At 49.4% G+C, this 133,643-nt stretch overlaps 9 protein-coding genes and 2 long non-coding RNA genes across 11 annotated transcripts; 6 read left to right on the top strand and 5 right to left on the bottom strand.

The window, feature by feature from the left end:
• Positions 1 to 15,172: 15,172 nt before the first annotated feature.
• On the top strand, positions 15,173 to 17,203 carry LOC131216408 (uncharacterized). Its single transcript, XM_058210892.1, has 5 exons — positions 15,173 to 15,249; positions 15,313 to 16,165; positions 16,231 to 16,497; positions 16,580 to 16,708; positions 16,803 to 17,203. Exons 1-2 carry the CDS (start codon positions 15,223 to 15,225, stop codon positions 16,033 to 16,035), a joined length of 750 nt encoding a protein of 249 aa, XP_058066875.1. The 5' UTR covers positions 15,173 to 15,222; the 3' UTR covers positions 16,036 to 16,165; positions 16,231 to 16,497; positions 16,580 to 16,708; positions 16,803 to 17,203.
• Positions 17,204 to 45,982: 28,779 nt separating this feature from the next.
• Positions 45,983 to 46,758, top strand: LOC131205466 (uncharacterized). Its single transcript, XR_009156747.1, has 3 exons — positions 45,983 to 46,069; positions 46,135 to 46,344; positions 46,447 to 46,758. It is a non-coding gene; the product is annotated as an uncharacterized LOC131205466 (long non-coding RNA).
• A 185-nt stretch (positions 46,759 to 46,943) lies between these two features.
• Positions 46,944 to 48,160, bottom strand: LOC131216823 (uncharacterized). The gene is made up of 4 exons (XR_009157066.1): positions 47,965 to 48,160; positions 47,645 to 47,899; positions 47,429 to 47,569; positions 46,944 to 47,328 (listed from the first exon to the last, which is right to left on the bottom strand). It is a non-coding gene; the product is annotated as an uncharacterized LOC131216823 (long non-coding RNA).
• Positions 48,161 to 58,908: 10,748 nt separating this feature from the next.
• LOC131214184 (IWS1-like protein) lies at positions 58,909 to 59,664 on the top strand. Its single transcript, XM_058208599.1, has one exon. It carries the CDS (start codon positions 58,909 to 58,911, stop codon positions 59,662 to 59,664), a length of 756 nt encoding a protein of 251 aa, XP_058064582.1.
• A 9,315-nt stretch (positions 59,665 to 68,979) lies between these two features.
• On the bottom strand, positions 68,980 to 71,638 carry LOC131205606 (uncharacterized). The gene is made up of 2 exons (XM_058197774.1): positions 71,382 to 71,638; positions 68,980 to 71,294 (listed from the first exon to the last, which is right to left on the bottom strand). Exons 1-2 carry the CDS (start codon positions 71,465 to 71,467, stop codon positions 69,104 to 69,106), a joined length of 2,277 nt encoding a protein of 758 aa, XP_058053757.1. The 5' UTR covers positions 71,468 to 71,638; the 3' UTR covers positions 68,980 to 69,103.
• A 329-nt stretch (positions 71,639 to 71,967) lies between these two features.
• On the top strand, positions 71,968 to 72,856 carry LOC131216429 (eukaryotic translation initiation factor 3 subunit K). The gene is made up of 2 exons (XM_058210920.1): positions 71,968 to 72,107; positions 72,221 to 72,856. The coding sequence occupies exons 1-2, from the start codon at positions 72,037 to 72,039 to the stop codon at positions 72,813 to 72,815; spliced, it is 666 nt and encodes a 221-aa protein (XP_058066903.1). The 5' UTR covers positions 71,968 to 72,036; the 3' UTR covers positions 72,816 to 72,856.
• An 18-nt stretch (positions 72,857 to 72,874) lies between these two features.
• Positions 72,875 to 73,615, bottom strand: LOC131216418 (uncharacterized). The gene has a single exon (XM_058210908.1). It carries the CDS (start codon positions 73,532 to 73,534, stop codon positions 72,965 to 72,967), a length of 570 nt encoding a protein of 189 aa, XP_058066891.1. The 5' UTR covers positions 73,535 to 73,615; the 3' UTR covers positions 72,875 to 72,964.
• Positions 73,616 to 74,089: 474 nt separating this feature from the next.
• On the top strand, positions 74,090 to 80,796 carry LOC131213797 (uncharacterized). The gene is made up of 6 exons (XM_058207967.1): positions 74,090 to 74,116; positions 74,184 to 74,308; positions 74,381 to 76,494; positions 77,662 to 79,837; positions 79,911 to 80,426; positions 80,523 to 80,796. Exons 1-6 carry the CDS (start codon positions 74,090 to 74,092, stop codon positions 80,794 to 80,796), a joined length of 5,232 nt encoding a protein of 1,743 aa, XP_058063950.1.
• A 1,626-nt stretch (positions 80,797 to 82,422) lies between these two features.
• Positions 82,423 to 92,103, top strand: LOC131213235 (uncharacterized). The gene is made up of 5 exons (XM_058207274.1): positions 82,423 to 82,480; positions 82,743 to 84,377; positions 84,469 to 86,333; positions 86,410 to 89,231; positions 89,289 to 92,103. The coding sequence occupies exons 1-5, from the start codon at positions 82,423 to 82,425 to the stop codon at positions 90,787 to 90,789; spliced, it is 7,881 nt and encodes a 2,626-aa protein (XP_058063257.1). The 3' UTR covers positions 90,790 to 92,103.
• Positions 92,104 to 95,372: 3,269 nt separating this feature from the next.
• On the bottom strand, positions 95,373 to 96,301 carry LOC131205478 (uncharacterized). Its single transcript, XM_058197588.1, has 4 exons — positions 96,249 to 96,301; positions 95,957 to 96,193; positions 95,754 to 95,882; positions 95,373 to 95,638 (listed from the first exon to the last, which is right to left on the bottom strand). Exons 1-4 carry the CDS (start codon positions 96,270 to 96,272, stop codon positions 95,459 to 95,461), a joined length of 570 nt encoding a protein of 189 aa, XP_058053571.1. The 5' UTR covers positions 96,273 to 96,301; the 3' UTR covers positions 95,373 to 95,458.
• An 11,492-nt stretch (positions 96,302 to 107,793) lies between these two features.
• Positions 107,794 to 111,632, bottom strand: LOC131214992 (zinc finger protein 467). Its single transcript, XM_058209353.1, has 5 exons — positions 111,150 to 111,632; positions 110,109 to 111,069; positions 108,882 to 109,429; positions 108,693 to 108,797; positions 107,794 to 108,546 (listed from the first exon to the last, which is right to left on the bottom strand). Exons 1-5 carry the CDS (start codon positions 111,630 to 111,632, stop codon positions 107,794 to 107,796), a joined length of 2,850 nt encoding a protein of 949 aa, XP_058065336.1.
• Between the last annotated feature and the right edge of the window lie 22,011 nt (positions 111,633 to 133,643).

Genomic DNA, 133,643 nt, shown 5'->3' with positions numbered 1-133,643 from the left:
ACTACGGACTCGTTTGTTAATCCGAAAAAGGACCAGTCCAGCAAAAGCGAGGACCAGTAAAGAGGATTTTTTACAATTTGCATATTCATATGTAGGATCATAAACATAAGCAGCGCACTTCAAATTTATTCGAGCGTTTCGCGCAGCCTGTGGCAATCGATCAGATTCGCGTCTCACTTCTCGCTGGGAGACAGTCTCGGTGGAGCTTCCAATCGTATGCCGTTCTCGGTCTGTACGCAATCCTGCTTCCCTTTGCTCACGTGTTTGCAACGAACGCGTTATAGCCATGCACTCTCGATTAGACAGTAGCCTAGCATTTCTTTGCTCTTCGGTTTCACTTGAACGTGCTATTTTTTCCTTGTTTGATCTCGAACGTGATCTATTAAGCGCTCGTTTTTTAGGTGGCATTCTTTTTTCGAAACGATAGGGAATTTTTCTACGCACTGGTTTGATATAACAAAATTTCGCAAGTGAATCTACTCCCCCTATGTTTGTGTGACATTTGACAGAAAAGTATGGCGATGCAAAATGGAAGCATTTGTAACAAAAACTAAACAAATAAAAAAATGTGATTGCCACGCATGTGTATTTTAGAGGTTTGGAAAATATTTAACCATGACGTTGCTCATCCTTGGCCCCTAAAACCCCTGTGTAGCAAGTTTCGAGACAATCGGTCCTGTAGTTTTGGAGTCTATAAACCGCTTCATTTTTATAATATAGATAGATTAAACGAGGGTCTGACCAGCCGAGTGACCCTTCTGCATGTAGCGCACCCGAGCGTGACACGCGTCAATCAAAGCCGATGCATTTTGCATCCAGTGGTCCGCTTTCGTGTTACACGGGAACAACCATAATATACATGGGCCCGCGGGGTGGCCAGAAAAAAGCGGAAGTCCTGTGTGCGATTGCGCACACGCCAACGCTCCGCTCCTCGGGACGCACGTGGGGCCGAAGGATACGCGTGTCCTCCACTTGATAGTGATTGATTAATTACATCTTGTGTACATTGCAGGACTAGCAGGGCCAGCCATCGGCTGACCGGGACCTGCGATCATCCTACGGGTCGTCCAGTGTGTTGAGCCTAACGCCCAAATGAGGACCAGAAACCCGAACCAGCTTTATGCACCGGTGACACCGGGACGGAACCACTAACAACACCGGACACCGGACCGGACCGGACCGGACCGGACAGGCAACATGCATCCCGATGAGGTTGATTAAAAAGACAAATGAAATGTCCGGCCGACACGGTGTCAACCGGCGAGGATGCGGAAATGTGCAACATTTGATCACGGCGCACCACGGATCGTCCTTCGCGGAGCAGGTGGCCCAATACAAAATTTAAATTGTGCGCCGCACTTCAAATTGGTACCGGCCTGTGCCTGCGCCTGTGGAATTGAGTTGTCAAATGCATCCTTTGAAACGTACCGTGCCGAGTGCCATCACTGCAATCATTTCATATCCGGTACTTTGGGCACACCACAACCATCGCGCTTTAACCGTGTAACGCCGTGACTCGAATACGGAGTGCTCATTACGAGCCAGCCAGCCAGGCCACTTGTGCCATCGGGAGTAATGCATAATTTTATTTCCATCATTTTGTCAGAATGTGAGTGGCATTTCGTTCCAACGGGGGGTCCATCGCGACTGATTAGAGCGGGAAAAGTGGATGGCATTGATGAGGGGTTTACGGTGGAGATTGGTTCAATTAGCGGTGCAGAAACAGGACTGATTAGTTCCCGTCAGTTCGCCAGTAATCTAGGAAGGAAACGGCAAATGGCATCGTTTCCAAACAGCGAAATGGTTCGCAAAAATCACTTCCAATTATCATCAGGAGAGCATCACTCGCATTCGGATGGCAGTAAAATGTTGTGAGGGACCTCTTTTTTGAAAAGGATAATAATATAACACTTATGCAGGTAACTGTTTGCTCCCTGAATGTTTCACGCGCCCTTTAAGAGCGCCTAATTTAGACCCTCTATGCTCTTTTAAGACTGGGTTGTAACGTGTCACTGTATTGAAGACAAGGACGACCAAAAACAGTAGCAACTCCTTAAATCGTAGGAAAAATATAGAATTTCGTATTGGGAAATCGTCGAGTGACCGCAAGAGATTTAGATGAAGCCCTAGGCATCTCAATGGACAGGGTAAGCTATATTTTGATTGGATATTTAGAGCTTTTTCGAAAAGATAAAGTGGAAAGTGGTGCGAACCTGGTTCTTCGACTCCGAAACGAGTTCGTGTCGAGAAATGGGACCAAATGGTAGTTTTTTTTTGTTTAGAATCAGGTTTTTAGAATTGAAAGGAATTTTGTTTGTGGATTATTTGCAAACTGCTAAAACAATAAATTCCTATTATTATTGTATCTTGGAAAAAGACCCGGTTTACCAAAGTAAAAAATCTTTTTTTAGGACCCTGTCACAAGAGCATTTTGATAAAGGCAAAAATCCAATTTAAGTTCATATTGTTGAAGCATCCACCGCATTCATCACATTTGGGTCCTAGCGACTTCCATCTGTGTTCCACAAGTGTATTGATGTTCAGAGAGACAGGTGAATGTTTTTCACATTCTGCAACTGATCAGCCTGATTAGGGAATTTCCCGTCTCGCAGGCCAGACCCAGGATTCTAGAGAAAAACGATATCAACACGACAGCTGCTCAAGTTCCTTGCACCTTCGTTTGTTTTACGATAAATTCCAAACCCATACTGTTCCAACCTGTTTTAGGTCTACATTAATCGTGCCGTGTTCAGCATAGATGGGAGATTATCTAATAAAAAATGGAACCCTGCTTAAGTTCCTCACAAACACTAGACTTAAACTGCACTACAAAACTATTACCAAGCCCCGATTTCACCAACCGACCCGAGAAAAGGGCAAGATAATCCAAACCACACCGTAGAATCCTTCATCCTGATTAGGGCGAGCAACTTCCCGGCTCACTGGGCCACCCATTTATGTCCATGTCTTCGGCACGTCGCTCGATAGCAAAATAGGGAAAATATACTGCTTTTCGGTCATCGTTTTTCTTTCTTCCACCAGCAGCAAGGCCGGCTGTTCCGGGTGGTTTATTTCTAGTTCTAGCACCGAGGAAAACGAATGGCTGTGAAAATTCGGAAAAAGCGAGCATAAATTTTCTCTTCTTCACGGCACCAAGAGCGGTCGATCGCTACGGTCCATTTGGGGTATTGGCCGTCGACAAGCACGGCGGGTTGCCGGGGCTGGCCCGAAATTGAGAATCACCCAAGAAGACGGGCCCGACATTACCGGGGCGAGTGCACTTTCTCGATTGCAATCTTGCAAAGTCCGCCGAAGAACCCCCGGTAGCGTGGGATCTGTTTTCTCGGTTTTCGGCTGCTCGCTCGGCCATCAGCCAGCTAACTGACCATGTCGAAAACGATTTTATCTGCCACCGGCACAGGCGTCCAAAGTTACTGACCACGGGGAGCCACCCGGAAGCACGAGGAGAACCTTCGGCGTTCTCCCGGGAGCCCAGCCAACGATTAGGTAATAGGAAAATAAATTTGATTGTCGTGATTTTATTGCACGCGCGAAAAGTTGGTTGGTTGGTTTCGAGGAAGGGGAACACATTTATATGTTTACGATCTGTGAAGTGGCCTCTGCGGGTCTGCGAGCAAAATTAGTTTCATTTTTGGCACGTTTCGGGTCCAGCCAGCGTGGCAAAAGTTTTCACGTGGCCCAGAAAAAGGATGCCCTAATCAGCATTCCGCGCAACGCAACGAGAATGCTGAATCGGTCCCCCGTTTGAGGTTGTTGCGCAAAAGTTGCATTATGACCCGTCATGCTCGGTGGCCCTTTCGCAATTCGTGGCCAGTAAATCGAACGGCAGCCAAATTGTTTTGAGGGAGGGGGGGAGGTCTTTTTTATGGATAAACAAAAATACTTAGCATCGTGATCACGGAAATGCCGGGATTTAATGTTGCGGTCTCGGTCCGGGGTCGATTCAGCAAATACGAAACCGTGCCGAATACCAAACTAGCGCATGGAACCACATTTTAATTATCACCTGAAACCACGGCCGAATGGTCACGCTGAGGCCTAAACGAGGAATTATAGGGCTGGACCGGGGTTACGTTACTATTTGCGGCCCGGAGCCTTCCGGAGTCGGAGTTTCGAAAGCTAATTGGATTTTCGGTCTTTTTTTAGCAATTAACGATTGTTAATTGCTTTATTAATATGGCGTTAGCAGTTCGCTACTGTTATCAATAAACCAGACCCTGTGGTGGGCCTCTCTGCTCAGCCAACAAATAATAACGACGAGCAGATAATGGCGGTATGGTTGTTTTTGAATTAAATTGCATTTGATGTGTTGGCCGTACCGAAAACCCCAAACAGATGAACATTTGCCTTGCCTTCTTAGCGCATCAGGTGGAAAGGCAATCCAAACAGACACATGCCATCTCTGAAAGTATTCTGAAATTCGACTGAACAAATAATGGCTTAAAAATACGCTCCGATCGGTCTGAACGTTGTTCAGATTCTGGCTAAAAATCAACAAAACCACCCCGCTTTCGGTAGCTTTCCCTTTGCAGTGGCACCCGGCAAGGCCAGCAGACCGATCCGATCCGATGTACCGATTCAAAAACATCCCTGTCGAACACATGTCAGTACCGCTCCACTGTCTAGACGGCATCCAGTGCATCCAGTCCTGACCAAAACGGACTACAGGCGCTTCCCAAATGTTCATTGTGGCGTTTTATTGCAAATCGAAACAAGAAAGGAACGGTCGCTTTTCCCAAGAAGCGAATCACGGACGAAGGTCTGCAAATTGTTGCTCATTGAACCTCGAGTCCCGACAGTGACCTCCTCGGCCCCTTGGCGGGGTGTGATTGAGGACTTTTTGATTGGTTACCGGGTAGAATGGAAACAACCTGCAGCTGCAGCCGATTTTCCACTCATTTACATCTCCATTTGTCGTCGGCACTTGCGGGAAAGCTGCCCGACGACTGCAACAAGGTTGATTCTTTAAGCACCCGGCTGGACGGACGGCAGGTCTGCCCGACGGCCCGGTCGATAAAATATTCCGATCTGCTCGACCACAGACCACACATTGGGCAAACATTGGGAGGCTTTCGGAGTCAGGACGTTTTTGTTGGAGAAGTTTCTTTTCGAAGGCTACCCACAAGCGGCATTGTTTGAGTCCGCCTCGTTCGGACATGTAGACATCAAGGACTGACCGTCTATCGCATTCGAAGGCTCACTCTTATCTTACTCCTGCGCTTCTTTCTTCCGACCAAACTCCGGGCACACCGACACGGGTCCGCACAGAAGCCAGACCAGGTGGATGATGATGAATTTGCATAAGAAATCTCGGCTGCCGCCCATCTGCAAAATAATACCCCGAATTAAATCCACCGGCACTCCACCGGCCAGGGTTCCGATCCGTTTAAAACGCCCGACTCCGACTCCGACTGGTAAATGGGAAGAATTTTTAATAGGATTGACAGGACGACGAGGGACGTTTGTCAGGCTGCCAATTAGTAGCCCCGCAAGGGACCGCTTTTTTGATCTCCACAAGCGGTCCCACTCTCGATCTTGTCCGGAGGCCCGGACCAGTCAAGTCCGGAAACGGAGATTTTAATTTCATTTTTTGATCACATCCACGCCGGGACGTGTCACGAATTGGCAACCATCTATTGGCCGGGCCGGGCCCGACCGAGGGGCGATGATAAGCTGGGCAACGGGCTGGGGGCTGCTGCTAAACGTTCAGCATCTTCATCAACGTGTCAGGCGCCGTGTCGAGCCTCTGGCAAATCCCAGCCGGTGAGGTAGCCATCTTCGGTCGGTGCGGCAACGAACGGTAGCGAATTAATTGTGCAGTGACGGAGGTCCAAGTGAGTGAGTGCCAAAAAGGCGAGAATTAGATTACGTCGAGACGCCACGCTGATGTGTGTGACTCGACGGAACCCTAGAGCCGTGGCACGGATCCGCGAAACGGGATTTCCAATTTTCGAACAGCTAACGAAACGACCTGGAAGCGTTTTCCCGGCGAGAGGCCGTCTCGCGCCGATCCGATCGTCGCGTCGTATCCGTGACGGTATTTCGAGTGTAATTACGTTGATCCGATGTGTAAGCCGTGCTAATTGACGTCACTTTTTGAACGGTGCTGCGTGGAGGGTACGTGTCACAAACGATCAGGTCCGGTTGTGTCTGTTCAATAAAATTCCATCACCCAAAAGCCCACGGTTCGGGACCCGGTTCTTGAGCGAGACTTTAAGCAGTTTATTGGGCGAACAATAATTGACATTAAATACTCGGCCCGACTCTTACCAACCTAACGGCTCTATCTTTTATTAATGTTGACGGCCTCTACCACCCCGGGGTTTGTTGGGGCTTTCGCGAGGAGTTCCGGGTTTGAGAGGCCGTATCAAGAGTGGCGAACGGAAAAGTTTTGCTATTTCCGCCAGCGGTTTCTAGGTCAGTGCGTGCCCTATACGGCCACGGCCCGTTGTTTATAGGACCCTTGAATGTCGGGAACGGAAATGGAGTTACGAGGTTTTGAAAACTTGTCACTACTCGCTGAGATGGAGAGCGCTCCCGTGGGAAAGTTTCGCATTATTTTTATGTCGCATTGGTCCCACTCTTGATGGTTGGCACTTTATTGCGTACTTTTAATGATCGACATCGTAGAAACAGAAAGTTTGTTCTCCTGCAGCTCGAAATAAGATAAGCTAGAAATTAAAATCCGCACTCCTTACAAGTTCGCGCTCCCGGTCATCGTCACTGTGGCTGTTCTTGACGTAACTGTCATCATTATCCTGCCGTTCTTTATCGCCTATGGAAAGTGATTCATTATTAATGCTCATTAACCGAGCGCTGGGGTCGCTATCGATTACGGTAGACTGTTGTCCCGTGGCTGCAATCCAATACCTCGTGTCTTAAAAGACATAATCGAGTCGCTATCGCCAACGGGGAGCCTTTCATTTTGCCGTCAATCCGGTGCAGAACTCACGCTGCTTTCCGCGCTCATTATCTGCATCCTAATTAGAATTTGTTCACATTTTAAGATGAGTTGGCTCCTCAAGAACTACGCCACCAGCCAGAAGCTGCTGGTACAAGTTTTACAGCACGAGAGTTACGAGAGTAATTTGAAAACGGTCGAGCGGCTTCTGCACACGGAGGAGTCCCCTTCCGGCTAAGCTAAAGAGGGCCCCGGTCGCTGAATAAAAATGTTTACTCTCACCACATTGTTGGTATCGTTTGAAAATAACCGTACCGTAATGGGGCCATCGCTGCCCCGATATAAATCGTAGACCGAGACGCCACAAGGATCTCGCTATGGCCGGGGCTCACATAATAAACAATAATTACGAAGATACAGTGTGGCTTTAATTGGATTTTAGTTTTACTCTTGGCACCCTGGCTCTTCTCTATGGCTGCTCGAAGTTGCTCCGATCAACAGGCAAGGTCTCCTAACCTGAGCAGAACCATACGACGGCAACGGCAACATTAGTCTTCCCAAGTCCGAGCGCGGTCGTTTGACTTAATATCCTCACCACGAAGCCGGTATCCTTGCTCTCAGTGTCAGTCGTGCCGGGGTGTCCTTCGGGCATTCGGCCCCAGTGCAGCCACCGCAACAACGCGATGCGCCAGCGATGCGTGTGATTTTATTTTACTCCATATGCCGCAACGATGCACACGTAAAGGTTCTTTCAACTTTTGAGGTTGAGCTTTTCCCGAAGGTCAACAAAATGGTTGTCTTGGCAACCCGTCGATTGCTGCGTGGTTTTGATTTTGAGCAAATTTTGAGCAAATTTTGAGCAACTTCCAAAAAGGGTGTTGTTTATGTTCCAGCCGTTAAGTGGAACGTAATGAAAGATCGCCCCTCGGGAATGAATAAACCGAGCGGGATAAATTAAATTATTCGCACAAATACCCCGGAACCCGATAGCCGGGCCTGTTTCGTAATTATTTATTCTCCCGTTGGCGAGTGAATTGAATGAAGAGTCGACAAATACGCCGATGCCCGATAATCATCATCGGGTTGATTATTAATCGCTTCACAATCAGCCGACAAATTGTTAATGATACCACCCCATCGTAGGCATCGCACATGGTACGCGGACTATGTACATAAATCCTAGAGAGATTGAAAATAAAATCACTTTTCCACCATAAACCGGGTCGGCCGGGGATCGGGTTGCTGATCCGGAGATTGTGCGTACGCGCTTTGCCTTAATTATCGCGGCACAGCGATCGCTGGCAATCCGGGGGCTCGGCTCGATGCACACAATTCGGCTGCAATCAAGCACCGGGCCGGGCACGTGCATTACGATTGCATTTCGAGCGCACCGCGACGTGTTCCGTAGACAAACTTCAATTCATCATTCGCCATTCGCCCCCGGGCGGTGCATCATTAATGCGGTAATGCAATTTCGTTTTCCCACCATTCCACGGACCCCACCACAGTGGGGGCTTTCCAGCCGAGAGTTCCAGTCCCTCGCCGATGGTTGGCAGCTAACACTTGCAAGGTGGCAAAACCCCTGTCAAGCTACAAGCTTTACGATCTTATTATCGTGTTAATGAGTGACAAAGTGCTACAAAAACATTACCTGTATGCATCGCCTGCATTACAATGGGGGGGGCCTCCCTTGCCGACCGACACCGCGAAATGATTTATGCAGGGCCCGAACAAAGAAAGTGCCTCCACGCTGGGTGAGAAAATTAATTTTCCATTTTCTACCCCATTACGGTGGTGGTGTCCATTAGGAAGTGCCCCCCACATTGGCTGATTGGCTGAATATCGAGCCTGGTACGGGTTTTTTTTTGCGGGCGAACAGGACCCGCTGGGAGGCTAATTATCCGTATGCGTACGTAGCACTGCCCTTCGGGACCACCTTCGGGCTACTTGTGCGACAAATTAATTTATTTATGCTTCCGATTGATGGACGCCCCAGCGAGATCGATCCCGGAGCTGCGAGTAAAATTGGATTCCAGTTCCGATAACCGTGGTGCATCGTGGAGACTTACTACCCCATCAGCAGTGGCAGCACATTAATTTAATGGAACATAAGCTCAATTCGAAACGCGAAATAAATCGCCAACCTTTCCGAGGTGTCGCGGTACTTTAAAATTTTTTTCAATGGGTTCACAATTACGTTTGAAAAAGTTTAAATTATACTAAATAATCATACTTGTATAAACTTCAATTCGCCGTTCGATAACAGCCAATTCTTGTATTCTGAGCATCGAATCCTGTTGACGCTTTTCGGTGAAGTTTGGGACCGTTTGTAGCAATTCAGCTCGCCCGTGCCCGTGTCTCTTGCCCCGGGTGTTTCCCGGCCAAACGAAGTTCTACGTTACACTTTCACTCGGGGGAAAACATGTCCTGACTGCCTAAGCTCAGTCTAGTTTATACTCTCAAGTGCGCTGCACTTGAGAGGTGTGTTCTGCATCGGCCACATGTGGCCTTGCGACTTGCCGACCGGGCTTAATACATTTTTGATTGCCATTATTGTTATCGTTATTACCGTAAGGACCGCCCCGCACGCGTTTGCATGCAAATTTCGACGGTCATAAAATAATCATCAAATTATCATATTTATTATTAAAGTGCACTACACTCTACTGTGCCACTGTGGCAAGTGAAAGGGCTATGCGTTGCGTTGGATGTTGCTGGAACCTAGTTTGTGTACCGTCTTGTACTTTTGAACCATTTAGAGGCCATCCGGAAAATAAGCCCGACCGATTTCTAGACGATCTGCTAAACGCTGGACCGATCCTTCCCGCCCCCGTCGGTGAGAGGCGTGTATAAAATTTAATTTTAAGCATCACTCAAGCTCACGCGCGCCAAACAATGGCCACCATCGCTCCCACCCCCACCCCCACCGCCAGTACCATTTACGGAACAATAGGAGGCATTAGACGCGCCCTGGTGGAAACCCCCGGGGTGGAAAAAGCGGCCCAACTAATGGGCTCGCTTTCGTAAAGCTCTTCCGGTGGCTGCTCCTGTCGGTCCCGGTCGAAAGTCCCGGTGGGTGATGAAAATACGGGCTTCCTGGCGGCCATTTTGTTGACGGTCGTTCACCACCGTGGCCTTGCCCAACCGCACGCAATTATGCCATAATTTACGGTCGGTGTTCTCGGTGATAAATATTTATTTTTATTACCATTCACAATACGTCGACGACGACGACGACGGCGAGCCTTTGTGCGAGAAAGGATGAAGCTGACGGATGATTAGCCCGCTAGACGGGATACGGTTCCGGCGGTCGAAGTCAAGTCGAGAAGGTGTGCTTAATTTAAATACCACTGCCAAATGTCATCCCCATCTTTTCACGTAAACTTTGGGTCCATCAAGCTGATAAAACAATGCATTGCGTAACGTTGAGTGTCAACTGTTGACAACATGGCTATGGAAAAGGGCTATGTTCCCCTGTTTCATATTAAGCCTCTCATGTGGCCCACTGTTTTTTGGTGAAGGTGTGAGCTGAAATTTCAATATCCGTCCACCTTGTCCGCCTTCACACTGCCATATTTTACACCGTCGCATCGTTACCCTTCGCTTGGCTTTGGTGGCGGCGGCGGCATCGAATTACAAACTTCGTTAAGGGCGCGCGCTCCATTTCCATTACTCGGCCACGCAGTAAAAACAACATTTTTCCATTTACGCCAGCCGTCCACGTTCGATTTCCAATTTTTCATGCGTAGCGCGCGCGCCCACGCGCCGACACACGCAAGGACAACATAACAAGTGCTCCTACCGAAAGCAGGGGTCCCGGGGCTTTGTGGAAAGAATAACAAATCCATCTGCAGCCGTAGTGGAGTTTGAACCATCCTTTCCGCCCCGAACCGAGCCGTGCCGTGTATGTGGGAAAACATCTGGGAACCGCATGAAGCCAAGGCACCCTCCTTTTCCGTTACAATTTATAGCAGCTTACGCCAGTGATCACGTCTCGCGGCGATCCGTTGTTTACAGTCGAAAGCTTTCGCCACCCGACAAGAGCGGATTAGGGTTGCTCGCTGTCGCACTCTGTTATCACTACCCGGCTTCTCTTCCTTGGCCGGATGCTTTTCTTGCCTTGGCTTCCGCTGGTCCAATAATTCTAATCCTTTATCCCCGTACGGGGAAGCCGGCAGGTTGTTATTCCGCCCGACCATACGGCCTGAGTCATGGTGCCCATCTCGACACCCCTTTTGGGAAGCTTTCAGCATTACGATTCGATTTCCATTTCTCGGATTGATTTTCATCTTCGGCCTTATCCTGGCATCCCGGCACCGACCCCGGCCAGTGTGTGCAGCCCAAGGAGGCAAGGAGGGATAAAAAAGCAACCCTTCGATATCCTTCGTCAATACCGGGACGGCGGACATGGTTCTCCTTTTAATCATCTTCTCTTCTCACGCTCCATCGGACGCGGCCCGTATCATGGACCGGATGACAATGGACAGCAAAGTACAATATGGTCTCCACGGCCACGGTAATAATGCTTCCCAGACGCCCATGCTTCCTTCTATCTATCCGTGTATGTGTCTGCTTTGCTGGCATTCACGGTGTCCACGCACCAAGCCAACCAGCACCGGCACCCAGGATGGTTCAATCAAAAAGTTGCTGCGTGCAAACTCGCAAGGCCCTCGGTGACCTCGGCCGACGGACGGACAATGGCGGCCAAAGCCGCCGCCGCCCGGAAAATGGGTTTGGGAAATGATTGACATTTTATTAACGAAGAATAATGTGACGGTAAACATGGCGCGCCACCGGTGAATCTCGTTCTCGGCCACACCCCATCATGATGGCGGCGGTGGGGTATAAAAAAGGCGATAAGAAAGTGAGGCCCCATCGGCAAACGTATCTTCGCTGATCTCCGGCTCCGGGCGGGGGGCATGTTTTCTTCGTGGTCAAGGTTCAAGGTATGGACCGAGTGGTAAAAGGAATTTCTGGTAACAGAATCCGACCGAATACGGTAACGGCTGTAAGGGCGGAAGTGGGATCCGATTCCCGACCACCTGGCCCATGCACAATGTTCCGGGTGGGCAGAACCGACGACTTGAAGGTGCACACAAAACTGTCGATAGGCCAACGGAAGTATTTGGAGTCTCGTCTATTTTTGTGGGGGTTCGATAAGAGATGTAGTTAAATTATCATTTTCAATTAAAAGTTTACGTTAAATTTATGCAAAATGCCGTTGCCCGCTCTCTTTTAAAAACTATTGCGCCTAAATGCAGACACAACTTTATACTCGTTCGGTGTCGAAGTGCAAAACGCCCAAAAGTATGCAATTTGATGAGCATCCTTTCTGGGCTTCGCTTTAATGCCAACATTGGAGCCCTAAAGAAAATCCTGAACGGCAGGGTGGTGAAAGCTGCGTAATAGTAAGAAATTTAATAGCTAAATAATGCAATCTATATTCCACGGCACCACAACGCAGCACTCGGCGCTTAGCCCCCACCGAGCCGCGTGACCGTGCTAGGCTTCCACTGTGTGCGGTGCTTAACTATCTGGTCCGCCGTACGCTGCGGACGCTTTATCTGCATAAAATGAGCCCCGAAAACCGTCAGCATTCCTCGGCCTCGGCTTTGCGCAACATTATGGTAACAACAATAAACTAAACCGGTAGCCAGTGGAGTAACAACAGAAACTTACCTCCACCAGAAATGGAAAATAATGCAAATTTCGCCCTTCCGATTCCCACGGACAACCGGAAACGGAAGGCCTGCGGGGAGGTAGACGGTTTTGGGCAAACTTTTTGGACCAATACCTTACCTCTTCGAGGAGGTGGTTCGCGGGTAAAATGTTCACCTCGGCCTCCCCCAAAAAACGCCTGGGTCCAGGGAGGCCACCCGAAGCATCTGCGTTTCTGCGGCATTGGCGGCTGCGGTGGTCAGCATTTTCCCTGGCCAGTGGGAAGTCGCAGTAAATTGAATTTGAAACTAGTTTCGGTCCCACACCCCGCGCACTTGTCAGTAGCTCGGTCCGATCCGACCGCACGGATGGAATGGTAATCCGTCTCGGAAATGTTGGAATCTCAATTTCGATCGCTTCAGAAGCGACAGTGGTGATCACCGTACGGAGCGTTGAAACTTCTGCGTCCGGCTCCGGGGCCGCGCAGAATGCGCAGGACAGAGCAACAGGACAGCACAGGGAGGCAACATTCCTCCCACTGGGTGCTCGTCCACAGACAGGGCCAATTTATTTCACACTCGACACTGGCCGGGTACCCAAGGGTCCCGGGACCCGTTTATCCACTGCTCGTTGGGCCAATAAACTGCAGGAAGCGTTTGAGAGTTTCACAAAAATGATCAAGCTTGATGCATTTTCACCCAGTGTATTTGTAGTCCAACGGAGGGCGACGATCGGAGGTCAGCCGTCGGAAGCCCCGCACGGGCGCCTCCGTCGCTCATAAATACAAATTGGCTCATTTAACATTTGAAATTCTTAGATTTCCATAATCCCTGGATATAAAATATAAATTAAATAAAACTAACCTCTCCGGACCGGACCGGACCGCGTGTCCGGCTGCGGCGCAACAGCCGGGAAAGTGGTGCGATTTTCCCACCGGTTCCGCGACGGTGGAACACCATTTACTGTGTGCGGGCAACTTTTCATCGTTTTTCTCCCCAATTTGTGCCCGGCCCGGGCCCACCGCAACAACAGTTTGTTTCGCAAAGCACCAATTGCACCGCACCAATTGGCCGTTAGGGGGGGCTTAGGTTTGGGTAACTGCTGCTCCTGCTCACCGGGAACGGACAACTTTTGCCCCCACCGGGACGGGGCTGGTCCGGCCAAACCTGGCGGTACAACGCGCTCAGCCATCGACACGTTACCACGTCTGTCTGTCTCTCTCTCTCTCTCTCTCGGGGAGTCGGATTGCCGACAAAGATCGTCACAGGGTTCAAAAGGTGAAGGGGAAATAATGATTTTCCGCGAAAAGTTCGACCGTCTGCCGGGCCGGGGGGATTGTGCATTTGGTTGGCTACAAACTGACTGCGATCGGGTCTACGGTCACGTAACAAAAAAAGTGGGCGAAACAAAAAGCATAATAATGTGCCACGAACCGTTTGCAACGGGCGGAACTGCTTGTGCCGACTTCCGAACGGCGGTCCGTGATCGTGAAAGGTGAAAGTTTTCCCGCCATCGCCGGTTGCCGCATCATCATTATGCGCGGCCGGTACAGTGGCCGGATGTGCAACGTGTGCAACAGACCACCCCATTACGCACCAGGGCACGTTAGGAAAAAGGATCGGGCCAGCGAGGATCGCGATGCCGGAGGCTGACCAAATTGAAATATCCACAGCCTCGGCTAATTGGACTTGGCTTGGTGGCTCAATCGAAGAAACTTTGACCATCGACAGCAACACTCGGGAACCCACGTCTATTGTTCCGATTCCGATACAATTGATTTGTAAGAGATTAACGAATGTAAGAGAATAATTAAAATAGTAACCATGCCATGTCTATGCATTTGAAACCGGATGGTTAAAAAGATGGCTCTACCTGCGGATTTGGACTTCCTAGATTTGTTGTTCATTCTTCATTACCTTGTTTTGGCAACAGGTAAATGAGTACAGGTGGAATAAAAATTAAATCAGTTATCAATCAATTGCTTGATAAGAGCATTCGTAAATGCAGATGCAGATTACTGAATTACTGATTAGCGTTATCTTCTCGTATTGGCGTAAATCTATAAAAAAAATAATTTATTTCAATGCAGACATTCTATTCGAAACTAAACAGTTGAAGATAACGGAAACTTGACTCGATTCACGCTCCGTTCAAATAGTCTGAGTTATTCATTGTTGACAATACTTAAGCTAGCTTATTCCGCCACAATGTTTAAGAAAACAAAATTATCTTTCAAGTAGGCATAAGAGATGGCAGACAAAGATAGAATATTGTTCAATGTTCATTAAATACTTACACTATCGCTAACGTGTTATTGTACTTACGATAAAGGAAATATTGCACCGAATTCTTCGAATATCGTTCTATGTGTTTGGAAAGCAATCAAAACCAGAAAGAGAAACGCGATCAATGTTGTGCCGGAAACGGCATAATTTCATCCAGTGGCCCACTGCTAGAGTTGGCCATAAGTTATGCTATAGCTACAGCTAAACAAGATAATCTGTTCGCGCATCTCTCACTTATAGGGTCGCTACATTTGACATGTGTCAATCGATTGTCAGTGGTTCTTCTGCCTTTCAAGAATTTCATTTCAATTGTGTGGTGCGAACTGGTGTTTTCTAGTTCATTTACGAGGAATCACCATGATGCTTTCGGATTTACCGGATGAAGTAAGCAATAGTTAAAAGTAACTGGAGTTTAGCAGTGCCACTAGCGTTTGTATTTCATTTAAGGTTTTATGCTGCTTATTCGACTGTCTCGATGTGGCCGACATGAGAAGAGCTGCTCTTGTCTGTCGACGGTGGTCTGAGCTGGTGTTTTCCGGTCGCCGCATGGATCGAGTGTTGCTGCGACCCAAGCCTGATGAATGCTCTGTTTTAATGAGAAGTGAACGAAACTATCGCCACATTTACTTAAAATTTATCGACTGCACTGCACCGGTTTTTGCCGAAGGAATGCCAGAAAAGATATTGCAAAAGTTCGGCTTATCGATTACTAGTTTGCGAATCGAGTCAGGTAGGAGAGCAACCAGAGCCATGCTTCGAAAATTACTGTTAGAAGTTCCGAATCTGCAAGAATTGAGCATCGACATGGACTTGCCGTATAGCGACACCGAAACAACTGAATCGTTTCCAGTTCTATCGAAATTGAAATATCTAAATCTACACCCTGTAGAAAATATGCCACTGTTCAGAGATACCCTTAATTTGCCTACCAACTCCCCACGCTTAGAACATCTGAACTTGAATAACGAAGGCGCAGCGTTTTCTAACGTTTTAGAGTATTTCAGCCCTCAGCTGAAAGTGGTAACAGTGTACAATGCAACCGAACAGTTGTTTCTACTGAACTTCCCTCAGCTCAGGGAGTTGAATTTGGCCGTCAATATAAGGACGACTCCTCTGTTAAGTTTAGATTTTTTTTCGAAGGCACTCCTCCATTCAAAAGCTCGCGATTAACGGCGAGATCCCGAGAGACTTGGTCCAAATCATCACGAACCATTGTCGCAATATTACGTATTTGGGGCTTCATACATCACACCTTCAACAAGGAGATTTCCAGTGCTTGCAACAGCTAACCAAGCTCAGCGTAAGTACATATTTTACACTGCAATGTTCCGACCCTGACTCATTCGATACGACTCGTTCTTGCAGCATCTTGAAATCTTCGGCAAAACGGGATATTCGGGCGGCGATTTTTTTTACGGATGTGGAGCGATTTCTTCACTCGAAAAGATCTCGATCGAGTACCTCCAAAACTTCGATCATTTGAATTTATTGACCCTCAAACAGGTTGCGCCACAACTGAAATGTTTGCGACTCTGCTCATCATCTCTCGACGACTATAAGGCGGTTAAGGCCTTCGATGTGATCTGCGAATGTTGTTCACACATCGATTCAATTATACTAGAAAATTGTAGTGTAAGGTTAAGCGAGAGCTGTATTACTGCATTTGCCGGCAAAAAGGTGGCCAATACAATTACTTTGAACTTACATTTTTCAGTTGAATCATGAATTGAAGTTGTTGGAAAAGCTTCCACTCCTACGGGACCTGCAATTATACGACACGTTTATTGGTCATCAAGTACACCTACCCAACGTTCGATTCTTGAAATTAGCATGCCGTAACGAGGTGAGTTGATCGGATACACGAATTGATGGCAGTAAGCTAACATTTTTTCTTATTTTCCGAATACCTGCATGACGGCAAACCATAACATCTTCAGCGAATGAATCTAACGATGCAATGCTGGAGTGTTTATCGTAGGCTTTTAGATGTACCGAAAGAGTTCCCTATGCTGGAAAGGCTAATCATCAAATGCTGTCCGACAAATGTGGAAATGGTTGCATCGCTCCAGGCCATGAATCCATCATGTAAAATCGACCTATATGAAACACCATGGCATGTGGAAAATTTTAAATTTTAAATTTCAATACTGATTCGTGTGCTAAATTTGAAAACAGGCTTTCCAGAAACCAAAAAAAAAATGTTTCGCTGTACTCTTTGGACAAAACACGAGTATCGTTCCTCAGCCTGTCGTCGGGCCTCGGTTTGTTCCAAGCCTGTATTCTGCTATTGTCCATCATTTATGTCTTTACAATCAGAACTAGTTTTTAGGAATCAAAAGCGCGGTTATTTGATAAAAAAGTATTTTTTATATGAAAAGAAACCTATTTTGTATACGTTCTTGTGTCGTACAATTCAACTATGTAACAAATTTGAAAATCCGCTGAAATAATCCGCTTGAAATTTTGCACAGCGTAGTGTTGTGACACCGGATTGTGAGTAGGAAAGTTTGCAAAGGAAAGTGGAAAGTTTGTAGGAAAGAAAAGTAGGAAAGTTTGAAAACCCGGTCAAAATCCGGACATAAAATTCAGCATAATTCGGGTTGTTTCCGAGCAAATCGAACCAAATTTTGCACGCGGAAGTTTTGACGAAAAGGAAATGTTCTGCAAACAGCAAAATGTGGGTAAATTTGAGCAAAACTCGGACTGTTTTCAAACTATTTAAGCCTAATTCAGCTGTTGCGAGTTTCGACATGTATACAACGGGAAGCGGGAAAGGAAGTCGATCGGATAAGTTACCGGGAAGCCCGATCGTCCGAAAGGGAGGAGCAACGGGAAGCCGATCGGATACGTCACCGGGAAACGGAGGAGTAACGGAAGGTGGGAAAGGGAATTGAACGAATACGTCACCGGGAAGTCCGATCGTCTGAAAAGTAGGAGTAACGGGAAATGAGAAGGGAAGCTGATCGGATACATCACCAGGATGGACGGAGAAAATGCCTGACCGCTCACCGTATAGGCAAAGATACAAGCATTCCTCGAACACTGAACAACTTCATGCTCCAGACAGCCAACCTGTGTCTGACAGGACATTCAAACTGTCTCCCAAGAACTTCATAAAAAACCCCTCGAACCGGTTGTAAGGTTCAATTTTCCAAATATCCGGCCGAGAAATAATTTCTTCCCGAAACACGACACACGTTGTTTTGGGGACTGTATTCGCGTCCCTTTTTGCCGGAACCCGCGTTTGCCTCGTCTGTTTGGAGCATAATTTGATTAGTTTCAAATTTTGGAACACAATTCGTACGGCAAATTGCACGATAACACCCACCCCCATCAAACCGGATGCAAATCATTCGCGTACACCGCGGAACGACAAACTTTAGAATTTCCTCCAGCTGCTCACAGGGCCGGGCGTAGACACCCCAGTGGCCACTGGTGAAACAAACGGCGTCACCAGCACGCGCGGATGAGAATTGGACGGAGAAAAACATCCGTCGACCGGCAATGTGTTTATCGATAAGATTATCGACTGACTGAAGAAGCCGACTGCTCGACTCCTTCGAAGCAATCTTCCGGCAAAGGGTTCCGTTTCGTTTCGGTGGCTGGAAGGAACTTTCAAACGCAATCATTCCCTATCAAGCGATGCCCAAAATGCTGTGCCCGATGCTTTTGGATTTTTCTTTCTTTCGCTTGACTTTTTATATTCCCTCGATTGATCCCTACCCCGGAGGTCCGTGGTTCGGGAGGAGTGGTGTGGGAAAACAAATTGGAAATCAATTTGGCTGCTGCGAGGGGCAGAATTGCAGCCGGAGTTGAGGGTTGATTGAAAATATTGTCAGCAAGTGACTCCGAGGGATGGGAAAATCAAGGGGTGTAATTTTCCTTTTCAACGCTCGTTTCGGCAAAAAAAAACCCGCCCGAGGGTTAGCGGGTTGTTGCTTCAATTGATGTGAAGGTGTTCCGCGCGTCGGTTCCCCCCTGCGGGGAGGCAAGGATTCGGCTGCAGTTAATAACCGCATTTTTTACCACTTTCCTTGCGGGCTAACTTCAAGCGGAGCGGAACATCGGTTGTGATTTATGAGAGTAGCCCACGGGGGTTGGAGATGGAACTGGGGCCAATAACAGAATTCAATAAGATTGTAAAACTGGCAGAACTTCAAATTTAAAAAGCGCAAAAACGCCCGATACCCGCCAAGAACCAAGATGTTTAACAGCGCGCGAGCGGATCCGGATGATCGATGACGGGTAATACGTTTTGTCGATAAATGTTCGCCCAATCATTGCAGGATTAATGATCGTTCGCGTGCCTCGGGCGGATAATGAAGTCAGGGTGAAGAACAGAAAGAATATAAACTTCCACGAAAGACAGGACATCCATCATCGGGTGTAATGAGTGTTAGGAAGCGTCACAGGACTTGCGTACGGCCACTGGCCACTTGGCGGTTGTGGGTTTCGCGCCTAATTAACCAACAATCTGTAGCCATTTTGCTGCGGCCCAGGCTCCACTTCAACCTGTTTTATTAATATGTTTTGATTTGTGTTGTGATTAAAACCCTCAACAAATTATTATGAACCAAAAACGGAGCTTCGTAATTTATCGCATTCCTTCCGCGGTTCGTTTATCGAACCGATCGGCGTTCGATAGAGCCGCCGAACACAACCAGTACCGAACTGCATCCTTTGCAGCCAGGCACGCAGATGTCGTAAATCTTCGACCCCAGGCAAAAATTGCAATCGCTTCGCTCGCGGAGCGGCGGAGCGAGTTTTGCATACCAATCTTGTGCTCAGCTTTTCCGGGCCAAGACTTCCCTCAATTACGACCGGCCTCGGCCGGGCCGGCCAGCAGCACCGTTGGAGGCGCACATAAATTTGCGTGTTTTGTAATTAAAACTTACCGCAGTCACGTGGAGGCGTGCGCGCGCGGACGAAAGACGAAAGTCCCTGCCAGGGTCGCAAGGGAACGCCAAACCCATTAACGCGCAACGCACAACGCCGCTGGTTATTAATTCCGTTAACGTACTGCGGCTACGCCTCCGGCGGCGGAGGGGGGCGCCAACTTTATCGATGGCAAGGTCCACCGAGGATGCCATTTTGCGATGCGAGATTGCAATTGGAGTGCGCGGTACCTTCAGCGGAAACTGCAACTGCAAGTGCCAAACGCTACGGCAATAATAAACACTCCGGCAACATTCCATTTCCCGATTCGACGAGTGGAGTGGAATCGAGCGCCTTTTACGATTATTTCCCGCCGGGCACGAAATGGTTCCATTTTCGCGCGACGCAGACGCCGACCGAGCGGATGGTACTAAACGGCGAAGGCGAGGTCTTACGGTTTTTTTTTCCCCTTAAACACCATATTCTGATTCAAACCCTTGAGAAGCTGAGGAATGATACGAGGCCGTTTAGCAAGCGATCAGATATGTTGGCACGTACAAGAACCTACCCTGTTGAAGAAACTGAAATAGAATTTGAAAATATTACTTTCAAAACGTCTACCGACGTTTGCTGTAAAGCCTTAATATGGCGTTCCGTGTGTCCCTGTTTCGGTTCACCGTCGTAGGGAAGCTCCCTGGCTATCATCACGCCGCAATCTGAATGCTCGGCATGCACTCCTAAAAGCGGAAGTGTTTGTCACCCAGCCACGCGAATGCAACCCGCGGACAGAATTTATATGTGGCGTGCCGTGGCGTTCGGTGCCAGATAAATTTTCTAATAAATAGAAGTGGCCGGGCTACGACCAAGGAACCGAAGTCGAAGTGTGTCGTCGCGGTCGTGCTATTACACTGGCACGAGCGCCCGGCCACGGAGCGTAAACATGTGAAAATTATGTGCTTTCGAGAAGAATTTCCCGGGACCGGAATGGCGGAACGTGCCCTGCCCGCGTTGGACCCATTACCCATTAGGTGCGCTTGAACCACCCGCCGCAGTGGCAGGGTCGGTTTCAAATTGTCTTCTCCGTGAACCCGCCGACGCCGATTCTACCGAAGTTTAAATTGTTTCCGTCGAACACCGGAACGCTTGGAACCGATTAGGGTCCAAGTAGTACAATTTGAGCAGAAAACTGTACCAACTTGAACCGTCCATTACACTGTCCCCAGCGCGATAATAATTCGTCTCCGCATGACCTAGACAGGGAACCAACCTCAACCTGACGCCGGCGTTTGGTCCTTTTTTGGCGGTATTTCGTGAGGTGCCTTCGGCCGGGGGCCGGTAATTTGTTTACCGGATGATCGGACCCACCAGGAATGGCCGGGACCACCCAACCGACGCCACATGATTAACTGCTACCGCAATGACTTACGAAATCGAAGCCAGCCGACCGACTACACACAGAGGCCAGGCTCGTCTACCGAACGGTGCCCACGTGCGAACCGTGTTGGAAGTGTTGCGCAAACCATTTTTCAAACTCGTCCCTTGGCGTGAGACCGACCCTTTACGCGGTGAAGCGTTTGGGATTCCACTACGGAATTGTGCCAATAAAGGGTGAGAAGTTGGAACTTATTGTACTCCTAGGACGAAATAGAATTCTCACGATGGGCAAGGCAACTAATTTAACCCGAAAGCGTGACCTCAATAATTAGCTCTCTGTCTCGTGTGTTACGACAACATGCAACATGGTTCCGCAACAATCAGCTGTAACTTGTCAAGCCACAAAAAAATGGGATGCCCCCCCCCCCCCACGGGCGGAAAAGGCATTAAACGTTCTGTAGCAGCGCACTCTGTATGACCTCCGGCGATGGTTCCGGCAAACCGAAGCGAACCGGACCATAAACTGTTCCAGGCTGGTGCGCTCGGTTTCGGGCGCACCAGTTTGGGTTTGGGAAAACAAAACTGTACTGGGTTGTTCAATAAGTTTAGCGGTTCGATAAGAAAAATACCATTTTTTTAGTCAGTATAGTCTACTTGAACACCGATAAACTTTCGGGTCTGGAAACAGATGGAAGTCTCTAGGGGCCATGATGTGCACCAACATAAAAAAGGCTCGTAGCAGCTCCCTCTGTTATTGAACCGCAAGACTTATGGAACAGCCTGGTAGATGTGCCCGGCACTGGCCCGAATTTGCGTGTGGGCTGCGAAAAGTCGTAAAGCTGCCACGTCGATGCACTTAGGGCCCGCCTAGTGGCGCTGCACAATCTTCACGGCACACGGCGCTTGGGAAGTGAGATGTTGCCGAACAGATGTTCTAAACTCAGGTCCCGGCCCCGCCGAAATGAGGCTTAGAAGGGGAACCAATAAAAAGTTGCTCCTGTGCGCTTTCGCCGGAACCGTGATCTGATCGGTGGTACCGGTTTTTATCCGTTTTGCAATAAAAAAAAAAAACGCCACAAGCCTGTAAAGTTCCCCATTCTCGGTGGTTCACGCTCCAAATTGGCGCTGGCGCGTCCTAATTTAACTACACCGGAACCGGACTGTTATTTTATTTACCAAACAAAAAAACGGACGGCATCCCCAGGACCCGCTGTGCTCTGGTGACCGGACCATAACATCTTCCGGTTCGGTTTTTTGCTATGCTGCCGCCTAAACAAAGACACGACGACCTCGGTCTGGTGAATAATGTAGCACGAAGCAACAGCATTAAATATTCATATACAAATTGAATGCTCAACACCAGCGACCGGCGAAGGACATCGTCACCACGGTGTGGCCAGATGGCCATCGGCAGAGCCAGAGAGGATGCGCCGGATAATGCACATGCACTTACACGGTGCACATCCACTTAGCACTTCAATCAACCGTGGGACAGGCCACCAGCAACACAGCACAGCACGGTTCATCCATCCAATCAGTGCGGGGAAGTGGAAGCCAAGTGAAGTACCGGGCGCCATGCATTTTCGGGACTTGAGGCTGCTGCCGATGAGGCCAATGACGGCCATCATCCGGTAATGGAGTTGCACGTAAGGCGAAGGGCCACTCCTCGGGACGGGCGAGCGGCTTTCTTGACTACGTCCGGTTCTGTTGCTTCTTTCAATTACCGGGGGCAAACTCCCTGGTTCGGGCGCTGGCGTTGATGAATGCGCTACTTATCATAACATTTTTCACGGACCACCCTGCCTTCCGTTGAAGCAGTTTCGGAATGGTTAATGGTGGCCATCGATTATGCTTAAAGCGTGGCAAGAGGCGCAGCAACGGCGAGCAGACACGGTTTTAATCAATTTCAAATAACTAAAATCAAGCCAGCCCGGAACCGCATTCGGAATCAGCGCAATATTCATGAGCGCCGGTAGGAATGTAATGCCCTGCCCAACGTCTTGACTTGCTCTGCATTCGCTTGACGCATCTGACCATCGCTTGCCGGACGTGGGCGGATCGACAAACAAGGCTTATAATTACTATTCTACTTCCCGTCCCCGGAACCGGAACGGAACGGCCCATCCTGGTAACGGAGGCAAACGCGGAGGCTGCACTCCACCTCGATTAGTGCGGAAAATCGTACGCATTTCACGTGGACTCATCATCCCCAGGCCAACGCTAGTGCGGCCGTCAACATCGAGCACCTTAATGGGTTCGAAGAAGATGCCAAGGTACGCATCCGACTCACTCGCCCCGGGAACGTCGGTTGCCGGAAGTGCTCCTAGGGCCGGATGATGGAACCGTGACGATGGTGAAACAAACACTCCGGTTTGTGGTTGAAACACGAGATGCAAATTGGCCGCTGGCCCCATTTTCGGTACATTCGAAGCCTTCCGACAACCGACTTTTGCGATACATTACAACGAAGGCGAAGAGAGGTGAAGAAAGTTAACGACAGAACGTCGGAAGAATTGACACGTGCGAGTGTTAACATACTTTTGGATGATAAAATATTTAACGAATCGAACCACTATATTCTAAATCGGGCCCTTAGATTGCGACCGTGACAGAGTTGCGCAAGGAACCGTTACCCCGGCAGCTAATCAACCTCGCTCGAAACCCAGTTCCCGGTTCGGGAACTTAGACATGAAAACAAATAAACAATTTAACGATAGGAGCCGGTGCCATCACGGGCCACCCAAAAGGGCGCGGGCCGTGTCCAAAACTTTGCTGATAAAGGTCCCTACCTATATCTGATGGTTCAATTAATAGCGCCTGCGTCTGGCCGGTGAAACTTCCGGATCCGGTCATTGGGCCGCTCTCGCTTCCGGTTCGCACAAAACCGACGACCGGCAGCCGACACTTAAGATTCCACGTTTGCTGTCGGCACCAAGCACCAAACTTTCTACACGCCCGGTGAGCTGGGAGGCGAGAGCTTTAAGGATTCAACCTGCGCGTCCTGGGGCGCACCCTAGCCACTTCCGTACCGAGTAGCAACTCGCCCGGGCACGGAGACTGGGCCCGGGAAGAAAAACAAACACATTAAACTTTCGTCCGCCCGAACCGGAAATCCCATATCCAAACTTTGGACTTTCGGACGGAACTAGCGTCACGCGCATTGCCCCATGCTGCCGGGCAGGGCCGGACTGCCACCAGTATCGACCACGTCGTCGTCGTCGTCGTCGTCGTCGTCTTCGTTGGCATTTGGACAGCCCAGCATCAATTACATATTTATGAAGCAGCCGATAATCTTTTAATTAAATTCCATTAAGGCACCCTTCATCCGTCGTCCGCCGGAGGGCTGGGGTTCCTGGCGTAGAAGGGCAGCATGATAAATGATTATGCTACCGTTAAGTGGTGGTGGTGCTGGCTTCCGATTCCGTCCGTTGGGTCGGGCGTAGAGAAAAAAAGAAAAGCAATGCCCCGTAACTATGAGAATAACTTGATACATTGCCATCGAATGGAGCAGAGATCGTTTGGCGCTTGTTTGCCAATAGTCCATCCCAATGCCTCTGTATCACGTGGGTCAATAAGTGGTGAGCCAACGGCAGTATACGATTTCATCAAGTATTTGGATTCTGAAGGTGGGGCGCAAAATATCGATTGATGAATCCAAGTGTCGACCAAGTTTTCAGCTTCAATTTCGCCGAAGAACCAATCAGGCAACATTTCTCGGTAGCGTACGCCATCGACGGTTCCGGCGGCTCCTTGTTAATTTTCGAATGGTCGTCGAATGGTTGAAAAATGGTCGTCAGACCAAAATCCTACCCAAACTAAAGTAACTAGTTTTGGATGCATTGACTTCTCTGGCATGTTTAAGTTGCAGACGCACCACCTTGGAAATAAATTTTAAATATTTCTAAATTTTCTGCAAGCATCAGTTTGTCAAATTGTGCCAAAAATCATGCGAAAATAAATAAAGCTCCATGCATTTGTCCCGTAAAACGAGCCAACCGATCGAAAGTCTAGTAAGTGAATGGGGCTCATAATCATGAATCAGACCCTTTGAAAAGCGAATGGATTACGTCTGAACCTCCGAACAGACAGCAGGCTAATGGTCGAGCTTCAGCAAAAGGCCTATCAACGCTAAGATCGCTTAGATTCCCAAATCGATTAACGTCCCTCGGAAAGGTAACGAAAGCGCTCCTGTTCCACGTAACCGGCTCGTGAAATATCGCTCCGCGGCATGCGATTACATGGAACCGTGGCCCTTCGGTGGTCCGATTTCGTACTCCGCATTGAAACCAATTAGCGAGCCCAACCCGAGTGACACATTGCCCGATGCTTATCGCTCACCGGCCCATCAATAGTCCCGGACCCGGGACCCGGATTCTTCGTCCAGCTGTTTCGCAACTACGTGATACCTTTCCGGCGAGGAAACCCTCGAATACATCGTTGAAGCAGAAGATCAATCGTAAATTAGTCGCACTTTTCGGGACGACCCGCGAGACTCCGGGGTTTTTCCGCGGCACGTCGTCGGAAGGATTAAAACAACATGCAGCAATCGTTTGCTATCATCTTCATCGTGGCACACAGGCGACCGGCGCGGACCCCGCGCTAGGATAATTTATCGACACGGACACGGAGCTTTTGGGGGTTTCCGGTGCTAATTTTTCAACCTGAAGCCGGAGCCGGGTACAAGGAAAGTCACTCTTTCTTAACCCATCGTCCTTGGGACCGAGACGAAAAAGCGTCCACCGTTCGATGGTTGGATTAAGCTAAATTCGATGGGACCCTCGGCATGTGTCGCCGCTTCGTGACTGTTCGGCCGGTAGACGGTCCTGAAGAGCATTGTAATGTTACCGAAATTAATGGACCCATAAATCGACCGATTTATCTAATCATCCTCCGAGCATTCGTAATTTACCAGGCTCATTCGCGGTAGTAATACTAAAATATTGTAAGAACACTCAGCTGGGCTGTTTGAAAATGAAGCTTATTTTTATGTTTGCCCAACATTCCCGTAACTTAATTTGATTTCAAAAGAATAATAATTAAACACTTTTGCTGTGTAATGGTGAAATGTGTGACCGATAACATTAATCAGCTCCCTGCCAGAGCATCCGAATCCGAGGGTGGCACTCGGTACACGTGGTAATCGCGACAGTGTCATTTTTCATTACAATGTTCCGCATTTTTCATTCTCCATTAAAACGATGGCATCCCTGAATGGCATCGCAGAGCAGAAAAAGTACACTACGCAGCGCTACACAAATTCAAGCAAATCATATCGGGAGCCCACTTAATGGGTGGCCACTCTTGCGCGTGCGGCAAATGGCGTTGGTCGTCCCAAAAACCCACAGCGCCAGCGGAAATGATGTTTCCTTTTTTCTCTGGTCTCATAACACGGAACGCTGGCCGGACGACTGGCCGATGCTCGAGCAAAACGGTGTCCATTAGTGTAAAACGCAACCATTGCAGTTCTTCGCAACCGCCTCAGCGTTGGTACGCAAATGGTCGGCAGGGTGGGCACGGAAAAAACGACCGAGAACGTAATAAAATGGTGTATTGCGAGCGAAATAGTTGTTAGTAATTAGAACACCGGCCCTCGTCAGTGTAGTCTTCGGCCAGTGTGGGTTTTAGCATATCGTGTCGACGCCGACGCAGAAGGATAATAAATTATTCCGTTCGGCCCACCAGGCGCCTCCATTCGTGGGGCCATTATTGGGGGGACACCGTAAAGTGTGCGATTAGATAGCAAAAGTTTAACTTTGTACCTGGTTTCGGTGGTTTTTTTGCCATGAGGTCATTATAAAGAAGACAGCCAAATGAAACTCTCGATTTTAGGCATATAAAAATATGTTTGAATAACGAAAGAGACTCTCAGGTTCATTGCCAATAGTTCAGATGGTCGTGATCGAAACTCTTTAAAGCAATGCCAATGATTCCAAGAAGAACCCCCAACGGCCCCAACAACGTTTGGTTGGGTTCTAAATGGCTGTGGCTCGAACACGCTCCCATCACGCGCTCATTTCCCGTGCCAGGTCCCCGGCTTTTCTCGTTAGTGAAAATGAGAAATTACTCCCGCACGGCCCCCAAGCGACAGCAGCGGCCATTGAGTAGCGCTCGTCCGTGAGTGAAAAAAAACAGGACCTCTTCAGGTGTCGCGTCGCGCGTCGGAAGCATTTAAGGTGTGCAAGGCACGGTGCAGAAAACGAAAAAAAAACCGTAACAAACGAGAATATAACGAGAGTCAGCGGTCTAGAAACGGTCAGGCAGGTTCGGTGGCCTGTGGTAAGCACATCGTAAATATCTTGACACCTTCCGACCCAGCGCACGGACCACGGACTACGGTCCACCGGACCGCAACAGGAGTGGATTGGCTCATCCTGGATCCCTCCGCATGGGAACGGAACCATAATTTATCGTGCCCGAGGCTGGGCACTGGGGTTCTCGCGTACCGGACACTGATATTGCCACCTTGCCATGATAAATATCCTCGCTGCCCAGATCATGAACCCAGTTAACTTGACATGCTGACGGTGGGGAGTGCAAGCTTCCTTTTTTTCTTGTCGGCTTGCCTTAGGAAAGGGCGACGAAAGCACTTAATTAGGACCGTTTGGGGGGGTTGGTGGTTGCCACATCAAATCAGAGAGCCCGACACTCATTATGAGAGATGTCCTTCACGCAGTGCTTCAAGCAAGCACCGGGCTCAAGTGCCGGGCATGGATGAAGTACAGCGCTCCGCGACCGCCAGAGGTGTGTCAGCTAGCCAACTAGCCCGTCTCTCAGGACAATATGGCTCATCATGTGCCCGGTAGTTTCTCATCTGCGGTCGTCACTCAACGTCGAGTGTCGGCGCGTTAAATGGCGGTCCTTTACTTCACAAAGTACCAGGCGCCTCCATCCGAGTTATTTTCCTAATTATGTTTTTCAATGACGCTTCACTGTAATGGACACTTTCGCACTAACACTAACGACTACAAATCGTCCTCTTTTAATGCTAGAACTAAAACTGGCGCCGACTGAAACCGATCCACGTGTTCCGCAACTCGAGCCGCATGTATCTACTTAACACCGAACGATCGGAAAAGCCTCACAAAGTTCCAGACCGCCGAACGCAAAGTTGCGTTGAAAGCGGATTATTAATGTTTCGGACTGGACAATCTCAGGTTTGCCAGGGTTTTTTTGTCCTGCTGACCCCACCGCCCGGAACGAATCTATGCGCCAGCAAAACGATGGTGTCCCAAAAATACGGCCCCCAGCAAATTAAATCCAATTTATAATGATTCCCCGGGGGCGTATTAAAATAAATAAGTAAAACCTGCTCCGACCGAAGCTGGGGCGACGACCGGAAGTGGCGGAAAACTTGCGCTCCATACGCACCCGAGCGAACTTCAGGCCGGGCCCCCTGGTTCGGGGCGGGTATTGAAGCAATTTAGCATTTTTTTTCTTTCCCAGTTCCGTTTCCTGGCGCCGTAGCCTTCAGGCAATGGCGCGTAACGCAGGTGCCTTCGCGCACCGTAAGTGCCGTATGAAGAAAGTTCTGAATCGTTTCACGCGTTGCGAAAGTTTTTCGGCCCGCGAAAAACCTGGGAACAATCTTACGGCATTTCCATTTCGAAATGTGTACGGGCGGGAAACACAAAAAAACAAACGGTTTTGCGAGGAAACTTGTCAACAAACGGGGGCGCGAAGCCGGAAAAACCTGCGGCCAACGATTTTTGGTGTGGCCCCGGGACCTTCAACATTCCGCGTGGTAATCCCGTCGACTCCATTTCGGCGCCAGAGGGAGAGAGAGCGAAACGGAGGGAAGCCAAAGTGATTTATGAAAATATGGCAACTTCATTGTCACGCGTCGGTTCCGTGCCCGGGCGCTGCACCCGGGCTGGACCATTTGCACCGTGCGCGGGGCTTGGGAAATGTTTTTCACATTTCTCATGCATTTCTGACAGCGCTCGCGAGTCGAGGACCGTTAACGGTGCAGCAGCAGAACTCATTTTCGGTGCCCTAGCCGGCCGAAGAAAGACATCTTCCCCAGAGAGCTCCCAGCACACGGTGTCGGACTTGACACTGAACGAAGGCTTTCCGTGCTGCCTCTGAACGGCTTTGCGAATGAATCTCTGGAGACAAATTCTCGACACACCAGTGGGTTGGGCCTTAACCCCTAACTTGGCCACGTCGGTCCTTGCGAACGGCCAGTAGACAGCAGCTGCTGACGTACACGGCAGCTAAGTGAATGACGCCTGCAGTGAAAGTTTATGGTTGTCTCAATTATGTTGGGGCTATGTTGAGGTTTTGCCGTTTTTTTCGACAACGAATCCAACATTTCAACAACTTGTTGTTTGGGGAAGCTGAACTCGATTCCATTCCGTGCTGTGCTGGCGGCCACCGGGGGCAACCTTTTCATTATTGGATTAAAGAAGTTTGCTGATTTCTGTCAGCTTTGGGTAGTAAAACAAATCCCCCTCTTTTTTGGAGCTTTTCTTTCCACATAAACGAGTCAGGTTAAGTTCGGGATCGAATCGGTCGATCGATCGGTCGGAAGGCGGCCAAACCTTAAACATCAAAGTTGTCGGCACAACTTCGGCAGCCCGCTGTTAAACAAACACTTCAGCGGCCTGGCCACTCAAACATGCTCGGCTCGCAGACGAAAGGATATCCGAGCCCAACCGCCAACCGGTATCCATCCGCAAATTCCAAGACCTGTCAGTCCGGCGCCTTTAGGGGATTCCTTCCGAAAAGCAAGTGCCTAATGCGATTCCTTTATTCAAATCCTTTTAGGAGCATCCGCGTCGTCCGGGCTATCGATGATATTCTTTGCCGTCTGCTAGCGTCGCCCCGACCCGTGCACCTGACCACCGGGAGTTCTTACTAAGCGGGGCCGGGTTTTCTTATTTTATCTCGTTCCGACGCGCTTTAAGAAAAAGTCTCAATTCAAAGGAAAGCCCACTCGTTAATCCGTGGGCGCTGCACCGACAGTAATGAAAGCACCCAGCAGCACTCTAGCGCTCGGTAAGGCGGAAAGGCGCTGTCGCTGAAAGCGATACCCCGCAATCGTCGGTCGGTCGGTCGGTCGCTTCCGTCTTGAGACGGTCTCTGAAGTTCTGCTTCACCAACACTCCGGTTCCACCACGGCTCGGTGAAGCGGTCCACCCATTATGCAAATGATAGATGAGACCCTCGCCGTCGCCGAAGTGAAGGTGGAGATCGAGAAAAAGGTGCGCAGATCCCGGACCGACCGACCGGCGAAGCCGATCGACTTGAATGTTTGCCTAATAGCATCATTATCCATTCGTTCTCCCAGGAGGAGCGGCCCATCCCAGGCACGGAGCGCCCCGGTCAGGTGAATGGAGCGAGTCACTTCCTGCATTTATTTTCCACCGCCACCGACCACCATTCACCGACCATGGTCATGGTGATGGGCCAAACAAAGAGGCGAGCTTTCAGTCCAGCAAGTCCCAAAAGGGCGGTCGGCGTGGCACAACTCTCCGTGGCGTGGCACGATTCCATTAAATTAGCCTGAAAATCTATGCAAATTCAATCATCACCCCACCTGGGCCAATCCCCAGCCAATCGGGAAGACTGTGGGATCTCGAATACGCGCTCCGAAGCCATTCTCCCCTTCACGTGCGGTGCTGTTTTTCGGTCGGGTCGGAGTCGATAATGGAGCATCGCTTCAGCTTCCGGTTGCGAACGGTTCCATTCACAAAATGAGGTGTAAATAGACAGACCCGCGGACCACAAGCGATCTTTGACGGTGCTTGAGGCAGACAGCGTTGGAACGTGACGGGAAAGGAAAAAGAGCCGTCAAGAGCTTGAAGCTGTGCTCCAGGCTCCGGTGTTGCTTACCCATTAGTAAGCCCACGCCCCCCGAACAAGGACATCCGCGCACGGGACATGTATGTAAAAAGGTGCCCGATAACAAGTCGATGGGAATGTTACGAACCTTTGGGGCGATCGACAAACTTTTGCAAAATGCAGAGCAGAAGATCCTCCCAGTGAATTTATGTTGTGTATTGGAAATTACTTCTGAATTGGAAATAACAAAATAATAAAAACATAATTAAATAAATTTGATGAGCACTAGAACGAGAGTACTAAGAAGAAGAAGTTTGACGCTGGACCGCCACCGATAGCGTGGTGGCCGAAGGCAACGACAACATAAATCATGCAAATTCGTCATCAGCACAAACTTCCCGAGAACCGGCGAGGCCATCCTGGGGCCGAGGTCGAGGAGCGAAACAAACAAACAACAGCTTCGGTGGCTTTCCCTAATTATGCGCTTCTTCCTCCCGAACTCCGGCCAGGTGGTGCCCCCTTTCGGGCCAGAAATTGCGCAACAAGCGTTATCCTTGCCCAATCAGGCCATCCCTACGTTTGCCGCGAGTGACATCGCTAATGAAGGAAACGTTCCTTGCCTTCTGCCAGCTTGGCACGTAAAAGGAATCGTTTCGGGCCAACCGACAACTTTTTCCCGCAGAACCCTTACGCAGACGACCCCCCGGGGGCATAAAAGGCCCGTGTTGTTTCTATTGATTTCTGTCCCGTCCCGAGCTGTGTCCATAACTGGGCGATATGATAAAAAGGTGCCACACCGGCACAAATTAAGTTATCCGCTCCGGGAGAATCCGTGCTCCGAGGGTTCAATAATTCATCCGAACCCGACCGTAAGGACACAAGCTGGATAACCCTTCGAAACGGGCCGCCCAGCTCTTTGGAAGCATTTGCATTAAAAGTGTGGCAAAAAAACCCGGAACAACTTTCACGCCACCAGAACCAGAACCATTCAATCTACCCGGCCATCCACAGGCCATCACCGGCCATCGACAAACGTTGATTGATTGACCCTACGGAAGGAGTGGCACGAAGCTCGGTGGTGGTGGCCAATCGATGAATATTTATTAGAGGTGCCGGCCCAGGTGAGAGATGCTCAGATGCTTTCCAACACCTAGTTCCGTTACGGTCGGCTCATCGGCGGTGCTGTGCTATGGAACTCTGTTCAAGGACTCTAAAAATAACGGATAACTAGGCGCTAAAAATAACGGACACGAGCAAAACGAGTTATCAATTGAAGCGCCAGAATCCGGATTTTATCCGTCCAGGAATGCATCCTACAGTTCACTTGGAGTTCCGGGAGTTTAGGGACTCAATCAACTTCGCCACCATATTCGTCAGTGCGCTTCATCAACCTTCGGAAGTTGGTCGTGGAACTCGGCACCTATGACGCATACTGACAGTGGTAGGTGAAGTTGCCGAAGCAAAGTTAGTGGGCAATCTGTGACCCACACGCGATGATGGGAGCGCCATGAAAACTAATAACACACATAAATCATCTTTTCGCTCTCTTCCAGGTCGGTTCCGGCGGGATGCGTTCTACTTCTGGGATACTTCTTCGCGGACGAAGTTAAAGAAGGAGCCTGAAGACGACCAAAAGCATCGGTTACATTCACGTGAACGGAACCTCCTGGTTTGTTGGACGGAGTGCTGACCTCCGTAAGGTTGACGACGTTCAGCAATCTGTTCATCGGTGATCGGTAAATTTATCACGACAGGACATTGGCTTGAAGTACCAGAAAATAGATTAAAATACTTAATACAGGAACGCCTAGTTCTTAGTGTTGGAGAACTTTTAATCAAATTAGAACTCCAAAAGACAATGTTGCCATTTTCTTATGCCAAGTTAGAAGCTTATTATAGCGAGCAACGTTTTTCCATTTCTTCTGCTGCTACACGTAATCCTTTATGCATCATAATCGCTTTTGCAAGGAATGCCCGAGGATGATATACAGACTCCGTCCCACTCGGGGAAAGACTCGAGTACGTGTCGGCCAAATACACCTACGTTTGGGACGGTCCTATAAAATCCTCTCGAGAATGGCGTAATTTCATGCATTTATTGCACTGACCTGGCTTCCCCACACACCTTCTCGGACGACTCGGACGACGATGAAGATCATCGTAACGACCCTGGGGCAGTACTAAGAACGAAGAAACGGGAATCAAAGTTCATCCATAAATTACGCCATCGCCGCCGGCCATACTATGGTCGATACGTTTGCATTCTGCATCACTTCTGTGGGCAACGTGAAATTCCGGTTCCTGTTTGGGTCAGTTGACAAGAAAGTTTCCAATCGAAAGCCGCATAAAAATGCGCCTAATGGGGATCTAATGGAGGATCGGATCTCTGATTTTCGTTTTCTTATGCGTTTCTAATGCATTAATTCAATATTTGGTTCTGATAAGCACCAGTCTCGCCTAAACTCGCGCCATCATCAAAGAGATTGAAAAAAGGGTTTTAATAGTCGAAACAACGTCAATTCCCGAATTGAGCTCTAAGTTTGATCTCTTCCGAAGGCCACGAAACGAATACGCCGCATCAGCAGTGAGGTCTGTTATTCTTCCCAGCAACTAAAACTATCCAGACTATCCAATCCTGCACTCCGTACGATTGTTTTTTGTTGTAGACTAAGTGTCCCCTGTTCGCTGCATTATCTTGATTATACATATCATCGAGAGTGACTGTTGAAATAAACTTAGATTGGCATTGTAAAATTACATCATACTGCTCTCGAGCCCTCAGGCAAGTCTTGTACAAGTGCCACTATAAAGTATCTTCCTCCGATTTGCCCGAAATCCCGTCATTGCAGAGCATGAAGAGCGAAGAGCGATTCCCTTGGGCCGACAGTGCTGTGCCGATACTTCAATGACAATTCTCTTCGGTCAAGGGTAAATATTAACAGAGCCATTCCGCAAGCACGCACGAAACTATAAACTGTCCCAAAGACCGCGAACCGGAGCGCTCCGGTAAGCGTTCGAGATCCTGCCGAGAAGCTTACTGGCGCTACTCGTCCATCAAATCCCGGGTCCAATTTAATTAAATCTTCCAACACACTTCAGCCGAAGTGCTCCTTCTAGGCTGCGACAGGCGCACCACGGGCCTTACCGGATTAAGTGCACGTTCGATTGGTTCGCTGTTTGAACAGTGTCCACATTTGAAGTGTGTCAATAAGTGATATGAAATAATCAAATATAACAAAACCACTGGCCGGATCGGAGGGCGGTTCCCCTTCTTGGAACGCAGCGCTTCTTGGAGCGAATTACGGCCGGATTAATAGACCCACGCTTTGATGAATATTGTAACGTTTCTGCTCGCATAAATACAACAAAACCTCTCGATTGTCAGTGGAATTAAACATCCATTGCCGGCGGCATAAGGATGTGCCCCGAACAACGAACGGTCACCGACGAGCGTTCGCCCAAAGGGAAGAATCCATCATTGCGAAATGATTGATGATTGCGAACAGAGTGGTCGAGGGTGTGTGGACGTGGAAACAGGATATTCATGTCACTTCTTGACCTCCTCCAAAGCTTTGCACGATAAATGACGTAAGTGAGGTTAATGCTTTGACCCATACCACACGATACTGGAAGGCCGCTTTTGTGTTTGCCAGTTCCAAGACGCATTTTTTAAGAGATATGCGACCAGCATGTTTCGACTTGTGACGTTCCGTGACCGAATACATCGTTCGCAATGCGGTTCGTTACATAAAATCTTTCTGGCGCTGAGAGCGGCATTACTTGTTGTTCTTGAAGAACTGCTACAAAACTACTCACTGGCCAATGCTGTGAAATATCCACTTTAATATATCCTTGACAAGCTCTAATCGTTATTAGCATAAAACTGTGGGCGTTATATTAACGCATTACAGACTACCCAAGGATACTGTTTTTCGATGATAAATTGTTAATAAAAAATTGTTGAATTATTAATGATTATTTGAACAATCGCTACCACAACATGGGAAGCCTCCAAAAACGCAGGATACCACCAAAGGTAGAAAACAAATTAAAATTTCGAGCAACAACCACGTGGTGGCCTTTGACACTAATCCATCGACACTTCGCTCCGTTCGCCAGTACCATGGCCGCGGTAATTTCAATGTTTATTTATGAGTCGTCGTCACGAGCCCATAACACAAACAACCGAGGACCGGAACAACATGATAAACAGTTGGGCCATCGAAAAAAGATGACGCACACAGGAACAATGTTGTAAAACAGTGTGCCCGTACCGGTCGGAATTGAATGGCAATGGCAGGAGAACTGTGGACGTCCTGCCGCATGCTAATCAAGCATTGGCCAAAGTATTCCGCAGAGTCTGCCAAACGTCAGCTTTTGATTGATATTGATTGTATTTCCAAGTTCTCTAAATATTGGCCAAGAAATGTGTTTGTAGTTAAAGACACCAAGGCGGGTTCGGCAAACGAAGGGTGTAATTATCTGTTGACGGATGTGGTCTCGATGGCTGTGGTTAAACGTGACAAGAAAATAAATTTCTATATCCTATCCGCTTTCAGTTTACATTTTCAGTTATCGAGGGAGTTGAATCGTAAAAAAACGTTGTTAATTCAATCCGATTGGACCATTGGCGGTTGAGAACTATTTTTCGGATATTTTTCCCTTCACAGAAAATAAATATTTAAAAGATACTACTGTTTCTCGCTAAGAACGTGTTGGGATCCTTAATTTTTTCCCGATCCACTTGAGACCACTTCCTAGTAGTAACCGAAGCTTCCTCCTGGACCGTCTTAAACTTTCACCTACAGTTTTGAGCCTTTCGTTCGAAAAGAGCCCCAAAGTGTTACAACGTTTCACAATTACCGTTCTGTTTTGTTTCTTTGTTTTTCCTGTTTTCAGGCACTCAGGCGCAATGGCTTCCAATTTAACCGAACTACCTCGAGCGCTACTGTTGCTGCTGCTGGGCTGGCCATACTTTAACACCCGGATCGGCCAGACGAAAGTGAAGATGAACCGAAAAACAGCACACCCAAACTCGACCCACAAAAAAAATACTGTACGCTTCGAGGAATTTCTGGAAAATTTAATTTACTTACGAACGCCTGAAATGGAGCGGCTCCTGCTAGACCCGCTTCGCATGCGAGGAACTCCGACGAGAGTACAGAAATACCTGTACGTACGTAAAATGGCACACCGTACACCGCTGCGTCACGCCGGAACGTGTCTTTCCGGGCCCGGAGTGTGTGAATCCTAGCGCTAGAAAAAATAAAACAAGTTTGTAATCAACGAAACGAAGCACGAAACGTGGATGGCGCTCGGTGAACGGCCGAAGGCGCGGAAAACATGCACCAGCAACAAGGATCGTCAATGAGGAAATTCATCAAATACCACACAGCACGTCGGGTCGCAAGGACGCGCGGAAATGGAGTGTCATGAAGGCGCAAGATAAATTAGACCGGAACCGAGTGTGGTGCTCAATGGAGGCGCTGGGATTTCCGCGTCTGTTCCGGGTTTCGCTCGAGGAGTCGGTTTCGTGTTTTTTTTTCCTGTTACCACCCCGGAAAGTAAGATGATTCTTTTTTGCACCAGTGTCTAATGATTGTTGGCAGAAGAGGACAGTAGTAGAGAAAATAACCACCACACGCGATGCAAAACGTTTCCCAGTGGTGCTCGCGTTGCTATCCAAAGAGTTTCCAAAACCTGGTCTAAGCAGCATTACGATACCTTCAAGATGTTTTCAAGATGTTTTCATTTTAAAATATTTTTAACAAACAAAAAAATAAAACAAACAACTGAGGCAAGTTTTCACGAGCAGATAAAGGACACCGCGTTCAACTTTTATTCTAGAAACGCACAACACTCACCAACGACAGCGCTTACTTTGATTTGCGGTGGATGGAAGTTAGTACGAGCTGAAGGATGCACGTCAGAAAGTACAACGAAAACCCTGTAAAGATGGCACTTCTCGGAAAAGAGCTTCCAAGGACTTAATCAGGTACGGTCAAGAATGTAGGTCTTGCATATAAACTTGATTGTAACTTGTATAATGAAATTTACCTACATCGCCATGGGAATTGCTGGCAGATCGTACTAAAGACCCTATTTTATGAATCAATAACTGGAACCGAAGGTAGGACAATCGCCATCTGATGGCTTCAAAACGACGCTGATCCGTCGCTCACTTTACGAGCATTCGCGAAACCACGTTCCACAGTGTTGAGCATATCGTTGTAATTGCTCGGGACACACCATCAACTGCGGAATGTGTTCGAGAAATACGTTTACTCCTTCAGGTATGAAGCACATGTTGCTAAAAATATGCCGGAGGTATGTGCAAAAAAACGCTGTCAGTCTCGCAGCGGCGCAATTACCTCGACACCCGACCCGGGGATTGGCTGAACACGGAACGCTGACTTTGCTGTATTTTGCTGCGATAAAATGAAGGAATCCTCACGCGAATTACGGGAATACCTTCCATTACAGGGCGTCGAATGAATTGCAGACTACCCGCGGTCGATGTCTAATTGCTGGAAAGCGGAACAAACGGAATTACAAATTAACTGTCCGATTAACTAAAAGCCGGGCGATTCTCACGTACAAGTACACGACTGTGTTGTCCTTTGCCGGCTGAATCAAACCTTTTTGATAGAATTACAAAAATATTTTTCTATTTAACATTTCATTTCTACTGAAATAAAAAGAAATAATTTAGGAGAACAATAAAAAAAAGCTAGTCCATTTTATTCCATAGGCACATTAAAGAAAGACAAGCACTTACAAGATAAACCCCGTTGAGCCTCAGGCCTAAATGCTCCAACTATCTGCGCAAGGATCCCCTGAAAAAACAAAACCCCTGAAATCGAACTGGCACCCTCCAATTCACCTGGACCACAATGACCACGTTCAGCGATTTCGACGACGTTCGGGCAATCGGCCACCAAACCAATAAAACAGGGCTTAGCCGACGGAATTGATTTTCTTTCATCGCACCGGACACGGTAACCCAATCCGTGGCCCATTCCCCTGTTTGTTGTCTGTTTCCCGACAGTAAAGCTTCTTACGACGGTTCCCGGGGCCCGAACGGGTCCTTTCGGGCTGACTGGCCGCGTTAGCTGCGTTTTCACGCGCTCACCAGTTCCGGCTACGGTGATCCTGGCAGGCCAATGTGGCCCTACGAAGTGCCCCCGACTGTGCCGTGTCAATCGAGCGATGGTGGCCAGTGTCGGACGGTCAACCCAAGGATCCCGTCGGATCGGAGCATTATGGAGGAAAATGTTTACTCTACTTTCGAGCTGTTTTCCGTGGCTTCGGTGCCACCGAAACGTCTAACAAAGATGTTGTTGTTTGTACACTCAACCAAACCCGACAGATGAACAAACAACGTCCATGCAGGAGTTCCTGTTGGTGGGAATGGTACTAATTGAATGGTTATCTTTCCACTCATTATTACGACTTATGTGCACGATAATCCGGAGTGGAAATTCACACCCCACGACCAGGTTATGCGTAAACACTTTAGATGAACGATTCCCCTTTTTCTTTTGACACCTTATTAGAAGTTTTTAAAGGATTCTGCTTTCGAAAAGAAAAACAATCTGGCGACCTGTCTGTTTCTGCAGTCTGAAGCCAAGTAGATTTTCAAACCTAGACGAACACTCTCTGTTGCCATGGCAACGAAGCTCTCAGTCTCAAAACTATGCTGATGGCGACTTGATTCCAACGAAACCGATCAATGCTAATCATCGTCCTCAACCTATCAACTACTGTGGCCAAATAATATCGAGAAAACAATTTTTTTTATTATCACGATGTGGTGGATCATGAACCCGTACTATTTGATTATTGTACGTCGTTTGCGTGATGCTGCCGGTCAAACCAGAGCGGGTTTGTGGAGAGACAGTTCTTAAAAAAAGACTTGTTGAGTTTTAATTAAATTCCCGGTATTTTTTTGGCCCACAGTAGTATATGACACGTTTATCTATAAAACTGGAGAGCCCAAAATTTTAATTAACCAACCAAATGTTCCTCCATTTCAGCCGTCGGAATAACGGGCCAAAAATGGGCGATAAACGGAGCACTCCACCAAGTGTCTGCGCTCTACGATCGTTCCATTGCCTTAAATGAGCTCTGTCATTCGTTTTAAGCACGTCCTTAATATCCGAAAATATACCACTTAATTACACTGTGAAGCCCGGACCGCAACATCAATCCATATACAGCGCCAATTACGGCCCAGTTCCAGCGCCAGCGCCAGTCGCGAACAGGAACATCATTAAGCTGAACCAAGCTCGATGGCGTTTTGTGCCATCGAGGACGCAACACTGTTGCAGGAGTACGGGAGGAGTAATGGGACTTTGATAAAAATATTCATCACTTGATTAGCTTAATTGTGGCCAAAGAAGCCACCAATTAACGATGTGTTACGTTGCTATCAACGGTACCAGCTTCTTCGTTCGTTTCACAACGTTGTTGTAGAGGATTCTTCCATCATGCACTGCGCTGTCATCATTCAAGTATTCGAAGCCTTCTTGGTTAAAGGATGGAACAAAACCGATTTACACCATTTCACTTTACAACAATCAATGGCGCCCAGTAACGACATTTATGGGATGGCGAAAATCGATCAGTGATCAGGGTTTTTGGCCGAACCTTGCCGACTATGTTTCATTGTGAGGCTCAGTACGGCCAATAATGTGTTTAGACTGTTGAAGCCCCACCACTGAATGCCACCACAGTCCACTATGCAGTTTACGGCCAGGTCACTAATTTTCAAAATTCTGCATCCTCAGGCCCTTCTCACGCTGTCGAGACGTGTGTTCCTTGGCAAATGTTTCCGGCCAAATGTGTGCGCGTGTGTACACGATGTCAGCCGGGAATCACGGCCGGTGCAGGACCTTTTGTCAATTTATGCTACTCCGTAATTATTTATTACATTTTGTCACTTTGAATACAATTACTTTCCCGCGGGTTCCCGCTCGGTGCCCGCCACCAACGATGGCGTGACTGTTAATTTTGGCGCACACGCAAACGGCTGTGGCTGTCGGTTTCACTTTGGGCTGGAACGGAACCAGTGTTGATTCGTCCACATACTAGGGAAATTAAAATAATACTTGCTTGCTTCAAACCGGGTGCCGAACGATGTCGTGCGTGAGAGGTGACGCGTGCACGTCACCGAACCAGACGGACCACACACCGTATGCTAATGTGGCTGCTACTCCTGCGTTCCCGTCCGTGGTGACCGGTGATCGGTGCCTACAAAATGCCTACGCGAAACGGACTTTAATTTATTCACTTCGCGACGGCCGCGTAGGGCCTGCAAAACATTGTGAACCATTTAGCCATAATCTCGCACGGGACGCCCCATGGGGAGCTGGCCGGAAGTGGAATTCATTGAAATTCTGCATGCCATTACCGTAATGCTTCAAGGAGGCAAGCGAACCATAAACACCTCGCGAGCTCCCGACTTTCCCAGTTCGACGTTAAAAATATGTTTAAAATGTTGACCTCGACACGACGACGGATGAAATTGTGCTCGGCTACCATACGGGGAGGGCAAGTGCAGGAAATTATGGCCAAAAGCTGGCCGGCCGGCCGGAGAAGTAATTTCCTTGCCACTAATCGTAGATGTGACGAAGCAAAAGGAAGCAAATAAATGGCACCCAACGCGCGAGCCTCTAAGCTCGAGCATAACTCGTCGTCCAAAGGAGCCGTAAATTACGGAACACCTTTGGAATGCACTCGGCCAGCAAGTGAACATGCAACGTCCTGCAACAGCGGCGTCGTTCCGTTCCGGCCCGATTACTTGCACGATTCATTCACGGTCCAAGTTTTCAGGTTCGCCCGTCGCACGGGGCTGAGATAGCGATCGGTTGCCCCCCGTCCGAAGGGAACGCCACCGCACATTTGTATGCTTTATAATAATCTTCTGGCCACCAGCCCCGGGAAGGTTACTCCGTTACACCTTTCTTACGGTCCTGGCAGCGTTAAGGATGCCACGCGATGCCATCCATATCTCGGTTCGGTTCCCGGGGAAAAGCTCGTGATACTGCAGCCGACATCCGGTCGGTTTGTAGTTTGCAATATTAATTACATTTACAGAATTCCCCGATGGAAATGGCCTCCGCGCCCGGCTTGTGTGGTGGTTGTCCGTAGTCTTCGGAAAACTTTGCACAAACACATAAAATGAAACATAATCAGATGGACGTGATGCTTCGTTCGAACGGGGGATTCGAGGCTCACCGGAAAGTGACTCTCGCGTCGTTGCCACATTTGTGGTCTGGCAGATTTTGCAACTATAATTATTGGAACTGTTGGGTTATCCAAAAAGTATCCACTTGTTGTAGCGGTTGAGAATATAAAGTACTCTTCGACTTTCCAAATATCATTTATGCAGTCTTTTTTCGGAAGAATAACAACTGAAAAACCCGCACGGAAAATCTGCATTCCTCCGTCGAGCGGCCATCTAGCGAACAGATTTTCATACCAAGTCAATCGTGATGACTGATGCTACGAAAGAAACTCTCATATCCCCGGACTGGTCAGCTCTAGGGACAATAACTTAAACACGAAAGTATCCGGTCTTAACTTGGTCGGGTGTTATTAATTCAAATGCGTCGAGTAGATGGTTCCTCGGCCCTGTCCCTGAAGTTCATTACGAGCTGCAACCAACTACCCCAAGTCCTGATGGTTTAGAAGCAACCATTTCGGTTGTAATGCGTACTCGAATGTTGATAACCTCAGTCGTAGATACTCTCAATTTATGATTTACGAACCACTCTCCCAAAGGTGTTCATTTCCTGGAATGGCCTGCGGACCAACGGCTTGACCAAAGAAGTTACCCTTTACCATCTGAAGATACAAAGAGTTCCCGCTACGAGTATCGGTAGCCTTTGAGCTCCTACACGCAGATTACGCTAATCTCGACAATATCCACACAAGGTCTGGTCGTAGTCTCCGTAGAACGGCTAACGCGTGTAACTACACGTCCTCGTAACACAGAAACCTGAGTCTCTCCTCCTGCCACGGCCTGGTAATATTGCAACCACGGTGGCATCACGTACATGACCACATCATCATGAGCCGTGGTCGCATGTGGCGCACCTGCAACAGCCCAAGGCTTCCCTTCTGAGGCCTTCTTTTTTCAGTCCCTGTCCCGGCGCGTGCAAGCATTTTTCCTTGACATCGCGAACACCGGCGCGCACCATGCACGACATAGAATCGCAACGAATGGCGAATTTCCGAGGCCGCCGCCACCAGCGCCGTAAATTGAAATTCGGAACCATGTTGATGCCCGCCGTTCTGGACGTTATGGCCCGTGTCACGTTTCCGGTGCTTCTGTCGCGCGCCTGGCCAGCAAATTCGAGGGCTCCCTTCCGATAGGATGGCATCGGGAACATGGACATAGTTTTCCTCCCTGACAGGGAAATGAGAACTGACTCTAGGTGAGTGGGAAAGTTATCGGAATTCGTGGTTGGAATTTTCATCGCCATTCTTTTTCGATCCGGGTGTCCGCTTTGAGCTTTCGTTAAGACGCATTTACAACGCGCCATCGCTTCGTAGAAACACCTGCCCTGTCGCCTCACCTAGGGAATCAGGACAGTCGGATCTCCATCGACTCGCTCGACGGTGGCACGAGTCGTCATTATCGCCGCCACCTTTCGCAGGAGGTTAGGAAAAGCGAAATTACATCCTCATTCCTTGCATGAGCAGTCACGCTAATACACTGCTCCCCGAAAATGGTACGCCACGGTCTTCGGTTCCAAAGGGGCCAGGCCGTAGAACCTGCGAACAGGGCAATCAAAACCTTCTCGAGGCTGAGCCACTGCGCCAGCATTTTACCCTTGATCGCGTTTCAATTCAATAGCCATTCTTCGACTCCGAGCCCTATTCACAGCAACACCTCGGCAGTCATCGAAACAACGCTTTTGTTGCGTGAGCTGTGGGACTTTGCTGCCTTTCGATTCGATTCCGCCATTCAAAGCCGTTCGATCAGCAGTTGGCGAAATCCTTGGCGAAGGATTAGTCAAACAGACTGTGAAAGCGGAGTCCCCGGCTGACTCCAGTGCCACAAACCGTTGGCCTATTTTCGTGAAATTATTCTGATATTCTGAAGCTCTGATGTGTAGAAACCTGTTGGCAGATGCTATTTCTACAAAGTCGTTGAGCATGTGCGAAAAGCTAGTGCATATATAACACGTTGCATTTATAACACACCTAAAATAACGTAGAAATAATTTGCCGAAAATTCCTTCATTCCTTTCCTACCGTGGGGAAACCGAACGGTTTTCGCAAAACTCCCGTCAGTTTTGTTTTCCAAAAGAAATTGACCACGCGATCAGTTCCAATGATGCCCATCGAATGATGTGACTTTATCAAGGGGGTTGATAGAATATTTCGCATCGTCTGTCGGCACACCGTTTAGTATAGGTAATACTGATAATTCAGCAGCTCTTTGAGTGTGATTTACGCTATTTATTACGAAAATTAAGTTTACCTTACAAATAACATGCAAACCTAAGACTATCGACGTGCGAGGAAAACGATGTGCGAGGAATACAGTTTTAAACACTCGTATTACCTTAGCCTTAAGTTATTGATCTGATTTAGGATGACAGTGAATTGAGAAAATTCTTCAGCTTTTTAATACTGTATCCCTAAACTATTCTTCTTTTACTCGTATGGCCATTTCTTAGTCACTTGACGAATCGATACTGATTTCACATTCTGGCATTAAATTAAGTAGTCTACTGACAATAGATTTATAAGCACCGTCAAAGCTTTTGATGGCCAAAGTAAATTTTTGCAGATGCGGAAAAATTTGCGGCAGCTGTAGAAGATACTCGTCGCCGTCCTTGAAGTGGCAGGGATAAATGAATGGGAAAATACAATTAATTTATAACGATTGCATCTGGTCTCTGATGGATTATACCCTTACCACCCAACTGCTACTGAAAAACTGTACAAACGTGAAGCAGCGGACTTTGGTGTGATGAATGTTTCGAATGTTCCTAAATTTACCAGCGCACCATAATTCTACAGACAGAAGATGGGGCAACCGGTCGATTCCGGAGAGACCATCGCGCGTTTCCTGTGGAATATGATAAAACCGAGTCAAACGTGTACTTTATTAAAAAGAAGTGTGTTCAATTGATAACTTTTTCTTACCTTTTCGGAACATGTTAGTTGCAAATGAGTAAGTTCTGTGAAGTTATTGCACAAGAATAGAGCAGCCGTTTCTTTCGTCACCACAGAGCCAAGCTCCAAACCTTTCACTAGTGGGGCGATCTTTAAAATGTTCTCGAGGGAAGCGAACGTATTCTCATCGTCCGTATCTAAAAAATCAATAACGAGGATTCGGAGCGAAGTAAGCCCTTTGCATCCCCGTAGAATGTTGCTGTTTGGTGCTTTCAATACTAGATGCTGCAAGAAAACACCACATTCAATATGATTACGTCGGAACAGAAATTTACGCATTGCTTAATTGCCTTTAGCTTGGTCAGTTGCGCCAGTGATTCCAACGATCCTGCTTCCCATTCGAATGGCTGTTGTTCCCAGTTGAACACGATTTGTAAATACGTTAAGTTCTTATTGTGGGTCGTGATGGCTTGAACCAGCGTTTTGGTTAAAAACACACCATTCAGGCAAAGACGTTGCAGGGTGGTTTGTCTTTGAAAAAAGTTCGCAGTTTCTTCTGAGTAACCGTCAGAGACTCTTGATGCCACCGACAACACCTCTAGGCACGGGAAAATCTGATCGCAAAATTCATCCCAAAACACGTTTATGTTGTAGGTAACAAAAATCTTTTTTAACTGACCACGGAAATGGCAATATAAATTAAGCTCTTCCTCAGTGTTGCAACGCATCCGGAGATATTCAAGCGAAGGGCCGATCGTACGCCAGTTAAATGATTTATACTGAAGACTGCTTAATTCGATCAACTCCAGCCGTTTCAGCATTTTCATAACTGGGAGCTCCACCATCTCGTTCATTTGTGGGAGCGAACGAACAATCGATAACTGGTGAAGATTAGGTACCTCCGGCAAAATTAAACGTAGTGAGAAAGATAAATCGGAATCTTTGATAAGCAATGACGAAATATTGCACTTGCGCAATAATTCCTTCACATTAGCGCAGTCCTGTTCAGGTTCGCAGAGTACGAGATGGCGATATTTTCGGTTAAGCTGGACCAATGGAAATTGCGGTACTAGCCTTACAAGGTCAATTCGGTGCCCCGAAAAAGCCACGTTTGACCACTTTCGGCACACCAAGGCTACGTTCTTTAGATCGTGCACACTGAGGTGGTCGAAAATCATTCCCAGCATCTACAAAACACAAACACTTTTTAAACAACTCTTCTGAACAAACCGGACACTAGAATCACTCACTTCTTCTGGTAGGTCGCTAATAGTCGGAGCCATCATCGGAACAAGCTGTAAAACAGAATCACTCACTTTGGTTCGGTTTGGTAAGTCACTAATCTTCGGATGAGTTAGGATTTGCTGTTGGTTCCTGATACTTCCAGCGAAGAAAGAATTCGATCAGTGCCGGAGGAAGACATCGATGGAGCCGCACACGAGATTTTATGGCCCTTCCAAGGTTTAAACATATTGGCCGAAACCGGTTTTGCGCCTAACCACCACATTTAGCCGGTCACAGGCGCATGCGCGTCTTGCAACCAATTTTATTGCCAACATTCCAGAGGGTCTTCATTTTAAAAAATCCGTTTGCTGCAAGACGTACGATCCTCACCAGCAGCGGTACTAGCTTTCGTATTGCTGCTTTCGGTAACACTGTGTTTTTACAGACTGGGCTGTTGGCTCCAAGGCAATTCCCTATTTAGATAACATTAGACAAAAAGCTGTTTAACATTACCCTAGAAATCGAGCTAAGCAAGCGAGTGTCTATCTATAGTCGAGCTAAATTTTTCGACGAGTTACGTTACAGCTACAGCCGAGCAGCGTAAAACGAAAACTGAAACCAAAACAACAAGATAATCTCTTCGCGCATCATCACGGTAGAGAACCTCTAATGTTGTGACAGTTCTGTGCCGGTGTGCCGGGCTCTTGTCTTCCCCGGTTCGTTCAAAATCCGGCGTCCGGCGATGTCCACCGCGTCCCACGTTACACAGCGAAAGAACAGGCAGCAGACGAATTTGTCTGACCTACCAGACGAAGTGAGTTATTCTGTTTTCAGGTTACTTTGTTTGCAGTGGTTCAGGCAGCGGATTTCTTATTTTAGGTTCTAGACACTATATTTGACCACCTGGATGTGCCCGACCTGAAGGATGTATCCCTGGTGTGCCGGCGGTGATGTAACCTAGCTTTTACTCGACACCGAATAAGTCGAGTGGTGTTCGTCCCCAAATTACAGGGCGATAAGGATGTACTGCAGAGTAAGAGGAAGTATAGACACGCGTACCTCTTCAATCCGTCCCAGAATCTTCCATATGTAATCGACCTCATGCATGCGTTCAATTTTCCGGAGTATTTTCCGGATACGATCGCCATAACACAATTGTCTTATCAAACTCATTTTTTCTTACACTTCAAGGATAGCGACGGTGAACTTCTTCAGCTGCCTAAAATTTTCCCTGGGCTCGAGAAATTAGATTTATATCCCTTAGTCGTTGTGCGTAACTCTACTGTCGAAAGGATTCACAAAATGATTCCAAAATGCAGAATCAACGTACATAAAGGCAGTGCAAGTCTTCACCTATTCAATAATGCGATAAATGATGAATTAATCTTTGTTACACGGAAATTGTAGCACCAAAAACGCAAAATACACTCGCCGCCCCGAAAGCGCTGAATCCGAGCATCGTTTGCACTCCTGTGGTCAAATATACAACAGCATTAAGTCACACATCCATCATTTGAGCTACTTTAACTGATCTCCAGGATTCTCGCAGAAATTATCGGTAGCGTCGCGGGTCTAACGTTCGCACCATGCTTAAACTTCTCGGTTGACGATAGGATTACACGTTGTTTGTAAGATTGGGTCGTCTTTGAACTTTGGTGTGAACTGTCATTTGAAAATCCCATCATTTTATTCGGGGTTTCTGCATTTCCTTAAATTACAGTTTTAGACGTACGTACCATTCTGAACATTTTTCAGATGCGACTTTTCTAAGAATATGTTGCTTGTGTGAGCTGTGTTGTCTTTTTAAATGTCCTGCTTTCTCCATAGCCTTTTCTTTTCTCACACCGGCATCATTTAAATTTTGGTCCAATTCCGGAAACGTTTTTTCATCCCTGCGTTGGTGATAAGCTGGCCATATATTTTTATTGCGCATGTCGGAAGTAACTTGCGTAACCTATCGACAGTAGACTCACGAAGACACTCGCCCCCGCTGATCAAGTTCAATCGGTTGAGCTGAGGGAAAATCTCCGGCAGCTGTAGAACGTCATCATTACATCGTTCATGATCATCGTTCTATAAAAGTCAGGGAAAAAGAATTTGAAAAGAAGATCATAGCTATTTGATAGCTAATTCATCGTGATTGCATCATGCGTCCGATGCATCATTTACTTACTTGATAATTGAGGTAAAATTTGAGGTAGCGAACTTTGTTTTGAGGAATGATGCTGATTAATCTGTTTGTAGTAATCAAGTTTAATTCTAAATACCAAAGATGCGGTAACCGATCGATTCCGGAAAGACCCTCGCGCGAAAGCTGAGAAAAGAATCATACCAAGATTACAAGACACTCTGCAAACAAACTAGTGATACATCGATCAAATTTTGTTACCTCTGTCCAAGTCAGCTGCAAACGATTGAGTTTTGAGAAATGGTTGCAAATGAACTGAACGGCCGTTTTTCTTAAGCAGACGGACCCTAAACCCAAACATGTCAATTGCGGTGCAATTTGGAAAAGATCCTCGAATAAAGCGAGAAGGTCAGCTCCAATGTCTGAAGGCTCTAAATTAATGAACAAAGATTGGAGCGATGGAGGCGCTCTACATCCGCGAAAAATGAATGTGCCCAGATTTGTCAATCTTAGATGCTGCAAAAAAACAGTACATTGAATACGATTACGTTGGAAAAGAAGGTTATCTATCACTCGCTTACCTTTAGCTCAGCGAGTTGTGCCAGAGATTCCAACGATCCTGGTTCACCGTTACGTTCATACCCGTGACGAATACCTATGATTTCTAAGGACGTCAAGTTTTTGTTGTGGTTCGTGATGTCTTGAACTAACGTTTTAGATATGTAGATGCCATCGAGGCGAAGAAGCCGCAAAGAGGTGTTTCTTCGAAAAAACTCGTGGCGTCGAAACAAATCGTGTTCTTGTACAAATGCTTCATAAGAACTATAAGCAGATGCCGATTCTATCGACAACTCCTCTAGAAGAGGAAATGCCATTTGGCAAAAGCGGCCCAATAAATTTTCTTCATGGAAAGTAGCATAAACATTCTTTAACTGGCCACTTAAAAGTCTCCATTGCTCCAACTGGTGCTCAGATTGACAATGCATTCTCAGACCTTGTAAAGAAGGGGCGATCGTATGCCAGGGAAGTGCACTGTCCGGATTGTTATAGTCGATCTGCAAGTGTTCCAGATTTCTCATAACTGGGAGCGGTTCAATCATTTCGTTCATTTGTCGGGGCTCATACAAAATCGACAAATGCTGAAGATTGGGTAGCTCCAGCAACATCAACCGTAACAAAGAATGTGATAAATAATTGTCTTTCATAAGCAATGACGAAATATTGCACGTTTGCAATAATTCCTTCACAAACGCAAAGTCCTCTTTAACTTCCCTGAGTTGAAGGTGACGATATTTTCGGTTACACAGCCGCAAAATCTTTCTCCGTTGTATCGCCAGGGTCACACGATCCATTCGTCGCCCCGAAAAGGACAAATTTGACCATCGCCGGCACACCAGGGACGCGTCTTTCAGATCTTCCAGATCAAGTTGGTCGAATATCAACTCCAACAGCTTAAAAAAATAAGTACTTTTTAAGCAACTTTACTTGAACAAGCCACAAACTAAAATCACTCACTTCGTTTGGTAGGTCGTTAATTGTCGGATGGCCCATGATTATCGCAGACTTTATCGATAGCGTCGCGCGTGTAACGTTTGCACCGTGTTAAAACTTATCGGTTGTCGCTGCTTCGATTAAGTCGCAATGGCTAATCAGTTCCCGACACCGTTTTAGCTTCTTGATGACCAACCAACTGACTGATGACTGACTGACCAACTAAAATACCACAGTATATTACCACAACTGACCGTTGAAGCCTTGGCAATGGCAGAGTACTGTTAATTTTTTTTTACTGCTAATATTGCGTTCATTCAGCCACTGATGGTTCTTGTTATTTATTTAAATCAGACCACGGGAAGATTTATTGCACTTGGTTCAGAAATTATCACCTCAAAGCGTCCTATTCCACTTGTTGTAAATATTAGGGTACTCCTCCACCGGTGCCAAACAAACGAGTGACAGTGGTTTAGTTCAACCGTCGAGAGATAGGGGCGCCGGAGAGAGCAGGCGAAAGAGCAGAGCGAGTGAGCAGAGAAGATTTGTGAAACTTTGTGCAGATTACGGGTTTTTGGTGTAAATTGTATTTAGAAATGCAACAAATGAGGTGGTCCAAAAATGCGGGGTGGGTTTTTGTCAAGTGCTGTGTCGTATGAGTTACTGAGTGTAAAGCGTATGACCAAATTAGAACAAAACTCAACGTACCAAACGACCTTCCAACAGCCCTCAATAACACAGATCAAGACCAAAATATAATACTCATCGGAGATTTGATTTTAATAAGATTTGATTGTGAGACAATTAAAAAGTATCTTGTTGTGTTCCAGTTTACTGGATTCGTGATTGAATTTTAGATTTAAACTCCATGCCAAAGACCAGCTACGGGCTACGCTAATCCGTCCGTGACGTGTGAATCGGATCCGTCGGAGTTACTGGAGCTGACCGCCAAAAGTTAAATATAAATAAACGAATAAGGGGAAACAAAACATGCAATTTTACACATAAATCAGTGAAGCATAAATGGAATGAAATGCACCACAACTAGGGTCAGAAGTAGGACTGGATATTGGCTTGCACCTGAATCCTCCCCCAGGGGAGGTGTCCACTTCCTGGCCATGCCAGGAGTGCCAAGCAGAGGGATAGATCCAACGGATCTTTCTGCTTCCAAGGGGAGTTGTTCTTGTCGAGCGACACGGACGTGAACTATGCAAAAGGTCCGTTGGCACAAAAGAATTGGAAATTGTAGCGGCCCGCGAACCGCCCGGCACCGTGCTAACCTCGTGTCGGCCAAGCGGAGGGTATCCTTCAGGTGCGACGAAGATTTTTGTCACGCTCGCTTCTCACAGCCCCTAGGAAGGAAGGAACCGTAGGGTGGTTGAGTGAAAATTTATGAACATTGCATTGTGCCCTGGCCCCTGCACCGGAGGCTATGTAACGTGCCCCCTGATGACACACATCCCAACGCCAGGCCCGACAAGGGGAGCGTCCTGCGCTTTAGTTTCCCTTCCGGTGGCTGAGTTTTCTTTTGATTGCTCTTTTTGCGGGAAAACATTAAACAAATTCCAACGGACGCTTGGGACGCAATCGCACGAGGGGCGAATGCTATCAAAGGAATCTCGGTAATGACTGACCAGCATAAAACGTCCGCGCACAGAAGATCACCCTTTCTTCCGTCCGGCAAGTGCACTGACCCCGTTTTATCACCAGAAACGTGCCCACATCCCGTTTTATGTTGTGTTAGTGCCCTTTAATTTAAAGTATTCGTTTCGCTTCAAATAAATCGTTGTTCTTCAAATTATCTAAGCGCAGCGTGAGTTGTTTGAGCCAGGACCAGAATGACCCCGAAATTGAATCACTTTCGCGGTTTAGTCACCGCAACCACTGGCGCTAATTACATCGAGTTGATCGAGTTAATGCTGCGGATTGAATGCTCGCCGTGGAGTCATGCACGGTGCAGCCTGCGGAAGCCTCCCTTCCGATGGCTGGAAGTCGGGATTCCGAGCTGAGAGCTCAGCTGGCAATTTGCAGATGGGAGATGTGAACCGCGTTTATTTGGGGCACGGTTTGATAAGCCTTGCACGAAGGTTGTAACATTAAATAGCAAAATATCTTTCGAAATATCGTTTTGCCTGCGTAAAATTTCAACTATTTTACTCTCTTTACTCATTTACGTTACATCGAAGCTGTAACACCACCAGCGGGGTCCTTTCAATCCGGATTACAGCTCACATTCTGTCGTGGAAAGTTCAATGCAGTTCTTCCGACGGGGAGGGTGATAGTCAGGCTGTCACGATGGCGCATAGACCGCAACCTTCCATTAAGTGTAATTTTATCATCCGATTTACCATCCCGCTGCCTGGGAGCTAATTGCAACTGGCAGCAGCACCGCCAAATACCGTGTGCTGTCAATTAAATGGCCCAGCACGTAACCTATGCTCTGCAGAGCATTATGACCGGTCGGTAGACGAGTTCGAACCCAGAATGGATTACGAACAAAGTTTGAACCTCTTAAAAGACTTGAAGGCTTTAGAAGGGAAAGAACTGCTTCCGCTAAACCCCATCAACCTGGCTCGAACTTGGAAGCCAATTCCGGAAGATCAAATCCAGTCCGCATTCTTGGCATTTTCGACATTTTAGTAATTCCACGACGTTGTTTCCGATGTTGTCTGCCGCCGATAAGCCCACATCGACACTATTTCCATTCAGACCTAGGATTTCGTGCTTCCGGGCGTTATTGGCTGCGTTAAGCTTTACTTCCTTGTTCGTTTTTCTATTTGGTGAGCTTTAGTTTCATGCTGGATGTTTTCGTGCCACTCCCGCAGGAAACGGGCGCTCGGGGTTCAAAAAAGAATTCACCATCACACGGTGGTTTGAAGAATTTTGACCTCCACGATTTAACGCTTCTGCCACAGCTTCACGCGAATACTTTGTAGTCTATTTAACTATTCGTGTTCTGCCTCCTCTGGGGTCCAATCGGCCACTAACAGTCTATTGTCCCCCCTGAAATGCCAAAATCAATAGAAACATTGTGATTAGCTGAGTGGCCAATGCAACGAAAATTCAATCATTGAATGTTCTTCAATCAACTGTTTGCGGCACACTTCCCATGTTGCGTTCCCCATGGTGGGCCAAACGAGTGCCTTTTTTACGGCGGCCAATCCATCATCCGACAGCACCTGTTTGCGAAGAACGATCGAAATGGAAATCGCAACCTCGGGCAAAATAACTCGAACCGAAATCACGACACGAACCCAACGGGCCGCATGACCAGAGCTTCGATGGTGCTAGGTCGGCCCGGACCCTAAGCCCTAGGCTGTTGGTTGACGTGACTTTGGCGAGGCTCACCGACCGTCCACGTAAAAAGCACCACGAAAATGCGCCGGGTTTTAAATCTCCACAGCTTCGAAGCCGCCCCAGGAAATGGCCAGAGATCCTGCCGGACGATGCAGTGAGTTGGCGCTGAGGTTTCGCCGTTGACCACACATCCGGTCGCCGTTAGGCGCGTGGTTAGCTTCCCTTCCGACGGGGTGGAGTGTAACAAAAGGCCCAGCACCGGGTGAATATAATAAATGATGGATTTGTTGTGTCCGGTGGCGACCGACGCGACTGTAGCCTCTCGCGTGGGGCCAAAGGTCGAACGGAAGGACATACCAAATCAGGATTCGGTCCTTTTTTCATGGTTCGATTTTCGAAGTCACATCATCTTGGTTAACAGAAATAAATTGATCCCGGGAATCCGTTTCTTTCGAGAACTTTTGACAATTTTAGGAATAAGGTTTTCATCTAATTTAACTGACACTTTATAGTTTATTGTCACCACAGATGTTCGTCACCCTTCTACCACCAACGCCAGCTGTGGCCGAGCCGAGGACATGAAAAGTTGTTGAATTTGTTCCGAATAGATTGGCGCCGACATTACGAGCTGCTTGCCATTTTGCCGTCCATGGAAGACCCAACCGAGGACGATCACCGAACTCCAAACGTCCGTTGGCAACAAGAATGGCGGAACTAACTAAATCCGATGACAACAGATGTTGGACCCAAAAGGTAGGCTTCTATGTCCATTGGCATCACCTCGCGCCATTCCGGGCACAAAATTAGCTTGAAACTTTCAACCTTCAATCTGTTTAACACATTCAATTGCAATCGTGCGGGTCTACGTCAAGAAACGGCCGTCAAAAAATCGCCCCACTGGAAATCGCTAATCCGCGGGCTAAAAATAAGCTTCGCGAATGGAGCCAACGGCCGAAGCTTGCGTCACGGTTGAGCGCGGGTTGCGTGGCACGTGGCCCGATGGCGACCACAACGCCTCGCGGCGCACCCGCCATCGACTGGGAGCGTGGCGTCTCCTGTAGCGCGGCCACTCGCGAGTCGGACTTGTGGACTGACTTGCGGTCGAGGTGCGCTCAGTTCGCCGGCCTCACGTTGACGGGGCGTCCGCGCTAAGCTGGCCGTCAACATGGGTGCGGTGGAGGAGTCCGCGGCACTCAGGTTACGGGCTAAGGAGAGACGGACCGGGCGAGGGGTGAAACAGCCAGCAGCCAAGAGTCTCCGCGGCCAGCCGTAGTCGGATCGCGCCCCGGAGTGGAACCGCCGGCGCGCCAGCCTAACCAACAACAGTCACACCGCAGTCTTTTTGTTAATGCACTTTGTTTGGTGTAGTTTTTATTTATTAGTAGCCAGTAGTAGTAGTAGTTAAGGATGACCCAGAATGTAGTTCTGCACGTCATCATACTTGCTGCTATGCTATGGGGCCACCACTGCAAAAGGGGCACCAATAATTTGGAGGCTCCATTTTTCTGATGTTTAATGTAGTGCGAGGAATTTGACTTATTTCCCAACGCATTGCTTGTTGTTGTTATTTGCCCAACCTTTGTTTTGCCACGGGACACACGTCCATTCGCACGGGAAGTCCTTTTTTACGACACTCCGCAGTGCATTTGATGTGCAAAAACGAATATCGCCCGTGCGAGAGATATGTTGGGCAATCTCGTGCAGATCCCCCGGCGAATAAAAGCCACCGGTCTGGCCACGGCACAATGAAACAAAAACCCGACACAAAACACTCCGGGGTCCGGGGCTTAGCTGCCCTTTTTTTTTTTTTGGCCGAATTTACAGCCCACAGCCCGTTCAGATGCAGATCCGCGATGCAGTTGTTCCTCCACACTGCAGTGTTTGATGATTGGACCCACTGTTTTCCCATTGTTGTGCCGCACAGGTCGTGCCCGCACACAATGGTCGTGTGCTGCGCTTTTTTATGTTCTAAGCACCATTTCTGGGACACAAACGTTTGCTTCCGCCGATGTGCGAACGCGAAATGTTTCTCAATAAATTCATAAACATCCGCGGAACGGGATCCGCGTATACTTATCATGATTTGTTCGCGGGTTTGGGTCGGTGCGGTGCAAATTCATTTCATTTATTTTCCTTTGTGTCCGCCCAATAAAAATGCCGACGATCTATGCCGACGCTTGCCGGCTGTTGACGGCGTAGCGTGGCGTGATGAAAAATTATGCCTCGAAACATCGTACATCACATCAGACGGACAACACAGTCCCGGGCTACCGGCATTAGAAGGATCGTAAATAAATCGTTTGGATCGTCGTCCGTGCCCTTCGAAGGAAAAATGGAACTCGCAGGAAGATTATCCACCGGCGGCGGCGGCGGCGGCTGATACGGAATCCATTCTGGTATTCTGGTAATTGCATAATTTAAAACGGTTCACAGCGTTCTGAGCGGTAATTACGGATTGGGACCGCCGACAGCGGGCCATTTGGAACGAGATTGCCCTCTTTCAGTGCGATATATTGCACATCAGTCTTCGTTTCTAGCGCGTCATTAGGATATTCTGCTTCCCGCATCACACGATCGCCTCGGCCTCATGGCCCTGGTGGCCTCGGTGCTCCTTGTAACTTATTACCGATCATAATTTACGTTGATTTATTGTTCATTCGGAACCAGAGTCAAAGGTTCGCGAACTGGATTCGCCTTCGTGCTAATGAACCAATCAGCACAGGAAGCATTATCCGGGGCTAAAAGGTGACTTTCCGACCGTTTCCGCTTCGATTGCCCATCTCGGAATGGAGCCTTAAAAACAAGTTGGACCTTTTAGTCAAAGATGCGTTGAACGGTTCAAGAAACAATCTAACGCTCCTTATTTGAAATCATTCTTCGATCGGCCGGCGTGATCTGATGATTGAAATCGAAACCGGGCCCGGGTTCCCGGGACCCCAAAATTCAAACTGCATTAGAAAGCTATTCCGGAACCAGAATAGAATTTTCCGAACCATCGGTTCGACCACCACGCCGCTGGTTGGCGCCGTGGGATCGGAATGGTTGACTTTGGAAGGATAAACTCGCCACCGAAAAACCCGGAAAATACATTATGCTCAATTGGGTTTGCCATCGGCCAGCAAGGGACCGGGACAGGCGACCGGAGCAAGCACGAACGCTTCCCCATTGTATGGTTTAATTTAACGGATGGCCGGCTTTGGTTACTAGAAATGGCTGCGGTTTTGGCCGGTGGCGACGCCTAAGGAATGTATGAGTTAATTCAGGCAGTTTTCAGCGAACCCCGGGATTCCATCGTATGCTACCAGCGCTGGGTCCTTGGTTTGGGGCCTTATTGTATCGTTCTCTTTTGCCTTCCATTGTTCCGCTGTTACTACGAGTTTGAAATACTTCGTAATACGTGTACGACACAGTAATCTTAGTTATTTTCGCAATTCCTTGCAGACTTTCACTTTTTAACTGACATCCATTTGGACACATTTTTAAATTCACAATTCATGTGATCCCACCAAACGGTTCAAACACTATGCCGCCTGTACACTTTACGGTCTTCGGGGAAACCCTCTGCTCCCCCCCATGAGAAGGCCAATGTGTTCGGAACGACGTGTGCCACATCGGGTTTCGGGCCGGAGACTAATTCCTATGGTGTCATAAAATTTCAAATGACACCGCCATTAAAATAGAACATCACATCATAATTGTATGCATGATACATCGGTCCTCGCTTCGCGCCAAACAACTCGTAAAGCGTTGCCCTAATGCTTTAATGTACTTTCTCGGCCGACGAGCGACGCACGAAATTGTCAACCGAACTGTACCGTTGAGAGATAGATTGTGGCGGGCGGAATGCCTCCCTTTTTCTTGGGCTTTTTAATCGCGTGGAAAAGAATCCTTGAGGAGATCCTCGTTTCGGTGGGTTCAAAACCGCCCGGAATGGGCGGTGAGTGCGAGGAACCGCGTCGGGGAACGGCGTGGTACGGAGTACATGTTTTATGTATTGCATTGGCCGGCTCGGGGGAAGATACAAAACAGAACACTGAATGACGATAAACGAAAATATATGGGCTTATCTTTTAACATCTTTCGGTAGGCAGCGCCACGCGTAACGAGGGTTGACACATTCGCCTGTCGTCGTCTGCTCGCCAGTTTATCACCGGGCCACAGACAGCAAATTTTGCATGCTCGAGTTTATTTCTCTCGAACTTACTCTTACTGTATTACTACAAGTCCGTGCTTATTGTATTTGTTCTCGTTTGTTTCGTTTTAAGAAAGATTCCCATTCGTGATCTGTAGAGTGGAGGGTTTAATGTGCTGATATGTGGTTTTAATTTACCAATTAAATCGTGTTCTTCTTTGTAGAAAATCATGCCTGTGACGGAATACCCGGTGGGTAGCCGAAGCCGAACCGACGCGTGGCGTATGGCACGGAACACGTGGGAAGTTGTCGGCGTCCACCCAGACCGACACCTCCAGATGTTACGCGAGACGCGAGATTAACATCTTACGCGTGAGACGTTAGCTCAAAAGCCGCCCGAACAAGGGGCGCTGGAAAAGGTGGAGTCTTGTCGCAAGGATTTACCGGCAACCGGGCTCCGTCTGTGTGGTTCGCCACACGGTCTCGGGGTGGCCCAGTCAGTGATCGGGTTATTTACCTACCCGGGAGCCCCACAACAATGGCGGATGAAAGGACTCTCTCTCTCTCTCTCTCTCTGGGGCCTCTTACATGGCGTTGATGGGATCAATGTTGATTCGCGTTTCGGCAATTGCCACACAGCGCGCGGGGCTTCGATCCGCGTTCGCTGAGTTGGCGAATGAAAAGGATTAAATTGCTGAACGCAACGCGCCCATCGCTGGTTTATTGCCCCGGCCACGGTTGCATTACACGCACAATTACATCGGAACAGCGGAACACAAGCCACGGACCACGGACGGCGGCAGTTACACAACAAAATCACCGGCAATCGTGACGTGGCGTTGCGTTGTAGCGTTTTGTTTGCCCGTTCATCGGGGAGCATAACGTCATTTTATGCTTCCTTGCTCCGGAGCCGGGACCGGACGGGCTGGCGAGCCTCGTATCGAAAGGTGGGCCTCGCCACCGGAGTCTCTGCTCAGTCAAGGAGTGTAATTGGCTGAATGTGTCTGTGGCCAGGTTTAATGCTGCGTGAGGCTGGCACGAAGCCGGCAACACATAGCACCACATAACCGACCCCCGGATATGCTGCGGCCGAAAGCGACTCCGGCACTCCAGATTTCCGTTTGTTTGAGGTTGGCCGAAGCCTTTGTTTTCCCTGCCCCCGATGATAAATTATGCACACGCAATTTCGAGTGGGATCATTTCTTCGGAAGAGCACCCTCCGGCATCGGGCTTCCAGGACGCGCCTCAGTATGTGCTAACGAACGTAACAAAATGCAAGCCACGGCCTGGGTACCGGCCGATTAGCCCAGCCAGGAGAGTGCAAACGATGGAAGCGGTAGTCGGGTTTATCGGCTGCAACACGTTCGCTGCCGATTCCGGATTAGAAACGAGCCGGTAATTGGCCCGGCATTGGAGGCCGATAAATCGAAGACCTAGCTTGGGACACTCCAAAACGGCTACCGTTACAGACCGAGGCACACGAATTGTTGAATGAAAATGAAATTAAACTCAAGAATCCCATTGAAGAAAGAACCACCGACAGAACCGGAACTGTCCGGAGCCAACGGTGGGAAAAATAATTGACCGGGCGGCGAACACGACGGTGCCGTTTGGCTTTGATCGGATCGGAAGCACTCGATAGACGAGGTCCTGCACTCGAGAGCCCACATAAATACCGAACACTGGCCATTCAATTATGCTACCTTTGGTTTCGTTTGGCTTCATCGACATTGCCAAGCGTCCGGATGCTCACCTCAGGTTGCTGGTTGCATCATATCGGATGCAAATGAATGCGTAGTCCGTCGTCTGCAACCAAATCAGAAACATATTCCATTTCATTTTCCATGCGCGCCCTTTAAGGATCCTTTCTTTATGTACCACCTGTAAATGCTGAAAAGGAACCGATTGTGTAGCATTTTAAGGAACATCATATAATATGTTCAACTCTTAAATAGAACCGATTACCGTTTTGCAGAAAAAAATCATTGCACACTTTCTGTTGCGTACCGCTCTTTTCGACCGTTTATGTTCTTTTTCGCAACTGCTGGCAGTGTTGCCAGATGAATTAATTTTCTCTTACCTTACCTCCAAAAATATCGTGAAATTTGACAATCATAATTTTGGCTTTTTATCAAAGTTACGAATCAAATGTAATTATTTGATTTTGATTTCCCTTTTCAATTAGGAAAACAAAACATATCCAAAATTTAGCAAACATTAGAAGCGGTTATTTTTTATCTCGTTACGGAAATTAACGACATCTAGCAGCCGTTTTCTACGCTGCCGCAAATATTCGGTTACTTCTCGCATCTCGCAGTCTTGTAGTGGGCGTGCATTTGAAAAGTGGCTCTTCGGAGGAATAGCGTTTCAATATACCGAAAGGTACATTGTTCTCTTTTAATTTTTTAATCCCTTTTTTTATCGAAAAAACACAATTCCTCATTCGTTTGTTTCTACCGAAGAAAGCGGTTCCGAAAAACACCGATTCGTTTCAGACTTCGATATGATGCGCGCTCGGCAAAAGCTGGAACGACCGAGATCCGCCCGGAGCCACGCGGTTGACGAAATCCCAAGCGATGAGGCCGCCATCGAACTGCTTGGAAAAATGAAGTATGCCGCTTCGTGTGACCATCAGCTACGACTTGCTGGCCAACTGGCCACGAATAAGATTCGCCTCCTTAACAACGCCATGGAGAAGCTCAAGAAGCCGAACGGACGCACCATCTTTCTCGAGCACGGCCTGCTCCGTGTTCTGGCCCTTTGGCTAGCCCCGTCTCACGATGGCGATCTACCACTACTGCAGATACGGCAGGAGATACTGAACCTGCTATATTTCGAGTACAGCAGCATTCGCTCGGCCCACCTGAAGGGCTCGGGTCTAGGGCAGCGAATCTTCGAGTTGGCCAGAAACCAAGAAGAAACGTCAAAAAATCGTAAACTGGCTAAGGCGCTCACAGCGAGGTGGGCACGCGAAGTGTTCAAGATACCGACCGACTATGCCGACATTTCGTGCGCCGAACGCTCGCAGATTGACCTCGAACGGGCGATGCAAAGTGTCCAGCAGAGGCCGATAGCCAAACCGAAGGAACCCGTGCGAAGTTTCTTACCCTTTGGTATGGACGGTCAGCAAAAGAGTTCTCTCGCTGCTACGAAGGACAACTGTCTCAGGACACGTGTGCCGATGGTATCGATGAAGGACTACGTTGTTAGACCCCGTTCGGAACGAGTCGCCGAAGACGCCAATCGAACGAAAGAAACTTGGAACGATAAGTTTGTTAAAAACTTTTTGAAACGTAAGATGGCGAACCGCTCCGAACCGAACCGAATGCTGAACATATCGAATGCTTCAAACGCATTTTAGGTCCATCATTTGAATGTCGAAGCCCAGTGCACTTGCTTGCTATTTGCTTTGCTCTACACATGATTGAAAATAATAAGTTTTACCAGCAATTCACTGCGTTACGGATTGCCTTTTATTTGCTGGTTTTATTTAGGAAAAGGACGCCATTTTATCACAGTATCAGTGAAAAGTCAAATATGCACACCAAAGTGTAACCGAGTGCGCCAAACGGCATGGCCCACTCTGTTGAAAGTCAAAGCCTGCGAGTGTTTCCCAAACAAAATTCACTTCAGCGCTCGATGAAACATTAAATTTAAACATCAGCAGAATGCAGAAAAAAATCTCTTCCAAGATGAATGCATTACAATTACACGCTGGCGCTGCGTTGCTCTGTGTTCTTTTTTATATCCAAACCCATACATTTCAATCCGGGTTGTGCTTTTTTTCCTCGCATGATTTTCCACTTCCCAGTGTCAGTCCGGGGGTTTTCCAGCTTCTGCTGAATAATTTCTACCTTCCCAAACGCACCGCTGCCACGGGGAGGGCCCTGCCCGAATGTGCCCCGGAAAGCTGCGAATCCGCATTACACAATTAAGCGATCAGCGGATTTTCGCGGCATTACTTTATGGCCATTAAGGCCGACTAAATTATTCAACCGCCGCCCCATCGGAGAGTAGCGCCGAGTGTGTGGTGATCTGTTATTTTTTTTTTTTGGTTTTTGCAAACTTTTGGAGGGCTTTTTTCGGTTTCGGGGGCGAATGCTCAAACATTAATGTGCGCGTGTGCTTTTTTACATTTTGTGTCCCTCTGCCGGGCTGCCTCTGTTCACGCTTCGGGCGATTGGCATAATCGGAAGCATCCGATTTACGGTGCCCGGTGCTGCTGTCAATTGGCATTAAGTATTTAAGTGTTTCGAAAGTAATTTCGAAGCTGCGACTTTTCGTGCGCAAGTTAATGAAGTGGCGTTTTTTGTGCGGGAGAAGCTTGTTCCCTTTTTGTGGTTATTGGTTTATTTACATTGAATCAATTGACCCGGTTTCGAAATCAGCTAGAGTACTTTTGGTTACTTGGTACTCTGGTTGAATCGGTGGTGCATTTTTTATAATTTTTAAAGTGCTCCAACCGACTTTCGCTACAGCTTGTGATGGCTTTCATGAAATAAGTTTATTGCAACCCAAAATACGTGCCCGCCCGGTGACACGCCCGGCACCATAATTCTTATCAGCTCGCCTCCGAAAGCAGGTCGTAATGGGCCCATGGCCAAATGAGGAATAAAAACAAAATATTAAATTACTACTCAAAAGGTTGACATTGGAACAGGCGCGATTTTAAAGCGACTCGAAGCGAGGGTAATTGAAGCATCACGATCTTGCGATCGCTTTGCAATTTCGCCAACATTCTGCGCCATCAAATTACGCAGCGCGATTGCGCGTGAAATGAGGACTCTTCGAAGTGAGCAAAAATGCACAACACATTCTCCGGGACCCTATAAAAGCTCTCTAATAAATATTTACGGCCACACATACGTCCGCTGATTTCAGTTTCCGGTAGCGACATATCCTGCGAAATAAACACTCCAACCAAACGCCCGGCACTAAAAACCACAACATTGCGCTGCCGCCGTCGAAACCTGACGGTAGAAATCGGGCGAAAGCTTGGGCTAGGAAATCAAATAACTTCGGATCGGAGCCATCACGCTCCATCACGGATGAATTTTGATGCTCTGCTATTGCTTTTTTAAAACACCATTTCCCAACACGGTTGCGGCGGACCCGCATCGTTTAAAATAAACGATTCCACCGGAACACATACGGCCCTGCGCCGATCCGGCACGATTCGATAGCGGATGCACTCCCGATCGTTTTTTTTCCCCAGTGTGAATATCTGAGCACCCCAAAAACTGATTTCGAGATGTGTGTGTGTTTGGAGAGGTGCTTAAAATTTATGAGGGAATCTGTTAAATATTTAATGTACCAAAATAGAACCCCCCCCCCTCGGAGGGGTGCCCCTGGGCGCAACTTCAAACCGTTGGCGACTATTATAATCAGCTTTGATTCCGGGGGCAGCGATTTAAAATGCGGATAGCTTTTTTCGCTCACTCTCGGACGGATTTTATTGTTTTTGGTGCGAATGCTATTGAATTTGCATCGAATTGGATTTTCCCAGCCCAGGTACCCAGCGTTCGCCGCACGAGTTATATCGCACATCCTGCCGGGTTTCTAGGCACGTTAATCCATCCTGGATCCATCCTGGGAAACGGAAAATCCAATATGCTTCTGCCCGCCCGATTTCCGGTTTGTCACCTCGACTGACGACGCGACCCACGGTCCTGGGGTTGATTGATGGTCAATAATGCGGGTTCGGGCATTTTCCCTGGGTGAGCCCTGTCTCTGAGAGTGGAATATAAAATCAACTGGAACATGTTTTCCTAATTCCACGCCGCCGCCGTGTTTGGGCGTCGTGAAAAGGGATTTTAATCAAACCCCCAATTGTTTCCACGCGACGCCACGCGAACCGTTGCCAGGATGTCCCCTGCCGCAAGGATCGGAAAGCATAAATCACATCGTCGTGCTCATAAAATACCGACACATGATGACGACGGTGATGATGATGATGTTCACGAGATTGGGGGGTGCCACAGAGGACAACGCGCAGAGCTGAAACGCTCTTCATCAGCGATCGTAAAAAGGACACCCCAGTGCATCGATTTTTCGCCCGAAACCCCGGAAGAATGCTGCCGGAAAGGCCGGCATGCTACGCACTGCCCGGGGCGTCGGGCCTGTGGCGAGAGCGACAATAATTGGCCTTTAATTGATTTGATTTGTGCTGCTGTTTGAACAATTGTGCAAATGAAAATCCTCACCACGAATTCCACAATCCGGAACACGTGCCAGCCACGGGCCAGCCGGCATCCGGGGACTCTCCGGGGTTGGGCATTTTTCGCACACGTGTTTCTACCGTCCTGCCCTGATGCCACTGCCTATCGTACCCTGTCGCTGTCGGACGAACCCACTGAGATTCGAAAGGACGCTTCGAATGAATAAATGAATAATGAAAGTATGTTTTGCATTATTGGAATGGTCGAAGGACGACCGCCTTACAGTCGCACCGTAACCTTAATGCTCTGACGGAAGGATTCACTAACTTTATAAGTCTGTTATCTCAAAACTGCCGCTTCTTTAACCGTGCGGTGTGTAAACATTTTTCAGTTGATCGTTTGAATCAATTCTAACTGAGTCCCAACGAGAGGTCCACTAATCCCGAAACTCAACTCGTGGCGGGCAAACCACCGGCATTAGTTGCAGAGCGACGGCAGCTCGTTGTTTGCCCACATCGCGAAGCGTGTTCCGGAAACACCGAAGTGCGGAAACCGGAAAGCGCATCGATCGGCTAAACGTTCCGACTAAATTCGCGTGTCCAAGCGGACCGGTAAATACATTGTCGTGCGAGGAAAAACAAAACCACGAAACCCAGCCGGACTTAAGTAGAACTGCCCGCCTTAGGTCCCGTCCCCGTATTTATTTTTTCGCTCGTCCCGCACGCGTGTACGGCCACATAATTCATCCGTAAAGCGTGTACGGAAGCGCCAATTCTCGGCCGGCGATATGTCGCCACAAACAACCGAGCAGGGAACGCCCTTCTGGCGCCGCGATCAGTTGCGATCGTGGTGGCCGGACCAGTTTTGCATCGGTCGGTCATTTATCGGTTCATCTGGCACCGGAACGTACACACCGATTTCCGGTACCCGGTCCCGCGTTTCAAAGCAAGCTGGTGGACTCACGGGGCCCGGTATTATCGCCAACAAATCGGATTAAAGGATTGCAACGATTTTTGCAGACGAAAAGGGGGGAGGGGGGATCCAAACTGGCAAAGAGGGGCCACGGAAGCTGGCCAACGTCGACGGCGAAATAAAAACAATTCAAATCCAAAATAATATCCATTCAAACGTAACGTGGCGCTCGGGAACGGGAAACGCCATTCGGTCGGAAAAAATGCAGGGAAACACTCGGGGCTGACCAGCGAACCTGGGACCTGGGTTGCTTCACAGAAATCGTGTCCCGGCACGGCACGGTCCGTTCTAGTGGCCACTTTCGCCCGCTCACCGACCCCTTTTCGGTTTAAACGGGATGCATAAATCTTTTCGTCCGGCACTCGGTTGACAGCTATGATGGAAATAAATTTCGATTATTCTAGACCCGCGCGGCCTCGGACCGGAAGTGGGGCGCAAATAGGAAACGATTTTGTATAAATAAACGCTTGCCGCCGGACCTCAGGAACAGGCCGAGAGGACGGGGGCTGAGCAAGATGATTACCGAGTTGACAAGGAGCGAGTTAAGATGCTTCGCACCGACAGAAAGGACGCTGGGCCGTGATAACGAGGACGTGACCCGCCACCCGGCACCTGGCGCTCGCTGGGTGGGGGGGACCGTCGGCGGCAATTTATGAGCTCCGGAATGTCCCATAATTCAACTGGAGACGCGCCGGTCCAGGTCGCGGAGAGCTTAATTTATGATTCCGCCCTGGGCCGGCTGGTCAGCGGGTCCAACCGAATGATGTGAAGTGAATTGTGACACCACCTCGTAAGATCGAAATTATCAAAAAGGGCAAAGGGCCTGAAAGTCCGGCAAAGGACGATCGGATATCGAAAATAGTTTTTGGAGGTCAGCAATTTTATCCGGTCGGGGCCCGGCTTACGACGGACGTGAGATCGGCTCTGCCAGGTGCCGGTGGAAAATTGCCAACCGGAACTGTCCAATTGTCAGAAGGAACTGGCTTAGGGCCACTCGTCTCGCATTTTTATATTTGTTTTGTAATAATAAAAAAAACAATCGACACCATTTTGTGTTGACAGGAATTAAAATAAAAGGAATTTGTAGTTTTTATTGCCGTTGCCTCAATCTGTCCCCTCTTCACTGCTGACCGTCATCAGATATCGGGCTGTTCGAAATGATAATCACCCGGCATCGGTCTTCGATCCTTTCTTCACCAGTGGTTCACTAGTGACACTAGTCCCGGGCTCGAGTCCGGCCACGACGGCACGGGCCAAACCGCAATCTTCGCCACGGCAGCCAGCAGCTTGTTATTAATCTTTCTTGGCCAAATAACCCCCCCGGGGGGTCGGGTGACAGCGCAGCGCGTGTGGAAGAAAAATGTTCGTTTTTCTGCCAACTTCTTGACAACCACCACCGAGACAACCGAGTCTGGTTCCGGAACGGCCCCCGGGCGCATATTGGATCGGACGCGCCTGATAGGAACTGCCCGGATCCCGGAGTTCCCCGGGGGTCGTAAAAGCTAATGATTATTTTTACAATGCTCACTTTATGTTGGTTTAATTGAAAATGTTATGGCATCGGCCACGCCGCTTAATTACCAATCCCGTGTCCGTGCGCCCGCCGTCGTCGCCGTCGGTGAGAAGATTGCGGTCGTAAGATATGAAGTGTTTTTAGGAACGATCTTCGTGGCCGACGATTAACTGCGTCCTGCGTCCCTTCCAAGTGCGGGGGTTGTCCATTTTTCACGCCCCCACACAGTGAAGTTGATACGCGTGGGAAGCGAATTTACTCACAGTCTTCACTTTTCTCATCACTTTGTGTTGTTACTGACCGTCCCAACAAATTGCGTGACCTTTCGGGTTTGCCTCATAAAGCTCTAACCCTATTTTTATATTTCCAGGAAGACCAGTAAGACGGGACAGGAACTCATTAGTTTAGTAGTTAGAGAAAGATTCAACAGACCCACAAGAAATCCAGAGAAGGCTTCCAAGATTCCTGCACCGGTCGTAAAGCGCTTTCGGTTGAATGGTGCTCCTTGGCATCGAAAACCACAATCGCAATCGAACAGAACCACATTGTTTTCTTTATCGTTAACATGGCGCATAATGCGCCGTACAAGTATTGCTAAGTGCTTCAGGCCCAGTCTCTGTGGCTTAGGGTATCGCATGTGCCATCTTATTGCACAATTTACATTCTCTGTCGTAAAATGTAAGACCCCCACTCTTTTACGGACACTGCAACAAAAATGCAACCGAGCCGGGGACGGCCGCCATTGTGCTCTTGGGGATTGGGAGTGGACAATTTATTGACCGTAAACAATGGCACACAATTGACAAATACAATCGGGGCCCGCACATCGAGTCCTGGCCCCGGCGCCAACGGCACATAAAATTGCACATTGCATATCGATGCCTTCCAGTGTCGGTGCATCGGTGCTACCCTTCCGAGCTGGCATCCTGTTCCGCCTGCTTCGGCCCCGTTCCTGGTTGCAGTGTGGCAGTAAAATCAAACGTAAACCAAAGGCGACTCTGGTTCGGATGTTACCCCGGCGGTCGGCTCGGACTCGGTGGTTGCCCTACATGTTAGACAGCGGTCTTCGGCGGGCAGCGGCAGAAATCAATTCCTGGACCGACTTCCAACTCCCTAGGAAAAGCCCGCTCTGTTTGCTTGTACGGTACGTTTGATGCCGGGCCACCGGGGATAGGTGGGACACGCTGGAAGCTGGCAATAAAATGCGAGATTTTATTGCCGTTTGCCAAGTGTACGATGACAAAAGTAGTAGTAACAGTGGCGTGCATTGAAACAACTTTTAAACCCTGACCCCGGCCCGACATTGGAAATACCGTAGAACGTTTTATGTTGCCATCCCGGTCGCCTTTAATCTTTTGCCGACAGAACGCAAAAGTCCTTCGCATCGCTCGAGAGCACTCGACAGCACATCAAACGAATCGTTTCCGATTCTGCCACCGCGATATGTAGACGGGAAAGGTTACAAGAAAAACGGTTTGCGAAAGGGAACCGTTCCTGTGGCTTGTACGGAGAAACTATTTTGAATGGAGAGTCTTAGCTGGCAAGTAGCCGGTTAACAACAGTTGCCTGCTGTCTTGCTGGCTATTTGGGAAAAAACAATTGTAATTAAACAGAATTTTATTGTAATTCTCATTTCTAAACCGGATGTTGCACGGATGCATCTTATTGCGTAGCCGCGCGGTCTCGTTCCTTCTTCGACCGTTCCTATTTCCGAGGCGCCAGCCAGCGCCAGCAAAACAGAAAGGCGGAACAGGAACGCAAAACTACTGAAGAATGTGGCCTTTGATCTCAAGACAGGATTCGATTCTTTGATATTTTTAGACGCACGATAAAAGAAGTGATTGAAAACATTCAAGTGGACCGATCGCAAACATTTGCTGCAGGCATTCGATTTGTTTACGACTGTTCGTGTATTTTATCCATAAGAAAAGGTTTAGTTTTTAAACCATCAATGAAGTGAGTGGATAAAGCCACAAAGTACTCTCAGTCGGAAGCAGGATGGACTAGCAAATATTAGATGGTATTTCTCAAGAAGAAAGTTACAAGAAAAAGAATACATATCAAAACTATTCGGGAACAAACACCGAAACCGTTTGGGAACGTAATTTCCAGGTCGTCGTAACTTTTGTGCATGGTCTCTAACGGTTCGAGAACTCGGGATTGTTTGTGTGGCCCTGGCTGCTGACCGCGTCTAGATGGTTTCATAAGCCACAGCCACGTTTGGCCCGGTGGCTCGGTGGCCACTTTCAAGTGAGCGACTCGAAGCCGTTAGAAGCAGGAAATTAAACCAAATGGATACCGGAAACGGAACAAGCCAAACACGACGGAACGGGCCAGCACCGACAATCCTGTGTTCAGTCAACCATTGTTGAAGCTCGTGTGACTCGCTCATGCTGAAAGGGTTATTTAACGGTGGTGAAAGGCCATTTCTGACAGAGTCCGGTGGCTGATATTCAAAAAAGGGTCCAGTTTGTGCCGGAAGTGAAACGTAATCGTGTGTAAAGTTATCAGCAGCCCGCAGAAGGGTGACTTCTGACAATTATGTAACTAAACTCTGCTACGAATGTGGCAAGCAAAGGTCTGTAAGGTTTGGAGCACGAATTTCGGTAACGAACTTCTGCATGGTGGAGGCGCCTAGTACTTGAAGCTTCGGACCTCCTCCGGCACCCACCGTATGAGCGATCGGCTTGCACTTATTGCAGCACCAACAATATATCAAATCAGCATGTCATGTCGAAGCTGTGACCGAGAACAATTCTCTTCAATTATTCTACATAATTTGCATCGCCTATCGGTTGCCCGGTATCATCAGCGCCACCGAATCGATTACTCTCCAATCACCGACCGACCGATAAACAACCGATGCCGATACCATCCACCCATGAGCCCAGAGCTAAATCCCCCTTCCGGAGCGCTCCTCCGCTAGATTTATGCATTAATTAATCTAATTTGTATTTATGAATTAATAAACAGGGACCGCTGCGACACAGCCTGACCTGACAAAGCCCACCGCTTATCGGGTGCGATAATGGAGAGAAATCGACACCCGTCGGCCGAGAGGAGCATAAGCTTGTTGCTGTTTTAATCAGCACAGTCAATCGGCATCGGTGCTCGCGGCCAATTATATGCTGCAGCTGGCAAGCGCCGCCAGTGGAACCTCTGTTCGATGAGTCAGCAATTCAGCATTAATGCTTTAAATTTGGTGCACTGAGCCAAGCAGTAGGCTACTCGATTTGGGATGCTCTACGCTACGCTGCTCTACGCTAAGTATATTTGTCTCGATAAAAAGCGAGAGACCATCGCGCTGTAGGCGCGCAAATTGGAAAAGGATTTATAGTCCAGCGAAATTTGCAATCTACACCAGAACGTTCCCGGACAACCCCGGATCGTTCGGGACAGGAATTGATAATTGTTGCGCAGGTAGCTATTTCACGGTTCATCGACTACGCTGCTCAGTGCGCGATTCATTGTGCAATTATTTTCAGGTGAATTAATAACAGAACCGTCAGAGGTGGCCCTGCAACACACGCTGCTGGACTGGAAGCGTCAGACATGTCTGACGGGCGCGGCATTTCGAATTAATTCGTGCACAACATCAATGCTGATGCAACAGATGATGTGAGGTGCGGAGGTAAAAAATAGATTCCTGTCAGTAGCATCAAAGCGCCATTGGCGCATCAGTCGCAGACTCTGGCCAACTGTGGTTCAATCGGCTGAAGAAAGCGATGCCTGCTTTGTTTCAATTGCACTACTAAACGGAAGAAGTGTAAAAGAATGTAAAAAGCGTTCGGTGTGACGCGCGCAATTCCCATGGCAACATTACTGCGCCAAGAGGAGAACACCTTATCAGGATTCGACCGCCGGCACCCTGACATATTATAATAATTTACTCGATACCGCTGCTTCTATGAAGCGTTCGTTCCATCAAACCAGTGACTTTGTCCACCGTTTCAAGATAAGCGATTAAAACTGGCAAGATCGTGATTGTTACGCTACGTTAAGCTAGAACCACGGTTGACAATTCATGGAACAGGGAAAATTTTTATTGCCGCTTATCGTCTTCCGCTAGGCTTTCGGCGGATAATGAATAGTTGTTTTGTGATAAACTGTTCTACTGTACCTTCTTCTAAACTATTAGGACTCTAAAGGTACGGGACCTATTGCTGGGAGTGCTGCTCATCTTTAGGCGCTTTCGAGTGGCCGGTAGCCGGGCCGTGCAGCGGTTTGTAAATGCCAAGCGTTTTGAGCAGTGCGGTCGGGCACGGATCGCGTCCACGGAACCGTCGAAACACCTCCGCCGGATGGCAACCGCCACCGAGCGCTAGAAACGTTTCCCGGAACCGTCGGCCCACTTCCTGGCGCAGTGTCGGTTCTTTCGCTTCGGCGAACGCACTGTACACGTCGGCCGCTATCATCTTCGACCAGGTGTGACTGTAATAGGCCGCTCCCCAGTCGCCGGAGAAGATCGGTAACAACGAACATGGATGCGCATCCTTGCGATCCAACTCAAACGTGTGATACCGCGGGTAGAGGTTACGCACGACATCGAGCCAATAGTCGCTCGTTAGGTGTAGCTGCAGATCGAGCTGCGAATGGTACAGCTCCCGACACAACCGATATCCGGCCAGGTGCGTCCGGCGACGTTGAATCGCTTCGATGCACGGTTCCGGAAGCGCATTCCCGTTGGTGTAGTGCGACGAGATGGTGCGGATCGTGTCGACATCGTGCAAGAGGTGCGTAAACACGTGCCCCGACACCTCCACCGCGTCCCACTCGATGTTCGAAAGCCCGGCCACATCGCTGTACCGGCACTCGGTGAGCAAATGCTGTAATCCACGGCCGAACCGATTGAACAGCGTGTGCAAATCCTCGGGCGTCAGTAGCGACGGTTTGCCGTACAATGGAGCGGCGAAGTTACAAATCAGTGCCGCCAGGGGACGTGCATTGGCCGCAACGCTCCGGTTAACGATGCCCACCATCCAGCCTGCGTTGCCGGCTATCGAAAGTTTCTCATTCTCGCGGGAGTAAAAGTCCGTATAGAACCCAGCGATCGGTTCCGACTGACAAGGCGGCCCTTCCAGGCGGGCATCAAACACGTCATAGAAGTGGACATCCTCATGCCACACATCAACGCCCTCCCGTTCGACGATCCTGATGCCGAACAGTTGTTCCGCCAGCCGGAACATTCCGCTGAGCACGGTCGGAAGTGGAAAGTAGTCCTTCAGTGCTTCCGGATCGTACTGGTGGATCGTGGCCAGATGACGCCGCTTCCAGTACGGCACATCGTAGATATCGAGTGGCCCGCGAAAGCCATTTTCTCCCGCAAAACGCTGCAGCGCACCGAGCTCCTGTTCGGCTGCGGGACGAGCGTAACGCAGTAGTTCGTCCAACGCGTTGCTTACTGCACCGACCGTGCCGGCCATTTTTGTTTCCATCGACATGTGTACGTAGCTTTCGTAGCCGAGCAGCTTCGCCTGGCGCTTCCGGAGCGAGCGGATCGCCTCAAGATGCGAACTGTTCTCGAGCGATTTGTCCGTGTGGATAGAACATTTGCGCGTATCCGCCTGCCAGAGGTTCCAGCGGTGTGTTCGATCGGGACAGTGCTCGAGAAAGCTGGCCACAACCGGGGGCTGAAGCGTAATTTTCCACGGACCTTTTAGCGCCTGACTAGGGTCGGTCGCCAATGACTGGAGGACCGTCGGTGGGAATTCCTTCATCATTGCCGGGTCACTGATGACCTGTTGGAACTTTTTCACCGCCACATCCCGCTTGTTCTGTAATTTGTTCCGCTCCTGGGACAGTTTTTCAAGAATTTCGTTCAGTTCAGCTTTCGACGAGCCGTCCACTTCAATACCGCTTAGTTTGGCCTCGAGAACGTACTTCTGAAGCAATCGGTGCTCCTCACCGATCGCCAGTGGGTCTGTCGTGTCCTTCCCGTGAGCGGATTGGGTTCCAGCTTCGAGGGCGCCCTTCAGTGTGGTGTAGATGGGAACACTGTTGAACTTGGCACGCCGTGCGCTCCGGGCACGCTCGTGTATCGTCATGTAGCTTTTGGTCGGAAGCCGAGAGCTGCTGCCGAGGTAGAGCGTCTTCGCAATGCCCCAAGTGGTCTCTAGCGGGGCTCCGGTCGCTTCCAGCGGTAGTATGACATCTTTTATCACGTCCTCCAGTGGCGGTCCGGGTGAACCGAGACGATCTTCGAGCGTTTTGACACTTTTCTCGGCCGCGATAGCCTGCTGACCGATTGCTGCGACACATTTCTCGATGGTCGCATTGTTAAATTCCGGTAAACCGTTGGCGCTCGAAAGAGGATTCTTTTCTGGCAGATCTTCGCCGATCTCCGGAACGCTGCAAAATAACAAACGGAGAGAGAGAGTCACAAGACGTAAACTCACATAAATTATGAGGCACCTGTGAGCATTTTTGGACACTTACAGCACGATGTATCCGTGTCGCCGGGAGTTGGCGAACAAATTAGTTCGTGTAAGCAGCAAACGTTTTCCACAGAACGACACAGCCATTGTGGTGTCTTTTATTTAGCTTTCAGCTTATTCATTCAATTTTCGCATGTCGTCTTCAACCGCACTACCGGCATACCACACAGGCAACTATATTACAAGCTGACGGGGTGTAAAATTCACGATTCACTTACTGCGCCACACTCGCCGAAGAATTTCTTTTTCTTGTTTACGTAAAATCATGGAACAACGTTTCGGGAAACCGGCCGCGAACATTACAACATCACTGTTCCGTTGACAGCTCAACTCGAACTGTCATACTACCGCATGAAACTAGTTTTTTGTTGTCGGTATTTATGTGGTCATCTAAATGCATTTCTGATAGTGATTGTAATCGGCTTTGAAACACAATACAGAATTCAAACTACGCAGTCAATTAATATTTTCCGGGAAGCGAAACGAACTTTGAAAATTCTCAAACTTTTAATTCACAAAGTGACATCGAGGGGGCGCACTGTGCCGTTGTCAGTTTCCCCACGAAACGTCAAAGCCTTTCGCGTTGTTTCACGCTGTCCGGTGGCACTGTTTGCCGTGTGATTCTTCGACTAAAAACCTGAAAATCTGCTGCAAAAATGGTGCATTACGTGAAAATGGAAGATGGCAAGGTGATGCCGATTCAGGAGATGCTGAAAAGCATCGAACGGTGCGTATGAAATGACGAAATATCGTCTCTAACCTGAAGCCGATTCTGGAAGGCTTTTGTTTACGTTGCTGCTGTCCAACTCACCCTTGCCCCTTGCTGTCTGCCGTACATAGGTACAATCCGGAGCACCTGAAGGTAATCGAGGCATACGTTGAGGAACAGGCGCGTGATAACCAGTACGATCTGGAGGCCAATTTAGCCTGCCTGAAGCTGTACCAGTTCAACCCGCATCTGCTAAATTTGGACATCACGTACATCATTCTCATGAAAGCACTCACCAACTTCCCGCACACCGACTTTGTGCTGTGTAAATGCTTGTTGCTTCCGGCGCAGATGAACGATGAGATGGTGAAGGAGATCATCTATCTGGCCGATATTCTGGAAAAGTGTGACTTTTCGCTCTTCTGGTCGCGCGTAGGCAAAAACCCGGAAAACTATCAGAAGATCAGTGGCTTCTACGACTCAATTCGCAAGTTTGTATGCCACGTTGTGGGCATTACGTTCCAGACAATCGACCGTGGCTACCTTATGCGGCTGCTCGGAAACGTGGAAGATAATGTGCTCCGCGGTTGGCTCAAGCGCTATGGCTGGAAGGAGGAGGGCAATTTCGTGACTATCGCCACGCAGGAGGACAGCATCAAAACGAAGCACATTACCGAGAAGATTGACTTCGAAAATCTGGCCCCGTTGATGGCCAACTGCCTCTAAGCCGGAGTTTGGAGAAATAAATTGCTTTCTTTAACTTGAACACTCCAACTGGATACTTTTTACAGTTAATTAATTGGGATGATTTTATTAGTCCGCTCGACACTACTTAATCTTAAATGCTAATTACATCCGCTTGCCTACCGCGCATTCTACTCTATTTCAATGACGGCGCCCACCTTTGTGAATGCTTCTTTCAGTTTCTCTGCTTCCTCCTTGGGAATATCTTCCTTGACGAGGGTGGGCGCACTCTCGACAAACTTTTTCGCCTGCACCAAATTCATGCCCTCGAGCAGGTTCTTTACCTCTTTGATTAACGCCACCTTCTGCTTATCGTCGAATTTTACCAGCTTCACTTTGAACGTGGTTTTCACAACCTTTGGGGCGGCCTCTTCTTCGTCGACCGCGGCCGGGGCAGGACCACCGGCGAAGGCACCGAAACCCATCGCTGGCATCATGGCCGTATCGGGAAGATTAAGCTTGCGCTTCAGCAGCGTGCTCAACTCGGACACTTCGAGCAGATTTAGTTTCGCGATGCTATCAACGATCGACACCAGCTTCGGATCAGCCGGCTTCTCCGTTCCTTCGGGTACCGGTATCGTGAGTTTGCCTGGTCCGGCTGAAGCCACCGCGGCCTCCACATTCCGTACGACACCGGTAGCAATGTGCCGGTTGCGTTGGCCGACGTGAGCGAAACGGTACGCTGTTCTCAGGCTGAACATTTTGATCGTAAAAACTACGATATCCTAACAAAATCGTTCCTTTACAACCGAGTTTTACAGCATGCGGAGTTCGTGTTTTGACAGTTGGTGTTACATAACTGTCAAACTGGTGCAGTGCTGCCATTTGTCTCCATCCGTTGATAACATGCAATTGATAAAGAGAAATTAAACGTGTGTTTTCTATTTATATAACAACGTATGTTTTTTCTCTTTTTATTTTAATGTTAGCTGAAATAGTTTTCAATGTTAATCACACAATGTAACAAAAACCGCATTGGTCACGATTCCAGTGCCACTCATTTTCTGTCTCTTTCAGAAACGGTTGATCAAATTCAAAGCCAACCATCAACTGTCAAACTGCATCGTACCAACGCCATCGCAAAACACCTCCATCGCGTCGCGAAACGCCAACGGCTTGAAAATCGTAACGAACTCAGTGTGCTGGTGAAGTGTTCGTTTGTTATTTCTGTATTATTATTGTAGCTTATTGTGTAGCTTAACGTTGATTCCACAAACTTGACAATTGTGCAACGGTGAAATTTGTATCGTAGCAATATGAGCTCGAAAGGAAAACGATCGTCGGTCAGTGTTTAGGGGTCAGTACCGAAGATGCGAACGTACTAACGTTCCTTACACGCCATCCTTACAGATTCTGAAGAAACAACCATCCATTTTGGGGCCAAGCAGCAACGAAAATGGCAGTCCTACAGCTACATCTTCGAGTGTTAACAAAACTGCTAAAAAGATTGGATTCCATCATAAAAAGTCCATCAAGTGTGTGACAAAAGATAAACATACGCGCTCGTGCTTCTGTATGCATTCTAATGTTTGTGATTTTGGTTTTAGGGAGTTTGTTGTTGGTGAAAATACCGAAACAATATGGGGAAATTCGTACGAAGTTTCCACTGATGGCACCTCTCCAAGGATCGTTACCGACGACTCCACGCTCACCAATGGACATGATCAATCGAGGCCAAATACCCAAAACAAAGAAAACGTTTCCTGCGTTTTAGCGCAGTCCTCCGTAGACAACGCAATTTCATATCCGAGTCCCAACAACACCTGGGACCTTTCCATCACGATCGCGGACGATGAAAGACGACGAATACGTAGCGATAACTCCGTTTGTGCGTCGCAAAGTCTAAACACGACGGAGCGCTTGATGGTTGAACCACCGTGTACGCAGCCTCCTGCGTTGGCAATATCCTTGAACGAAGTCCGAGCGTTCGACGTTAGTCCAATGAAGATGCACGTCTCACAAACGGCAGCCGTGAAGTCTCCCCGCAAAATGATCTATTACAACCCGCAGGCAGATTTCATTGTTAATATTGCCGACGTTCCGACCCAAGCTGTCAATCAAGTCGAGCAGCAGACGCGGGGCAAAGGACCGGAGCATAATACAAATCTGACTTGTTTCCAACCGAACGATGATTGCAGCCCCAAACATAGCATGCTCGGCAATGTTTCAGAAACGTGGAATTCGCATCCGCAGGCAGCGTTTCGAATGAAACAGTTGCGCCCCTCATTCGATGCACTAGCGGATGCCAGTTCCGATTTCGACAACACTGTCGCAATAACCAACACGGTTGCAAAACTGCTCGAAGACTGCCCCAACCTCACGCTATCGGTGCCTTCCAATATGGAGCTGGATGAGTCAACGGTAACGGATGTGAAGCTACCGACAAACGCACTGTCCCGTGCCCGGCCTTCCTTCCTTCCATCTAACAGCCGAAGAAGTTGTGCAATGGAAGAGGAACAGACCGAAACAACAAACATGCCCTTGAAGAGTATCCAGAAAGAAACCCTTTCGTCCGCGCGCCGCTATTTAAACGACCCCGTACCGATGGACATTTCGTCGCCACTGGAAGGGCGGCCAGCTTTGGGAAATTTCACGCTAGACAATTTGTCGATCTCCGGCGATGACATCCAGCAATCGGTGGCCACATATAGAAGGTCCAGTGTCAAAAGTAGTGGCCTACCGATGGATTTTGGGATCTCATCGATGAGCTTGAAGTTACCACCAAACTCGCCGGAACCGTCGACCGCAGTTGGACGACCAAAAATTTTACGCCCAAATTTTCCACTCACTACACTCTACAATGTGGTAAGCAACCTGAAACCTGATCCAATAGTGTCTACCGAGAGAGATTACCGGGAAACGATTCTCACTGCAACGGAAATGGATGAAACGAAGCAAGTTGAGTATGAACGTGGCAAATCACTTGCACCGATGGACGTGACACATGTGGAGCAATCAAACATCAAACCGGTGGAACCGAAGCGACCATCTCGGGCAACCGTTCACCAGCTGGCAAACATGTCCAGCGACGATGAAGCGATTCTCGCTGCACTTTCTCAGCCCCGTACCACAATCTTAAGCCGAGAAATGATGCAGCTGAGCCACAACTCTCCTCCAAAGGGCACTCCCATGGAAGAAAGTCGTTTGGCGATTGCCACCGAAAAGCGTCACACCGTGTATGATCAGCCGTTGATCGATGAATCGCTGGCGGTCCCGACAGTCGATCGGAAGCGCGTCACAACGCATGAGCCTGTAACGATGAGTGAAACGAAGAGAACTACAGTGAGTGAAGTAAAACACAGCACCTTTCACGAAAAGACGATAAGCGAAGAGCAAATGATCTTACAACAGCCTCTCGGGACCATTTCGAACGTTATACATCCTTCGGCGTCCCGGCAAACGATCTTTTGCAACGAAAGCATGGTCATGGATGGCTCCGAGCCAAGCATTTCTCGGGCCACTTCGATTGCTTGTGTGGTTTACAGTGAGAACATCGACCCGCTGAGCGTACACGCAGCAAACAAAACAAACACGGTGGACCTGAAGATTACGCGTGCCACCGTACATGATCCGGAACCATGTGCGTTGGACTCGTTTCAAGAATCAGCGAAAAACTCGAGCCAACCCTACGTTCATCATGGGCAAGAACCGCCACGAGACGGTGATCGACCGATCAGAGAGCGACGAGCTACAACGTGTGTTCCGGTGGCGATGGATGAGGAACCACTCGAAAATGAGACTCCCAACGATGGCCAAGCCCGGCTTCCCATAATAAACGAAACTAATGAAGAACGTTCCGGTCGTTCACCTGGTCCACAATTCAGGACCACTTTACACCAGTGGGAAAACATGGATGAAACCAAACCGAACGAACAGAATGGCGACGGACATATGGATCTCACAACCTGTTGCAGGTCCAGCTTGCACGAAGAGGGGCGAGAGAAGGAAACGGCGGTACCGAATCCTATTGAGAGCCGAACTCGATGCACGACCTTTCAGCGTATCGATATGGACGCAACAAAAGTGGTCGATCATTACGGGGAAGACAAACAATCCCAATTCTCGCGAAAAACAATCTATTGTCGAGATGAAATGGACGAAACGTGCGCAGAAAGGGAGCAAGTGTGTCGCACAAATATCGATGCCGATACTTATCATTTGAGACCCCTAACGACCCCTAACATTTCTGCGATGGATGAAACGTTGGGCGTACACTCAACAAAGCCGGTGTCCTTGGAGAACGCTAATTTCATGCCAACTTTCGAGAAGGTAGAAAGCAGGGCAGAGAGTGATGAAGGCGAACAGAATCCAAATCTGCACGGTCGGGAGGTCACTTCGAAAATGGCTCGAGAATATACAAGGCAGGATACGGAGTATGTGCCAACGGTAGACATTCTTCGGGGCGGTGATCCGAGAATGGTTCTCCAAACTAACGGTTTATCATCGGTTGGAAACTCACCCATGAACATGTCCCCAACGGTAGTGATCGATCTGAGCAAGAATAATACTCGCACGACGGTTAAAGGGCCTGCGGTTGTAGCGCCTGTGCAACGATCACGCCAATCGATCTACCAACCGTGTGACATGGAACAAACCGTGCCGGTAAACTTGGTCGTTGCGCAGCGAAAAGAGGACCGAAAGTGTGAAGCGATATCGGAATCGTTACAGCGAAGTTCCGTCCTGCGAATGATCGTTCAACAGACACCAAAGGAAGATATGGAAGGATTTTCGATACTCACGGATGATGACGATCGCGGAATGATTGGAAACGCAGCGATCGCTAGTCAATACTCATCTACGAGGCCTCGCGCTACGGTGTTCTTTACAGAGACGGCGGGACAAATGGACGAAACGGCTACAGCGTGTGCCGATCGTCACCAAATAAGTGAAGATAATCAACTAACGGGCCACGAAGCGGTGGCAATGGAAGAGGCCACATGCGTGCTACCGAAAGCACATCATTTAGCCTACAGTACGGCGGAAGGCAAGCGACCATCACCGTCGAGTGTCGGACAACGCAAAAGTAGCGTATGTATGGAGGAAACGTTGGCTCCGTCCGTTGTTCGAATCGAGCGAAGTGGTCCCCGGTTCGATGACTCCTCAGATCAGCCATTATCCCCGAACTCAGAAAGCCTCCGTGGGACGATGTGCCCCAAGCAGGATGCATTGGACACAACAATGGCCAATTCTGTTACTATACTATCGAAAGGACAGCAAATCAGCGAAGCACCGGAACAGGATCAGCAAGTGAAGGCTCGCCCTCGGCAAACCATATTGATTCCGCAGGACATGGAAATAGAGGAACACGAACAGGAACCGGCGGTAGCAAAGGAAGAATCTTTTTCTCTTCCGATGCTGGTCCGAGAAACAACCGAAGATTGTGCGATTCGTCGGGTACCATCAATGGCAACTGCTGGTCGTGCCTGGACAAGCGGAATGTTTTCTACCGACGCTTTTGGGTCAAAGGCCCACAAGTCGCTGTCGGACAGCGTGTCACGTGTGACGATCACGAAGGATGGGGCCCAGCACAAGCAATGGTTAGCCTCGTATACACACCAACCTATCGACATTTCGGCGTCGACCTCATACCTACGCACGGAACCGTCGGAAATTGGAAATATTTCCGGTCACATGATGAGTATGCGTGAGCTTATTGATCCTTTGGCACCGGAGCTGCACGAGATTTGTGATGCCGTTGGCCACAGGGCGCAGGGCAACATTACGAAGCAATCAAAATCGATCGCCCCTGAGCCTCCCATAAGTGACGACGAGTTCTTCGATGCCGAAGCTGATCAGGGTCACCCGGTTTCCGGTGAAGATACCTCACGTGCGATCACAAAATCGCGTCAGTTACTTCAGTCGATGAAGTTCGTCGATGTGGAACAACTCGAGCACACCTACACTGCCAAACGGGTGCACGCACGGCTCGTTTCGTCCCCAATCGTTGAACGCTCCGAAAAGGACCCGTTGCATGTCACACAGCTGGCGCATCGACGAACCGCCGAGCAAATGACACCACAAGGACCCTCGACGAAGAAAACGCGCGTTTCTCAATCGCCACAAGCCACCATCAGCGTAGCGTCACAGCAGCACGATCGTGGCCAAGAAATCGTAAACAGCACGACTCCGCCCGAACCGGAAATGGTGCTGATCAAGCAAGAAACGGAAGAAGCCGTGCCCCCGTTACAGACGCTCATCCTCGATCCGTCAGTGTTTGTGATCGACGAGGAAGATCTACTCGACGACGAATCGAAACTGCCTTCACTAACCGACGAGCATCTCGGGGCGTGCGAGGAGTCGCAACAGTCCGATGCCGATTCGGAACGGTCATCCCAAGCCGCCCACCCAAACCAGCGTCCTTTGAAAGATGTTTCTTACTATCGAGAATATGCGAACGTCACTCTTAACGGTCTGGATCCAGCGAGCTCGGACGAAGAGGACGAACCGGCACTGGTGGCCGCAGTACCGACGCAGCTAGAGCAAGGGCAGGACCCTGTGGTCGAGGTTAGCGAGTGCATCACAATCAGCGATGATTCCACCGCGGAGCCATTAGTCGTAACGGACGATCGTGCGACGGTGTCTGGCCGTGTGCTAGAATCGTCCCTGGCTAACGAGTTCATTGAAAAGCTGCGTCTAAAGTATCCCTCGAAGTCACGGCAGCCCTGCTGCGGAGTCCGAGGCGATTGTCTGTGTCGTGCGAAGCGAAAACTTGAACGACAGAAGAAAGCCATCGAAGACGTGTGGCAATGGTGGCGCAACAAGTGGCCGAACCTGCCACGGTCACCGACCACGAACTCGTGGGAGGATAAATGGGAAGAGTTGCGCTGGAAGATTAGCGAAACCAAGCAGAACCACATCGCGACGGTTCCGCGGAATAAGAACGAACCAGAAGCGTCAACCTCTGGGAAACCTACACGCCCGATTCGAACGATTTGTCGGCCACCGTTCTGCGGCATGTACCCCGAAACTCCGGATCCCGTGTTTTTGATACGAAACTTACGGCAGTAAGTGATGGTAGTGTTTTGTCCCTCTTTTCACCGATCTCATTATGTTTTGCTCTTCCCATTTTGCTCGCAGGTGGCTCGCAGAGCAGCAACAGCAAGCCTCTCCGGGTGCTACTTTGCCGGAAGTGCCCCGCTTTACCAAGCTGATCGCTAACAAACTGGCCACTGAAACTCACTGGAAGTTGGATCACTCAGAGGAGATGATACTCGATCACCTTGTGCTACGCCATCGAACACTCCGGAGTGTCATAATCACGATACTGTTCGAGCCAGAGTCGGTGCGACAGGAGCGACTGCGACAGCTGGGCCGTAACCAGGAGGATGCACAGGATCAACGTATCGAACGCATCCAGGTGGAGGAGTGCCTTCGGGAGTACGTCCACTCGCCGAATTTGCTGCTGGCGCACATCCACTTTATTCAGCTGACCATGCAAACCACAGAACAGACACTCCGCAGCACGTACCGAACGGCCGGTTCGCTGATGGGCCTGTGGCGGCACTTTAACGACTTATTGGAGCGCGTGTTTGACACCGTCAATCGATTGCTCACCATCGTAGAAACCACCAATGCGATACTATCGTACGATGTGTAAGAGAAAACCGGGCGGTTAAGAACCGTTTTTTCCTATCTACACAATGCGTTAACTCGACCTGTTTTGCTTTCTTGTTCTCGACCGGTACCTAGGAAACTGGAACGATTCTGTGTGAAGAAATGGTTCCAGCGGACGGATGAAGAAGGCTTCGTCGAATCGAATATGGTTCTGGTGCACTTCACCTCACTGACGGGTATCGCTGCGTTGGGTGTAAGCTTCAAACGTCCGTTTCCGGAAGCATTCCACTTACTACCACCGGACACGATCGTCCATGATCAACACCCGATCGTTGGTGACCTCAACCGCTCCGGGTTAATGTTTCTCGAGTGTTTGCTCTGGAACGTCTCGCAGAAGTACGAAACGTGAGGAACCGAGTACGAGGATTCTGATCTTGTTTTGTAATTTTATAGTTGTAATTTTAAATAAATGTACGTTTTATAATGCGCTTAATGTGTGTAATGAGTCGTTCTTTTCGAGACACATCGCAAGTTCGAGTCTCTGGCTACCATTCTTTCGGTCCGTGGCTTGGCAACCTGTTGTATGAATTTACAATAGGTCAGGCAAATAGGTTCTATCAAGTTTAAAAAATCGTATTTGAATTGTGGCCACGAATCGGTTCGGGCCAACGGCAAATCGCGCTCGCTATTGCGTCGTACTTTACGCTCGTCCCATCGGCTAGCGCGCTCCGACCGGCGACGCCGTATGCAACAATCGATGCAATTCGGCTTCGCGCGCTAGCTCAAGGGCACGGTACGTTTCGAAACGTCAAACTTGGCATCCGTCCGTCAAGTGGACGAGCAAAGAAAAAGGTTAAAGAAAAGGAAAAAAATGTCTCTTTGGTTACTGGTTGAGCGGAGTGCACGGTCCGACAAAATGTAATTATTTATCGTATAGGCAGTAGGACTTTTTGGTTTGCGTTTGCACCGCTCGGTAAGTACGGCCATCGGCCAACTGGTGGGCGTCCCAAAGTACGCCTGCTGCGACGCGGAAACACTGCGGCCGCGACGACGGCGAAGCACCACTCGCAGGGCCCTGTTGGTGATGCGCCCGCCGCTACTGCGTATGCTTTTCGGGCATAGTTTCCGACTCTCCGGCAAAGTGGACTGCGTTTTGGCCACACTCAGCAGGGTCTCGGCAGACCATTTCGCCAGCGGTAGCGTTGTAGCCATTCGAAGTCGCGTTAAGTGAACCTTCCGTGCCGCGAAAACTACGCTGGGCCACATACAGTTCCACCGCGCCTACTGCGAGCGGCGTTTAGCATAGGTTGTGTGCACCGTTTTCCACACGTACTGGCGGCGGCTGTGGAAACGCAGTGGCAAGGATATCATTTCCCCTTTGCCCGGCTTCATTCGGCAGGACGTCAAGCCCCGTAAATTGGATCCCGTCTTCATCTGTTCATCTCTTCTCTCGTTCCAGCCACTTTCAGTGATCCACGATCGTGCGAGCGGATTGAAGTGAAGAACGTGAAAAACGAAAACAAGTGCAAATCGATCTCAGAACTCAGAACCGGAAGCCGTCGAGACGACGGCTTGGAAATGGCAAATCTGCACTTCCGATACAATTAGTGCGTTACAGAAGCTGGTAGTTGTTGCGCGGGACAGGAAGGCAAGAGCGGGGTCGGGAGGAAGGGGAGTGAGGAAAAAAGTGAGTAGCACCGGCGTTCCGCCACCCGAGCGGCCGCAATCTTGTTCGGTTCCGGTTTTTTCGGACCCGGAGCAAAGCGGCACGCGGAAGCAACACTATTCTGCTGCTGCTGCCGCTGCTCAGGTTTGGAACGGATGAGTGGCCAGTGGCGTTTCGTGGCCGGCCTCAAACATTCTACGTCCGCTGGACATCGTCATCGTCGCCGACGTCGCCGTCGTAGTAGCTGTTGTTTGCCCCGGTTCGCGGAGCATCCTGAGAGGAGTGCACACCCTCCGACAGCGGCTCCCGGTTGGGGAGTTTCGGAGCCATCTTTCGAAGCACCACAGCGGCATCTAGCGCATCAAAGCAATGACCGAAGCGCAAGCCAATGAGTACCTCCGGAATCGTTTGTGGCAGAAGGCGAAAGGTGAGGCAAAGCGAACCCCGTTTGTTTTGATTGGAAAATCGTACACATCCTCCAGCAATGAACAATCTGCAGGCACCGTCTTCTTAAGCGGTGCGGCACACGAAACATGTGTTTCACATTTCTGCAACGCCTACTGCCCGCTGCACAGCATGCCCGCAGTGCGGCTCCATTGCAAATCGTTAAAACTATTTTCGGTCCAAATCAGCGCAAGCTGCGCCGTTTTCTCCGCAGAGTAACCTAACTGGTTTTGATTTACTTGCAGACATTTACGACACGATCGTCGAGGCGTCCGTAAGCGAACCACCGTCCGGGGCCGGCTCGACGTCGTGCAGGCGACACTCGAGGGAGCAGGTGATCGCCTGCCTGTACGGTCGCACCGAATGCTGCCTCGAGCTCGAGCAGTACGACCAGGTGGCCCAGGATTGTGTCCGGCTGCTGCAGTTGCTGAGCGCAGGAGAAGGCACCCCGGGCAGTGGAAGCACTCCATCACCGCCATCGCCCCCAACGCCGCCGCCAGCAACATCCACCGATTCGCCCAGCCCGACGCCATCGTCCTCCTCATCAACCGGCTCGTCGTCGTCCATCTCGACGAAGGCAACGTCCGGATCGTCTGGAGGCGGGAATCAGAAGACCAGCCCGACCGCTACGACGAACGGTGGAAGTGCGGGTGGTATCGTCGGTACATCGTCGACGACGGCGGCAGTGGCAGTAACGGCGGCAGCGGCGTCCACCGGAAGCACCGAGTCGAAGATCCGCAAGCGGCTCATACATTCGCTGTTCAAGCAGCAAAAGTTTGCCGAAGCGGAGGTCATTCTGCAGGAATGGACCGCTAACCACAGCCACAACCAAGACATTGACCGGCAGCTGAACCGGTTGATGGGGCTACTGCGGCTGGCTTCCGGTGCTGGGGATGAGGCTGGGGATGCCGCGGCCACGGCCGCCGCCGTCGCCGGAGCTGCCGTGACTAGCGACACCGAGTGCAGTCCGGCCTCGTCGACCGAGTCGTTCGTGGCGTCACTGCTCAACGACGAGTATCGGCACATCGAGACGAAGCTGGAAAACTTGATCCTCAACAACCTACCAGCGGATCGCTACACCAAGCAGCTGTGTCGGATCGAGAACCAGCTGAAGTTTACCGGCGGCAACAACGGATCGCCGCCGGACTGTGGTCCGGAGCAGCAGGGCAAGAAACAGCAACCAGCAGCACCGACGTCGGCTTCATCATCCGCATCATCATCATCATCATCGTCGTCGTCGTCTTCGTCGTCATCTTCTAGCAGTCACCATCAGCGCGCCGGTCCGGTGGAAGACACGGAGAAGCGCAAAGATAGCAGTGGAAGTGGCGGCACCGGGACGCACGGATCGGCAATCGGCAGTGGGGAGGAAAGCGGGAAAACTGTGGCCAAAGCAACGCCATCATCATCGGCAGCGCCATCGATTTCATCGACCAACAACAACAGCAGCAGCAACGCCGGTAGCAGTGATAGTAAAACTAGTGATAGTAACCGTAATTTATTGAACGAAGCAAACAGTGATAGTGAGAAGAAGGCGACGGCGGTGGCGGCAGCGGCGACAGTGGTTGCCAGTGGCAACAGCGGCACCAGCAGCGGTGCTCCTGCCGAACGCGACCGGAAGCCGGGCATCGGTGCTGCTACTGTTGCCGGCGCGAAGAGCGGTGCGATCAAGCCGTCCGCGTACAAGGAGCAGCAGGTGAAGGGGGGAGAGAAATCGGCCGCTCGAGGTGGGGGCGCCTCCGGCAAAGCGGTGCCCGCAGCGGCGGTCGACAAACTGAACAGTATTACCTGCGTGTACTGCACGCTGTCGTTCGCCGATCGGTCGGAACTGAGGGCCCACTGTCAGACCGAGAGCCACCAGAACATCATCATGTCCGACGAGGGTAGGTCCCGGGGGATGGCGCGCCAGTTCTTGCGCTCCTGCTTCTCCTCACTCTCTCTGTCTCTCTCTTTTTCTGTCTCGCCATTTTGCAGGGCGCGACTGGAAGTGGCGTCCACCGCCGCGTGGCTTCGTGGCCGAGGCGTACAGTTTGTGCGAGAACTTTCGCGACAACCAGAACTGCCACTACGGGAACCAGTGCGTCGAGGCGCACGGTGTGGACGAGCTGAACGAGTGGAAGGAGCGGTTCGAGTACCGGAAGAAGAAGCTCCAGCGGGCGCGCGACAAGGAGCTGTACGGCAAGAGCTACACGGAGCAGCTGCTCGAGCGGTGGGTGCAAGCGCCCAGCCCGGACAAGGTGATGCGCGAGAAGGTGGAGGGCGTCGAGGACAGCTGCTCGCACGATCTCGTGACGACGATCTCGTCGAAGGTGAGCAAGCGCGAGTGGTCGTTCGTGCTGAAGACGAAGCGCCCCCTGCGGGCGGTCGCACTGCTGCAGGATGCCCACCGGAACCACTTCGTGCTGAAGCAGGTCTGCCCGGGAGGGGCCAGCGGCAAGAAGAGTGGTACCGGCAGCGGTGGCGTCGGTCCGGGTGCTGGGAAGGGGCCCGCATCCGCGGCGGAAGTGGAGGGTCCCGTGGAGCAGGAGTGGATCGCCCCGGTAAGCGGTGGGGCAACACCCGTCACGGCGGCAGCGGTGGCTGAAGGGGCAGTGAGTTCGGTGATTCTCGAGCACCGAGTGAAGGTGGGCTTTAGTACGGAGATTTACGGCACGTTCCGCCAGACAGTGGTGTTCGATATGGGCAAGGAGCCGGTGCTCGTGAAGCACATCTGCGTCGATGTGGTCCCGGTCACGGAGGTCGATAAGATCCAGGAGATCAAGAAGGACATCGTCATGTCGACGGCCGAGCGCTGGGACGAGACGAACTCGGAGGTGGCCGAGTTTACGACGGCACCGATCGCGCACATGCAGACGGCGGCCTACACGGCCGATGCGGAGCGCGAGAAGGAGCTGCTGGTGCGCTATCCGCTCCCGAAGGCGTCCACGTTCGTGCTAACCCAGTCGACGATCACGGAGAAGCGGCTGACGCGCAACAACTACCGGAACCGCATCCACGAGCTGCTGTATGTGGAGGAGATCGCGCGGTACGACCAGATCGCGCGCTACAACCTCACGACGCGGCTGTCGATCGTGACGAACTACCTGCTGACGCCGAGCGGGATGGCGACGAGCACGGCCAAGTACTCGCACTCCGGCGAACTGTTTGCGCTGATGAAGCTCGGCAAGGACGTGTCGGAGGACACGTCGGCCGGCCGGCTGATCCTGAACAACTGCCAGGCGGTGTACATTGCGGCCAAGGAGCAGCCACCGCCCGGGGAGAAGCGCCGCGTGTACGAGGCGGTCATCGAGGACAAGGGCAAGAACATGATCTACATGAAGGTATCGGCGAAGGCGGTGTCCGGACTGGGCCTGAAACCGGACACGGAGTTTCTGGCCGATATCCAGTTCCAGCCGAACCGGCTCACGTACTGCGAGTGGCACCAGGCAATCGATAAGATCGCCGACTTTCGCATCATCTTCCCGGAGATCCTGCTGGAGCCGAGCATTCCGTGGACCCCGCAGCGCCAGTGGGACGCGGCGCTCGATCCGAAGCTGAACTCGAAGCAGAAGGAAGCGGTCGTGGCGATCACGACCCCGGTCAGCGTGGCGCTCCCGCCGATCCTGCTGATCGGCCCGTTCGGCACGGGCAAGACGTACACGCTGGCGCAGGCGATCAAGCAGCTGCTGCTGCAGGACAACACGAAGATCCTGATCTGCACGCACTCGAACTCGGCCGCCGACCTGTACATCAAGGACTACCTGCACCCGTGGGTCGAGGAGGGCATGGCCGAGGCGAGACCGCTGCGCGTCTACTACCACAAGCGATGGGTGGCCACCGTGAACAGCATCGTGCAGAAGGTGCGTGACCGTTTTGAGCCTGCTCTTCCGCCTACCTGCCTCACTAACCGGCCGTTCTTTCCTTCCCCCTTTGCAGTACTGTCTGATCGACCTGAACATCAACATGCGCAACTTCCGGCGGCCCTCGGTGAAGGACATTCTGAAGCACCGGGTCGTGGTGGTGACGCTCAACATCTCGATGGAGCTGGCGTCGCTCGACCTGCCGAAGGGCCACTTCACGCACATCTTTCTCGACGAGGCGGCCCAGGCGATGGAGTGCGAGGCGATCATGCCGCTGGCGCTGGCGGGCGAGAAGACGCGCATCGTGCTGGCCGGCGACCACATGCAGATGTCACCGGAACTGTTTTCGCACTTCGCCAAGGAGCGCAAGCTGCACGTGTCGCTGCTCGAGCGGCTGTACGATCACTACCCGAATGACTTCCCGTGCAAGATCCTGCTGTGCGAGAACTACCGGGCGCACGAGGCCATCATCAAGTTCACGTCCGAGCTGTTCTACGAGCAGAAGCTGATCGCGTCGGGCAAGCAGCCGCGCCACGAGAAGTTCTACCCGCTCACGTTCTTCACGACGCGCGGCGAGGACGTGCAGGACAAGAACTCGACCGCGTTCTACAACAACTCGGAGGTGTACGAGGTGGTCGAGCGGGTGTGCGAGCTGCGCAAAAAGTGGCCCAGCGCCTGGGGCAAGATCAACGACCAGAGCATCGGCATCATGACTCCGTACGCCGACCAGGTGTTCCGTATCCGGTCGGAGCTGCGCAAGCGCCGGATGGGCGGCATCAGCGTGGAGCGCGTGGCCAACGTGCAGGGCAAACAGTTCCGGGCGATCTTCCTGTCCACGGTCCGGACCCGGCGAACGTGCAACAGCAACGACGGTGGCGGTGGCGGGGCCAGCGGTGGCACGAGTGGCCGCGGTGCCACTTCGGGCGAGGAGGTCGACTATGGGTTCCTGAGCAACTCGAAGCTGCTGAACACGGCCATCACGCGGGCCCAAAGCTTGGTGGCCGTCGTCGGCGATCCGGTGGCGCTCTGCTCGATCGGACGCTGTCGGAAAGTTTGGGAGCGCTTCATCGAGATCTGCTACAACAACAAGAGCCTGTTCGGGATCACCTGGTCGCTGCTGCGATCGCAGCTTGATGGGGTCGAGCTGAAGAAGACGTACGTGCTGAATCCGCTGGCACCGGAATTCATTCCCCGGGCCCTCCAGGGGGAGGCTTACCTGCGCGATCAGGCGGCCAGTTTGGGCAACGTTGTTGGACCGGGCGGTGGTGCTGGTGGTGGTGGAGGTCCGGTGGCGCCGTATCACTATGCCGTGCACCAACTGGGTGCCTCCGGAGGATCCGCCCATCACCACGGGACACATCCACAGTCCACCGTGGGGCACCAGCAGCAACCGCAACAACCCCAGCAGCAGCCTCAAATTGGCCCCCATCAACACGGCCCGCAGCACCCGCACCAGCCAGCGGGCAACCAGTTCCACCAGCATGGTGCCGGTGGTGGGTTCCCGCTGGGCGGAACCGGTGCCGTTCCGAATGCGGCCACAGCTGCCGCTGCCGCCGCGGGTTTGATGCGCAACCCACTCGCCCTTACCCCGTTCGTAGGCCCGGCCAGTGGTGCCGGTGGACCGGCCGGTGGAGTGTTGCAACCTCACATGCAGTCCCAACAACCGCAGCAACCCGTACAGCAAGCGCCACCGTCGCAGTCGCAGCAGCAGCAGCAATCCTTTCCCTATCAAAATACCCTCTACTACTACCAGCAACAGCAGCAACAGCAGCAACAACAGCAGCAACAACAGAGCGCTCAGCAGCAAACGCTCCGTGGTGGTGCGATCGGAGCGCCCGGGAGCTCGTTGGTGCCCTCACATCCGTCGACCCACGCCGCTGGTCCTCCGCTCCCACCGAACCTGGTCGTGCCGCCGGCCAGCGGACCGAGCAGCGCCGGTGGGCTGTGGGGCGCGGCTGGATCCGCGGCTGCCGCCGCCGCCGCTGCTGCAGCCGCCGTTGCCGGCGGTGGCCATTTTCCAATGGTGGCTTCGCCCGGAGGCCGTAACACCCCACCCGGTTGGCGGTTGGCGGCGCAGAAGAACGCTCCACCCTCGATCCGACCGCAGCTGTCCCAGCCGAACGCAGTTTCGCATCTCGCAATGGCCGGACTTCCGCCGGGTCGTCCGCCACCGATGCTGGCCGCACCACCAATGCGCAGCCCAACGATCGGTGCCGGCTCGCAGCAGCCACAGCAAGGGGTCCTACCGCCGCTGTCCTACTTTCAGCAGCAGCAACAGCAGGCCAACAAAGGCGTTCTCATGCCCGGCGGGCAGGGATCCGGCGGACAGACCGTGGCGTCAACTGGTGGTGGTGGTGGCGGTGGCTTTGGCCTGTACCACCAACAACTCGGTGGTCCCCTGAACGGCCAGCAGCAGCAACAGCAGCAGGTCACACAGCAGCAGTACCACGTGATGGCGTCTCGTCCGCTGCTGAGTGGGCCCCTGAGTCCGAGCGGTTTCCCGCAGCAGCCGGGTGCAAACTTTGGCCCCCACGCGCCCCAGTCGGCCAACGATCTGAGCTATTTGTCCGGGCTGCAAGGTGAGCTGATGGCGATGGCCGCCTCGAACCGTATTCCGCCGTTGGCGGGAACCAGCGCCGGCCAGAAGCTCAACCCATCGCTCCACCGTGCGGCCAGTGGCGCTGGCGGCGGTGAGTTGTCGTTCGGAGGTCTCGACAAGTCGTCCGATTTTCAGTTCCTTCAGAACGTGCACTTCCCCGAGTTGCGCACGTCGCAGCAGCAGCAGCAGCAACAGCAGCAAGGTGGCCACCTTCAGGCGCTACAGCAGCAACTGCAACTACAACAGCAGCAGCAGCAGCAACAACAGCAGCAACATCCGCCGCAAGTGGTCGGGCCCGGGTCGGTGCCGGCCGCTGGTCCCGGTGCGCTGGGCCACCACCATCACGGGCATCCGAGCGACTTCAGCCATCTGCTGCCACCGAACATGAGCTTCATCGATATGGCGCTGCAGACGAAGGAGTACCAGTACTATTGGTTCGTGAAGCTGATGGAAACGAAGGGTCTGGAGGCGGCCCACAAGTTCACCGACATTTTGCGCCAGGTACCGACGGCGGTTGCGGCCGCCAATCAAGCGATCAAGCCGCTCCCACCGGGCCAGCAGAGCGGACTGAGTTTGGCGACCCTCAAGGGGGGACCGGGTGCTGGTGGTCCCGGGCTGTCGTCAACCCAAACGGCGGATCTGTTTCTGGAGAATATACTGAACCCGATCAAGGATCCGTTGCTTGTCGGTGCCGGTGCTGGTGTCGCGAGCGTGTCCAACCCGTCTCTCCACTCGAACGTGCTGGCGAACGGTACTGGCGGTGGCGGTAGCGGCTCCAACGGAGGCGGTGGCGCACCGAAGAGTATCCTCGACACGGTCGATCTGTTCGGTGGGCTTGCGTCGGGTGAAATCCCTTCCCTGATCGGCCCATCGATCGCGTCGCAATCGAGCCAATCGGTCCCGCTCTACCGGCGGCAGGCGGGCCAAAATTATCAGCCATCGACATCCGGTGGCTCCGGTTCGGCCCCGAGTGCCGACTCGTCGACACCCGATCTGCTCGATTCCGTTCACCTTCATCAGCAGCAACATCAACAGCAGCATTACGGTGTCAACATGCAGCAGCAGCAGCAACCGTCGCTGGTGGAGCTGCTGGAACCGAAACAGCTGGGTCAGCAGCAGCAGCAGCAGCAAAAGTTCTTCTACCCATCCTCGGACCACGGTCACGGTGTTATGGGCAATGGGAATGGCCTGTCGTTCGGCGGCAACCCGTTGATGGAGCAGCAGCAGCAGCAGCAGCAGAATGGGTTCCCTACCGGTGCCGGGTTCAGTTCGATTCAGAACATAGCGGCCGGTTTGTTGCAACAGCAGCAACAACAGCAAATGCACCAAGGATTGGGTGGCGGTCGGGAGTTTATGCAACATCTGTCCCACCATCAGCAGCAGCAGCAAGCGGGTGGTTCCGGACAAACGCATATGCATGACGATCTGCTGGCTGCTGCACAGCAGCAGCAACAACGGCAACAGCCGGGAGCCGGTGGAGGACACTCGATCCTACCGGTCGTCTCATCCTCAGCCCATGCCACGTACGCCAGCGTGCTGAGCCAGGGGCAGCACGGCGTGTCGCAGCTGGTCAACAACCATCACCCGCACGGCAACGGCAACCATCACGTGGGACAGCATCTGCAGCAGCAGCAACATTTCGGCGCTCAACACGGTGGCATTGACGGGCTGAAGCAGCAGCATGGGAAACTGGAGCTCTCCGACGATGCGGCCGGATCGGGCCAGAGCGGAACAGGGGCGGCAGCTGGCGTTGGTAATGGCAACAACAACGGTGGCGGCGGCAACAGCAATGATCCTTTCGCGGCGCTCCGTAATCTCGGTGGCAAAAGCAATGGGCTGTACAATTACTTCGCCTAAAGCGAGGCCGTTCCTGGCGCCACACAGGCCTCTGATCAGAGTTTTGGCAACCTTTCAAGTACAAAGTGAAAAACAAAAATGGAAACAAAGAGAAGTTTCGGTTGGAAAGGAAAGTTGCCTTCTGTTGGATTGGGCTTGGGTGCCGCAAGAGAATGAAAGAGTCACAGAGGGTATGAGAGAGAGAGAGAGAAAGCGAGAGGGAGCGAGAGAGAGAGAGAATAAGACACACAAACCGAGTCTTTACGCTGAAGGCGAGGCGCCGCGGGTGAGAGATATTGTTTCTTAAAGTAAAACAGCAACTCTACTAACTCTACATAAATATTTGTAAAACAAAGAGAGGAGACAGAAGCGGAAAGCGAACAAAGCGAACCGGATCGGACGGACCCGGAAGCTGAGTTGGGTTTTGTCCAACGGAGAAAAAATGGAGAGAAAACGTTAAAAAAAACCACAAACATAAACAAAAAATCACTCAAAAAAAGGAAAAATATTGCAAAAAAATCCAAAAAAGTTATGTCTACTTATGGTTTATAGATGTTAAAAAGGGAAAAATAAGAAAACAAAACTGAGGAAGAAGAAATAGAAACTACGCAACACATTGACAAAACAGCAGCAACAACAAATAACAAACGCATATAATAATAACATACATATACGTTCACTCTATCGCAGCAAAATGGGAAAAGTAGAAACAGAAACATGAGGAGCCGGCAAATCGGCAAACATTAAATTGCATGAGAATTTGTAAAACCCACGCTCTGAAATGGATCAAAAGAAACATACAAACAGTTGCTGAAACTGAAAAAACTGAAACAAACCACAGACCAGAGAACATACACACCTGGTTGCCGATGTACAGGAGGGAACGCAAAGCCAGCGCCAGCGGTGCCAGCGGTGGACTAAATCTATTAATCTGTAAGCATGTAGTAGCCACGGGCACATTCGCCTCGAACACGGCACCTCACGGCTAACGGAACCGAAACGCGCCAAGCGAAAGGAAAGCAACATTCAAACACAGCCACACCCTTTTAAGACTCTGGAAGAATGATCGTAGCGATTACACTGTACTCGGTTAGTTGTTTGCTTGAATCATCAATCTACTTTGGTTCGATTTTGTTTGTGTTTTGTTTTACATTACAAATTATACTCACTCTACTGCTACGTGTCTACTACACTACACTTTTGAATAATTTTCTTATTTAATTTGGCACTACTCGCTACATTATATATTACGTTTGATTTAGCGCGTACATATTATAAACATACTCCTAAAACAACTGCGGTTCACACATGAAGCAGAAATAAATTATGTCATAATGATGATCCCTTTCTTTTGGTTTTGTTTTGTTTTTTTGTTTCCGTTTCATAAGTTTTTTAGTTTGATCGATTTGAACTGAATGTTCGTTACCAGCGTTACTTGACAGACCGGCCGGATCGAGCTAATCGGATCGGCCGTTTGGAACGATTTTTGGTTGGTATTTAAGTTAACGAACCGAACATAAACATAAAATGACAAAAAAAACAACAAAAATATAAGAAAAAAATTATAATCATAACAAAATGAGTAACAATATTGAAAAAACAAATGGGTTAGCAAAACCCAGAGGAAAAATATTTAAAAAAGCAACAATCCCATATTCATGCAACGGAGCAAATGCTGGCAAAGTGAAAAACCTGATCAATGCGGGCGAGAAAATGATGAACCGAAAGCGAAAGGAGAAGAAACAAACGGTCATCACTAAAAAAAATATGTGTGCATGAAACGAACTTCACCCCACGATTAGAGGTATATTATGTATCGAGTAAATGTGTAAACAATGATAAATGTATAAATGACGTACGAACGGAGACATTAGAGGCCCACAAAACCATTCGAGTGGCAAACAAAGGAACGAAGAACACAACACAAAACTCCCGTTCGAATGAACGTAAATGTAACACACCTGTCTGACCATGTCTCTGAACTGAAAGTCTTATTTTCGAAAATATTACATTCAAGTCCTCCCCCCCCCCCCGCCCCCTCTCGGTCCGGCCTCGAAGGCTGGCGCGGGAGGGCAGTATATACACACAATCACACCCACGTACACACGTACACACCCAGGCACACCAACCGACCCACAAAACACACTGGAACATTGGCGGAGTAGTGGCCGGAACAAAACGAGTAACAAAATGGATGAGAAAAATATATTTAAATGAAATGCTAATGATAAGAAAATCGATATGACCTATTTATATATGTATGTACTTTTTAAAAACAGGAATAACACTGTAATGTGAGCAACACACAAAACCATGTACACGAGAGGGAGAGAGGGAGAGAGGGAGAGAGAGAGAGCAAGGAAATGGAACCGGCAAACAAACTGGTAAATCGAAAGGCATCCGCATCGAGTAACGAACTGATCAAGAAACGAAGTAAAACGGTTGACCAGGCGCGTTTGGGACGCAGATTGGTACCAGACAGTGGGAAAATCAACAGAGGCAAGAACAGACTATGGGATATTACACGAACCTGAAGGAACAAGGAACAGTGCAGAGTAAGGTCAACGTACGAATGATGGGAATGATTCGATGCAGCACGTACCCCGCACCCATAGGTGACCATAGGGGCATACGGGTCGGCGATAGTGAACAAACGTGTATACCGAGGATGCCCCAACAACCCACTAACCCCACGATGGGATCACACAGATTAACTATTCGCACCTTTTCTTTTCTATTCTTATTCTGTTGTCTTTGGGATTGTTTTGCGAATTACTTAGAACACGGATAAGGTTTTGTTTGGTCAAACCTAACCCCACTAAACACTAAACTTTACCGATTGCATCGCCCGAGGTGATCCGAGTACCGCAACACACCGCGAGCCCAATCGACCAACCGAATGTGTGAATGTGCAAATTTTTGGCGGGTGGTTTTTGTCCCGTAAGAAGGTTTCCTCCCGCGCAATCGATGGCAAACACGACCCCCCACTGCGAGAACGCCCCGTTATTTGTTCGATTAATTGGCGGTTCGGAAGCTTCGCAAGGATTCACACCCTGGGTTTGATTGGCTAGCCATAGTTTAGTACATTCGTCCGTCCTCGTTTTCCGTTCGATTGCACATCGTTTCAAGCAGAGGAGCTAGTGTTTATGGACTGAAACAGGAAAATGCGACATACAAAGCAAACAGTGTGGACTTAAAAAGTGGAAAACACGCGAAACAAGCTCGAACAAGATCTGCGTCTGCGTTTGAAAATAAAGAGAACAAACTGAGTAGCGAAGTGAAACGCCGCGAAACGTTCTGTGTGTTGTTTATGAAGAAGTTTATTTATCATTTACTAATTCCATCCGTAGGTCCATCGTGTGTGGTCGGTAAGTAAAAAGGGGCCAGTTGAAACCGTCACCATTCCGTTTGACGCCAACCAGGATTTCAGTTGTCTGAGGCCCAAATGGTTTCCACTAATCCTTTGGCTAGTCCAACAAGGAAGATCGTCAGAAAGAAGATCTCGGACTCGCTCAATCGACGATTTTTGAGCACCAATTCACGATACAAAAAAAAGCTAAACAATGGTAACGATACAAGTACATTGATTGAAAGTGTTGCCTCTACAGTCCGAGGTGTGGCGGACACAGAAAGCCAGGAGCAGGACTCAATGGTCAATCTGTTCAGCCGCGGGAACTTTTCCACTATCGGTTTAAGATCCTTGTTCCTTATCTTCAAGCGTCGACGATGTAGCGGTTGGCGATGAAAAAGTTGGGTTAATTGAACTGCACGATTATAAGCCTTCGTTACTGTCCCTAAAAAATATTAATCTCAAGCACCGAACGTTACTGCAATAAATGTAGCGAATGCTCTTAGCGTTATGTATGTTAAGTTCTTCTAAATGTATCAATCTGCCAAATATAACAGAATTGTCGGCTGGCATCTGCGAAAGAAATCAAAGCAATTGAAATGGCGCGTGCACTGAACGTCTACCATCGCCGTCCCAAGTTACCTGATAGGTCAGGTCTACTTCTAAGCGTCGAAGGCAGGAAAACTTCTTGCAGATGAATTTACAATCCAATGCTTGAAGGTACTCGTAATATATGGGGTTGATTTTCAGACAGTTCAGTTGTGGTGCATCCTCGAACAGGTTCTCGAGAAAAACGCGACTAGGATGCACTCTTAATTCAACTGATTCGAGTGATTTGATAGCTCCACGAAACAGTTTTGTATCCAGTGTTCCATCCAATTTAAGATGCTGCAAAAATAATATATTGAGTAAACTATGGCTTTGCGTTTCATTTGCTTACCTTCAGCTTAGTTAGCTGCACCAGCGATTCTAAAATACCTTCTTCCGGATTCTCCAAACAATGGTACAAATACGTCAGCTAGTAATGCTTCGAATCCATTCTACTTGAATAGTTACGTCGACAGAGAGTCTTCGAAACAAATCATTACTTCTGCTTGAAGCTATCTCTTCAACCGTCACAAAAAGTCTTGACCGTCTTGTGCTGACGAAATTGACTTTGGGATTGGGGTTTTAAAATTTGATTTTATTATTAATTTTCTCATACTGCACTCACTTCGTTCAAATTGGTTCAGTTTCGGTAATTCTATTGAAACAGATTACATGAGTGTCTTTTTACTGGAATCATAACACTAAAGTTTATCTCCTTCCGAAGCTGCACCTTCTTTCCATTACGGGCGTGTTTCATTTCGAAGTTCCATCGTCAACGGGGTAGAAACGATTGTTGCCATAGTCGATTCTGCAGGAGGGCATCAATTTGTGTAGCCGTTCGACACCAGCCAGAGACACCGAGCGTTTCTCGAGGATCAGTCTCTTAAGCGCAGGGAACTTTTCCGGTATCTGTTTGAGTTCGTCGCCCTTTACCTGCAAGCGTCGAAGATGAACCGTTTGGCGTTGGAAAAGATTGTAAGAATTTACTCAATTAAACATCTCGATTATGACCCTTGGTTCCTGTTTTTCTGATATATTATACACTTACCGTACTATTGAGCATTGTCAAACACCGAACGTTGTTGCGATGAATGTAACGAATGTTGCTAAGCCCAAGTAATTTAAGTTCCTGCAAGTGGGCCAATCTATCAAATCGTACAGAATTGTCGGCTGCAATCTACGAAGGAAATCAAAACAGTTGAAGCAGGGCTTTTGTAGCAACTAAGGTCTATAATCGATGGCTCAACTTACCATGTCTTTCACGTTCACTTCTAAGTGTTGGAGATACGAAAACTTCTCGCAGATAAACTGTAACTCAAAATGATCGTGGTTGCCGTGATTGAGTTTCAGCCAGTTCAACCGTGGCGCAACTTCAAAAAGGTTCTCAAGCAGAACTCCAGGACGCTTCACATTTAATTCAACGAATTCGAGAGACCTTATAGCACCACGAAGAATTTTTCTGTCCACTTTTCCGTGTGATGACAGTTGCTGCAAGAAATAGTACATTGAGTCCAATGTTCCTTTTTTTGTTCCATTTTCTTACCTTCAGCTCAGGTCTGTTCGCCATTGCCTCACTCCATCCTCCTATGTCTTCTGTATTTGGTACGTTTATTGAAAGATGCTGCAAAAATAACATATTGAGTAACTTTTTTATTTGTGTTTCATTTGCTTACCTTCAGCTTAGTTAGCTGCACCAGCGACTCCAAATAACCCTCTTCCGGATCTTTCATATTAAGGTGTAGATAAGTTAGCTCAGGACAGTGGCGAGCAATAGATTCAACGCATTCTAGCGGAACACTAATGCGGATGGAGAGTTTCCGAAGAAAGGGGTGCCTTTGAAAAAAGTCATGACTTCTCCCTGAAGCTAACTCTGCAAACGTTACCCAGTTATCTTCATTCATGGACAAATCCTCTAGGAGTGGAAACGTTAGCTCGAGGAACGGGTCGATATATTTGTTAAGAAAAGAACCCACATGAGCTAATTTCAACTGTCCGCTCAGGTGTTTCCATGTTTCCAGTTCAAAATCAGACGCACATTTCATATTAAGACTCTGCAAATTTGGCATGCTTCTACGGAAGAAGTCAGTTTGGTCGATTATTGACTGGATTAACTTCAGCGATGTCAACTTCGGTAAAACCGGGAATGGACCATTCGTTCCGCAGTGGCAGCACTCAATGACACCAATCGACAAATGTTCTAGCTCAGGTGCTTCCAGCAGAATCAATCGCAATTGCTCGGAAGTTACCTTAGACAAAATATCTAACACTCGTACATTAGGCTTTAGCGTGCGCTGTAACCATACTAGGCCTACAAACTCATCATTATCATCTTCCTTCCACTCTTGACGAATGTTGGGGTACTTTCGTTTTGTGTTGAATAAAAAATTCTTGCAATCGAAATTGGAATAACGCGGCTTCAAGAACACACGGTTCATACTACGCCCCGAAAAAGTAAGCGTTGACCAACGCCGGCACACGCGGGACGCCAGCTTAAGCTCGTAGACATCGAGCTTATCGAAAATTTGGCATAAAACCTGCCGAAAGCAAACACTTGTTAGAAACCTACATTTACTTGATGTTGTGAATCACTTACTTCGTCAGGCAAACCGTCCAGATTCATGTTTTACAACGTGTTTTCACTGCGTAAATTGTTGTAACTGAAAAGGGCAACCGATAACAATGGAGGTTAGATCGGAAATGTGTAAAAAACCGCGCCGTCAGAATGAATGTCAAAAGACAGGATTACTCGACCGCAGTCCAGGGTTGTAGTCTTACATACGGATGTCATCTTAGCAGGCTCCCTGTACGATTAAACCAAAACAACTTAAATATTTTATATATTTGGCAGGCCAAACTTAAAACATTAACACCTGTATAGGGTGGTCAAACAAGGGTACATTTTTCATTTGGTTAATCAAAGAAGCCCGAAGAACCAATTAGCCAAAAACCCCTCGAAACTCGTTCACTCGTTGTGGGTGCATTGGCTTCTCTTGCACGATGTGTGGGTTTTCCGAACCACATAGCCACATTAACCATTAACATAGCCACCGAGGTGGAAATTAGCTTCATTTAAATGTACCTTACAAATTTCGTTCCTTTCGAATTGACCTACCACTTTGGAATTATTTTTTTAAATTTCCCAATTTTCTGCAACCGAAATTGTATTTTATACATTGAATGACCGTTCAAATAAAAGTTCAAGCACCGAAAATTATTACGCCGTTTCTGTTTTATAACCAAAAGGTGTGCGCTTGTTTGACCACCCTGTATAAGCTTTCCTCTCTTAGGCCTCCCAAACACGTTGCGCTGTCGATATTTGCCGATCACTTTCCATTGAAGTGCCGGTGCCATCATTGCAGATTGCACAGCTAATTTTGCGTACCCAAAACGCGTGTATTACAGATAAAATGTTGAAATTGATTAAAACACATGCAAAGCGAACTGTAAAACTTTTTAAAAAATCGTTAAATCGTCCCAAAAACCATGAGTCCCGCAGTGTTGGTTACAAAAAAAAGGTTGGAATACTAGATCGCACCAATGCCCTTCCCGGAATGACGATCACGCAATGGTTTCGATTTCTTTCAAGCTACATCGTCGTATCGGCGAAAGGAAAGCCTCAGTGAAACACAGTTTAAAAGACGATCCCCTTTTTTGTGGTTTATTTTATCCTTTCGGGTTGTTTTGTTTCGTTTGTTCGTTCTAAAGTTTAGTGAGTGTATGAGTGTGTGTTTGTGTGTGTATGTGTGTATGTATGTGTATACATATTCGTTTTGCTTCCATTTTCACAATTTTGCAGCGGACTATTTTCCGTAACTATTTTTGAATTTTCACCACCATCATCTTCTCGTTTGTTGGTTCCTGTCCATCCTCTTAGCCGTAATTTTGGTTGTGGTTCATTTTAGATTGTTTGTTTTTTCCAGTTTTCTCGTGTTTTCTCTTGTTCAAATATAGTACTGTAGGAATTAATTTTCATGCTGTATACCATATTACTTGCATTGGGATGCGTTTTTTGTTTTTGGTTTTATCAATTTGTTATACGTAATTATTATTCATGCGCGTTGATGAGATTTAAAACTTCGCTTCCAAGTGACAGTATAGAGCGAGACTTTACTTTTAGTACTTCGCGGTCAAGTTTGACTTGCCTCGTTCTTTTTTTCGATTGATTTTCTCTCCCTGTTGTCTGTTGTCTGCTGTTCTAATGTTCCTCGTTAGCCATCTAATTTGAGATCATACAAAGGTTGTTGGTAGTTCACTAAACTTATGCACTCATTTTCGTGTCGCATCCCGCGTACCATCTCCCGTTCACCATTGTTTGTGACTGAACCAGTAATGCATAAAATGGTATCGAAGTGGGGGAACAAGTACAACAATGTAGATCATTCATTTCTTTTTTTTTTGTTAATTTATTAATGTGTTCATTTGTTTTCATTTGGTAATGCATGTGTTTTGTTATGGATGCTTTTTTTGTTTCGTTTTAAAATTATTATATATATGTATGGTGAGCACTTTCACAATCGTGTTCTTTTATGCGTGTCTGTGTTTAATTTTAATTTTCTTCAGTTTTCTCGCCCTCCTTATGCATTGCTCTCTGTCTCTCTCTCTCTCTCTCTCTCTCTCTCTCTATCTTTCTTTCTCTTTTTCTTAATTTTATACTCGCTTAGACAGTTTTCAACGTTACAAAAATCGGAATAGCAGCTTTGCCCCCTCACCGATCACCATGCTGCGCGCGTTAGTTTTGTTGGTTAGTTTTGTTTTTATGATTTGCTTATGCATAATTTTTGCTGAATTTTACACGTTTTCGAATTTTTGTTCACTGTCCGGCTCCGGCTCCGGACTCCGGGCTCGCGTCTCTACGCGTTCACCTCAATGTTCAAGTGTTCGGCGCGGCTTGTGGCCGGTGCCGGAACCGCTCTGATGTTGTTTCGGTTCTCGGTGCTGTTTTTTTTTCTGTTGCCGAGACACTGTGCTGTTTTTGGCCGGCTCGTCCCCAAAATGTAACCCCAAATACGTTTGTAACCCCAAAAAGACTCATGCTGCCAAAGGACTGTCCTGACGTGGAGAGACAATGATGTTTTTGCTAGCAAGTGGCTGTTCGTTTGTGGTTGCTATCAATTCTTGCCAACGTTTGGCTTTGCTTCACCCTCGCTTCGCACCTTGTGGTTGTTGATCTGCTGACTGCTGTTGCTCTCTCGGTTGGTGGTTGAGTAACGGAAAAAAGTGTTTCGAAAATGCACAAACACAAACCTACCCTTGGTAAAACTCAAACTCAAATGCTCTGAATGTGTGTCCAAAGTTAATATCATCACCATGATAATCCTGATCGAACGTTAAGATCATTGCAAAAAGTGTTGTATCAGAAACATCGTTCCCGGATGGTTACTGTTCCGCGTTGCCTACCTTTTCTTTCCCAACGTGACCGAAACTGCTATTGCCGGAAGTGGGTCTGTGAAAATGTGTTCCAGTTGTTTGTGGCTTGTTTCCTTGCTTTATCTCCTTCTGCCCTATTTCTTGCTGTGCTTGTGTTTTCGTGTCATTTGTTGTGGCTGTTTGATATTGGTTTTTATTATTTCACGGTTGGTTCCGGGGGGGGAGGTCTAGTTTTGTGTTCCTTGATTGAGTTGCATCTTGTTTGTTTGTGCGTTAAACTATTGTTCTATTGTTTCTGTGCTGTCCCGTGTGCTGGTTGTTATTGTTGCGTCCGTTAGTCCTGGTTCTGGTTTTGTTGGCCACGCAAATGCGTGCACTTGGTTAGATTTAACATTCGTTTTACTATTTTCTTTGTTTGTTCGTTTGTTGCGTGTCTTGGTTTAGTCCGGTTTTTCTTCTCTCTGGTTCTGGTTGTAAATATGGACAAACCCACGGGGGCGGCGGCGGGGCCGCCCACCGCGGGAATGCTTTTGAGCTAGCTTTGTGGCGTTTAAATATAAACTCTGGCACTGTGTGATGTGTATGTTGGCACAGCGGGGCACGGATCCTTCACCACGCACAGCACCCCTTCTCGGTGGCGCTTATCGGATCGGTCCGGCCCGCCGTCGAATCTGTTTAATCATTCTTTGCTTTACAATAAACCTATGTTAGAAAAATTAAAAACAAAAATAGTTTCCTTGCGTTTGCTATTGTTGCTTGGTTGTAACAATCGGTTGATCGGTCGGCGATCGAACCGATCGCCGCCGACGTTTGGCTGACTGTGTTGCTCTGTTGCTGCCGCCGCTATCTGTGGCTGGATATTGATTATGTGTGACTCTTGTTTGTTACAAACTATCGTCCGTCTGCTGTTTGCTAGTGGCTGCCCTCTTAACCTTCAGCTCTCAATCCACGCCTTACGCCTTCTTTAGGTCCTCTTTCGCCCGAGGGGTACGTATTGTTTGCTCGCGCTGCCGCCTGCAACCCATGCGCCGTCGGTGAGCTCTGCGGGCTGGTTCTCTCCGTTTGGTTTCACTTTGTTTTAATAAAATATTTAAAAATGATCTCTCGTTAACAACTCTATTACTAGTAGTGTTTGTAAGTGTGTGTTTTTCTTTTTAGATGCTGATGCTTCATATTGCGTCCTTTGGCTGACCTGTACTTTGCTGCTGTATTTGTTTTACTTACACTTTCTGCCTTCTGTCTGTCCATGGGCTGGCGTACGGCAAAACCTATGTACAGCTCGGGAAGAACGTTTTCCACTAAATGCCTACCGCAGCTTCCGTCGTAATGGGCAGGTTTCTCGGCCTCGGCCCTGCCCCGGAAATGCGCTCGTTCGCTTCGTTTGCTTCGTAATAGACACATATTTATGGATACCGTGTTGTTTGTTTGCTTAAGACCTACGTGTTTATGAATAGAAGAGACACACACATTTTCACGACGTTGTATTACACTTTTGTTGCTTTTTGCTTGTTCTTTTTTTTGTTTGGTTTCCTGTCTTTACCGCTATGTGGTTGAGTTCCCTTTTTCCCCGTCTGTCCGGCCTTCGGTAAATTGTTTGGCGCTTGCATGCCGCCCCTGGCATGCGCGTGAAATTTATTCAAAAATCCCGGGCTCTTTTGGCCCAACGTTTATCCCAGTTCCGCCAGTGTGCTGGTATGGGGTTTGTGAAATTAACAACCGAAAGCAATAGAAACATAACGGGGGTAAACGTTGGCAGTTGTTAGATAGTTGCTTTTTCCGCGTTTTGTATTTTCTGTGGTGTGCTTATTCGTAGGTGTATTCGTCGATCCTGTATACAACGGCTATTGTTAAAATTTTCACAAGTAGTGCTTCTCCGGTTCCAAAATGGGATGCGCGTTTGATTGGTCTTCTTTGTTCTGTGGTTGTATTTGTACTGCAGATTAGCTATCGTTCTAAGGAACCGAAAAGTGAAAGAAACTTCAACGCCAGCGGCTGAAGCGGACCGAAAACTGAAAAAAGAAATGAAGAAATGTAAGTAAGAAACGAAAGAAAACAACACGTTTCGATAAAATCATAAAATATACTGTTATTCTCTCAGTTTTATTTTACAACAATTATTGTTGCTATAATATATGTGTATACGGGGGGGTAGTACGCCGCCTTACGCTAAAATAGAAACAATTAAACTAAAAACTTACAATAAACTCAAAGCTTATCTCCTACGCGCGTTCCCTTCGCACTCGCTCAACAGGCTGCACCCATTCCGCGGTTCAAAATAACACAAAAGCGGCACCTAGCTTCGTGAATTCCCTTCACGGAACTGTGTGTCCCCGGCGCCTTCCGTTCGCGCTCCTCTACCTCCTCGTATACGTTTACGCAGTGAAGCTATCTAATAGTTGCGTTGACCACAGTTTGTTTCCGGTAAGTCCAACCAAAATGCACATGAACAGAACCAAAGAAAACGGGGCTCACTAGTTCACACGGAGATTCCTCTCGCTAGAATTACGGTGTACGAATTAAGGGGGGGAAGTTTAAGAAATACACTCGCAACAGCTTTGTACGCGTAAAGAACTTAGCAAAAGTAAAACGCCTTCCATTCTCGTCTCTCTGTCGGTCTATGGCACACCCGGTGGCCCAGAACGCCAGGGAGGTTGGAAGAAAACGGCTGCCCGACTCTCAGGCACGCCTCTTCGGATTAAAATGCACTTTCCATTCGATGACCGTTGCGCACTGCGCATTGCGCATTCAACAAAACACCCACCTTTTCCCATTTCCTGGCTAACGCGTTCATATAAAGAGAAACAGATAATTTTGCTTTTTTGCCTAAACGATTTAATTTAGATAACACCTAAACCCGGCCACTTCGTCTTCGTAAGGGTGGGAGAGGCCGAAAAAACCGAAACCGCATCCCGCTCCGCCCGCGAATCGGTGAGAGCTTTGTCGTCGCGAGAGTATTGTGACTTCATCGTCGTCGTCGTCGTCGTTATAAATTTCCAGCTTGATCCTAGCCCTCCGTCTCTCTCGGCCAACGGCCGCATTAACACGCGAATAATTTTGATTGCCTAAAAATGAGGAGGATTTTTGAATACTTTAAATGCCTAAAGTGAGTTTGAGAAAGTTCCTAAAACGGCGAGAACGGCTCCCGCCGTTCTCGCCGCACCGCACAGCTCATAAGTTTTAGCTACTATAGAACAATATCTTCCCGTTTCTTGGGCCGCACCAAAACCAATGTCCTCCCGACGCGCGTTTTGCGACGATTTTTTTCAATAAATCTCTTTACATTCATGACTTTTGTTTCCCGGTTTTGTTTTAAATTTAGTTTACTCTTTCTCTCTCTCTCTCTCTCTCTCTCTCTCTCTTAGGTGTATCTCTTAGGTGCCCTACGCCGAGAATAAAACACGTTCCTTCTTCTTTGTATGAGTTTTGCTTGCTTGTTCACTTTGTTTTTGGTTCCGGTTCAAATTTTGACTCTCTCTCTCTCATTCCAAATAGCTATATTTGTTTGTATATATAATTTTCTTTAAAAAAATTTTCTTTAAACATTTGACCTAAACATTCGTTTTCTCGCCCACCTGGCTTTTTGTAGTTTTTCTGCTCTCTTTCTATCTCTCTCTCTCTTTCGCTCGTTCATAGTTTCATTTGCGTTTGGTTTCTAATTTCGCTGTTTACACTTTACAATCACGCATTGCCATCTGTCTCTGTTTCGCTCTCTTGCTCTCTATCTGTCTGTCTATTGTTTTCGTTTTTGCTTTTGATTTTTCTTCACTCAGTTCCAAACAAGTTTATCGTGTTTACTCCTTCACTTAGCAGGTGTTTGTGTTTACTGTTTTCTTTCCAACGCTTCCGAAACAGTGTGCGCAAATCAAACCATTAATTTAGAAATACTTTCGTGTGTTTTCATCTTTCTTCTGTTTTGTTGTTTTGTGTGTGTCTGTTGGGGAATTTAATTGGTGTGTTTGTGAAGCATCCTTGTGTAGCATTCTTTGTGCTTTTCCTTGTTTCGCTTTTGTTTGATTGTTTGTTGGGTTTTACGCTTTTTTGTTGGTTATCACAGTTCTTTTGCATCCTTTACTTGCGCATTAAATGTTTCCATTCTTCCCTGGCCCGACTATAGAGCTATTCAAATACGGAACTTATACGGAACCCGCTACAAAGTTCAAACTATGGCGTGTACTCAAACGTGTTAAACAAACAAAAACAAATGCTGTTGCAAAATTGGGGAATCGTCAGTACGCACTGTTAAAAACAATCTACAGAACGGGAAAAGAACAGGGAGAAAGGGTGGAAATTAAAGGTTTCTCCATTTGGGGAAAGTTCCAGGCTGTGGACGCGGAAAGGACAAAGTTACGTTTGAAACTCATTAGATTGTCTTATTTAGCGAGTGATCGCAAAGTATTAACGTATTGCACATTTGACAACCAATAGTATACCATTACTGCACTTGAAATGGCCCTTAAATACTCGTTTGAAAAATCAGTTACAAGTTAAAAATGATACATTTTTGTTTGTTTTTTTTTTCAACTACTACAACTACGATAAGAAACAGCGAACAAAACTTAAACCAAATAACGCACGCGTAGCCGTGTCCCCGCGGCTGACTCGTAGTATCACCGTGTATCGCGCCTCTGAATAGGGCCATGTCTTCCGCTTCTCCGTCCGAGCTGCGTGCCGCTACCCTCTCTACAACGTCTACTTTAACTCCTAGTGCTCTTTGAACAATTTAGCATAGCCGAAATGGATGGTACGCGCGTTTGACGCGTCGTCAGTGACTAAATGACGCTCGTTTTGCGTTATCATTTTGTTTTCTTGTTTGCAGCCTAAAAATGTAATCGATTTAACTCACGCGGCTACCGACAGACGGATTGCGAAACCTACTAACTAGTGATATACTCTCTCTCCTTCTCTCTGTCTGTCTCTCTAGTAGTGGTAGTAGAAGTAGTGGCTTAGCGTATGGTGTAGTAGATGCAAAATAAAACGGAACTAAAACGAACAAAACGTTGCCGCAGAAGAGATAAAGTATACTAGACAAACAGAACCTCTCCCGGTAGCCTTCTTCCTCCATTGAAAGCGAGTTCTCTCTACTCTCTCTCTCTCTCCCTCTCTGCTTTCGGTCATCATTGCAGCAGTTGCTTCTGCTGCGCTTCTCAGTAATAATGGCGCCTTCCCCATTTAGTTTCGCTTTACTTTCTACGGGTGGCGATCACCCCAGTTACAGTGTTTTCCACGCCACGATCGGGCTGTGTTCACCCGCCACGTGGGCATAAATTCGAGATTTACATACATGGGGTTTCTTGTCTTGCTATTGTTTCTGCACCAACCCCTCTAATATCCCTGCGCTGTCCGTTGGCCACAACATCCGTAACCTTCCTGCGTTAAATTGCGTGACATTCAAATTCTTGGTCACACTTCCATCATCCGCCGGCACTCTAGAGCTTGGCACACACTGTTACTCTCTCTTTCTCTCTCTCTCTCTCTCTCTCTCTCTCTCTCTGTCGCTCGTTCTGCGGGTCTGCAATGGTACTCGCTTTGGTAATGCACACCGGCAGCATGGCACATACAGGCGCATCGTTTCTGCTTCCGCCGAACTCTGATCATCTGTGTGATCATTAAATGCGATTTGGCGAACCCTCGCGAATGGCACACATCTCGCGCACTCCGGCAACTTCCGGAGCACAGCGGTGCTGTGGGTAGGTTATTGATTATTCCCACCCAGCGCACCAGTTTGGCAAAAGAAAAGAAAAACAAAACGGTGGTGGTGGTGCAACTACAACCGAAATTTATCCGTCTGAATGGGAGGACCTCCCAAAATAAACGCATTCCACCATGGACAGGATGTTTCACCTGGCGCGCCTTGCGGAATGCGTATTGGCTGGCTGGCTGATTGTTGTTGTCGGAAAGCAAAGCCAAAAGCATAAAATGGGCACAAAAACCAAGGCACTTGACCAAGGCAAGGCAAGGCAAGGTCAGAGGTCCGAACGAAAGTAGTTGTTTTGGTGTAGAGCGGCGGAAGTGCATACGCTCTCACTGCATACGTTCCGTATCTATTGCTTGTGCCCAGTTTGTGGTTGGCTTCAATTAATTGTTGCTATAACGGTTTGTGGCGGCTGTTTCTGTGATCTGGTGTTCGACTGGTGTGGCTGTAGTATATGTGTGTGAATGTGTGTAGATTGACATTATTGTTGTATAAATATTGTTAGGTACTAAATAACAACTGTATATTGTTCTATCTCGCACCTCTGAAGGAGGTGGTGTGGCTTTAACTATTGTTTTGGGGGGTTCCCACCCAGGTTCCATTCGGGTTGTTGGTCTCTCTGGGTATCTGGTATGTGTGTATGTGTGTATGTTTATTAAGATTAGGACTCTCTCTCTCTTTCTCGCTCGCGCGATCACTCGCTCTGTCTATTGCATAACTCAATTGCACTACCTCCCCTCAGCGCGGCATCGGCGATCGCGGATTCTTTTTTCTATTGGCTCCGTTCCGTGGACCATTCCGTGTCACGATCTCCCCGATCGGCTCATCCATACTAACACGACAGACACATTAAAAGCACACGCACACACCCGGAAGAATGATCTAGCTCTTAATACAAAACAGCGCAAGGCCGAACGGGCCTGGTGAAAGAGCTCTCTATCTCACACTCCCCTTCGCTCTCTCTCTCTCTCCCTCTCTTTTCCTATTGTTTGCTGTCGGTGTGGTTAAAAAACTCCAATGTCCTTCAATAAGAAAAATAGCACCCATCTGTATTCGGTATCGGTATTGTGGCTGTGGTGTAACGTTCCATGCTTCTCTCTTTCTCTCACCCTCGTGCGCTCTCTGTCTCTCGGTCCGCTTCTATTGCAGGGATATGGCTCTGTGTATATAAAGGTTGTAGTAGTATCTGTAACAGGATGCCGATGCCGGTCGAAGGCCGCGGTTCAACTATAGTAGTAGTAGGAAACAAAAACAATCTCGGCTTGACCTGTTGTGTTCAATAACTATGTCTCTATTGCAAATATGCGCTCCGAGGTGTGTGCTGGTGTGCTTACGAAGAACTTGACGTATGTATCTGTGGGCGTGCGTGTACGTGTCACTATAGCCTAGTCAACGCTTCTCTCCGTCACGGTGAGTAGAGGTATTTCTTTTACGTGTCCTTATCCGGCGTTTTGCCCGCCATTCGGACGTTAAGATACGAAGAGCGAATGGCCTCTTCAGAATGGCAAGTGAAGCAGTCCTGTGTGTGATTGAACGAACAAAACAAAAAAAAAAGGCTAACAATTGCACCGGAACGGCGGATAATAAGACCAGGCCACACATGGGTGGCATGAGCAGAACCGGAAAAGTAACGATCATTTTCTGTCGCGGTATATCGCCGCGTTGCCGTGGTGTTACCCACTCCTAGGTTGCTTCGATTAGCGACGTCTCAGCTGGCTCTGGCTTGCCCACCAATTGGTAACCTCTGACTTGACTCTACTGCTGCCGTGCGCCGCCTTTGGCCATTTTGCACTCTGTTCCCGAGAAGCTCCTCCCTACGGCCGTCCGCCCGCCCAATCTTCCTCTCAGTCTTTGGTTTCGATTACGGATTTGCACCTTCGTTTTGCTAGGTTATGTTGCCTTCCACCACAGCCGCTCGCCCGTCGGGCGGTTCTCAGTGCCTGGCCATCGGAAGTGGTGGTGGTGGTGGTGGTGGTGGTTGGTGCAGGTGAACCAAATGGTGCCGCTGGTCGGTGGTGGTCGTCGGATATCACTGTGCCACGACGGCTTGCGGGGTGGCCACGATGGCAGCGGCCGCGCCGGTGGCTGCCGAAACCGGTGGCACCGATGTGACCGGGACGTGCGGTGGGGGCGGTGGCGGGGGCTGTTGTTGTTGCTGCTGCTGGGGAGGACCACCGGCTCCACCCAGACCGGCCGATTGCTGCTGCTGCTGGTTGGCCGGATTAGACGAGGCGACGGAGGCGACCGCGGCAGCGGCTGCTGCAGCGGCGGCCGAGTTGGCGTTGGCTGCCGCGACGGCCGCGGCGCCTGCCGCGAACGACTGATTGAACGGTGGGCCGTAGCACTGCGGGAAGTACAGCTCGTGCTTGACCGGCGCCATCCGCTGGATGAGCTGGTTCTGCTTGTCCGCTGCCGCCATCAGGAACGTGGGCGACACCTTCTGCTCGATAATACCGTTGTTGTTGTTGTTGTTATTGTTGCCGTTGTTATTGTTGTTGTTGTTATTGTTGCTGTTGTTATTGTTATTGTTCGTGGCCGCGTTCCCGTTGGTTCCGGGGGCATTGTTGTTGTTGTTGTTGTTGCTGTTGTTATTGTTATTGTTGCTGCTGTTGTTATTGTTGTTGTTGTTGCTGTTGGCGGCGGCGGCAGCCATTTGGTTGGCCAGCTTTCTCGACTTGGACGAATGCGGGTTCATGTGGTTGTCGATATGTTTCTTAACCTCCTGCTCGGTGGCGAAGCGGCGCCTGCAGTTCGGCATCGGGCAGCAGAACGGTCGATCACCCTGCAAAAGAAAGAAACGTTTAGCTTCCTGAGCTGTCATTCGGCTCAACACTCGGTGACATCGTCAACCCCAATCAAAGTGTGCCTTTTGTTGACACCGCCGCGCGCCGCTCAGTGTCAAAGCCTCTGAAATCTTAATTTTACAACTACCTGGTGCGTGCGGGTGTGCTGATCGAGGATGGCCTTCTGCCGGAAGTCCTTGCCGCACTGGCCACACCGGTACGGCTTCTCGCCCGTGTGGATACGAATGTGCTGTGTGAGTAGACAGACGACAGTATCGGTCAGTTAACGTTCTCTCTCTTTCTCGCCGTAGGTTGCTCCCTTGTCGAAAGGTACCTGATTCAGAATGGTGCGCTGACGGAAGAACCGCGGACAGTACATGCAACCGAACGGCTTCTCGTTCGTGTGGATGCGCAGGTGCTGCGTCAGGTGCGACTGCTGGCGGAACCGCTTGCCACACTCGGGGCACGGGTACGGGCGCGACTCGATGTGGATGCAACCGTGCTGCAGCAGGGTGCTCTTCTGTTTGAACTCCTTCTGGCAGATCGGACACCGCACGTACAGCGGCATGCCGGCCGACCGACCGTGCTGGATCACATCCGGTAGCATCGCCTTGCCGCCGCCGCCGGTCGCCTTGTTCAGATACTGCAGATTGTTGCCGAAGATCGAGTGGTTCACGCCCTTGCCATCCTTGAAGTAGGCCGGATAGTTTTCGGGCGAGAAGCAACCGCGCGACTCGCCAGCGCCACCACCCTGCGACGCCTCGTCACCGAACGGCTGCTCGTCCTTCGGCTGGGCATTCTCCAGCTCCGGCGGATACGGCACATCCTGGGGCCACAGCGTGGCGTGCGGCCCGTTCTTGAAGATCAAATGCGGAGACACATCTGCGGAGAGGAGAACCGTGGGAACCGAGAGTACCCCGTGAAAGATCTATCGTTCTGCACGCCGGACAGAAAGCAACGAACACCGCACCACGCACCGACGGCACCCGGATCCACGGACACACACGGTCGCGTCGCGAGAGCGTATCCGGTGGATCCCGGCGCGTCGTGCTGGTCGTGCCGGTGAGGCCTCTGTTTCCGTTTAGTTTATCCATAAAACTAATCGGGGAGTTCGGGGGTATGTTATGACAGAGTATGAACTTCTTTTGCCTTTTGGTTTTTTTTTTGTTTTGGGGCCGAAAGGTTTGGGGGCCATTACCCAAACAATGTGCCAGAAGCGCCTTTTGAGAATGGGGCGCCTGCCAATCGCTCGCCGGGGCACTGCCCACCGGTGATAAATTTGGAATTTTGGGACACATCTGGCGTATTGTGGCACCCGTTTAGGATGCCGGGGGTTCAGTACTTGGCGCGATGGAAGGATGTTACATGGGGAACTGAGGACCGTGATGTAAGCGGGTACAGGGTGGGACTGCAGAAAAAAGTCCAGGGACCAGGAATGGTAAAGCAAGGTAGTAGAGTTAGAGCCCTGGGGACAGGTTGTCAGGAAACGGGGCGGATGAAGCGGTTTGGGGTGGGTATTAATATCTAAGTATATAAATCGTCACAATAATCGATCGCTCGCCTTGATGGGTGCGCACATGTTGGTTCAATATGGCCTTTTGACGAAATTTTTTGCCGCATTCCGGATACGGGCATCCGAAGGGCTTATCACCTGAGTGAATGCGGATGTGCTGGTTGAGGATGGCCCGCTGGCGGAAGCTGCGCGGGCAGTACGCGCAGCTGAACGGTTTTTCGTTCGCGTGTATCCGCAGGTGCTGCGTGAGGTGCGACTGCTGCCGGAAGCGCTTGCCACACTCCGGACACCCGTACGGCCGGGAGTCGGTGTGGATGCGCTCGTGCTGCAGCAGCGTGCTCTTCTGCTTGAAGTCTTTCCCGCACGTCAAACACTTGAACAACCGCAGGTCGGAGTTTTTCGACTTGGACGAATGGCCACCGGTGGGCCCGGGCGGCCCCACTCCACCGCCCCCGGCACCGTTCGGCGCTATGACGCCGTTCGTGGGCGAGTGGTGTAGCTGCTGCTGGCCCGTGGCCTGGCTGCCCGTGGCACTGGCGCCGGCATGCAGTAGATCCGGCATACCGTACTGCTGCTCCAGGGGACCTCCGCCAGTCGCCGATTGGTCTAGGCTGGGACCGCCTCCACCACCTCCGCCACCACCGGGCATACCGACCGGCAGGACGCCATTCTTGTTCAGATAGTGGTGCAGCGGCGCGAAACCCGGCGGAGGCAGCATGGCGCCCTGTGGGCCACCGTGATGGCGCTGCGCCGCGTAGTAGTTCAGCTCGGCCTGTGACGCTTCGTTGCCGAAGCACCCGGCACCCGGACCACCCTGCTGCTGGCCAGCGCCTGGAGCCGCCCCGTGTTGTTGGTTGCCCGGGCCACCACCCGATTGTTGGTTGTGGTCGTTCGAGAGGCTCTGCGTCGTTGGTGAGTTGTTGGTCTGTTGCTGTTGCTGCTGCTGCTGCTGCTGGACCAACTGACCGTTCGGTTGCTGGTGCTGAACGGGTTGTTGCATACTTTGTACCTGAAATGGGGTCACCGAGAAGAAGAACATTAGTAAGCTACCGAGAGTTGTGGTTCCGTAAAATCGGGCGGGAGCCTTACTTTGATCAAGTCTTCTTCAATGTCTGGACCGTTATTCGCCGGATACGGGCTGGTGGCGGGGCTGTGTAGATGACCATTCGCTTGCTCACCCGGTTGCGGAGGCCTTACGTCCTGATTCGGAGGGCTGTTGTTGGCGGAAGTTTGATGGTGCTGCTGCTGCTGCTGCTGCTGGTGATGATGGGCGGCCGCTGCGGCAGCCGCAGCCACCAGCTGCTGCTGGGTGGCCCCGTTCATGTGGGCCTGCAGGTGGTTCTGGGCGTTCTGCTGGATGGCGGCGGCCGACGGGTACACGGGCCCGCCACCATCACCGTTGCCCCACTGCGCGGCGGCGGCCGCTGCGGCCCCTCGCTCGGCCGCCTCCTGCGAGTCCTTGTACAGGACGTACGGTGCCGTGTCCTGCGAGATGCAGTACATGATCTGTCGGGGCACTTTCAGGCCGGCCGCCAGGCAGGCGGCAAACGAGGCGGAAAAGTTGATCGCCATCGCCGCGGCCAAACAGACAGGGAGACAGGGAGACAGGGAGACAGGGAGACAGAGAGAGAGAGAGAGAGAGAAAGGTACCGGCGAACTGGTAACGAAGGGGAGTCGCCCCGATCGAGGTTCAGGATCGGCAGTCAGACACACAGGGGGCGGGAATGCTCCGATGAAGTCCGGGGATCGTGCGCGCTCTGGAATGGTGTCCGCCCCGCTGCACTGCTGGAGTCTTTGCTGCCACAGGCGCTTCCAGTAAACCGGGGGAAGCAAGCCTCTAGGTCGGGTTCATTGAGCCATCGCCGCGGGCGAATAACGGTTCCGAAGTGGGGTCCGAAAGCCTGTTCACAGCCTGTCGTACCTCGAGTGGTGGTGGTGGTGGTGGGTCCGGTCCGGTCCGGTCCGGCTGGCTGTCGATCTGCAACGATAGAGATAACACGATACGTTTGAAACACCCGCGGATCGTGGACTGCGTGGCGCACTTGGCTACAATGGCGGGGTCCCCTGCGAGGAACTCCGATGGGGCCGTCCAATGTTTTGGCAAGGGGCGCAAGGGACACACACGTTTGGGGCCACTCTCTCCGTCTCCGTATGCAGCTCCACCCAACCGGACAGGCACGCAGCGCAGTGCAGCGCAGACACCTCAAAAGGAACCTTGTTGTGTGGTAAGCGCCCCGGTGGGTAAACAAAAAACAATCCCAGGCTGCACCTGCCTGCCTGGCGAGCGGCGGCGGCACGAGCTTTCCCGCGCGCACTGCGTCGATATTTACATTTGTGCGCCCCGCGCGGTGCATCGACGCCCCGCGGGACACGCAGTTTTGTGGAGCTTGCACCGGGCTTCCCAAGTCGGCAGAAAACCAAAACCTCCCCACGGCGGGGTCCCGTTAGGTCCCCGCAATGTTCTTGGGCGCATTTTGTTTTTCCTTTTTGATGTTAGTGCCGTGAGAAGCCCATGGCCCCCCCCCCCGGGGCGAGTGAGTGAGTGTGTTTCGTCACGAGGGCCATTTTTTTCGGGTTGCATAAACAGGAAAAAATAGGCAAATTCGACGGATCGACACGATGGATGACGGAAGAGTTACAGGGGGTCCCACCACCACAGGAAGGAAGTGGACCGGCGCACAGGGTTTGTTGTTGGTTTGCTAAACTGCATAGCGCAGATATTTAATTTGTGATTTTTTCTATTGTTTTAGGTTGGCCGCCAGTAAGAAGCCCATTCGAGAGAGCCACTACCTGCCACGTCTAACAGTTCGCGAGTGTGTTTTGAAGACAGCCAACAGACATTGCCCAATGGCCGCCGGGGTGTTGTGGCCCCGATTGCACGCCCGGTGCATTTCGCAAGAAGGACCGTGTGCATGCGTGCGTGTTTGGTTGTGGCCTTCCTGTCTTACCCAATTTTTCACACGGTCCTCGTGCACCGGGCCCCACGTCCAGAGTCTTGGCTATTTGTTTCCTTTTTCGCGCCGCTGACCTCGGCACCCCAGAGACGTGATGCACCGCGGACGCGCCTGGCCGATGCACACAGAGGCTGGCGCACAAATAATAATAACACACGGATTGGGTTTCGCGTGTCGCGCGATGTTTGGGTCTCCGGGGCGAGAATGTTTTCTTCGCTACACCTTGGGACATTTTCGGTTTGTGGTTTGCGCTTTCGGTTGCACTTTTCGCCAGCCGCTCTTAGACGCGGGGGGACCTACGCGCGGTTTACAAGAAAAGGTTGCGAAGGAGGTTTTTTGTTTTGGGCAGAAAAGTTTCGGGGGAAATGTGGGAAACTTGGAGCGCTTCCTGGAAGGTTTTCCGGGCCCCGTGCCCGGTTCTGAGAAGGATGCAGAAGGTCGCTAGGAAAGCCAATTAAAAATGGATACGCCGGCCGGCCCCCTGGCTGTTGGTTGATTGGTTTGGACATAGGAAAATCCGCTTGACTTTCCGGAATCGGTTCGATTGATGTTTAGCTTCGTTAATCAGACGTTAGTTGAATGCTGCGCGAAGCCAGAAAAATGAGAAAATATGAGCGCTCCATAGAAAGCATGTCAATTGCATAACTTCAGGCGTGTATACGGAGCGTTCGAGGGCATTGGGACACATTTCTAACAACAATTTCATGCTCTAATCAAATGCGTTCAAACAATCAGTGTTTACGATGCACTCGTGCACCTTCACCAGTGTGCGTAAGGCTCCTCAAATATTCGCCTGAAGGTATGCAATCACCCTGTATCATCCTGTTACTTTTGACGATTTGCGAACCAAAAAAAAAGGCAAAACCCGTGTCCAAACGACCCCCGGGGCGAAGGCCTCTCCGCGCTCGGATCAATCACAGTAATATTTATATTTTAATATAACCGGCACTGAGCGAGATGTTTACCGAACCCCGGGAAACCCCATTTTTGTGATTTCAAGTTAATCAAAAATAAACACGGACCAAAGCGCGGGACGGAGCGCATTGCAGCGCCAGCCAGCCCCCGGCTGGCGGTTTCCGCGATGCCGACGACGCCAGGGCCACACCGGTGCACCACTATTCAAAACTTTGCCCGTCGACCAAGGTTGCGCGCACGTGCGCACTGGAAGGTTGCGAGTCTTGTCCGCTCTTTTTTTTTGTTTCTCCCTCTCCGAATGCATTTCTCGTTTCGGGTGCAACGATTTAAATGTTTCGCGGGCACCATCCGTCCCCGCACCGGGGTTATTATATTTTGCGCGCCATCATCATCATCGCCGGGTCATATCGGTCGGGAGGAGCGCAAAGGGCCACAGGGTCCGCTCCAGTCCGCTGCACCTTGCACGAATGTTTTTGATAAACCGAACGGCTACCCTCCTCTCTGCTGACTGGCTCTGGCTGTATGGTTCCCGGGGTACGGAATGCACATAACAGGGACCCCAACCCGTCGGTCGCGCAACAAAAAAACGCCAACGAAAATCCTTTCTGGCGCGAGTTTTGCGCGTCCCTGCCAACCACGCATGTGCAGCGCTCAAATATTTATTGTTTACATTCCGTCGTCTCCGCCGTACAGTGGCGGGACAATGAAGCGAACGAAACAATGGAGGCATATAGTCAACGGGGAGGGAAAAAAATGGTCCGGGAAAATTCATCCCCCCCACCAGGCGCGGGATGTAACCATCGCCCGCGCCCCGTGAATTGTGTCCCTAATGGGCACGATGGGACACGATTCATTATCGAATGCATCCTCCCTATTGTTTCGCCAGTCGCACACGTCGCCAAATCGGAACCGGCCAGGCCCGGCCGATGATTGTTGGCCGCTGATTGCTGCTGTGCCATAGGCATATGTGTGCCTGGTCGGGTTCGGCCCGGAAATCGGCGGTTCCCATCATATCACATCTCCCCATTTGAAGGATAGCTCTGTCCGTCGGCCCCGGCGGGTCGGTAAATATTTAATGCCACGACGACAGACGGTTTCGGGCAGACGGACGATGACAAAAACGGTGTCGAGTGTCGGTCGGGGGACCGGGGAGAAGAGAAAAATCGGTGATGAGTTTGATGGATTAAGAAGAGTCTCGAAGATAATGCATTATTTGTGGAATGAAGCTACAGTAATAATAAAAGGTTCTAGAGCTGATGGTATAAAGTTTGTTTAAGTTTTAGTTGATTGAAGGCACTCTTTGATTTAATAAAAAAAATACCGAGGAAGCGAGATGGATACGTTGGGGATTTCGATACAAGTAAAAGAGATGAAAAGTGCCCGCAACGCCGCAAGCGACTTTTGGCTGGAGGATTGGCAGAGTCAACACAGCCTCCTGCAATGGCTGGAGGAAATGGTGCTGACTTACAGCTGCGAGATCATTTTCATCACATTAAGCTCCTCTTTTGAAGATTTGATAAAAAATATAATTTTCTTTAGCACGAGTTACAACGATTTTTTTACTTCGTGTTGGAAGTGTCCTGGTCAAATACTTGTTCGAATAAACTGGAAACATTCATCTACTAACTAGCCTTTGTCACCATGGCGACCATGATCTGTCGCTCCATGACTACTATGCTTACCAACGCTCGGAAAGCCACTCCAGAATCGATTACTTTCGTTAGCCACCTCCGTCAAATACCAGTAACATCATCCAACGCAATAAAATAAAATAGCGATAGCCGTGTCCTACCCCCAAACCAACGGAACGGAACTCTGACACCGAAGGGTCCCGTTAGGCTTCCTTCGATCGTTACCTAGGTTTGCTCGAACCACACAGTCCACGATCTAGCGCAGTCCGGGTGTGTAAAGCCGGACTTTGGAAATTTCAAAACGGTAGACACCCAAACGCCGTCGAAGCATTAATTAATCTCTCCCAGGCCAAAAAAGGGCACGATTGCACATAGGTCTTGCGGCGGCCGCCGCCCTTCGAAAAAAATGTGCACCGTTGTGCGCTTCAATCAAACAATAACAATTAAGACACGAGCCTACACAACAAAGACCGGTGGCGGCGGTGGCTAGACACGGCGGCGGTGGGCCGCTCGATAAACCGTTAACATTTGCCAACTTTCGCAATTTTCGCGCATTGCAATTGCATTTGCGTGCAATTAAAACTATTTGCCGAGACCGACCCGAGGGTTCAGCGGCGCCAGACCCGTGCGTCTATTTGCGTTGCCGACATCGATTAAAATCGGTTGAGCGTCGGTGGAGCGTCAGACAAAAAAAACACAACCCTGAACGGGGACAACCTAACGAACCGGAAAGTACGCACAATTGGTGGTGCAACATACATTTTCAATTTGAAAAAACGGGAAGCTCCGTTTGGTGGTCTCGTAAAACGGCAGAAAGAAAAAAAGCGGAACATCAACCAACGCGAGCCTTGTAATTATTCATTTGGTGCAATAATTAAAAATGTTAACAATCGGCATCGGTGCCGCTGCAGTGGGACGGAAAATAAATACGCACATTCGGCATCCCGGAGCGGCGGAGCCAACAGGACTCCCCAAAATTGGAGTTGACGCCGGGGACCTGGGGACCGCCAGCCAACCGAACGGAATCGTGGCCCCCGAAAGTGATTCGGAAATCCAATTTGTTCGCCACTTTGCTACGGCGGCCACCAGAGCACACATGCCACACCACACACGGTTGGCCACCGGATCCTCCAGCAGCCATTTGGCAGCCGAAGGCTCCGTTGATTGGCCACTCGGACCCCGGCCGACCGGAGTAAAAATGGCGCAGATTGTAATTAAAATTCAATAACCGCTCGGGTGCAGTTCGCACAGTTCGAGTGCCGGGCCCGAGAGTTCAAATATCGGCTGCGTATCCGGTGGCCTGCACTTGCGCCGCGCCGAACCGGTGCGGAGACCCCCTTCAGAGCGTGCTTCTGCTGCCAATTTGTGTCGAAAATTTATCCCGTTCCGTCTCGCTTTATTTTTTACGTTTTTGCACTGCACGAAACTGGACACCAGCGCGCAGGGCTCTGCCGGGGCAGGACGACCCGGGCGCGGCACAAAGTGAAAGGACGCGCCATGTGGGCAACAAAATAAATGACCCAACGCAACGCAGGCCGGGCTCTCACGCCGTGATCCTCCCGAAAGGGCGGACATTTAAAATTAATGGAGTTTTGTTTTGGTTTTACACCTTTTTTTTTCGCCGAAGCCGAGACCGAAAGCGTATTCCTTGAACTTTAAATCAAAGACACGTCACACGGCGGGACCGCCGCTCGCGAAATGATTAATCGTGACAAGCGCGCCGAACAGGATCGATTAATTATTGCTTTATGCTCGTTCCGGGGTGTTGTCCACCCGATCCGACAGCCTGGGAAACGCGACCAATTGTGTGGCGCTACCGAAGCGATAAATAAATCGCGGGCAAAAAGCAAGTGTATCTGGAGGGGTTTGACCGGACACGCGTGTCGCATGATTTTGTGAAATGCCGAGTGAAAGTTTGAAGCTATTGTGTTCGAAAAACAAGAGACCAATGTATGAAATAACAAACAGTAAAACACTAAAACCGATGGGCAAAATCCTCGATCGATGAGCCACTCCATGGAAAATAATACGATCGATGGAGGCGCCTGGTTAGCTTCCAGGGTGCATGCCGTTTCGCTTCTTCCAAACATTAATGTTAATTCAATTATGCTTAATTCAATCTTTCAATAATTTCTTTGCATCAATAAGGATGAACAAATGATTGATTAACAAAATTGGAGAACCGAGAACCTTTAATTTTCCCGGTTCCGCTCGCTACTTCCAGAGATTGGCGCCAATTTAGGGTGCGCTGTTCTGAGGGCGACTCACTCTCACTTGACCAACGCACCCCACGAGACGACGTTTAACCCTTTGTCCCGCACTTCGGAAAAGGACCGTGTCAACGGGTGCCCACTTTCACTTCGGCACGAGGCCGGCACGAGAGGCGCTCTTGCCGGTGCTAATGTAGTTTCTATCACACACTGTCTCGTAAGGGGTTCGGAATAAAACACTCGACGTCGTGCCTGTCAGCTGTTGGTCCGTGTGGGAGCTGCTCCGTCTCGGTCGGTCGGTCGGTCGGAGAGAAAAGCACGTGGTACTTGAAGCATCTAGCATCACCGCACACGATGGACCACGGCCGGGACACGATGCAAAACAATGCTCACAGAGCCGAGCAGCCGCCGCCGCCGCCGCCGAGGGGCAGCCAGCCAAGAAGACCATAAATACAAGCGCACGGCACGCACACATCTCGGCAGCCGGTGGTCCCGAGACGGTCTGCGGCGCTCGAAAGAAAGGAAAACCAAGTGTTGACCAAGATCAGTGTTTTCATAAACTTTGCGTCGGGCGCGCCGTCGGAAATTAGTGTCGCCCCTAAGAGAGACAGAGAGAGAGAGATAGAAAGAGAGAGATGGAGACGCATGTCCTCGAAAGGAAAACGTGACCGGAAAGTCGAAAACGGGGAACGGGCTCCGTCTGAACTATGTGTATCCCTTTGGTCTAAGACTTTGGCCGGATGTTGTGGGGGGCCCTAACTTGAGAGAGAGAGCATAAAATAGAGAAAGTCCGAACGGCAGGGGAATTACCATAGCGGAACTAATCAGATTGAGAGTGATGAAGGGAGAGAACTCTCTTTGAAGAACTCTTCGGGAACGCACCACAGAGCATTATCCTTCGCCGGGAGGAGAAACGGGAAGCATAGAAAAGACGCGTTTGCTAATAGCTTTGCTGTCAGTTGCTTTAATTCGCAGAAGCAAACATTGCAAACTTATCACCGGGTTACCATGGATTTTTTAAACTAATTATAGACATTTTGAATGCACTTTCGTTACAGCTTACCGTTTACTTTAGTTGATTACGTTTATTAATCGTCATCTGGAAAAGACAGAAACACCGGAAGGAGAGAAAAATATTTTATATCAGAAAATACACAAAAAAGGGGTCCAAAATAGCAAGCAAAAAGAGCGGCATCCATAAATCATGGAGAGTGTAATAAATAATCAGCTTTCGTGGCGCGGTGGAAACGCGGTGTCGCTGTTCGTGCGTCGTCGTGTCCGACCGAACAATCCGAGGAGGCTTTTCTCCTTCGTTATGTACACGCTCACATACGCATGAATTTTCTCCATCCACGTCTCTCGGCGGCTGTGGCTAGAGTGTCTATGTGCGGTCCCCGTCTGTCTGTCTGCTCGCTCTTTGTGCCGTTGCATTTTCCCATTTTCCCGTAGCGGCATGCGCATCGCGCGATGTGCGCCTCTCGCCGTGCGTCCTTTGGGGGCCCGTGGGGCACGCTGAACTGTGTTGAGGCGGTGGCGGTCCGGTGCGTTCGGATCCGGCGGCTTTCGCACACCATTACATTATGCAATCCCATCCCAGAAAAACTTGGGCACTCAATTTTGGCCCGGCTTACCCACACACGGCCCCACAGTTCATGGGGGAGTGCCACACGACCACACTCAGTCACAGAATCACGCTCATTGTTGTTTTTGGCGTTGTGTTCTCGCGGGTTACTCCTCTTCGATCACCATTGCTTACCCCAGCCGGCTGTGGCTGGCTCGGCGCCGTTTGACAGCGTATGTTGATGGTGGACGCGACGATGGTCATTTTATTCTCTTTTTAGCCTTGTCTTGTGAGTGATTCAAGAGAAAAGCGATTACCTTCACCACCGGACCCAGGCTCGCGCGTTGCTGATCCGGTCGGAAAATCAGACATGCGACACTCAGCCGCTATTTTGCTTCCCCAAAACTGTGTGGGTCCGTTGAAAAAAAATACGAACACATCTACACTGACTGTAGTCGCTGCGAAAAGCGACGGAAAAACGGTGCACAGTCTACTTTGTGAATTCAATTAAATAGATCGCCCACCGATGACAAGCCGCTGACAGGATGCTAATTATGCTTGCCTTGAGAACCTTGCGGAACGGCCGTTTTTGATCGTTTTCGTCTGTCAATTAGTTTGGGATTAATTTTCCTCCAAAAGCGAACCGAAAAAAAAAAAATCGATCGTAATGGCCGCGCGGTAGAAATGACACAAACACACGAGTTCGTTCGCGCGAAATGAAAGAGATGGACGACAAAAAAAACGGGAAAAAATCGCATCCCGCTCTGTCGTGGGCCGCAAAAGCGACGCACCCACACAGACGAGTGGAGCGGCTCACAAGTGCATTTAGTGTCGGTCGGTCGGTGTGTTTGAAATTTTATTCTTTTATATTCGTTTTCGATGAAAAAAATCCCACACAAATACACGCGAGCGAGAGAGGAGCAGAGGGCAGTGGAGTTTTTTAAATGTCCTCCAGGTGTGCGAGGTGGTCAAACACAACAAACCTGGGCTCTGCCGAACACCAGCAAATGTGCAAAATTATATTCGTTTCGTCCTTGCCACAGACACACAGAAGGACGACTCATCAAACCGTTAGCATATTGGGCGTTCGAAAAAAATGATGATGTTGGCGCGATTTGTTGGCTGAAAAAAATGCTGGGTTTTTTGTTTTGCTCTTATCAAGGGGCCTGTCCGACTCTCTTTCTCGTTCTCTCTCTCTCTCTCTCTGTCTCTTTCTGATGGAGCCACCCATACCATCACACGGCACGGTGCATTTAATAGCGCGCGCTTCGTGGCAGGGAGAGACCGCATCCGGCGTGGCGTGGCTCGACGTCGGCGGCCTTCGTCGTCCTACGCATGGAAAAATAAAAATTTCAAAGGTCCTTTTCGGGGACGGTGGGGAGGGCGGTGCGCCGGCACGCGCTCCAGCTCTCAGCTTCTTTTTTCTGTCCCGGTCCCGTGGCGGCATAAATGTTGGGTGTGGTAGGTAGCCGTTTTTTCTGCTCCTGCGTCCCCGTCGGTCGCCATTTGCTCGGGCTCGGGCTGGCTGTGCGGGCTTTCTTCTACGCCCCAGACCCTTGATGTGTGTTGCTGCCCAGGGCCCAGAGGCCCGGGATGGCCCGACAAGAATTCCGCAATAAAATGGGTGGTTGTGACCATGGAAATCGAGTACCCGATTTTCCCGGTTTTGCTCGATCGAGAAAAAATGTGCAAGAAACCCGGGCGGCCCAATTTGAGTGAATTTTTCGTCCCACCATTCGCGTCCTGAGCAGAGCCGACGAGCGGGGAATGTTTCGCCCAGAGCCGCCGTCGTCCTCCGGGGCCTGAACTGAATGTGTGCCATAAAGTTTGCTAAATTGTGTGGTAGCCCGACGACCCGAGGGTGACAGAGAAGCTGACTGGCTGGCTTAGCTATTAAACTGTTGGCCGTTTTTATGGAGTCTAAAAAGTGCTTCGAGACGTGGCCACGATCGGCACCCGCACCGACACCCGCAAGCCCCCACATTGGAAATCGATTTCGGAGCGCAGCATAAAAACCGACATCGGAATCGAAAGACAATAAAAGGAATGTTTCGGGCGGGTCAGCAAAAGGGCGGGGAATCGCTACCGGGACCCAGCAGCAGCAGCCACGGTTGACGATTGTCACCCTTTTTCGGTACACCTTTTTTCTGGGAAACTGTGAGGAATTTCGAAGCACATCAAATGAGGGGAAAAAAGTATGGTAAGGCCCTGTTCCCCATCATACGGACAGCAGCGCGTCCTTTCGGTGTCCTTGAGAGATCGACGAATTTTCGTGCGGGAATGTTTTAAAATTTTCCATTCGGAAATTGTATTGAAACGTGGCGATGGGATGATAACTGGAACTCGTGGTGCCATACACGAGAATGTGGAACCAAACGGCATTATTAAGTAGCCAAACCAGTAAAGTGAAAAAGTTTGTTTTTATTCACCTAACTCTTAGTAGCTACTTTTCCGTCCGACCTCGCCGAAGCGCTCCAGCAACGGATGAACCTGACGCTGGGCGATCTAGTAGCCCACGTGGTCGATGTTTGGGGTAATGAAACAAAACTAAAAACTAACTCAAACGAAATAAGACACACCATTGTATTGCCTTGGCAGGGCTTTACTTTTAAGTTGATAAATTAAGTTAATAATCAAATTATTAACTGAAATTGAAAGATTACTTTCAATTTGTTGGTTAATTAAAACATTTCTGCTGTACTTTAGCCCGCTTGTAGGGAAGCCTTCTTCTCCACCCAGCGACAGAGACAGAGAGTGAGAGAGAGAGAGAGAGAGGGGGGGAGTCCTTTCGCGTCCTCTCACGAAGCCTCGTCCGGATCACATAACGCACGCCGAACATAATGCCTGGACGCAGGTGCATTTCGCACCGATATTATGGCCATGTTGCACTGATGTCCTGCGACTGTTTGGTAGGCATATAAAATTGCAATAATACTAAAAAAACAGCAACAACATGGCCCGCGGCCTGTTATGTAGTCGAACTCAAACATTAATATGTGATGAAATCATCGAAAAACGAAGGAACACCTTCCTGAGGGCCGGGTGCAAGGTGCACCAGTGGGTGATGGGTGAGGGGGTGTTATCAACCCCAATACCACCATCACCACTCCGTTAATCCATTTTTATGTGGCACTTCTGCTTTTTGTGCTTCCGATCCGCGGGGTCCGTTCAAAGTCTCGCGCAACAGAACGGGAACGGGGCCGTTGCTAGGATATACGCTTCCCCCGTTGCTAGGATGCGCGCGCGATGGGGATGATTTTTTCATTAAACGACACGGACACATACATACGCACCATATTAACACTGGGACCGTGGCTCTGTTCGGCGTGCTCATTTGTGTACTTAATTGCGTACGCGGGAGAAGAGAGGACGTGTGTGTCCTGTGGGAGGGTGGATGGGAGATGCAAATGAGGGTGGTCGTAGCCACGGTAGCCACCGCGCCGATCGCCGACAACAGCCACTTTATTTTAAATTTCATTTTAAATTATAATGATGTCCAGCATCAAACGCACACAACATGCCCGCGGTATGGTCGCGGGTCGCTGGACACGGCCGGCCCGCGTATCCTTGTTTGTCCTTCGGTCGTCCGATTTTTCCATTCCCATCCCGCCCTGCTACCGTTAAAAAATCGGGGGATGCAATGGAAAAACAGGTTCCGCACCGAAAAAGGGTGGTGATTGTTGGCTGAGTTTTCATTATAATGCCGGACGAGCAGAGAAAAAGGACACACGCAAAATGCGTGTACTGCCCGATGAGGGGGCGAGAGCACAGCATAATGCCGGTCGGAACATAAGATTAACTATACAACACACCGCCGGCCGCTGCCGATCTCTGTGGCGGAATCTGCGACGCGACATTCACGGACGGAATTTACAGTACGCCCTCCCCCACGAAAAGGATATCGATTGGTCCTGGATGTGTAGCGAGCGAGCGTGGCTTCTTTTTTTGCTTCCGTTTGCTGCATTCACTCTGCTGCTGCTGCTGCTGCTGCCAGGGGTCAAGGATAGCTTGGTGGGCGCCAGTGTTAAAGGGGGTAAAAGGAATCGACCAAAAAGGACACCACACCATCACGGTGGTGCCACCAGCGATTTTTTATGATTGGCCACCCCCCGGGCGAGAGAGTGAGCGAGAGCGGGGTAGAGAGAGTTTAAAATAAATCGCAAAAAGCCTCAGCGTTCGGCGCGTCCGGTGGCTGGCTCCTGGTAACAACTCCGCCGGTATGTACCGAGCGCAGCAGACACACGGAAAACACGGAACCGCCGTATGTGTACGAGCAGCGAGTTGAAGTAAATTATTGATTTTTTTCACCTTCCCCAAAAAAACCAGGGGCATCGGTAGAGCCTGGTAATTTTACAGAAACTGGGAAAACAGTAACACATGCATTTCTCGAACATCATCAATCGACCGGTTGGCGGACTGAGCTGCTGACCACTGATTTTTTTCTATTTCATTATCGTTTGTTGAAATTATTACGATAAAGTATTGGTGGATTTTTTTTCGATAAATTTATCCATCACCCAAGGATGCGGTTCATCTGGCAGACATTTCTACAAAACACCGATTAATCGGATTCAAATCGAAAGGTCCCAGTTCGAACCGTGGCAATCCAACATCAATTCAATACTGCTCTGCCCAATCTAACAATAATAAATAAAAAATTAATGAAATCTTTGGATGCGAAACTGAAGCTTAATATGCATTACGAGGACATGATCTTTCAGTGGATATCACCCGTTGATTTTGTACCAAATTAAATTAAATTAAAATCCATCAACCACGATAATTCGCTTCGGAAAAGTTCGATTTCTTTACACTCCACCGATTGTTATTTTCGGTTTGTCCAAATAATCACAACCAAATTGTTTGGGGAAAATTTTAGAAGGAATTCGACCCTAGCGATCAACGTTTATCTGCCAATCGCCATCAAATAAAACAAACTGTGGGCTTAAGTAACACCTTAAAAATCAGCACGGAGAAAAACGATGCAAAAATGAATAAATTAAATACAAATAATTCAAATACGTTCTGTGTATCCGCTTACACGTGCGTCTGTTTATAAATGTTGCAATGGTAGATCTCAATCACTCGCGATCCTTTCGAAGTGCCACTTCACCACAGCAAAATAGAAATAATCTGCTGTTTAGTGGACTAAACGAAAAAAGAAATAGATTTCACCAAGTGACGCCGCGTATTTGTCCTTCCTTCCACCGTTAGTCATTCCTTTGGGGGCTGGCGTCGCGTCCGTTTCAGATTTATTTTCTTTTCACCGAGGATCGCGAAGAGGCGAGCAATGCACCGAGAAGTGCCGGGTCGTGCCGGCGCGTCACAATTTATCGTGACACTTTCCGTTTTTCGCGCTGACTTTGGACCGCGTAAACTCTTCGGTCGTCCGCGTTTCTTTGTTCCGTTTCGCTTGTTGGAGCAGAAAAGGAAAACCGAAAAGAAGGAGCGAAAAATGTGCATCCTCCCCAGAGACCGGGTGTAGGGCAAATGATCTACGACGATGCAGCAGCGTTTGAATGGCGCAAGACAGATGCATCGTTTCCGCTGGGGCCACCACGCATTTGATCTCCCGATCCGCCGTAAGAACTTTCTTTCTTTAGCGGCTCGGAGGAAAATTTTGTTTGCAATCCCCGATGATGATGACGGGGAAAATGCGCACACTTTGTGCGCTTTATTTGCGCGAACTGCAGCGCGCTCATTACTCTCTGGTGTACGGCGAGCACGAACAAAGAGAAAATTCACACCAAACAGCGAAGGTATCGTTCGGATACGGACAGTTGATCAATTTTTTGGGGTTAAAAAACGTTCTCACTGAGGTCTTGATTTTGATTGTAAAACGGCCGTAAGTGGTTCGACTGCGAGCAGAGTACTAGATGTCAAACTGTCAAACGCATGCAAATTAGATGACAGATTAAAAAGGTATGCGTGTAAGAAGATTTATGACGTGTGTTAAACAAAGAACGAATAGCCAATACTAAATATTGGTTTGAATTATGATTTGTTACAACAAGTTTAAGGTGATACATGAGCAGAGCAACGGTTTTATATTTGAAAAATATTAAATTTCGTCTTTAAACTATTATAATCTGTAGTTGCTTCCGAGGATCTTTGATCCGAGGGTTCCGTTGGCACGTCTTTAGGAATGTTCGTTTGCAGTTCGGTATAGACTTGAGCCGTTAGCAATCGAACCTCCGCGATCCTCGATAATATGTAAATCAATAGTAACCTAACTAAGACACGTTTCTGTTTTGCTTGCCTGGTGAGTTACTCGCTACTAGAAAATGGACCGAATTCTCCAATATTATTATGAACACGAACTATTAACAAATATTGCGAATATTTCGTCTGTATCGATGCGCATCTGTGTTTTTTTATTGGCGTATATCAATGGACCACCACAACACCCGTTTGCACTGCCACCCGTTCTCTGTGGTCGCAAACGAACGCGGAAATTGCCTCGTTTTCGCGAGGGACCCATTTTATCAGCCTATGCAAATTAGTCGCGAGGTTCATTATTGGAAAACCAATGAAAAAGCTGCACCTGTGCGCGTACATGTGACCACCGTCCGGGTGTCCCGTACATTTTGCTAGCAGTAAAAGTATTTTTTTCGAGTTTTATGCTCTTCTCATCATCGCATCTCATTTGCTGCGTAGCAGCAGTGGCAGCAGCGCTGGATGCTGCGCCAGTTGGGATGATGGCCCCCACTTTCCATTAGCCACGTTTAAAAGATTCATTCTTTAATTTTCGTTTCTCGCCGGCACCGGGACGGGCAATTTCCATTTGGTGTGGCCCCGGCGATGGCACCGGCGATGCGATATTCATTTTCAATTAAACATTAACAAGTGCACATCATTATCGCACGCACCGGGAACATTTCTCGGGCAGCACACGGTGCACAATTGCACTCCGGCGGATGATGACGAGCCAGTGTATGAATGTGTGGGTTGGCACTGATTAAAAGCCTTTCCCGGTGGACCCTTGTCGTTGCTGCTTATCGAACGCCACACACGTTTGGCTTTTTTTTCTCATCCAAACATGGCGCGTGTGTTTGTTGGACGATAACGCACACCTTTGCAGGGGACATGGGCCAGCGGGGCTTCAAAACAGCCCACGGACCGCAACTAGGAGCTGCCTCTCTGCCAGATTCGCCAAACGATTGCGTCCTTGCTGGGTCCTGGAAAGCACCCTGTCCATCTCTCTCTCGCTCACGCCGATTTGCCCGATACGGGTCTTCTTTTATAAAGTTGTTATAGAAAAAAAAGAACAGCAGAAAACAGCGGTTCAGTGCAGCGGACATAAAAATCAATATCCCATCAGCGGGTGCGCTCGTTGGGGCGCGTCTCACCAACAACAACCGAAATTCGCTACCGAGCGGCGGCAGTGGCGGCCATCCCCGTCCGTGCGTCGGTGTGAAGCGATAAAGCTTTTTATGCTCTGCCCGGGAGAAAAATCAACATAAAAACCGCGATTCCCCGCATGTCTGCGTTGCGCGCTGTCGATCACGGTGCGACGACGCACAAACATTGCGGAACAAAGAATTTCCATCGAAACGTGCGCAAAAGTGTGGAGCCAACTGTGGGCCGGGGCTTCCCGAAAAAAATTATGGTAAATTGTGTGCGAAACGTTATATGTTGGATATGCACATCGTTGAAGTGATTTATGCATTGGTCCCGCGTGACTCCTGTGCTACTCCTGTGATTGGGACAAAAAGGGATGTCAATTTTCCTATTTATTAAATATAAGAGCCCCTCTCTCGGTGTAACTGGGACTCTTTTTCCAACCATTTTATCTCATAAGACTTTTCACGATCGAGGGAAATTTGTAAAACATCCAACGTCATTCCAATATCAATCATCCAACGGGCGGCAGCACCTGTCCGTCCCGTCGACCGTGCCATTAATTCCCGCCCAACGCGCCCAGGAACACGTGAATAATTTTTATAAAAATAATGCCGATGACCCCTGACGGCCGGCCAGCGGGGCGGGCTTAAGCACGCAGCAGCGGAACCGCGTGCGCGGAAAACACGGAAATTGAATTATGTCCCTCGAAATTAATTTCATTATGAATGTGCAAATGATGTCCCCCGGATGTCCCTTGTCACAAGCGGCGGCGCATCATAAGTAATTTATGCGTGAGCTTTCGCTATCTTCCGTTCGTCCAAAACAAAAAAAGGACAACAAAATGGCGGCTCCCGTTTGGAAATTGAAATTTCCGTATCACCGAAATTCGATCACCAAACATGAAGTGCATGAAAAGTGCATCCCTTCCCACCTCGTGGGGTAATCCACAAACGGAGTTGCATTTTGTGCCACACAATGGATGGACAATTCAATCAGGAGCCCTACCCACTCTTGCCGCTTGGAACTACCGAAGTCCGAACCGGGTTGTTGGGTTGAGCGATTTTTGGGTAATGCACTTGCACCCCCGGCCGGTCGGTTAAAAGCGGCACAAAAATAAAGCAAATTGATTGACACATTTCTCTCAGTGGCCTCAGCGCATTGCGTTTGAAAGGTCGCCAGTGCAAACAGTGCAAGGCGAAGAAGGGCAAACCGGACATTCCATTACATGGGCCCTCATAAAACGATGAGGCAAAAAGGAACAAGAAAGGAAAGTTCTGAGTAGATAAAACATGGCTCATTTATTTACATTAAAATATAACTAATCATTCGTTTTTAAAGTAAATTAATTACTCTACAATTATTACCCTATATTATGCAAAAGTATATCCAACTCCGATCCCGCTCGAAGGGGTCTTAAAATGTGTGTTAATGCCCGCGAAAAAGTTTCCTCATCGGAAGAGAAAAAGAACCCAACCGGCATTTCTTTTCTCTCTTAACTTTCGGAAGAAGATGATTGAGTGCCCCCCTTGACGTGACGTGATCATAAAAAAACCCTGCCGCACGTCTCACCATACTCCCGGCCTTCCATCGATCAACACATCATCCACTGGCATCACAGCATCTTCGGCCACATGGCGAAAGAGCCGTGCCCTAATGAAGTCACCAGTCTGTCAAGTGCAGCACAATGCAGCTGCAATCGGATACGTGTGTATGGGTCATGCAAAAGAGGGCGAGAGATTTAAAAGGGAGTTCCTTCACGCAGCGAGCCGAAAGGTGGGTAATAAAAATGTATGCAACACGGCGCAGTAACGGTGCAATAATATTCCTTCCCGATCAGAGACTCGGGCGGAGCGACGGGCGATGCGGTTGATGAAGTTTTTATCGGTAATGGAAAATTAATCTCCATTTCGGCGTCGTCAAATCGGTCGCCCAGGTTTGGCGAGGCTAATTCCGCCCGTCGAGGCCAATTCAAGGGCGCGCCACGTACGGGATTGGGGGCCCCAAAAATTACCATCACGAATTACAGTGCGCCATTGAGGGCCTGCGAATTGTGGCCATGGGACACCAAAAGTGCAGCCAGTGCAGGGATCCCGTAAAAAAAGTTAGCCTTATTTAGGGTGGGACGCCCGTAAACCAAAGCGCAAGGCCAACCGAAAAGCGCTGGGCGCAGTCCCAGCTCGTATCTTATCGGAACCGCGTTGGGCGAAAGCGTCGGGGCGAAGATACGGCCTACGGCTACGTTTATCTTCATCGGCGGCTCCTACGGCTCTACGACAACATCAAACACTCTGGCAAATTTAATATTTTGACATTGGGCCACCCCCCGCAACGTCGTTATTAATGTCGCGATCGTTCATCGAGCGCGAGCATCAGCCATAGGTCACCTTAACGTTAACCCGTGCCACGTGTCCAACTGTGCGCGGTCCAATACGGATGAGTCATAACCGGACCCAACAAATCGATCGAACCCACGAACGGAACCGTGAACCCGCAACGGGGTCGAATTATAAATTATCCGTCGCGGTACAGATGGAAAAGCAAAATCATCGCCCGCCCGACTTACAGCCGAGGGCCCTCCTGGAGCGCCGGTTCCCGGAATGGGGGAATCTCTTTAGAAATCGCTTTAATCATTCAAACTGGTGCTCCAATTGCGATCGTTTAACGACGACGACGACGGCGAGGCCAAGTTACAACGGAACTCTAATCCGGAACCTGTTGTCGCGGTCCATTAATCAGGTGTGCGCAGAGAAGGTGAAGCGAGGCCACCAGTCCGTGGCGGCCCAAGATTTGCATGAATGGGAGGGTGTGGTGTCTGCCATCGATTTACGGCTACGGAACTAGGGATTCACATTTAGGACCCCCCGGGGGCGCCTTCGATTCCGGTTTCTCCTAGCTAAATGGCCTATCCAATCTCGAGAGAAACATACACAAAAAAAACAGAATGCAACCAACAGGCGTCGCCATGTCGTTTGGCGGCCTTGAAGAAGCTTTGCTTATTATTTGACGCCAATTTGTAGGCAGGAAGCGCTATCAGGAGATGTGGTTTGATGTTGTAGGGGATTTGTTGAAACAACGGCGCAGTCGAAACGGGCGTAACTATGGCATTGTTGATACAGATCGTAGTTCACCTTTGCAGTCACATTCCTGGCAGACAGTGACAGTGAGTTACACATTGTAAGCTAAGCTTCGACAGGTTCAAATGATTGTTCCATTTTCGAAACAAATTAGACAAAAAGTGTTCCATTCGTCAGCTGTCGGTGCGCGATGATGGGCCGGGCGGGGACTCCAGTTCCTGACCCTGCCGCCCCGCGGAAAAGTAAGTGGCCATGGCAGGGGGGGTTGTTTAGTAGCTCGCGTGCAAGTTCACGACCTTCACCGGATGGCAATGCCTAAGCGACGCCTGGACAGAGTTTTGCCAAACAGAACACGCTTTCGGGGCCGCGGACGTGCAGTAGAACGAGTTTTCGGATGCCTTAACCCGGCGGATCCACACCCATACACACACCCATCCGTTGTTTAGTTCCAGTTTTCTAACATTTGTGCAAACATCGGGGGCTGGTTCGGGCTGGAATGAGATTTTGGCCACCTAGCGGTACTAACAGAGCGCGCGCTGTGGACTCGTTTGCGGTGCGATGCTTCGATGCCGAAGCATCGAAGGAAGCGGAAGTCGGACAAGTGGAAGGAACCAGGAACCGCGGTGATGAAGCTCGCGAGCAAAATAAACGCTACGAGAGTCAAGTCGAACGGAGGGTTTCGGGGCGCGAGCCAACACAGCCAGGAACAGCAGCAGCAAACAACAAACCCCGTGCCCCGAGGGTTCCAGGAACCTGCCAGTGCAGCAAAGTCACCACAAGCCAAACGCTAGATGGGCCCAACCAATAAAAAAGAGCAGTTCCCAAAAACTGGTGACCGGCTGAGACGTGCGTTTTTCTGTTTTCTGTAGCAGTTTTTATGTTCTGTGTTCTACGTTTCTGAAGATCACTCGCCTTCCATCATTTTTAAGCCGTATTAAGCACCAACTTAAAGGTTTGAGCTCAGGTCGTTCCAACCGCTTAGAAAAAGATTAATCGGTGCAGCGAGAGAGATGATGATCTACGGACGAGTCATAATTTTTCTGGTTTATAATTCCTGTTTGGAGCGATCCTATATTAGAGACCGTCCACTCGAATGCCCCTTATTGTGCCTCGTTCTGAATGGGACAGTAGAATTTTATCAGACTCTCTCAGAGAACGCTGTACAGAAGTTTGACAGTAGGAAAGAATCTCACAGCAGATGTTTGCATGCCAATCCCAGCAAGCAATGCTCAGACAAATATCGATCAATTTTGCTTGTGATCCACAACTGTCAATGCCAAGCTTGAGATTCGGACTTTTTTCAAAGAAATCAAATGTTTATTGCATTGAAATCATTTCGACTTTATCGTAGGAAACGAATTGCTGCTCAGCCAATCCCTCGATCCTTCGATGAAAATGAATGATAATCGGAAGGAACCAAGTCTGGTGAATACCACCAGGTTGTAGGAGCTTGTGATATAACATACTTTTCTGGTGCCATGAGAAAGTCCTTTTTGGAATTTATTTTTGGACAAAAGTCGGCATGTCAAATGCCAAAGCAAGGTAATGCTGCCAAAAGAGCATAACCAGGAGGACCAAATTAACAGCTAGACCCATCTGTTCGAATCTCATGTTTTAAACCTCAAACGGCTTAATGATAGATAAACTTCACAATGTCCCCGTTAATTGAGCAATCGGTAACACTCGTCGTTGTCACGCAGCCACATGGCTTCGATTCCCGAGACCGGTGTGAATCCTCGCCAGTAAAACCACAACGTCACAGAATGCAACAGAGATTAACATTGTCTCGCAGGCTGAAGGCCAAGACCGCTCAGCGGTTGTTGCCGGATAGGAAGAAGAAACTTTGAAATGCAAATATTATAAGCAAAAAAATATGACGGTGCGTCGCACGCGGAATGCAATCACTGCAACGATCACGACGACCCCTCCTGTCCGACAGCGGGCTAATCGTAGAGCGTCAGCAATCCGTGTGCCGCCAGCCAGCGCAACTCCCAAAACCTGATACGCAAGCGGATCAAATGTCAGGGACAGCCACGCAGCAACAAACCACCCCCGAATCGGTGAGTCAAACATTCACCTCGAAGGTGTGCATTTTATGTGCTTCCTTGCAGAAGCCACGCAGACAAATACGCGCGCAAACGGGACGATCTTTATTATTATCAGCACTCCCGGTCCGCTTATCGCGGTGTGCGTTTTGCTTTGCAGCGCGATTCAATCACACATCGACCAAGTCCCCGCTGCCCTCCCTTTCCCCTCTCCCTACCATCGCCAGCGCCAGCGGTTCCAAAACGTGGTGTGGTCCGCGCAAAGCGGAACGTAGTTTTCGGCGGTTGTTTCGGGCCTGCTTCTTCTTCTTCTTCGCCTTCGTGCCACCAGCACGGCTCTCATGTGTGCGTGACTTGTGTTACTCTCCGGACGGCGGCGGCGGCTCCACTTCTGGCAATTATCGTCTTCGCTTCGACCGGCGGCGGCGGCGGCGACGGCGATGACGGCAGCGTGCGCGCGGACAACGACATCACCAGAGCCGGGCCACCGTCCCCACCCTCGAACCGCCGGGACCGGTTGTCGCGATTTTTTTGGCAACGTTGCAACCTGCTGCCCTCTCTGTCGCACGCTGCGAGTTTCTCGCTTCGCCGCGCACGATTCCGTGCGCGGCGGCATCATGCACTTCGCGAATTTAAATCGCGCACGTTACGGGCGCGCAGCAGCGCGTTTTTTGCTCCGTCTTTTGTTTTAGAGGTCATTTGTGCTGCGAAACGGGCAAAAGAGGAAGCAAGCAAGCGCAAACGCACGCACACACGTAGCCGAGAATCGCGAAGCCACTGGCCGTTAGGCGCTGGTTTTTGGAGGTTCATTTTTCGGTAGTGGCCGCGGCCGCGTATTTGTCTCCGACAGGTTTTACGCGCGCAACATGTGTAAGTTAGAACGGGTTCGCTCGTTACTCGTTTTTATACGCCAATTGTTTACTTCAAATGGTTGATCAATTTCTTCGACCAGTTTTAGGCAACGGGTATTCTCAACAGGACCCTGCTAGGACACGGCAATATGCCGAATGAGACCCTATTGGGTTCTTCAAAAAGTTTTGCGTTTCAATACAAAAAAAAAACACAATAAATACGGCCCTCGTTCCGTTCTTCTACGACTTGGGTCTATACGATAGAGATCCTGAGTCAAAACAAGAGGCTGAAGAGTGGTGCGAACCTGGTTCTTCGGCTCCGAAACGAGTTCGTGTCGAGAAATGGGCCAAGAAGATGTTGGCATGAGTTTTTGGGGTTGCGAAAAGAATTTCGATTGCAGATTACTTACAATCAGATAAAACAATAAATTCCGATCATTATTGTGACCTTAATAATATTTCGTAGATCAGCTGAAGAAGAAAATGATCCTTTTTTTTCGAAGCGTTTTGACCATAGCAAAAATATACGAAAGTTCTACCACATTCACCAGATTTAACCCTTAAACGCTTCCATCTGTTTCCAGACATATTATATTATCACTCAGAAATGGAATGGATATTTTATTTCCACATATTCTCACTTCAAAAATGGAATTCACAAATTGGAACCTCGTTAAAACAAGTGCGTTGATGTTCAGGGCGTACAGAATAGTGAAATGTTTTTGTATTATCGAAAGGCCTGGTACGTGCCTTGTTGAAGTAGCTCATTTGGCTCAACCTGTAAAAACCGTCTTCTGTGCTTCAGAACGCAAGAAGCAAATGCATCGGATGTAAAAGAGGTAGTCGCGAAAAAACTGTCCCACAGGCTGTTCACCGTTTTCTGATGGCGATCTTATACTTATTCAATTTTTTTCAACGCATTAGATTTCCATGAGCAGTGAATGAAATTAGTTCAATGCCAAAGAAACTGAGAACGATCAAAGTAATGGTGAGACTGT

The sequence above is a fragment of the Anopheles bellator genome, chromosome 1, assembly GCF_943735745.2.
Source record: "Anopheles bellator chromosome 1, idAnoBellAS_SP24_06.2, whole genome shotgun sequence".
Lineage (NCBI taxonomy): Eukaryota > Metazoa > Arthropoda > Insecta > Diptera > Culicidae > Anopheles > Anopheles bellator.
The sequence above is the reverse complement of the archived record's forward strand: the minus strand, read 5'-3'. Positions and strand labels throughout refer to the sequence as shown.

Coding starts and splice junctions, on each gene's coding strand:
- LOC131216408 (XM_058210892.1), top strand. CDS start 15,223: ATGATGCTTTCGGATTTACCGGATGAA. Junction 15,250..15,312: donor TTTCGGATTTACCGGATGAA/GTAAGCAATAGT, acceptor ATTTCATTTAAG/GTTTTATGCTGCTTATTCGA.
- LOC131214184 (XM_058208599.1), top strand. CDS start 58,909: ATGAAGTATGCCGCTTCGTGTGACCATCAGCTACGACTTGCTGGCCAA.
- LOC131205606 (XM_058197774.1), bottom strand. CDS start 71,467: ATGGCTGTGTCGTTCTGTGGAAAACGTTTGCTGCTTACACGAACTAAT. Junction 71,295..71,381: donor CGACACGGATACATCGTGCT/GTAAGTGTCCAA, acceptor GTTATTTTGCAG/CGTTCCGGAGATCGGCGAAG.
- LOC131216429 (XM_058210920.1), top strand. CDS start 72,037: ATGGTGCATTACGTGAAAATGGAAGATGGCAAGGTGATGCCGATTCAG. Junction 72,108..72,220: donor ATGCTGAAAAGCATCGAACG/GTGCGTATGAAA, acceptor TGCCGTACATAG/GTACAATCCGGAGCACCTGA.
- LOC131216418 (XM_058210908.1), bottom strand. CDS start 73,534: ATGTTCAGCCTGAGAACAGCGTACCGTTTCGCTCACGTCGGCCAACGC.
- LOC131213797 (XM_058207967.1), top strand. CDS start 74,090: ATGAGCTCGAAAGGAAAACGATCGTCG. Junction 79,838..79,910: donor TTGATACGAAACTTACGGCA/GTAAGTGATGGT, acceptor TTTTGCTCGCAG/GTGGCTCGCAGAGCAGCAAC. Junction 80,427..80,522: donor GCGATACTATCGTACGATGT/GTAAGAGAAAAC, acceptor ACCGGTACCTAG/GAAACTGGAACGATTCTGTG.
- LOC131213235 (XM_058207274.1), top strand. CDS start 82,423: ATGACCGAAGCGCAAGCCAATGAGTACCTCCGGAATCGTTTGTGGCAG. Junction 82,481..82,742: donor TTTGTGGCAGAAGGCGAAAG/GTGAGGCAAAGC, acceptor ATTTACTTGCAG/ACATTTACGACACGATCGTC. Junction 89,232..89,288: donor CCGCAAGTGGTCGGGCCCGG/GTCGGTGCCGGC, acceptor CGGGCATCCGAG/CGACTTCAGCCATCTGCTGC.
- LOC131205478 (XM_058197588.1), bottom strand. CDS start 96,272: ATGGCGAACAGACCTGAGCTGAAG. Junction 96,194..96,248: donor CGAACAGACCTGAGCTGAAG/GTAAGAAAATGG, acceptor TATTTCTTGCAG/CAACTGTCATCACACGGAAA. Junction 95,639..95,753: donor TGACAATGCTCAATAGTACG/GTAAGTGTATAA, acceptor CGACGCTTGCAG/GTAAAGGGCGACGAACTCAA.
- LOC131214992 (XM_058209353.1), bottom strand. CDS start 111,632: ATGGCGATCAACTTTTCCGCCTCGTTTGCCGCCTGCCTGGCGGCCGGC. Junction 111,070..111,149: donor TTGAAGAAGACTTGATCAAA/GTAAGGCTCCCG, acceptor ACCCCATTTCAG/GTACAAAGTATGCAACAACC. Junction 108,547..108,692: donor ACACCCGCACGCACCAGGTA/GTTGTAAAATTA, acceptor TTTCTTTTGCAG/GGTGATCGACCGTTCTGCTG.